This window comes from Protomyctophum bolini (genome assembly GCF_963924005.1).
Source record: "Protomyctophum bolini genome assembly, chromosome: 14".
Classification (NCBI taxonomy): Eukaryota; Metazoa; Chordata; class Actinopteri; order Myctophiformes; family Myctophidae; genus Protomyctophum; species Protomyctophum bolini.
In genome coordinates this window covers 11,943,049-12,080,299 of record NC_137875.1, presented here as the reverse complement: position 1 = coordinate 12,080,299, position 137,251 = coordinate 11,943,049, and the positions used below count along the sequence as shown (strand labels likewise).

At 41.3% G+C, this 137,251-nt stretch overlaps 3 protein-coding genes across 3 annotated transcripts; 1 reads left to right on the top strand and 2 right to left on the bottom strand.

Annotated features, from left to right (window-relative positions):
• Positions 1 to 28,234: 28,234 nt before the first annotated feature.
• Positions 28,235 to 32,244, bottom strand: LOC308328755 (kelch-like protein 20; the record flags this gene model as incomplete). The annotated part of the gene is made up of 7 exons (XM_080782865.1): positions 28,235 to 28,330; positions 29,390 to 29,533; positions 30,035 to 30,226; positions 30,315 to 30,446; positions 31,030 to 31,224; positions 31,346 to 31,428; positions 32,106 to 32,244. The coding sequence occupies 7 exons, from the start codon at positions 32,242 to 32,244 to the stop codon at positions 28,235 to 28,237; spliced, it is 981 nt and encodes a 326-aa protein (XP_080638991.1).
• A 35,758-nt stretch (positions 32,245 to 68,002) lies between these two features.
• Positions 68,003 to 75,123, top strand: cyp1b1 (cytochrome P450, family 1, subfamily B, polypeptide 1). The gene is made up of 3 exons (XM_080781813.1): positions 68,003 to 68,470; positions 68,610 to 69,622; positions 71,891 to 75,123. The coding sequence occupies exons 2-3, from the start codon at positions 68,619 to 68,621 to the stop codon at positions 72,501 to 72,503; spliced, it is 1,617 nt and encodes a 538-aa protein (XP_080637939.1). The 5' UTR covers positions 68,003 to 68,470; positions 68,610 to 68,618; the 3' UTR covers positions 72,504 to 75,123.
• Positions 75,124 to 82,375: 7,252 nt separating this feature from the next.
• Positions 82,376 to 130,799, bottom strand: rmdn2 (regulator of microtubule dynamics 2). The gene is made up of 11 exons (XM_080781880.1): positions 130,770 to 130,799; positions 128,258 to 128,748; positions 111,105 to 111,297; positions 110,488 to 110,590; positions 108,969 to 109,029; positions 99,800 to 99,875; positions 99,274 to 99,351; positions 97,661 to 97,759; positions 94,260 to 94,313; positions 93,794 to 93,874; positions 82,376 to 84,247 (listed from the first exon to the last, which is right to left on the bottom strand). Exons 2-11 carry the CDS (start codon positions 128,731 to 128,733, stop codon positions 84,194 to 84,196), a joined length of 1,275 nt encoding a protein of 424 aa, XP_080638006.1. The 5' UTR covers positions 128,734 to 128,748; positions 130,770 to 130,799; the 3' UTR covers positions 82,376 to 84,193.
• Positions 130,800 to 137,251: the final 6,452 nt, after the last annotated feature.

Here is a 137,251-nt window from a genome sequence, read left to right as displayed (position 1 = left end):
TTTGAAAAAAATTACGAAATGACAAAAACGATGGGTTATAGCCCATGTTTTTTGAAATTTTGAAAAAAAAAGTTAGCCTCGTTTCTCATCATTTTGGACCATGGGCTATAGCCCATATCGTACGGCATACTATAGCGCGCCGTTTTTCATCATTTTTGAAGATTTGAAAAAAATGACGAAATGACAAAAACGAAAGGTTATAGCCCATGTTTTTTGAAATTTTGAAAAAAAAAGTTAGACTCGTTTCTCATCATTTTGGACCATGGGCTATAGCCCATATCGTACGGCATACTATAGCGCGCCGTTTTTCATCATTTTTAAAGATTTGAAAAAAATTACGAAATGACAAAAACGATGGGTTATAGCCCATGTTTTTTGAAATTTTGAAAAAAAAAGTTAGCCTCGTTTCTCATCATTTTGGACCATGGGCTATAGCCCATATCGTACGGCATACTATAGCGTGCCGTTTTTCATCATTTTTGAAGATTTGAAAAAAATGACAAAATGACAAAAACGAAAGGTTATAGCCCATGTTTTTTGAAATTTTGAAAAAAAAGGTTAGCCTCGTTTCTCATCATTTTGGACCATGGGCTATAGCCCATATCGTACGGCATACTATAGCGCGCCGTTTTTCATCATTTTTGAAGATTTGAAAAAAATGACGAAATGACAAAAACGAAAGGTTATAGCCCATGTTTTTTGAAATTTTGAAAAAAAAAGTTAGACTCGTTTCTCATCATTTTGGACCATGGGCTATAGCCCATATCGTACGGCATACTATAGCGCGCCGTTTTTCATCATTTTTAAAGATTTGAAAAAAATTACGAAATGACAAAAACGATGGGTTATAGCCCATGTTTTTTGAAATTTTGAAAAAAAAAGTTAGCCTCGTTTCTCATCATTTTGGACCATGGGCTATAGCCCATATCGTACGGCATACTATAGCGTGCCGTTTTTCATCATTTTTGAAGATTTGAAAAAAATGACAAAATGACAAAAACGAAAGGTTATAGCCCATGTTTTTGAAATTTTGAAAAAAAAAGTTAGCCTCGTTTCTCATCATTTTGGACCATGGGCTATAGCCCATATCGTACGGCATACTATAGCGCGCCGTTTTTCATCATTTTTGAAGATTTGAAAAAAATGACGAAATGACAAAAACGAAAGGTTATAGCCCATGTTTTTTGAAATTTTGAAAAAAAAAGTTAGCCTCGTTTCTCATCATTTTGGACCATGGGCTATAGCCCATATCGTACGGCATACTATAGCGCGCCGTTTTTCATCATTTTTGAAGATTTGAAAAAAATGACGAAATGACAAAAACGAAAGGTTATAGCCCATGTTTTTTGAAATTTTGAAAAAAAAGTTAGCCTCGTTTCTCATCATTTTGGACCATGGGCTATAGCCCATATCGTACGGCATACTATAGCGCGCCGTTTTTCATCATTTTTGAAGATTTGAAAAAAATGACAAAATGACAAAAACGAAAGGTTATAGCCCATGTTTTTTGAAATTTTGAAAAAAAAGGTTAGCCTCGTTTCTCATCATTTTGGACCATGGGCTATAGCCCATATCGTACGGCATACTATAGCGCGCCGTTTTTCATCATTTTTAAAGATTTGAAAAAAATTACGAAATGACAAAAACGATGGGTTATAGCCCATGTTTTTTGAAATTTTGAAAAAAAAAGTTAGCCTCGTTTCTCATCATTTTGGACCATGGGCTATAGCCCATATCGTACGGCATACTATAGCGTGCCGTTTTTCATCATTTTTGAAGATTTGAAAAAAATGACAAAATGACAAAAACGAAAGGTTATAGCCCATGTTTTTGAAATTTTGAAAAAAAAAGTTAGCCTCGTTTCTCATCATTTTGGACCATGGGCTATAGCCCATATCGTACGGCATACTATAGCGCGCCGTTTTTCATCATTTTTGAAGATTTGAAAAAAATGACGAAATGACAAAAACGAAAGGTTATAGCCCATGTTTTTTGAAATTTTGAAAAAAAAAGTTAGCCTCGTTTCTCATCATTTTGGACCATGGGCTATAGCCCATATCGTACGGCATACTATAGCGCGCCGTTTTTCATCATTTTTGAAGATTTGAAAAAAATGACGAAATGACAAAAACGAAAGGTTATAGCCCATGTTTTTTGAAATTTTGAAAAAAAAGTTAGCCTCGTTTCTCATCATTTTGGACCATGGGCTATAGCCCATATCGTACGGCATACTATAGCGCGCCGTTTTTCATCATTTTTGAAGATTTGAAAAAAATGACAAAATGACAAAAACGAAAGGTTATAGCCCATGTTTTTTGAAATTTTGAAAAAAAAAGTTAGCCTCGTTTCTCATCATTTTGGACCATGGGCTATAGCCCATATCGTACGGCATACTATAGCGCGCCGTTTTTCATCATTTTTGAAGATTTGAAAAAAATGACGAAATGACAAAAACGAAAGGTTATAGCCCATGTTTTTTGAAATTTTGAAAAAAAAAGTTAGCCTCGTTTCTCATCATTTTGGACCATGGGCTATAGCCCATATCGTACGGCATACTATAGCGCGCCGTTTTTCATCATTTTTGAAGATTTGAAAAAAATGACGAAATGACAAAAACGAAAGGTTATAGCCCATGTTTTTTGAAATTTTGAAAAAAAAAGTTAGCCTTGTTTCTCATCATTTTGGACCATGGCCTATAGCCCATATCGTACGGCATACTATAGCGCGCCGTTTTTCATCATTTTTAAAGATTTGAAAAAATTACGAAATGACAAAAACGATGGGTTATAGCCCATGTTTTTTGAAATTTTGAAAAAAAAAGTTAGCCTCGTTTCTCATCATTTTGGACCATGGGCTATAGCCCATATCGTACGGCATACTATAGCGCGCCGTTTTTCATCATTTTTGAAGATTTGAAAAAAATTACAAAAACGAAAGGTTATAGCCCATGTTTTTTGAAATTTTGGAAAAAAAAGTTAGCCTCGTTTCTCATCATTTTGGACCATGGGCTATAGCCCATATCGTACGGCATACTATAGCGCGCCGTTTTTCATCATTTTTGAAGATTTGAAAAAAATGACAAAATGACAAAAACGAAAGGTTATAGCCCATGTTTTTTGAAATTTTGAAAAAAAAAGTTAGCCTCGTTTCTCATCATTTTGGACCATGGGCTATAGCCCATATCGTACGGCATTCTATAGCGCGCCGTTTTTCATCATTTTTAAAGATTTGAAAAAATTACGAAATGACAAAAACGAAAGGTTATAGCCCATGTTTTTTGAAATTTTGAAAAAAAAAGTTAGCCTCGTTTCTCATCATTTTGGACCATGGGCTATAGCCCATATCGTACGGCATACTATAGCGCGCTGTTTTTCATCATTTTTGAAGATTTGAAAAAAATGACGAAATGACAAAAACGAAAGGTTATAGCCCATGTTTTTTGAAATTTTGAAAAAAAAAGTTAGCCTCGTTTCTCATCATTTTGGACCATGGGCTATAGCCCATATCGTACGGCATACTATAGCGCGCCGTTTTTCATCATTTTTGAAGATTTGAAAAAAATGACGAAATGACAAAAACGAAAGGTTATAGCCCATGTTTTTTGAAATTTTGAAAAAAAAAGTTAGCCTCGTTTCTCATCATTTTGGACCATGGGCTATAGCCCATATCGTACGGCATACTATAGCGCGCCGTTTTTCATCATTTTTGAAGATTTGAAAAAATTACGAAATGACAAAAACGATGGGTTATAGCCCATGTTTTTTGAAATTTTGAAAAAAAAAGTTAGCCTCGTTTCTCATCATTTTGGACCATGGGCTATAGCCCATATCGTACGGCATACTATAGCGCGCCGTTTTTCATCATTTTTGAAGATTTGAAAAAAATGACAAAATGACAAAAACGAAAGGTTATAGCCCATGTTTTTTGAAATTTTGAAAAAAAAAGTTAGCCTCGTTTCTCATCATTTTGGACCATGGGCTATAGCCCATATCGTACGGCATTCTATAGCGCGCCATTTTCATCATTTTTAAAGATTTGAAAAAATTACGAAATGACAAAAACGAAAGGTTATAGCCCATGTTTTTTGAAATTTTGAAAAAAAAAGTTAGCCTCGTTTCTCATCATTTTGGACCATGGGCTATAGCCCATATCGTACGGCATACTATAGCGCGCCGTTTTTCATCATTTTTGAAGATTTGAAAAAAATGACGAAATGACAAAAACGAAAGGTTATAGCCCATGTTTTTTGAAATTTTGAAAAAAAAAGTTAGCCTCGTTTCTCATCATTTTGGACCATGGGCTATAGCCCATATCGTACGGCATACTATAGCGCGCCGTTTTTCATCATTTTTGAAGATTTGAAAAAAATGACGAAATGACAAAAACGAAAGGTTATAGCCCATGTTTTTTGAAATTTTGAAAAAAAAAGTTAGCCTCGTTTCTCATCATTTTGGACCATGGGCTATAGCCCATATCGTACGGCATACTATAGCGCGCCGTTTTTCATCATTTTTAAAGATTTGAAAAAAATTACGAAATGACAAAAACGATGGGTTATAGCCCATGTTTTTTGAAATTTTGAAAAAAAAAGTTAGCCTCGTTTCTCATCATTTTGGACCATGGGCTATAGCCCATATCGTACGGCATACTATAGCGCGCCGTTTTTCATCATTTTTGAAGATTTGAAAAAAATGACAAAAACGAAAGGTTATAGCCCATGTTTTTTGAAATTTTGAAAAAAAAAGTTAGCCTCGTTTCTCATCATTTTGGACCATGGGCTATAGCCCATATCGTACGGCATACTATAGCGCGCCGTTTTTCATCATTTTTGAAGATTTGAAAAAAATGACAAAATGACAAAAACGAAAGGTTATAGCCCATGTTTTTTGAAATTTTGAAAAAAAAAGTTAGCCTCGTTTCTCATCATTTTGGACCATGGGCTATAGCCCATATCGTACGGCATTCTATAGCGCGCCGTTTTTCATCATTTTTAAAGATTTGAAAAAATTACGAAATGACAAAAACGAAAGGTTATAGCCCATGTTTTTTGAAATTTTGAAAAAAAAGGTTAGCCTCGTTTCTCATCATTTTGGACCATGGGCTATAGCCCATATCGTACGGCATACTATAGCGCGCCGTTTTTCATCATTTTTGAAGATTTGAAAAAAATGACGAAATGACAAAAACGAAAGGTTATAGCCCATGTTTTTTGAAATTTTGAAAAAAAAAGTTAGCCTCGTTTCTCATCATTTTGGACCATGGGCTATAGCCCATATCGTACGGCATACTATAGCGCGCCGTTTTTCATCATTTTTGAAGATTTGAAAAAATTACGAAATGACAAAAACGATGGGTTATAGCCCATGTTTTTTGAAATTTTGAAAAAAAAAGTTAGCCTCGTTTCTCATCATTTTGGACCATGGGCTATAGCCCATATCGTACGGCATACTATAGCGCGCCGTTTTTCATCATTTTTGAAGATTTGAAAAAAATGACAAAAACGAAAGGTTATAGCCCATGTTTTTTGAAATTTTGAAAAAAAAAGTTAGCCTCGTTTCTCATCATTTTGGACCATGGGCTATAGCCCATATCGTACGGCATACTATAGCGGCCGTTTTTCATCATTTTTGAAGATTTGAAAAAAATGACAAAATGACAAAAACGAAAGGTTATAGCCCATGTTTTTTGAAATTTTGAAAAAAAAAGTTAGCCTCGTTTCTCATCATTTTGGACCATGGGCTATAGCCCATATCGTACGGCATTCTATAGCGCGCCGTTTTTCATCATTTTTAAAGATTTGAAAAAATTACGAAATGACAAAAACGAAAGGTTATAGCCCATGTTTTTTGAAATTTTGAAAAAAAAAGTTAGCCTCGTTTCTCATCATTTTGGACCATGGGCTATAGCCCATATCGTACGGCATACTATAGCGCGCCGTTTTTCATCATTTTTGAAGATTTGAAAAAAATGACGAAATGACAAAAACGAAAGGTTATAGCCCATGTTTTTTGAAATTTTGAAAAAAAAAGTTAGCCTCGTTTCTCATCATTTTGGACCATGGGCTATAGCCCATATCGTACGGCATACTATAGCGCGCCGTTTTTCATCATTTTTGAAGATTTGAAAAAAATGACGAAATGACAAAAACGAAAGGTTATAGCCCATGTTTTTTGAAATTTTGAAAAAAAGAAGTTAGCCTCGTTTCTCATCATTTTGGACCATGGGCTATAGCCCATATCGTACGGCATACTATAGCGCGCCGTTTTTCATCATTTTTAAAGATTTGAAAAAAATTACGAAATGACAAAAACGATGGGTTATAGCCCATGTTTTTTGAAATTTTGAAAAAAAAAGTTAGCCTCGTTTCTCATCATTTTGGACCATGGGCTATAGCCCATATCGTACGGCATACTATAGCGCGCCGTTTTTCATCATTTTTGAAGATTTGAAAAAAATGACGAAATGACAAAAACGAAAGGTTATAGCCCATGTTTTTTGAAATTTTGAAAAAAAAGGTTAGCCTCGTTTCTCATCATTTTGGACCATGGGCTATAGCCCATATCGTACGGCATACTATAGCGCGCCGTTTTTCATCATTTTTGAAGATTTGAAAAAAATGACGAAATGACAAAAACGAAAGGTTATAGCCCATGTTTTTTGAAATTTTGAAAAAAAAAGTTAGCCTCGTTTCTCATCATTTTGGACCATGGGCTATAGCCCATATCGTACGGCATACTATAGCGCGCCGTTTTTCATCATTTTTGAAGATTTGAAAAAAATGACGAAATGACAAAAACGAAAGGTTATAGCCCATGTTTTTTGAAATTTTGAAAAAAAAGGTTAGCCTCGTTTCTCATCATTTTGGACCATGGGCTATAGCCCATATCGTACGGCATACTATAGCGCGCCGTTTTTCATCATTTTTGAAGATTTGAAAAAAATGACGAAATGACAAAAACGAAAGGTTATAGCCCATGTTTTTTGAAATTTTGAAAAAAAAAGTTAGCCTCGTTTCTCATCATTTTGGACCATGGGCTATAGCCCATATCGTACGGCATACTATAGCGCGCCGTTTTTCATCATTTTCAAAGATTTGAAAAAATTACGAAATGACAAAAACGATGGGTTAAAGCCCATGTTTTTTGAAATTTTGAAAAAAAAAGTTAGCCTCGTTTCTCATCATTTTGGACCATGGGCTATAGCCCATATCGTACGGCATACTATAGCGCGCCGTTTTTCATCATTTTTGAAGATTTGAAAAAAATGACAAAAACGAAAGGTTATAGCCCATGTTTTTTGAAATTTTGAAAAAAAAGTTAGCCTCGTTTCTCATCATTTTGGACCATGGGCTATAGCCCATATCGTACGGCATACTATAGCGCGCCGTTTTTCATCATTTTTGAAGATTTGAAAAAAATGACAAAATGACAAAAACGAAAGGTTATAGCCCATGTTTTTTGAAATTTTGAAAAAAAAAGTTAGCCTCGTTTCTCATCATTTTGGACCATGGGCTATAGCCCATATCGTACGGCATACTATAGCGCGCCGTTTTTCATCATTTTTGAAGATTTGAAAAAAATGACAAAATGACAAAAACGAAAGGTTATAGCCCATGTTTTTTGAAATTTTGAAAAAAAAAGTTAGCCTCGTTTCTCATCATTTTGGACCATGGGCTATAGCCCATATCGTACGGCATACTATAGCGCGCCGTTTTTCATCATTTTTGAAGATTTGAAAAAAATGACAAAAACGAAAGGTTATAGCCCATGTTTTTTGAAATTTTGAAAAAAAAAGTTAGCCTCGTTTCTCATCATTTTGGACCATGGGCTATAGCCCATATCGTACGGCATACTATAGCGGCCGTTTTTCATCATTTTTGAAGATTTGAAAAAAATGACAAAATGACAAAAACGAAAGGTTATAGCCCATGTTTTTTGAAATTTTGAAAAAAAAAGTTAGCCTCGTTTCTCATCATTTTGGACCATGGGCTATAGCCCATATCGTACGGCATTCTATAGCGCGCCGTTTTTCATCATTTTTAAAGATTTGAAAAAATTACGAAATGACAAAAACGAAAGGTTATAGCCCATGTTTTTTGAAATTTTGAAAAAAAAAGTTAGCCTCGTTTCTCATCATTTTGGACCATGGGCTATAGCCCATATCGTACGGCATACTATAGCGCGCCGTTTTTCATCATTTTTGAAGATTTGAAAAAAATGACGAAATGACAAAAACGAAAGGTTATAGCCCATGTTTTTTGAAATTTTGAAAAAAAAAGTTAGCCTCGTTTCTCATCATTTTGGACCATGGGCTATAGCCCATATCGTACGGCATACTATAGCGCGCCGTTTTTCATCATTTTTGAAGATTTGAAAAAAATGACGAAATGACAAAAACGAAAGGTTATAGCCCATGTTTTTTGAAATTTTGAAAAAAAAAGTTAGCCTCGTTTCTCATCATTTTGGACCATGGGCTATAGCCCATATCGTACGGCATACTATAGCGCGCCGTTTTTCATCATTTTTAAAGATTTGAAAAAAATTACGAAATGACAAAAACGATGGGTTATAGCCCATGTTTTTTGAAATTTTGAAAAAAAAAGTTAGCCTCGTTTCTCATCATTTTGGACCATGGGCTATAGCCCATATCGTACGGCATACTATAGCGCGCCGTTTTTCATCATTTTTGAAGATTTGAAAAAAATGACGAAATGACAAAAACGAAAGGTTATAGCCCATGTTTTTTGAAATTTTGAAAAAAAAGGTTAGCCTCGTTTCTCATCATTTTGGACCATGGGCTATAGCCCATATCGTACGGCATACTATAGCGCGCCGTTTTTCATCATTTTTGAAGATTTGAAAAAAATGACGAAATGACAAAAACGAAAGGTTATAGCCCATGTTTTTTGAAATTTTGAAAAAAAAAGTTAGCCTCGTTTCTCATCATTTTGGACCATGGGCTATAGCCCATATCGTACGGCATACTATAGCGCGCCGTTTTTCATCATTTTCAAAGATTTGAAAAAATTACGAAATGACAAAAACGATGGGTTAAAGCCCATGTTTTTTGAAATTTTGAAAAAAAAAGTTAGCCTCGTTTCTCATCATTTTGGACCATGGGCTATAGCCCATATCGTACGGCATACTATAGCGCGCCGTTTTTCATCATTTTTGAAGATTTGAAAAAAAATGACAAAAACGAAAGGTTATAGCCCATGTTTTTTGAAATTTTGAAAAAAAAGTTAGCCTCGTTTCTCATCATTTTGGACCATGGGCTATAGCCCATATCGTACGGCATACTATAGCGCGCCGTTTTTCATCATTTTTGAAGATTTGAAAAAAATGACAAAATGACAAAAACGAAAGGTTATAGCCCATGTTTTTTGAAATTTTGAAAAAAAAAGTTAGCCTCGTTTCTCATCATTTTGGACCATGGGCTATAGCCCATATCGTACGGCATACTATAGCGCGCCGTTTTTCATCATTTTTGAAGATTTGAAAAAAATGACAAAATGACAAAAACGAAAGGTTATAGCCCATGTTTTTTGAAATTTTGAAAAAAAAAGTTAGCCTCGTTTCTCATCATTTTTGACCATGGGCTATAGCCCATATCGTACGGCATACTATAGCGCGCCGTTTTTCATCATTTTTGAAGATTTGAAAAAAATGACAAAATGACAAAAACGAAAGGTTATAGCCCATGTTTTTTGAAATTTTGAAAAAAAAAGTTAGCCTCGTTTCTCATCATTTTGGACCATGGGCTATAGCCCATATCGTACGGCATACTATAGCGCGCCGTTTTTCATCATTTTTGAAGATTTGAAAAAAATGACAAAATGACAAAAACGAAAGGTTATAGCCCATGTTTTTTGAAATTTTGAAAAAAAAAGTTAGCCTCGTTTCTCATCATTTTGGACCATGGGCTATAGCCCATATCGTACGGCATACTATAGCGCGCCGTTTTTCATCATTTTTGAAGATTTGAAAAAAATGACAAAAACGAAAGGTTATAGCCCATGTTTTTTGAAATTTTGAAAAAAAAAAGTTAGCCTCGTTTCTCATCATTTTGGACCATGGGCTATAGCCCATATCGTACGGCATACTATAGCGCGCCGTTTTTCATCATTTTGAAGATTTGAAAAAAATGACGAAATGACAAAAACGAAAGGTTATAGCCCATGTTTTTTGAAATTTTGAAAAAAAAAGTTAGCCTCGTTTCTCATCATTTTGGACCATGGGCTATAGCCCATATCGTACGGCATACTATAGCGCGCCGTTTTTCATCATTTTTGAAGATTTGAAAAAAATGACGAAATGACAAAAACGAAAGGTTATAGCCCATGTTTTTTGAAATTTTGAAAAAAAAGGTTAGCCTCGTTTCTCATCATTTTGGACCATGGGCTATAGCCCATATCGTAAGGCATACTATAGCGCGCCGTTTTTCATCATTTTTAAAGATTTGAAAAAAATACGAAATGACAAAAACGAAAGGTTATAGCCCATGTTTTTTGAAATTTTGAAAAAAAAAGTTAGCCTCGTTTCTCATCATTTTGGACCATGGGCTATAGCCCATATCGTACGGCATACTATAGCGCGCCGTTTTTCATCATTTTTGAAGATTTGAAAAAAATGACAAAATGACAAAAACGAAAGGTTATAGCCCATGTTTTTTGAAATTTTGAAAAAGAAAGTTAGCCTCGTTTCTCATCATTTTGGACCATGGGCTATAGCCCATATCGTACGGCATACTATAGCGCGCCGTTTTTCATCATTTTTGAAGATTTGAAAAAAATGACGAAATGACAAAAACGAAAGGTTATAGCCCATGTTTTTTGAAATTTTGAAAAAAAAAGTTAGCCTCGTTTCTCATCATTTTGGACCATGGGCTATAGCCCATATCGTACGGCATACTATAGCGCGCCGTTTTTCATCATTTTTAAAGATTTGAAAAAAATTACGAAATGACAAAAACGATGGGTTATAGCCCATGTTTTTTGAAATTTTGAAAAAAAAAGTTAGCCTCGTTTCTCATCATTTTGGACCATGGGCTATAGCCCATATCGTACGGCATACTATAGCGCGCCGTTTTTCATCATTTTTGAAGATTTGAAAAAAATGACGAAATGACAAAAACGAAAGGTTATAGCCCATGTTTTTTGAAATTTTGCAAAAAAAAGTTAGCCTCGTTTCTCATCATTTTGGACCATGGGCTATAGCCCATATCGTACGGCATACTATAGCGCGACGTTTTTCATCATTTTTGAAGATTTGAAAAAAATGACGAAATGACAAAAACGAAAGGTTATAGCCCATGTTTTTTGAAATTTTGCAAAAAAAAGTTAGCCTCGTTTCTCATCATTTTGGACCATGGGCTATAGCCCATATCGTACGGCATACTATAGCGCGCCGTTTTTCATCATTTTTGAAGATTTGAAAAAATGACAAAATGACAAAAACGAAAGGTTATAGCCCATGTTTTTGAAATTTTGAAAAAAAAAGTTAGCCTCGTTTCTCATCATTTTGGACCATGGGCTATAGCCCATATCGTACGGCATACTATAGCGCGCCGTTTTTCATCATTTTTGAAGATTTGAAAAAAATGACGAAATGACAAAAACGAAAGGTTATAGCCCATGTTTTTTGAAATTTTGAAAAAAAAAGTTAGCCTCGTTTCTCATCATTTTGGACCATGGGCTATAGCCCATATCGTACGGCATACTATAACGCGCCGTTTTTCATCATTTTTGAAGATTTGAAAAAAATGACGAAATGACAAAAACGAAAGGTTATAGCCCATGTTTTTTGAAATTTTGAAAAAAAAGTTAGCCTCGTTTCTCATCATTTTTGACCACGGGCTATAGCCCATATCGTACGGCATACTATAGCGCGCCGTTTTTCATCATTTTTGAAGATTTGAAAAAAATGACAAAATGACAAAAACGAAAGGTTATAGCCCATGTTTTTAGAAATTTTGAAAAAAAAAGTTAGCCTCGTTTCTCATCATTTTGGACCATGGGCTATAGCCCATATTGTACGGCATACTATAGCGCGCCGTTTTTCATCATTTTTGAAGATTTGAAAAAAATGACAAAATGACAAAAACGAAAGGTTATAGCCCATGTTTTTTGAAATTTTGAAAAAAAAAGTTAGCCTCGTTTCTCATCATTTTTGACCATGGGCTATAGCCCATATCGTACGGCATACTATAGCGCGCCGTTTTTCATCATTTTTGAAGATTTGAAAAAAATGACAAAATGACAAAAACGAAAGGTTATAGCCCATGTTTTTTGAAATTTTGAAAAAAAAGTTAGCCTCGTTTCTCATCATTTTGGACCATGGGCTATAGCCCATATCGTACGGCATACTATAGCGCGCCGTTTTTCATCATTTTTGAAGATTTGAAAAAAATGACAAAATGACAAAAACGAAAGGTTATAGCCCATGTTTTTTGAAATTTTGAAAAAAAAAGTTAGCCTCGTTTCTCATCATTTTGGACCATGGGCTATAGCCCATATCGTACGGCATACTATAGCGCGCCGTTTTTCATCATTTTTGAAGATTTGAAAAAAATGACGAAATGACAAAAACGAAAGGTTATAGCCCATGTTTTTTGAAATTTTGAAAAAAAAAGTTAGCCTCGTTTCTCATCATTTTGGACCATGGGCTATAGCCCATATCGTACGGCATACTATAACGCGCCGTTTTTCATCATTTTTGAAGATTTGAAAAAAATGACGAAATGACAAAAACGAAAGGTTATAGCCCATGTTTTTTGAAATTTTGAAAAAAAAAGTTAGCCTCGTTTCTCATCATTTTGGACCATGGGCTATAGCCCATATCGTACGGCATACTATAGCGCGCCGTTTTTCAGCATTTTTGAAGATTTGAAAAAAATGACAAAATGACAAAAACGAAAGGTTATAGCCCATGTTTTTTGAAATTTTGAAAAAAAAAGTTAGCCTCGTTTCTCATCATTTTGGACCATGGGCTATAGCCCATATCGTACGGCATACTATAGCGCGCCGTTTTTCATCATTTTTGAAGATTTGAAAAAAATGACAAAATGACAAAAACGAAAGGTTATAGCCCATGTTTTTTGAAATTTTGAAAAAAAGGTTAGCCTCGTTTCTCATCATTTTGGACCATGGGCTATAGCCCATATCGTACGGCATACTATAGCGCGCCGTTTTTCATCATTTTTGAAGATTTGAAAAAAATGACGAAATGACAAAAACGAAAGGTTATAGCCCATGTTTTTTGAAATTTTGAAAAAAAAAGTTAGACTCGTTTCTCATCATTTTGGACCATGGGCTATAGCCCATATCGTACGGCATACTATAGCGCGCCGTTTTTCATCATTTTTAAAGATTTGAAAAAAATTACGAAATGACAAAAACGATGGGTTATAGCCCATGTTTTTTGAAATTTTGAAAAAAAAAGTTAGCCTCGTTTCTCATCATTTTGGACCATGGGCTATAGCCCATATCGTACGGCATACTATAGCGTGCCGTTTTTCATCATTTTTGAAGATTTGAAAAAAATGACAAAATGACAAAAACGAAAGGTTATAGCCCATGTTTTTGAAATTTTGAAAAAAAAAGTTAGCCTCGTTTCTCATCATTTTGGACCATGGGCTATAGCCCATATCGTACGGCATACTATAGCGCGCCGTTTTTCATCATTTTTGAAGATTTGAAAAAAATGACGAAATGACAAAAACGAAAGGTTATAGCCCATGTTTTTTGAAATTTTGAAAAAAAAAGTTAGCCTCGTTTCTCATCATTTTGGACCATGGGCTATAGCCCATATCGTACGGCATACTATAGCGCGCCGTTTTTCATCATTTTTGAAGATTTGAAAAAAATGACGAAATGACAAAAACGAAAGGTTATAGCCCATGTTTTTTGAAATTTTGAAAAAAAAGTTAGCCTCGTTTCTCATCATTTTTGACCATGGGCTATAGCCCATATCGTACGGCATACTATAGCGCGCCGTTTTTCATCATTTTTGAAGATTTGAAAAAAATGACAAAATGACAAAAACGAAAGGTTATAGCCCATGTTTTTTGAAATTTTGAAAAAAAAAGTTAGCCTCGTTTCTCATCATTTTGGACCATGGGCTATAGCCCATATCGTACGGCATACTATAGCGCGCCGTTTTTCATCATTTTTGAAGATTTGAAAAAAATGACAAAATGACAAAAACGAAAGGTTATAGCCCATGTTTTTTGAAATTTTGAAAAAAAAAGTTAGCCTCGTTTCTCATCATTTTTGACCATGGGCTATAGCCCATATCGTACGGCATACTATAGCGCGCCGTTTTTCATCATTTTTGAAGATTTGAAAAAAATGACAAAATGACAAAAACGAAAGGTTATAGCCCATGTTTTTTGAAATTTTGAAAAAAAAGTTAGCCTCGTTTCTCATCATTTTGGACCATGGGCTATAGCCCATATCGTACGGCATACTATAGCGCGCCGTTTTTCATCATTTTTGAAGATTTGAAAAAAATGACAAAATGACAAAAACGAAAGGTTATAGCCCATGTTTTTTGAAATTTTGAAAAAAAAGGTTAGCCTCGTTTCTCATCATTTTGGACCATGGGCTATAGCCCATATCGTACGGCATACTATAGCGCGCCGTTTTTCATCATTTTTGAAGATTTGAAAAAAATGACGAAATGACAAAAACGAAAGGTTATAGCCCATGTTTTTTGAAATTTTGAAAAAAAAAGTTAGACTCGTTTCTCATCATTTTGGACCATAGGCTATAGCCCATATCGTACGGCATACTATAGCGCGCCGTTTTTCATCATTTTTAAAGATTTGAAAAAAATTACGAAATGACAAAAACGATGGGTTATAGCCCATGTTTTTTGAAATTTTGAAAAAAAAAGTTAGCCTCGTTTCTCATCATTTTGGACCATGGGCTATAGCCCATATCGTACGGCATACTATAGCGTGCCGTTTTTCATCATTTTTGAAGATTTGAAAAAAATGACAAAATGACAAAAACGAAAGGTTATAGCCCATGTTTTTGAAATTTTGAAAAAAAAAGTTAGCCTCGTTTCTCATCATTTTGGACCATGGGCTATAGCCCATATCGTACGGCATACTATAGCGCGCCGTTTTTCATCATTTTTGAAGATTTGAAAAAAATGACGAAATGACAAAAACGAAAGGTTATAGCCCATGTTTTTTGAAATTTTGAAAAAAAAAGTTAGCCTCGTTTCTCATCATTTTGGACCATGGGCTATAGCCCATATCGTACGGCATACTATAGCGCGCCGTTTTTCATCATTTTTGAAGATTTGAAAAAAATGACGAAATGACAAAAACGAAAGATTATAGCCCATGTTTTTTGAAATTTTGAAAAAAAAGTTAGCCTCGTTTCTCATCATTTTTGACCACGGGCTATAGCCCATATCGTACGGCATACTATAGCGCGCCGTTTTTCATCATTTTTGAAGATTTGAAAAAAATGACAAAATGACAAAAACGAAAGGTTATAGCCCATGTTTTTTGAAATTTTGAAAAAAAAAGTTAGCCTCGTTTCTCATCATTTTGGACCATGGGCTATAGCCCATATTGTACGGCATACTATAGCGCGCCGTTTTTCATCATTTTTGAAGATTTGAAAAAAATGACAAAATGACAAAAACGAAAGGTTATAGCCCATGTTTTTTGAAATTTTGAAAAAAAAAGTTAGCCTCGTTTCTCATCATTTTTGACCATGGGCTATAGCCCATATCGTACGGCATACTATAGCGCGCCGTTTTTCATCATTTTTGAAGATTTGAAAAAAATGACAAAATGACAAAAACGAAAGGTTATAGCCCATGTTTTTTGAAATTTTGAAAAAAAAGTTAGCCTCGTTTCTCATCATTTTGGACCATGGGCTATAGCCCATATCGTACGGCATACTATAGCGCGCCGTTTTTCATCATTTTTGAAGATTTGAAAAAAATGACAAAATGACAAAAACGAAAGGTTATAGCCCATGTTTTTTGAAATTTTGAAAAAAAAAGTTAGCCTCGTTTCTCATCATTTTGGACCATGGGCTATAGCCCATATCGTACGGCATACTATAGCGCGCCGTTTTTCATCATTTTTGAAGATTTGAAAAAAATGACAAAAACGAAAGGTTATAGCCCATGTTTTTTGAAATTTTGAAAAAAAAAAGTTAGCCTCGTTTCTCATCATTTTGGACCATGGGCTATAGCCCATATCGTACGGCATACTATAGCGCGCCGTTTTTCATCATTTTTGAAGATTTGAAAAAAATGACGAAATGACAAAAACGAAAGGTTATAGCCCATGTTTTTTGAAATTTTGAAAAAAAAAGTTAGCCTCGTTTCTCATCATTTTGGACCATGGGCTATAGCCCATATCGTACGGCATACTATAGCGCGCCGTTTTTCATCATTTTTGAAGATTTGAAAAAAATGACGAAATGACAAAAACTAAAGGTTATAGCCCATGTTTTTTGAAATTTTGAAAAAAAAGGTTAGCCTCGTTTCTCATCATTTTGGACCATGGGCTATAGCCCATATCGTAAGGCATACTATAGCGCGCCGTTTTTCATCATTTTTAAAGATTTGAAAAAAATACGAAATGACAAAAACGAAAGGTTATAGCCCATGTTTTTTGAAATTTTGAAAAAAAAAGTTAGCCTCGTTTCTCATCATTTTGGACCATGGGCTATAGCCCATATCGTACGGCATACTATAGCGCGCCGTTTTTCATCATTTTTGAAGATTTGAAAAAAATGACAAAATGACAAAAACGAAAGGTTATAGCCCATGTTTTTTGAAATTTTGAAAAAGAAAGTTAGCCTCGTTTCTCATCATTTTGGACCATGGGCTATAGCCCATATCGTACGGCATACTATAGCGCGCCGTTTTTCATCATTTTTGAAGATTTGAAAAAAATGACGAAATGACAAAAACGAAAGGTTATAGCCCATGTTTTTTGAAATTTTGAAAAAAAAAGTTAGCCTCGTTTCTCATCATTTTGGACCATGGGCTATAGCCCATATCGTACGGCATACTATAGCGCGCCGTTTTTCATCATTTTTGAAGATTTGAAAAAAATGACAAAATGACAAAAACGAAAGGTTATAGCCCATGTTTTTTGAAATTTTGAAAAAAAAAGTTAGCCTCGTTTCTCATCATTTTGGACCATGGGCTATAGCCCATATCGTACGGCATTCTATAGCGCGCCGTTTTTCATCATTTTTAAAGATTTGAAAAAATTACGAAATGACAAAAACGAAAGGTTATAGCCCATGTTTTTTGAAATTTTGAAAAAAAAAGTTAGCCTTGTTTCTCATCATTTTGGACCATGGGCTATAGCCCATATCGTACGGCATACTATAGCGCGCCGTTTTTCATCATTTTTGAAGATTTGAAAAAAATGATGAAATGACAAAAACGAAAGGTTATAGCCCATGTTTTTTGAAATTTTGAAAAAAAAAGTTAGCCTCGTTTCTCATCATTTTGGACCATGGGCCATATCGTACGGCATACTATAGCGCGCCGTTTTTCATCATTTTTGAAGATATATATATAGAAGATATATTGACCATGGGCCATATCGTACGGCATACTATAGCGCGCCGTTTTTCATCATTTTTGAAGATTTGAAAAAAATGACGAATTGACAAAAACGAAAGGTTATAGCCCATGTTTTTTGAAATTTTGAAAAGAAAAGTTAGCCTCGTTTCTCATCATTTTGGACCATGGGCTATAGCCCATATCGTACGGCATACTATAGCGCGCCGTTTTTCATCATTTTTAAAGATTTGAAAAAAATTACGAAATGACAAAAACGATGGGTTATAGCCCATGTTTTTTGAAATTTTGAAAAAAAAAGTTAGCCTCGTTTCTCATCATTTTGGACCATGGGCTATAGCCCATATCGTACGGCATACTATAGCGCGCCGTTTTTCATCATTTTTAAAGATTTGAAAAAAATTACGAAATGACAAAAACGATGGGTTATAGCCCATGTTTTTTGAAATTTTGAAAAAAAAAGTTAGCCTCGTTTCTCATCATTTTGGACCATGGGCTATAGCCCATATCGTACGGCATACTATAGCGCGCCGTTTTTCATCATTTTTGAAGATTTGAAAAAAATGACGAAATGACAAAAACGAAAGGTTATAGCCCATGTTTTTTGAAATTTTGAAAAAAAAAGTTAGCCTCGTTTCTCATCATTTTGGACCATGGGCTATAGCCCATATCGTACGGCATACTATAGCGCGCCGTTTTTCATCATTTTTAAAGATTTGAAAAAAATTACGAAATGACAAAAACGATGGGTTATAGCCCATGTTTTTTGAAATTTTGAAAAAAAAAGTTAGCCTCGTTTCTCATCATTTTGGACCATGGGCTATAGCCCATATCGTACGGCATACTATAGCGCGCCGTTTTTCATCATTTTTGAAGATTTGAAAAAAATGACGAAATGACAAAAACGAAAGGTTATAGCCCATGTTTTTTGAAATTTTGAAAAAAAAAGTTAGCCTCGTTTCTCATCATTTTGGACCATGGGCTATAGCCCATATCGTACGGCATACTATAGCGCGCCGTTTTTCATCATTTTTGAAGATTTGAAAAAAATGACGAAATGACAAAAACGAAAGGTTATAGCCCATGTTTTTTGAAATTTTGAAAAAAAAAGTTAGCCTCGTTTCTCATCATTTTGGACCATGGGCTATAGCCCATATCGTACGGCATACTATAGCGCGCCGTTTTTCATCATTTTTAAAGATTTGAAAAAATTACGAAATGACAAAAACGATGGGTTATAGCCCATGTTTTTTGAAATTTTGAAAAAAAAAGTTAGCCTCGTTTCTCATCATTTTGGACCATGGGCTATAGCCCATATCGTACGGCATACTATAGCGCGCCGTTTTTCATCATTTTTGAAGATTTGAAAAAAATGACGAAATGACAAAAACGAAAGGTTATAGCCCATGTTTTTTGAAATTTTGAAAAAAAAAGTTAGCCTCGTTTCTCATCATTTTGGACCATGGGCTATAGCCCATATCGTACGGCATACTATAGCGCGCCGTTTTTCATCATTTTTAAAGATTTGAAAAAATTACGAAATGACAAAAACGATGGGTTATAGCCCATGTTTTTTGAAATTTTGAAAAAAAAAGTTAGCCTCGTTTCTCATCATTTTGGACCATGGGCTATAGCCCATATCGTACGGCATACTATAGCGCGCCGTTTTTCATCATTTTTGAAGATTTGAAAAAAATGACAAAAACGAAAGGTTATAGCCCATGTTTTTTGAAATTTTGAAAAGAAAAGTTAGCCTCGTTTCTCATCATTTTGGACCATGGGCTATAGCCCATATCGTACGGCATACTATAGCGCGCCGTTTTTCATCATTTTTGAAGATTTGAAAAAAATGACAAAATGACAAAAACGAAAGGTTATAGCCCATGTTTTTTGAAATTTTGAAAAAAAAAGTTAGCCTCGTTTCTCATCATTTTGGACCATGGGCTATAGCCCATATCGTACGGCATTCTATAGCGCGCCGTTTTTCATCATTTTTAAAGATTTGAAAAAATTACGAAATGACAAAAACGAAAGGTTATAGCCCATGTTTTTTGAAATTTTGAAAAAAAAAGTTAGCCTTGTTTCTCATCATTTTGGACCATGGGCTATAGCCCATATCGTACGGCATACTATAGCGCGCCGTTTTTCATCATTTTTGAAGATTTGAAAAAAATGACGAAATGACAAAAACGAAAGGTTATAGCCCATGTTTTTTGAAATTTTGAAAAAAAAAGTTAGCCTCGTTTCTCATCATTTTGGACCATGGGCCATATCGTACGGCATACTATAGCGCGCCGTTTTTCATCATTTTTGAAGATATATATATAGAAGATATATTGACCATGGGCCATATCGTACGGCATACTATAGCGCGCCGTTTTTCATCATTTTTGAAGATTTGAAAAAAATGACGAATTGACAAAAACGAAAGGTTATAGCCCATGTTTTTTGAAATTTTGAAGAAAAAAAGTTAGCCTCGTTTCTCATCATTTTGGACCATGGGCTATAGCCCATATCGTACGGCATACTATAGCGCGCCGTTTTTCATCATTTTTAAAGATTTGAAAAAAATTACGAAATGACAAAAACGATGGGTTATAGCCCATGTTTTTTGAAATTTTGAAAAAAAAAGTTAGCCTCGTTTCTCATCATTTTGGACCATGGGCTATAGCCCATATCGTACGGCATACTATAGCGCGCCGTTTTTCATCATTTTTAAAGATTTGAAAAAAATTACGAAATGACAAAAACGATGGGTTATAGCCCATGTTTTTTGAAATTTTGAAAAAAAAAGTTAGCCTCGTTTCTCATCATTTTGGACCATGGGCTATAGCCCATATCGTACGGCATACTATAGCGCGCCGTTTTTCGTCATTTTTGAAGATTTGAAAAAAATGACAAAATGACAAAAACGAAAGGTTATAGCCCATGTTTTTTGAAATTTTGAAAAAAAAAGTTAGCCTCGTTTCTCATCATTTTGGACCATGGGCTATAGCCCATATCGTACGGCATACTATAGCGCGCCGTTTTTCATCATTTTTGAAGATTTGAAAAAAATGACGAAATGACAAAAACGAAAGGTTATAGCCCATGTTTTTTGAAATTTTGAAAAAAAAAGTTAGCCTCGTTTCTCATCATTTTGGACCATGGGCTATAGCCCATATCGTACGGCATACTATAGCGCGCCGTTTTTCATCATTTTTGAAGATTTGAAAAAAATGACGAAATGACAAAAACGAAAGGTTATAGCCCATGTTTTTTGAAATTTTGAAAAAAAAAGTTTGCCTCGTTTCTCATCATTTTGGACCATGGGCTATAGCCCATATCGTACGGCATACTATAGCGCGCCGTTTTTCATCATTTTTGAAGATTTGAAAAAAATGACGAAATGACAAAAACGAAAGGTTATAGCCCATGTTTTTTGAAATTTTGAAAAAAAAAGTTAGCCTCGTTTCTCATCATTTTGGACCATGGGCTATAGCCCATATCGTACGGCATACTATAGCGCGCCGTTTTTCATCATTTTTAAAGATTTGAAAAAAATTACGAAATGACAAAAACGATGGGTTATAGCCCATGTTTTTTGAAATTTTGAAAAAAAAAGTTAGCCTCGTTTCTCATCATTTTGGACCATGGGCTATAGCCCATATCGTACGGCATACTATAGCGCGCCGTTTTTCATCATTTTTAAAGATTTGAAAAAAATTACGAAATGACAAAAATGATGGGTTATAGCCCATGTTTTTTGAAATTTTGAAAAAAAAAGTTAGCCTCGTTTCTCATCATTTTGGACCATGGGCTATAGCCCATATCGTACGGCATACTATAGCGCGCCGTTTTTCGTCATTTTTAAAGATTTGAAAAAAATTACGAAATGACAAAAACGATGGGTTATAGCCCATGTTTTTTGAAATTTTGAAAAAAAAAGTTAGCCTCGTTTCTCATCATTTTGGACCATGGGCTATAGCCCATATCGTACGGCATACTATAGCGTGCCGTTTTTCGTCATTTTTGAAGATTTGAAAAAAATGACAAAATGACAAAAACGAAAGGTTATAGCCCATGTTTTTTGAAATTTTGAAAAAAAAAGTTAGCCTCGTTTCTCATCATTTTGGACCATGGGCTATAGCCCATATCGTACGGCATACTATAGCGCGCCGTTTTTCATAATTTTTGAAGATTTGAAAAAAATGACGAAATGACAAAAACGAAAGGTTATAGCCCATGTTTTTTGAAATTTTGAAAAAAAAAGTTAGCCTCGTTTCTCATCATTTTGGACCATGGGCTATAGCCCATATCGTACGGCATACTATAGCGCGCCGTTTTTCGTCATTTTTAAAGATTTGAAAAAAATTACGAAATGACAAAAACGATGGGTTATAGCCCAGGTTTTTTGAAATTTTGGAAAAAAAAGTTAGCCTCGTTTCTCATCATTTTGGACCATGGGCTATAGCCCATATCGTACGGCATACTATAGCGTGCCGTTTTTCGTCATTTTTGAAGATTTGAAAAAAATGACAAAATGACAAAAACGAAAGGTTATAGCCCATGTTTTTTGAAATTTTGAAAAAAAAAGTTAGCCTCGTTTCTCATCATTTTGGACCATGGGCTATAGCCCATATCGTACGGCATACTATAGCGCGCCGTTTTTCATAATTTTTGAAGATTTGAAAAAAATGACGAAATGACAAAAACGAAAGGTTATAGCCCATGTTTTTTGAATTTTTGAAAAAAAAAGTTAGCCTCGTTTCTCATCATTTTGGACCATGGGCTATAGCCCATATCGTACGGCATACTATAGCGCGCCGTTTTTCGTCATTTTTAAAGATTTGAAAAAAATTACGAAATGACAAAAACGATGGGTTATAGCCCATGTTTTTTGAAATTTTGAAAAAAAAAGTTAGCCTCGTTTCTCATCATTTTGGACCATGGGCTATAGCCCATATCGTACGGCATACTATAGCGCGCCGTTTTTCATCATTTTTGAAGATTTGAAAAAAATGACAAAATGACAAAAACGAAAGGTTATAGCCCATGTTTTTTGAAATTTTGAAAAAAAAAGTTAGCCTCGTTTCTCATCATTTTGGACCATGGGCTATAGCCCATATCGTACGGCATACTATAGCGCGCCGTTTTTCATCATTTTTGAAGATTTGAAAAAAATGACGAAATGACAAAAACGAAAGGTTATAGCCCATGTTTTTTGAAATTTTGAAAAAAAAAGTTAGCCTCGTTTCTCATCATTTTGGACCATGGGCTATAGCCCATATCGTACGGCATACTATAGCGCGCCGTTTTTCATCATTTTTGAAGATTTGAAAAAAATTACGAAATGACAAAAACGATGGGTTATAGCCCATGTTTTTTGAAATTTTGAAAAAAAAAGTTAGCCTCGTTTCTCATCATTTTGGACCATGGGCTATAGCCCATATCGTACGGCATACTATAGCGCGCCGTTTTTCGTCATTTTTAAAGATTTGAAAAAAATTACGAAATGACAAAAACGATGGGTTATAGCCCATGTTTTTTGAAATTTTGAAAAAAAAAGTTAGCCTCGTTTCTCATCATTTTGGACCATGGGCTATAGCCCATATCGTACGGCATACTATAGCGAGCCGTTTTTCATCATTTTTAAAGATTTGAAAAAAATTACGAAATGACAAAAACGATGGGTTATAGCCCATGTTTTTTGAAATTTTGAAAAAAAAAGTTAGCCTCGTTTCTCATCATTTTGGACCATGGGCTATAGCCCATATCGTACGGCATACTATAGCGCGCCGTTTTTCATCATTTTTGAAGATTTGAAAAAAATGACGAAATGACAAAAACGAAAGGTTATAGCCCATGTTTTTTGAAATTTTGAAAAAAAAAGTTTGCCTCGTTTCTCATCATTTTGGACCATGGGCTATAGCCCATATCGTACGGCATACTATAGCGCGCCGTTTTTCATCATTTTTAAAGATTTGAAAAAATTACGAAATGACAAAAACGATGGGTTATAGCCCATGTTTTTTGAAATTTTGAAAAAAAAAGTTAGCCTCGTTTCTCATCATTTTGGACCATGGGCTATAGCCCATATCGTACGGCATACTATAGCGCGCCGTTTTTCATCATTTTTAAAGATTTGAAAAAAATTACGAAATGACAAAAACGATGGGTTATAGCCCATGTTTTTTGAAATTTTGAAAAAAAAAGTTAGCCTCGTTTCTCATCATTTTGGACCATGGGCTATAGCCCATATCGTACGGCATACTATAGCGCGCCGTTTTTCGTCATTTTTAAAGATTTGAAAAAAATTACGAAATGACAAAAACGATGGGTTATAGCCCATGTTTTTTGAAATTTTGAAAAAAAAAGTTAGCCTCGTTTCTCATCATTTTGGACCATGGGCTATAGCCCATATCGTACGGCATACTATAGCGAGCCGTTTTTCATCATTTTTAAAGATTTGAAAAAAATTACGAAATGACAAAAACGATGGGTTATAGCCCATGTTTTTTGAAATTTTGAAAAAAAAAGTTAGCCTCGTTTCTCATCATTTTGGACCATGGGCTATAGCCCATATCGTACGGCATACTATAGCGCGCCGTTTTTCGTCATTTTTAAAGATTTGAAAAAAATTACGAAATGACAAAAACGATGGGTTATAGCCCATGTTTTTTGAAATTTTGAAAAAAAAAGTTAGCCTCGTTTCTCATCATTTTGGACCATGGGCTATAGCCCATATCGTACGGCATACTATAGCGCGCCGTTTTTCGTCATTTTTAAAGATTTGAAAAAAATTACGAAATGACAAAAACGATGGGTTATAGCCCATGTTTTTTGAAATTTTGAAAAAAAAAGTTAGCCTCGTTTCTCATCATTTTGGACCATGGGCTATAGCCCATATCGTACGGCATACTATAGCGAGCCGTTTTTCATCATTTTTAAAGATTTGAAAAAAATTACGAAATGACAAAAACGATGGGTTATAGCCCATGTTTTTTGAAATTTTGAAAAAAAAAGTTAGCCTCGTTTCTCATCATTTTGGACCATGGGCTATAGCCCATATCGTACGGCATACTATAGCGCGCCGTTTTTCATCATTTTTGAAGATTTGAAAAAAATGACGAAATGACAAAAACGAAAGGTTATAGCCCATGTTTTTTGAAATTTTGAAAAAAAAAGTTTGCCTCGTTTCTCATCATTTTGGACCATGGGCTATAGCCCATATCGTACGGCATACTATAGCGCGCCGTTTTTCATCATTTTTAAAGATTTGAAAAAAATTACGAAATGACAAAAACGATGGGTTATAGCCCATGTTTTTTGAAATTTTGAAAAAAAAAGTTAGCCTATAGTATGCCGTACGATATGGGCTATAGCCCACGGTTCAAAATGATGAGAAACGAGGCTAACTTTTTTTTTCAAAATTTCAAAAAACATGGGCTATAACCCATCGTTTTTTTCATTTTTTTCAAATCCTCAAAAATGATGAAACCGTTCTTGCGCCCAACCCCACCCCCCCACTTCAAATATATATCCATCCAGCATCACCAGGCCTGTGGAAAAAAGATACAACATAATTGTTAGAAGGCTACACGTGTTGGACATGCATGGTCGTCGAGGCTAGGGTCAATTTATTTCAATGGATAATCCTGCCAGGGTCGTAAATGACGTCCAGTCAGTGTTTCCACTAGACTGGGTGCCCACACCTTTTTGACTTGAGAGCTACTTTCAAAATGACCAGCTGAACAAGATCTACCCACCGGGGAAAATAAATTATACTATCACTGAAAATTGTTTAAATATGTACTTGAGGGGTCTTTGGAATAGCAGAGGTGGTGTTACATATAAGACAAATGCGCTTGGAATGGGAAATAGAAGGGGGAGAAATGGAATAGGTTAGGTTTTGTATTTAATTTGTAATTCTACCACATACACAAACACGCATCAATCAAGTCGCCTTAATTAATTTGTTTTATATTTAAATGTGATCTACCTGCACAGCCTTTCTGGTAGATCGCGATCTACCTTTTGGGCAGCGCTGCTAGAGGGCGGATATCTATGATCAACCCAGAAACACATGTGACAGCCATGTGCTCGTATGATCAACCCAGAAACACATGTGACAGCCATGTGCTCGTGAAACTCATTTTTATTTATTTAATCTATGATCAACCCAGAAACACATGTGACAGCCATGTGCTCGTATGATCAACCCAGAAACACATGTGACAGCCATGTGCTCGTGAAACTCATTTTTATTTCATCATTTTAGGGGCAAGGCCACTTGGTCAACTTTTTGAGGACACAAGGCCAAGTGCCAGGGCATGAAGGCCATCAATTAAAACAATGATTTTTAAGTCCCCGGTCATCATTATTTTAGCTTAAACATTGGTACAGAACAGTGCTTCTTAAATAAATAATCACAGCTTTAAATAACAAAATATAAGTAGCTACTGTTGTAAAATATTGTAAACATGTCTGTAACATGGGGTCCCAGTGCAGAGATGAAAATCATAATGAAATGGCCTAGGACCCTGTCACCCTAGGGCCCTGTCACCCTATAGGCTAATTAATATACATTTAATTTGGGGGTCCTTGAAATTAAAATGGCTTCAGCACCTTCTAACTTTGTTTTTCAAACCGACTATTTTCACAAACGAATGTCTCGGTGTGCGATAGTAGTGATAGTGATAGTAGTGATAGTGATAGTAGTGAAGATGAATATTCTGTGACTACTTAAACCTGAGTAAACATACATCGATGTAAATTATGGCAGTCTGGGCTTTTTTGGTTAAATATTCTTGGCAGGGAAAACGGGGATAAATGAGAATAGTTTGACAGCTTACTGAAGTCAGTGTGTTCCTCTTTCGTGGAAGCCATCTTCAGCCATGTTTCGTTCCGAGCATCGAAGCGCCACATCTCACTACTTTTACCACTAGGACGAATACGACCCCGCCTGTCCCCTCCAGCCAGATACAGAGTAGAGCCTATATGGTGGGAGAGGAGCAGAATTAAAACAATGACGTAAGCTTTCATTGTTTTAAAAGAAATACATAGTTTAATATGCATACACAACTTGAAATGTCTTCATATATATATATCGCTGAAGAAATTCACAGAAATTCATCAAAATAGTTCCAGTGTTATAATATAAGCTGCTGGGCGCTTATATTAGCCCGACGAGATCGAAAATGTTAAAACGTTAATAACTCTTCATCTAAATCATTCCGTCCAATTCTAAGAAAAGAACAATTATGTGTCAGACGGCCGATCGCGGTCCCGTCGCTAGTCGCGTTAGAATTAATCATACCTCCAGTTGTTGTCGTTCGCATGGAGAGTGTTTTGGTTATCTAGCTACTTCAGCCACATCCGGGATAACATCCGGTCCGTCGCTGAATGTGCTCCGCTGCTATAAATCGCTGGGCGCTATGATTTAATGGATTGCGGATTAAAGAATCCCAGGCGTTCGGGGTGTTTTAAATACCTGTGGATTAACCCAGTTTTCTATTTATTTAGCAGCATCACATTTTTTAATACTGTACATACTGTACAGAACCAGAGCATGTGAGCGGAGCGGAGTGGCCGATAATTCCGCTCTCGACGGCTTTTGTTACGCTCGCTCCGCACTCACGTTCATCTCCCCCCGCGCCGCTCTACGCTCGCTCCACTCGCTCACTTCAAAATCCACCCGCTCCGCTCGCGCTCACATGCTCTGTTGTAGCCCATCGTCATGTGTCCAAATCCAAAACAACAGATATGTAAACTGTCGACACGCCATGAGCGGTGCATTGATGATTTGTATGTCTATTCTCATGGACAGTCCGTGAAGCAGATTACGCATATGGGGCTGGGCTCGAGTCTGAGAGCAGGCCCGGCGCCAGGATGAAATAACTGAGAGGGCATTGAGATTTTTGAGGGGGCACAAAGGCAAAGAGGTTGATTTAAGGGCGCAAACATCCCCTTTACCCCCCCGTGGTGCCGGGCCTGCTTGAGAGGCAATGATTGATGTAAACTGCTAGCCAAGCTTGCACAGTGCCGTGTGCACTGAGCGGCTCGCAGCGGCTCGGAGCGGAGGACAGTTCTCGCTCCGGAAGTCAATCTGACCCATTTAAAAACCCGCTCCGCGCTCACGTAAAAATCCCCTCGCTCCGCTCCCGCTCCGCTCACATGCTCTGTACAGAACCCAAAAAGGGGTTCCCGCCCAGAATGGGTTAAAAGTTGTGTACTATTTTTTTATTTTACATCCTTTTAATGACTTTTTCTTGCCCGTCATGTCTCTTTTATGTCTATTCGTTTGTACTTTGTGTATGGACCCGAGTCCAATAATAGAGTTTTTCTTCTCACCTGAGGCGACCATGGCATGCCTTTCGCTTTTCATGGGCAAGTCTCCAACTGTCCTCCACTCTTCTGTCAGGGGATCGAAGATCGCCAAAGAGTCGACGGTGTTCCTTTGGTACATCTTTTCTCCCACTGCCACGATCACTGCATCCAGTGGGGGAGAAGGAGCAGGTGTACAGGAGTACATGCAAGAGTTTATTTCATGAAAAGAGACCCACATATCTCACAGACAGGTCGGGCATGCTGGCCTTTTGGATAGATGTCCACTTTCAGCTCGTCACCTACCGGTGTTACTGCGTGGGCGTGCTGAGTTAGAGTATGGCTGCTCCCCCTTGGCCTCAGAGATGAACCTCTGACAGCCCGGCAGTTCTTTCACCACCTCCAGACTCTCCACCACAGTGTGGAGGTAGGAGCAGACGGATGTGCTCCAACACCTTAAAGAACACACAGAACACCAAGTATTAGTACTGGTCCAACTGGAACAACATGACAGCAGCAGTGGTCTCTGTGGTAGAGTGGGGGGTTCCCAGTTCCATCCTGGGCTCCCCCAGAGTTAGCAAGAAGCTATAAGAACCCCCAATTTATCCCAATGTGCAGGTTGCTGCTTCTTGATTTCCTCCACCATCAGTGTATGAATGCGTGTGTGAATGTGTGTGTGTGTGTGTGTGTGTGTGTGTGTGTGTGTGTGTGTGTGTGAATGGGTGAATGTATTAAAGGTAGAGTAAGTGATTTCACTTAATTCAAATATCACTTATTTCTTTGTTTTGTTGTGATAATCCTCTCTACTATAGAGTGTGCTGACCATATAAGGAGTTCCTCCCTGTCCCCAGTTAACCCCTGGGGGTAAAAAACCTTAGGTTTCGTTTTTGACTCTCTATCCTGATTGGACGAAGGCTTAGGTCCCACAGCCAAAAACGAAACCTACGGTTTTTTGAGTGAAATCACTTACTCTACCTTTAATGCACAATCTATGTAAAGGTATATGAATGTGTGTGTGTGTGTGTGTGTGTGTGTGTGTGTGTGTGTGTGTGTGTGTGTGTGTGTGTGTGAATGGGTGAATGTAATGCACAATCTGTGTTAAAGTGCTTTGGATGAGCGTGCTATATAAATGCACCATTTACCAGCCAGTCCCACACCAGTATACAGTACAGTACAGTACAGTACAGTACAGTACAGTACAGTACAGTACAGTACAGTACAGTACAGTACAGTACAGTACAGTACAGTACATACAGCAGATGCCAAAGCATGTATTTGCAAAGGGACTCTAGCAACTGCCTTACATTTAGAAGACCTCTGACATGTCGATAAACAGAGACCTCCGATTGTCTTACAAGGCGTGAGAATAAGAAATGACTGACCTGTCCAAAGCTCTGTCTGTTGTTTAAATGACTGACCTGTCCAAAGCTCTGTCTGTGGGTAGGACTCTTGTCTAAATGACTGACCTGTCCAAAGCTCTGTCTGTGGGTAGGACTCTTGTCTAAATGACTGACCTGTCCAAAGCTCTGTCTGTGGGTAGGACTCTTGTCTAACCACAGCATGGCAGCCTCAAACACCATGTCCTCCTTGGGAACATTCAGATGGTCACTGGAGAGAACCTCCGTCAGCCTTTCCACGGAGAGAGAGAGAAACTCCTCCTATTGGTAGAAAAAACCCCACAATTACCTGATAGATGAAGACACGGTTCCCAAAATTTTCACTGGTGAAAGATGGTTTGTTTAGTGAAATAGACATACGACTGTGGTTAATGGTAATATACATATATCTAATCACTGTGACTGATTGAATGTTTCTACCCAGGTCTGGGTCAGTTGTAATGGTGGGAAGTTGAGTAATGGTAATAAAACAACCCAAATGTATGACCCTCAACCACTGGGGGGCTGCCATAAGGTTCAATTGTTAAAACACCCGGATTAAGGTTGGTGAGGGGTCCGTTAAAACGACCGGATTAAGGTTGGTGAGGGATGCATTAAAACGACCGGATTAAGGTTGGTGAGTGATGCATTAAAACGACCGGATTAAGGTTGGTGAGAGAGGTGTTGCTCCCGTGCTTGCGGTTATGTTTAGGTTAGAGTTAGGGTTAGTAATGGTCGATCTAACGGGAGGTCGGACCAATATCACGCTACCCAACCACTGACCTTCTGGTAGATGACCCTGAAGTATTCCAGAATGTGATCCAAGCTGTGTTTCTTCAACATTCCACAGGAGTGGTCGTCGGCACTGCAGTAAAACTCCACACAGTTATTTACGTCCAAGTGACGCTTCATGTATTCACAGCAGGCCTCTCGCACAGACGTGACTTCCAACAGGTCTGATGCCGCCAGCAGAGCCTGGAACAAATGAACACATTAGCTTGATGTTATGTAGGACTATATGGAGACAATGTCTGATGTTTATGATAATAATAAAATACAGTACCTGTACATCAGTAGAGATGGACACCTTAGACGTGTAGGCGTAGTTCACCAGCAAACCAATCATCTGAGGTTCCAGTCCACTGATGGTCACTCTGTCCTGTGTGGACTCCCTCATACCACACGTAAACATGGCCTGTGCACGTTGGAAAGGAGAACGGTTGGCTTGGGAGTGTCCATAATTTCTTTCTTATTTACATTGTTAATTGATTAATTAATTTGGTGTAGAAGTAGAGTGATATTTGGTAACGGTTCATGTGAAAGCCAAGGCAAACGTTAAATGTCATTGCCTTAACAGCAGCAGCTCAATAGAGCGTTGCAGTCCCGCCTCCCTTTCATGATGACGAGAGCTCCGGAAGAGGATTCCCTGTTTATTGTCCCCATAAAGTTTTAAAAATATATTTATTTATTTATTTATTTACGCCACGGACAAAGCTAACTCTTGTTGTGACAAATCATGACAATAAACACAATGTATTGGGCTGATCAAATAATTAGTAAGAAGAAGAAGTGTTGTACCCTGCCTTTTTTTTTCTTCTCTCTCATTATTTGATCGGACCAAAACATTGTGTTTATTGTCATGATTTGTCACAACAACAGTTGGCTTTGTCCGCGGCGAAAACGTCTATAAATAAAAACTCTATGGGGAAAATGAACGGGGAATTCTCTTCCGGGCCTGTCGTCGGGGGTGGGACTGCGACGCTCACGTGTGCATTTACCTCAAAGTAAGGGCTGAAGGAGGCCAGTACAGCACGATGGCAGGGGACCTCCTGTCCCTCACAGACCAGAATAACATCACAAAATACACTGTTGAGACGCAGCCTGTTGAGACCCTCTAACAGCTGGTTGGGATGGTGGGGGTCCACAAACACCTCAGCCTTCAGGGAGGATGGAGGTACACTGGTGCCGTCCTCCTGAATGCAACGACAACAACAACAACATCCAGAGGGACGTTCATAATCAGACAAATAACCTACTGTCAATCTGTGAGTCATGTTGCTGATCTGGTAATGATGCTTGAAAACAGTCACTCACATGGTCAGTGTCCTCTCGCATCCTCTTGGCAGCCTGTGGTGATTCTCTCTGGCTGGCAGCATCCAGGATGTTGTCAGCCATGGCTGAGGTGAGGTGGAGAGAGAACTCACTACATTACTGTTACATGTGGTTTAACTCATGGCTGAGGTGAGGTGGAGAGAGAACACACTACATTATTGTTACATGTGGTTTAACTCATGGCTGAGGTGAGGTGGAGAGAGAACTCACTACATTACTGTTACATGTGGTTTAACTCATGGCTGAGGTGAGGTGGAGAGAGAACTCACTACATTACTGTTACATGTGGTTTAACTCATGGCTGAGGTGAGGTGGAGAGAGAACTCACTACATTACTGTTACATGTGGTTTAACTCATGGCTGAGGTGAGGTGGAGAGAGAACTCACTACATTACTGTTACAGTATTACAACTTACCACCAACTGTGTCCGCCAGGCTGTCGGGCTGACAACAACTTCTTCTTCTTCTTCCTGTGACTTCCGGCAGACTGGATGCCTTCCGGCACTTTGCTGACCTCCACAGGTTGGGATTATATGATCTCCTTTGGTGTTCTCCTCAGTGAGGAATATTCACAGTGCCCACCCACATTATCCCTTTACCATCATTTCTCTTCTGTTACGCCACATTTGGCTGAGTTGGTGCGAACACCTCTCTTAAGGTACTGTCCAGCTCTTCAGCACTGATGTCTTCCACCTTCAAAAACCTCCTAGCTGCGTCAAGCACCATTTTAATCCTTTCGGACTTGCTTTGTAAGCCAGGAAACTCCTTTTGTCCATGCACATGGTCCTCTCATCTCCATTCCTCATCTCCACTGGTTCCTTTTGCTCTGCCGCCGCTCGTTCCTCCACCTCCAGTCTCTTGACAGCCTCGGTAGTCCACATATACTCTCTCCGGCAACTCTCCTTCAAAGGACAAACAAATTGAATTGCTGTCCTCCTTTCTCCCCTCTCTGCTCCGTTTCATCCTCCTGGCTTCACACACGCCGTCACTGTGGAGGAATGCCTCACTATATTGATAGGGGGACCCCACTAATCACTCCCCTTTTCTTTGGTTTTTCTCCTAACCTGAAACATTTAACACTGGCGCCCTCGTATTCCGTTATCCCCTAACATTTCTTCCATCTGCTCCTTTGTTCTGCACTTAATTACTATACCAGTCCACTCCTTGTCATTGAAATTGAATTGAATTGCTTGTTACATTTCTCCAGTAGAGAGCGCCAGAGGTTCAACTAAGTGGATGTACCTCAACCGTCCTTAGTAGGGGTAATCATTCACTTATCCTTCCATCCAGGATGACACAAATGTTTTATTTTCTTTCTTTTCTCTCTTGTTTTTTCTTTTTCTTTTAAATTATATTGCCCTGTTCAAGAAAAGTTAAATAGACTCAAATTTTGTGTAATTAGTAGTTTTTCCACAACATGGACATGACGTGCATGAAGGAAGAATGCAAATGCCATGTAATATTTTCCAACAGGTGCATCTATTCCTTTGCTTGTCAATTGTATTCTTCTAGTGGCACACCTACATGTCATACCAATACTATTCTCAGAATAGCACCGATCGAGATGAACAGGAAACTTAGTCTATATATGACTGTTTGCGTAGAACCATGCAGTAGCCTAATTGGATGTGAAAGGTGGCTCATTGCCATTATGATCACACTGCATGGACCACACACACACACACACACACACACACACACACACACACACACACACACACACACACACACACAAATCAAAACACACTGTAGCCTACTTTTCTTCTTATGCAAGTAACGTCGAGCTCGTTGCAGGTTGCCTCACCTGGCAGGGTGCCAGATGCTCACACGCAACACTGTTTGTAGGCCTGTTGCATTTTATTACCTTCCAAAACATCCAGAAATCAAAACATTGTTTCTAATTATATGATCACAGCTCCTCAGAATCCATGCAGTCTCTCATATCTAAGAAAATAAAATAAAACTTAATTATTTCAATTACCTGTTTAAAAAAAAAGAAGAATAAAAAGAAAAAAGGTCTAACCTGCAATTATCTATCAGAACAAACAGCACCTGCTGGGCTGGTTGCATGCAAAAGAAAGATGTTTGTTTAAATGACAGACATCTCACAAATTAATGCCAAGCCAGTTTTATTACCATTAAACTTGAAAAAGGCGGGGACGGGAACATAAACAGTGAATATACGCACACGAGTTAAGTAGGCTATCTTATCGTACAAAGATGGAATTTCCCCTTCTGATAAAAAAGAAACCTGAAGGACGATCCTTGAGAGTTCATATGACTTCTAACACATTTCAAGTATCTATGGGAATGGCGAGGCCCGTTGCCTTTCTTTGTCTCCACAGCTAAACCGACACAGACATCATTCCTCTTCTATCTGCGTGGGTGGTCATATGGGTGCACACGCTATCTCTCAGCTGGGCACAGCCCCGCCCAAGCCCAAAAAAAGAATAATAATTACAATGGTCTTATATTCCATCTTGTATTGTAGCCTACACCGGCTTATACAGTCAAATAATGAGGGTTCATTTTGTGTGTGGCAGACTGATGACAAATATTTTGCGTGCGTGCACACACACACACACACACACACACACACACACACACACAACCCCCCTTCAACCATGGTTCTAATACATTGCAGAGGCAAAAAAAACAAAAATAAATAAATCATGATTTCCCATGATATAAACATAGCTGCTTGGCATTTTACTTGGCCAGCATTCTTATGTTCTGTTTCCTAATCAGCAACCGTTATGTCTATTAAAGGTTATTTATCTACCTGTTTGTATTACAGCCTTTTGGGACATGTATTGTGATATTGGGCTATAATGGAATTTGACTTGACTTAAAGGGACACTTCACCCTTTTTGCAAAAAAATATATGTTAATGACGTTTAGAAGCTTTAGATCACTTTCCTGGGGGTATTTATGTGTGTAATATGTGGTTTTAGATATTTTAGATTGTAGCAGTGAGCCTGTTGTCTCTGATGTCATGGACACTGGTCTCACTACCTTCCTGGACTACAATTCCCATAATTCTTTGGTGCACTGCTCCTCCTTGTGGAAAGGGGGGAGAGCTGTCTTACTGAGACAACATGTAGTCCAGGAAGGAAGTGAGCCCAGTGTCCATGACATCAGAGACAACAGGCTCACTGCTACAATCTAAAATATCTAAAACCACATATTACACACATAAAGACCCCCAGGAAAGTGTTCTAAAGCTTCTAAACGTCATTAACATATATTTTTTTGCAAAAAGGGTGAAGTGTCCCTTTAAGGTATATTCTTCAGTTTACGTGTCATTTACTACGTAGTTTTTGAATGATTTTGATCATGCCAACTTGCCAAGTTGATGCACCGATACATAGATAGGTTAACCGTTCACGGAATGGGATGACGTTACTCTGCCACAGTCGTCACATCTGTGTCCTATTTCTAGAAACATGCGTGCACGCACACGTGCACGCACACGTGCACGCACACGTGCACACACACACACACACACACACACACACACACACACACACACACACACACACACACACACACACACACACACACACACACACACACACACACACATATAGACGTGAGATTTTTATCAAGGGCAGGGGAATGTATGAACTACAATATAAGTAGAGAACTGCTGGTGTGCCTAATGGCACTTGTCATGGCAACAGTGTGTGTGTGTGTGACGTGTGTGTGTGTGTGTGTGTGTGTGTGTGTGTCTGGCAAACTGCACGTACGCAGACAACGACAAGAGCGATCTGGGGCCGGTTGGTGCCACTTCAGAAGGTTATGCAAGCTATTCTGTGATAACTATAGGTTACTTTAGTAACTCCAGTTATTAAAACGACTGAGAGAGGTGAATCGCCCTATGGGGAGTGCCATCTCTGGCACGAACACACTTAAACCATATACTTCACAAACAATTTCATTGATCGGGACTTCTACCCACCCATGGCGTGATAGCGTACCCATCATGCCACACGGGTCATTCCATGTTAACCAGATTGGCTTCTGCTTAGCTAAGTCAGAAGGGTAGTCTTTCGGGCGATTCACCTCGCTCAGTCGTTTTAATAACTGGGGTTACTAAAGTAACCTATAGTTATTATAAACTCCTTCACTCAGTGAATCGCCCTATGGGGAAATATAAACTAGTATAGTATAGCTACCTACCAGTTGAACAAGTCCCAACCAACGTCACAGGCTTTTTACCTGTGACGGCCAACCCAAGCCACCTCTTACCTGGAAGCGACGTCTAAAACGGCATGAGCCATTGCAGACGGCACCACATCCAAGTTATAGTACGTGGCGAAGGTCAAAGGGGACGACCAGCTCGCCGCTGTACAGGCATCCTGAGTGGGGACACCCTTAGCGAGCGTCCAGGATGCAGACATACCCCTAGAAGAGTGAGCCCTCAAGCCCCCTGGGGGCTCCACTCCTCTCTCAGCGCATGCCAAACGAATGGCTTCCACAATCCATTGTGAAAGTCTTACCTTCGTTATTGGTTTTCCCCTACTTTGGGAACCCCATGACACGAACAGTTGATCCCCATTCCTGAAAGGAGCAGTTCTGTCCACATAGAGTCTCAGCGCTCTGACCGGGCATAGGCAATTCAACCGCCTATCCTCCACAGAGGAGAAAGGTGGCGGGTGAAATGCCATCAGATCGACCGGGGCGCAGCCAGAGGGGAAATTCTTAGGCAAGAACGCGAGGCTCGGCCTAATAGAGACTCTAGAGTCGTTCCCGCTGAATCTCATGCAGCTCGGGTTGACCGAAAGCGCATGTATAATGTCGCTGGCTCGCTTTGCAGTCGTCAAGGCGACCAGCAGAGCAGTCTTTAGTGTGAGGAGCTTCAAGTCCACTGTCCCCAGTGGCTCGAAGGGGCCCTGTGAAAGGGCATCCAGTACCAGAGTCAGGTCCCAGGACAGGACCAGAGATCTGGAAACTGGACAGGCTCGCCTAACGCCCGCCATGAAACGACGGACTAGCAGGTTCTCACCTACTGTCTTGCCGTCTACCCCCACGTGGTACGCCGAAATGGCCGCCAGGTTGACCTTCACTGAGGATTGGCCTAGACCTCTGTCCAGGAATTCCTGCAAGAAGGTCAGAACGTGCCTCACTGAAGCCTGAAACGGGATAACCCGTACAGGTCTGGCCGCACAACAACGTTCGAACACGGTCCAGGCCGTGTTGTATCGTTTTCTAGTAGACAGGGCTCTCGCCCCTAGAATCGTTGTGATGACGTTCGGGGGCAGGCCTTCGTCATCCAGGTTCAGCCCCTCACGGGCCAGACCCAGAGGTCCAGGTCCTGTGGACGTGGATGGAAGATCTCCTGCCCCGCTTGAGTGAGCAGGTCCCTCCGCAGCGTGAGCTGCCAGGGCTGGTCGTACACGAGTGGGACTATGTCCGACCCCCAAGCCGGGGCCACCAGTAGCATGCATAGGCCCTGAGTCCTCACCCTGGCCAGGGCGGGGGGGATCAGGGGCAGAGGAGGGAATGCGTAAAGCAGGCCCCTCGGCCAAGGGTGCGCCAACGCATCCATGCCCAGAGACGGGGACCCTGTCAGGGAGAAGAAGTACCGACACTTCGTGTTCCCTTCTGATGCGAACAGGTCCGCCACCGGCATGCCGTACCTGGCCCATATCTGAGCTGCTACTTCCTTGTGCAGTGACCATTCGTGGTAGCGGAGTGGACCTCTGGACAACAGGTCGGCTCCTGTGTTCAGGAGTCCTGGGACATGGCAGGCCGTGACCGACAGCAGATGCTCGTGGCACCATGTCAGGAGCCTGTGTGCCAACGTGTGCAGGCGTAGGGATTTGAGCCCTCCCTGCTTGTTGATATAGCACATTGTCGTGGTGTTGTCGGTTCGAACCAGAACGTGACACGCCTGGATAAGTGGTTTGAAGTGCCGCAGGGCAAGGAAGACCGCCAGGAGCTCCAGATAGTTGATGTGTGCACGTCTCATGGCTCCGTGCCACACTCCTCTGGCCGTCCTGCCATCGTGGGTGGCCCCCCACCCCGACATGCTGGCGTCCGTGGTGACGATCTTCCTGGTAAGGGTCTGTCCCAGGGGAACACCCTCCACCAGGACACATCTGTTTGACCACCACTTCAGGGCACAGAGTACACAGCCTGCAGATACCGTCACTCGCCGTGACAGGCAACTGGTGGGCACACCAGGGACCTTATCCATCTCTGGAAAGGTCTCATATATTGCCTGCCCAGCCGTACTAGGGAGATGGCCGATGCCATGAGCCCGGCCATCCTTAGGCAGGTTCGGAAGGGGACCCTCTGTCCCGTCCTGAACAGCGTCACGCACTGTAGGAAAGCGTCTTATTTGCCATATTTTTACGATCTCGAAAAACATTTTAAAATAGTTCAACTAGCCGATCTATATCGACATGTTGTGAGCTTATAGATCGGCTATTTGAACCATTTAAAACGTTTTTCTATTGCAAATAAGTTTAGGGATAAGGGCAAGATATGTCTCTGGGAATCCTGTCTTATTTCTATTATGTTTTTCTATCTTCCCCCCCCCCCCCCCCCAAGTACACAACCTTGATATACTGTATGTTTATTTTGTCATATGCCCATTTCTGATGATTGAAATGCAATTTTGGAAGCTTTTTGCTTTTTTTACAGAAATCTATTTGACACTCTTTTACACCTGCAAGCCTGTGATATGATAATAAACTTGATGTGGAGGTTGATTTGTTGACCTATAACTATCTTCAGTATTATGTCTGCCTTTACATGCATACAGTAAGTGAACACTTATGCACTCTTTAGAGGGGAACTATAGGGTTCAAATTTCATTCTGACCCCTCCACGAAAAGGCCTCGTTGTCCCTTATATATCATTTAAACATTATGGATAAATAGTGTGGACTTGACTGTTTTTTGTCTGTGGCATTTACTGGGCAGGTAGGTATCCATTGTGCATCACTAAGACCTAGTTAGTAGTTAGTTTTTACTACGAGAGTGAGGTCTAGCCAACACCAACTTGGGATTCTGGCAGACGGCCAGCGCTTTAACATGCCCGCGTCTTGCCGTTCCACCCGAGTTCCCCTGACCAGCCATTGAACCAGAGCAGCATGGAATGGAATGGAATGGAATTGAATGGGGAGAATTAGGGCTATCTATCTTGCACCACCCCTTACCCCTTATGCCTAAACTTATTTGCCATTTCTTTACGATTTTGAAAAACTCTTTAAAATAGTTCAAATAGCCGATCTACAAGCTACGTGTCGATGTAGATCGGCTAGTTCAACTATTTTAGTTTAGGGATAAGGGGTAGCGCAAGATAGGGCCCGAGCCAGGGCGCCTGATGGAGGGGAAAGGAACTGGTTGGAATAACATGTTCCTTCCACGCGCTACGTCCAACCAGGGAAACTTGGACACTCAGGCATGAGGGAAGCATGAGTTCAAGTCTGTTGCTCTCCCCATGTCCCTCATATATGGGGACTAGGTTGGTGGAGGGTGTGTAGAGCCCAGGATCACATTAGATAATTGACACAGGGGTGAAAAATGGGTTACAAAATTGTGGGATAAAAAATATAAAAAAAATAAAAATAATTGCCAACCTGCATGCTCACAATGTGTTGATGTAGATTGGCTATTTTGACTATTCAAAAATGTTGTCCCCTCCTCAGAAAATACGTGTACTGGAGACAGGAATACTCAATGCAGCAAATACGGTAGTAAAGCATGATTAATGTCTTTGTCATACGACTAGTAAAAATCACACCCGTGTGAACTGACCTCTCTCTCTCTCTCTCTCTCTCTCATTAGCAGGCAACAGTGCAGCACTATCCCTCTCTCTGTTTCTGGCACAACAGCGCCCCTACTGGTACTTATAGTCATATACTGGTGCTCATTAACGTCACATAGGTAGGTGAACAACACACGGACACGGACATTGCTAAATTAGGCTTAAGGCCACCCTGTATCCTAGCCCTTACTACCCCACTTGACCATGGCCAAATGAGAGGGGCTCTGAAGCAAACCATTTAGTCAGGTAAATGCTTGTAGGTGTAACGCCCGGGATTGGAACTCATGGTCTCCCACGTGAAAGTCCAATATCTTAACCACTAGACCAAAGGAATATCCCTATGGACGGGGGGAGATTTTGTACTTTTGAGGCCATCACGCTGAGGCTCTGAGCCACACTACACCAGGGATGTCAAACTCAAATACACAGTGGGCCAAAATAAAGAAATTGGTACAAGTCGAGGGCCGGACTGTGTTTCAACACACGGGCCATTTTTGGGGAGAGGGGTAGCTGAACGTTGACCACAAGTGATATACTTTCACTGCTGATCAATAGTGAAGAGAAGACGCATGCTTGCGGGCCCTCGATACGTGACAATGCACTCGCAGTGCATTGTGGGACTTGGAGTATTATGGCGGTCTGTGCAATATACCAGAGGGCCAGTTCTAATACTAATTAAATATCATCCCGCGGGCCAAAGATAATTCATTCACGGGCCTGATTTGGCCCCCGGGCCTTGAGTTTGTTATATGTGCTACACTCACCCCCCTTTTGACCTCCTCCCACGGGGAAACCACACAAGCAATCCAACCGACGGGTTGCAATGACGTGCGTACACGTCCTAGCGCATCTTCAATGATATCAAACGAGAGAAGAATATTCTGAATCTTTTCCTTTTAACATTTTTGAGTTGGACTCCAAGGCCACCATAGGCTTCGCTTTTCGTTCTGACGCATACCGGTATATGAAAGTCTTCATTTCTGACTTCTCACCTGCCTCTCATTCACAAATATCATCAGCGACTTTTACCGGATTATTAGCGAGGTAAGCAAGCAAAAAAATATCACTGTTTTTTTCCGGAACAGAATGCATTTAGGCAAACCTAAATGCATTAAGGTTTGCCTTAATGCATTTATTTTATTTTTATTGCTCAGGTGGCCATCTGTGCAAATAAAAACGTTTGCCTTGGCAGTGTTGGCACATACTGTACTGTATGCTGGAATGCTACATGCCAAACTAAGAGCCAAACATTCTTTGCAGATGCTTTTCATTTTGAGCTCCCGCATATCACATCATCAAGCGAGGTGACTATGTCGGTTAAGGGAAGTGGCCGGGAGTAAATCTACCAAAGAAATCTACAGTGTCATTTCTCAAAAGAATACATGAAGGAGTTATACACGAATAGGAGGACACACGATTCACAGATTGAGAGGAGGCACGTCTATTTTTTCACTGACTCACAAACAAGGAATGAGTAGCCTGGAGTGTGTGTGTGTGTGTGTGTGTGTGTGTGTGTGTGTGTGTGTGTGTGTGTGTGTGTGTGTGTGTGTGTGTGTGTGTGTGTGTGTGTATTACTATACTTGTGCCAAATGTCCCCATAAGTAAATGTAGATTTTGAGAAATAGGATATGGTAAAGCACAATTTTGTGGTCGATTTATGGTTAAAACATTTTTTAGAATTAGACTTATTAGGCATCATTTATATATGTTAATTAAAGGTAGAGTAAATGATTTCACTTGTGGGACCTAACCCTACGTCCAATCAGGATAGAGAGTCAAAAACGAAACCTAAGGTTTTTTGACCCCCAGGGGTTAACTGGGGACAGGGAGGAACTCTTTATATGGTCAGCACACTCTATAGTAGAGAGGATTATCACAACAAAACAAAAAAATAAGTGATATTTGAATTAAGTGAAATCACTTACTCTACCTTTAAGTAAGGTTTAAGGGTTGGAATTGAAGTTGTACGTCTGGTTTATAATCACCCACCGCAAATAGAAAATCTATACAAGCTCACAAAGATCTGCTACTCTTGGTTCAGGTTAAAAATGGCAAAAGAATTAAAACATTATATTCATAAAATCGACATCGTAAAAGGTTGGTGTCTTCTTCGCCAGCATAGTAGTGTGTGTGTGTGTGTGTGTGTGTGTGTGTGTGTGTGTGTGTGTGAGGCATCAAAACCTCTGATACATCTCATCCAGTCACCAGCCTGTGCCTGTCTCATCTCGTCCTTGTCCAGTCAGCCCCAAAATTGTACCTTAGGGATACAGTGACGTGATGCTACACCTCCCGTGCAACTCCTAACAGTACAGTACACACACACACACACACACACACACACACGTATTACTATACTTGTAAGGACATCAACATTTTAGTATCGTGATTTTTTTGCCATCTTTCACCTTAACCCTTATAGCCTAGAAAAGCACATCTGTAAGCTATAGGCACAAGCACGAGCTTGTGAATGTGCTACCAGGCATCTATAGTAACCTATAATGCTTTTTTATGGCGTCTAAGAAAACACCACCACCATAAACGCTTGTGCAAAACAGCAAATTGAAATCCAAGAGTTTTAAAAATCAACTCACCAACAGTCTCTGGTGTGGTGAGTCACGTTGCTCTTGGTGCATATAAGACTAATTTAGAAACAAATCCCTCTTCTGATATCTAGATTATATTGACCTGCAGTAGAGGGTGATTAACTGATCAAGCTGAATAGCTATATCATGCATTAACACAGAGCCACTTTCCAACAGCTGCATGTCCGTGATGTACAGTTCTAGGGGACTCTGCTCAAGTGTCAGAGAACAAACCCAGCAACGTTTCTCATGTTTACACCTATATGCGCTCGCATGCAATGCAGACCAGAGTCTCGACTGTAGCGAAAATAAAAATAACTTTTTCGCTACTCACCAATACAAAGACGGCCTGTGTGATTAGAAAGCTTACTTTCCGCGGTGGACGTACTCTGAGACACTCAACATGTGTATAAAATGCACTTTTTGGCCAGAAAGGGCCTTTTCTTTTCACCGGAAGGAAAAATCTTGTTTCTCTTGGCAATGTATAGCTAAAAGTATTTTTCTCCCGATGAAAAAAAAATCCTTCTGGCCAAAAAGTGCATATAATACATGAAAGTTGGCTATAATAACACAAGCCGTCTTTGTATTGGCGAGTACCAAATACGTTATTTTTATTTTCGCTACAGTCGAGAGGCTGGTCTGCATTTCACGCGAGTACAGGAAATCGAGCTCATATGGACCAGAGCTAGTTTACACCCTGATTGAATTAAGTATAGTAGTATATACTAGATGTATAGCACGCTTTCTCGCCCCATTTAAACTATGGTACAGCGGTGTCGCAGGCTGAAAATAGCAGATCTACAAGCTCACACATCCTCAGAGTGTGTACAGTAGATCCGCAATTTGCTGTCCGTGAGACTGTGGAACAACGGACTATTATAAATGAAGCATTATGTGTATACTCTGCAATGATTACACACCGTCCCAGCTAGCACTTTCCGTCGGAAATGTTTTCCCCTTCATTACATAAGGGTGTTGATAGACGTGACCAATATCAAGTGGGATGGTTTAAAGGAAGGCGGCTGTCCAGATGTAGTTGCAGACATGACTCCATATGGATTTGTGTGTCATCCACCCTATCCTTTGTCATTCTTCCCTATCCGTGCTCACTAGTGTTCAGGGTTTAGGTAAAGTCTTTAGCTTTGGCATCTTTTATACATTTTAGATATAGGGTGGAACATTTTCATAAACCGCTTTCTTCTTCCATGATGGGATCATGGTACAAATGTACTTGCACTGGGACTGGGTCACTGATGAACCCAAATGATTATGTTCTAATCTAGAGAACCAAATATGATGAGATGCCTTGATTAAAAGTCCATAGATTTGGCTGCCATATGACATAATTTCTAAAGCCAGACGTTGGAGGGGCTCGCGCCCCTCAACAATCTAAATATCATAATTGTATACATGCGGGGAAACAGAATAGTCACCCTTTATTTGATGGTAATTATTTCAAGTGAATTTTAATTGTTGTTCAAATAAACTACTGATTTGGAAAGGGCGTTAAGCATATTATGGCCAGGTACATCATTCACATGCTGTAAACCAAGCAAATTATGAAAAACAGTCAGAAAGATGCTCGGAAATCCTGTTGAAATTGACAGTAAAAAAACAGTATTTAGCCAAAGATGCATAATGGGTAGCAATAGAATCTGTGCCTATACATTTGAAATGCATCCCTTTTAGGGCAATGTAAAGCAAATATATTTCTTCAGCACATTTAATTCACAAAGGCATTTCAAAGTGCTTTACAATATATACAGTAGGACATAAAAGGTCATTTGGTATTTGTAAGCCACATTAATTACCATAATGACAAGTAACAAGAGCCAAGTAATACAGAATTTGTTCCCAAGATAGTTAAGCCTTTTCATGTCACGGCGGATAAACTTCAAAAACAGCTGAGTTTCTATTCACTTGGCCAACTGTTTGTGACATACAGTACAGTACAGGTCCACCCCCCCTTCCTATCTGAACTCTCATGCTCACACCATATATACATACACTAGCATGTTATTGCTTATGGCTTGTGTGGGTGTGTATATATATGCATACTCCTCATTTCTATTTATACTTCATTGTCTATTTTTCTATTTATTTCCTATTTATTATATATTACTGTACATTCAACTAAAAGTATATTTATTCCCATTACTGCATTACTGTATTGCACTCTGGTTGGACGCCACTATTCATTTCATTGTCAAAGTATTTGTATACTATGTGCAGTGACAATAAATTGAATCTAATCTAATCTAAAACACCCAGCTCTCCTTTATACACAAACATTGTGTAAACAAAGCTGGGACAATAATACCTCAAAATTGTACTTAACCAAGTACAGTACTTGAGTACATGTACTTAGTTACTTTACACCACTGGTATACATGGGTACACATTTATGTACTGTATGAGGTTGTGATAAGGTTTGTGCTCTCATGTGTCCCTCCCCTTAGGGAGTGGGAAATGTCTGTTTAGAGTCCTCCTTTGGGGAGTGACAACATCATGGTTTATTATGGCATTGCATAATTGCATCAACCGGATCTGGTTACCAGGGTAGTGTAAGCAAGCATGCATGCTCCAAAATATATACAACGAGCGCCTGCGCCGTAATGCAAAAGTGTAATTAGACGATAATTAGAGTCTCAATGAAGAATGCTGTTTGAAACGCTGTGGAAGACAAATACTCACGGCGCAGTTTCATTCCATGATAAGGCTGACCTAAATTTGACGTGTACTCAGTCTGTTCATGTAAAATTACAACTGTAATTACTGTACAACTGTAAAACCGAGCTTTTATGTCAACATGATCATGTTAAGATTAAGATGCTTTACAGATGATAAATTACGGTGGGGGAGTGTGTGTGTGTGTGTGTGTGTGTGTGTGTGTGTGTGTGTGTGTGTGTGTGCGCGCGTGCGTGCGTGCGTGCATGCGTGCAAGAGAGAGAGAGAGAGAGATAGACACACAGAGAAATGAGTGAATCAAAGTACATAGAACCCTAACCCTTAGTATAGGACTAACATTCCACTGATTCTCACAGGTGGGGGGTGGGGGGGATCTATACAAGTCTCTCTCACGCATGAGAACGTGAGACGTGGTGGTCACATACAGAAAGCCGATAAGGGCTGGTGGTGACAGACGGCCTCGGGGCGCCGGGTGAGGGAGACTGATAGCCGCGGACCCCTCTTTTATCTCACCTGGCTGATGGGAACAGGACCTCTGACCCCGGCTCACAAAACCTATACAAGGGGACGTTTGTTGTCAGCATCGGGAAAGGCGGTATAATGCTGCATGCTGGGTAACAAAGACACTCTCTGGTGGGCATGCAGCAGCGGTGTCCTCCTTTCATCAATGATAATAACATGGGCAACTGGCGGCCTGGCCCGGGGGCCACATGCGGCCTGGCCCGGGGGCCACATGCGGCCTGGCCCGGGGGCCACATGCGGCCGTAGAGTTATAGATAATAGAGACGTCAGCGGATTTCTCCTCTCATCCACTTGTATTGAGTTGCTCACCCCAGCAGCGCATGAGGCATTCTCCCGGGTTGGAACAGAGTGCATTGTGGGATTGGTATTGGGCCATAGAAGGTGCTGGGCAGTAAGGGCCTAACCCATAGCATAGGGCGCGTTCACGTATGGCCTAGAGTGCTATACATTTAATTACTTCAGTCTGTATGTAGCTTAATGACTAGTTTTATACAATCTTTTTTTTATGTCCAATGCATTTGTATTTCTTTCATCAAGTTAACATACAGTAACTATAACTAAATGCATTTGAAATTAAATAAAAGTGTCACTTTTCAGGATTCCAATTCCAAATAGCAAAACATTATTCAGGATTTCAATTAATAAATAGCAAATAAATTGCTGATATACAAGCTCAAAACGCGTCGCAGTGCGACACGTTTTGAGCTTGTAGATCGGCTATTTTTGCTTTGAAATAAATATGCAATGTGTAGCCCCTCTGGAGTGAGTGTGGAATAGTGGCCCTCTCCATCGTCAAAGTTTCCCACCCCTGAATAACCACTATCCACACTGTAGGCTACAATCCGAAATGCACATTGTATAGGCCTACATCTGAAAACTTGAAATAAGACATTCTACACAATGACTATACTTTTGGTACTACATTTTGAATTCCGGACTTTACTTGAAGTAAAAGAATGCGAGTGCTTTTTCCACCATTGCAATTCCACCTGTACGTGTCTGCGTTGTGTCCATAACATGGTGAGGTAACAGAAAAGCCAACAGGGGCTGAGACTGTTTCTGTTGTTAACGTGTGTGCGTGTGCGTGTCATTATCTCTCCAATGGGGGATCCAATGACTGGCTATATTCTTTGTCAGAGGAAGTTTGTTCGCCACACTGCCACAACCTTTAGGCTAGCTCTATTTACCTCTGCTGTGACGGATCCTGGTATATTACGAGAAACAGCTTCTGAGGAATGAATGCCAATAAATGCCAATGCGACGATTACGCGCGGTCGCAGAGATTAGCGGTCCCAAGATTAGCGATGAAGCTACAGTATAAGTCTCTTCCACTGTGTGAATTGCATAACCTGGGGGCCCATAAAGTATGTGGATATGATTGCTGAAATTGTTTTAGGTTTAATACGTTTTTTCCATGACTAAGGATGACAGGGATGAGTAAGCTGTTAACGATGTGTTGGGACTGTGGCAACAAGTATATGGCTTGCATGTGAGCCAACGATGACCCAGGCTATGGTTACAGCTAATTCCTGGAATGAGGACGACGTCGGTGACTCAAATTAGCTTACATGGCGAACAGGCTTGTTTAGAAGACATATAATTGTCCTGTTGCCTAACCCTGCCACTGGATTATATTTCTCATGACACACATCAGTCTGAAGACGTTTTCATACATTTGTATTACACACACACACACACACACACACACACACACACACACACACACACACACACACACACACACACACACACACCTCAACGAAGAGACACTTCACTGAAACAACAGAGCCCTGCCTTGACTAATGGCATCTCTGCTTCTCTCTCGCACGGCATTCAGAGATATGTAGGCTACTGTGTACTGTTACAGCACAAAGATAGCCACAAGTCCCCAAAACATGAAGCATATTCCTCCTTGTATGGAGGAATATGGATTGGATTCATGCTCAGCTTACAAGTTCTCTGAGTCTTAGCTGTCCATGAAACCCACTATCATGGGTTTAGCCCAGGTCAAATATAGCTCTAGGGCTATAACAGTAGCACAATGATAACACGCACAAACACACGCACGCACACACGCACACGCGCGCGCGCACACACACACACACACACACACACACACACACACACACACACACACACACACACACACACACACACACACACACACACACACACACACACACACACACACACACACACACACACACACACACACACACACACACACACACACACACACACACACACACACACACAGTTGCCAGAGCTGAGGTGCATGTGCATTTAAATGAATTGGAAATTATATTTTTCCCTACCTAGCCAGGAAGTGATAAATGGTTTGATAAAAGGGACAGACAGACAAAATGGCACCAGTGTTGTTTACCTGGCTGGAGGGGTTTTTCCTCCCACAAAAACATCAGAACAACAAAACCATGAAGCCCACTGAAGAAACACAGCCTTCTGCACGTAGGCTACTACCTGCAGACCGTCATGACTTATAATATCAGGTTATGCTTAAATATATTACAGCATATTATTGCAACTTTTGAACAGACCAGAGAAGTCACATTTAGCAAGAAAGACATATGGACACAACTGTTTGGAATTCTGTAGGACAGTGGTTTCAAATGACTGTGCCCAAGGCACTCGACAGGGAATTTCAAATACCTGCATTCAGTGCAAAATAGCCTCTAACATTATGCTTGTTTTCCCATGGGTAGGCTGAGGATTGCCTCAGTGTGTCTAGATGCTTTTAAAAACATACTGTGGTGATGACACGGCCCTGTAAGGCTGTTGTTACACTTCGATGAGTTTCAAACAAACAAAAGATTTCAGTCCCATTAATCATTAATGTAAATGACTGACAGAGCTGTGTGTACTGTAAGAATGAGTGAAATTGTATTTACGCTTGAACTATTTGTTGAACCTGGAAGTAGGCTACATACAGTATACGTATACTGTACCACCAGACTTGTTGAACCATGCTATAGTTTGTAAGCAACCTCTGAGTAGTACAGTATGAGTCTTTGTATACTTTCTCACAAACATGTTATTATAGACGCTTTGGGTCGGGACAGAAGTACCCTATATGTTGACATCAATTAGCAACGAGGAAAACAAATGGAAACAAAGTCGTGTCACTAAGTCCAGCTGAAAGTGTTGAATTTGTCACACTCCTCTTAACGGCAGGAAGGAACGGCAGGGGCTTACACAACACAAAGGGAAGCTGTATGGTATAGATAATTACCAAACACTTGATGCCAGACATATCCAAACCAGAGAGCAGTTGGCTCGGTCCGAGGCTTTGATCAAAGGGATTTGCTCTAAAATGTAGCAGCACAATATCTGGAGACTAGAGAGAAACGTAAGACTGGATTCTGGCTGACATGTCAAATGACATAACAGTTATAATGCAAGAAGTCAATCCTATTTGCCATTTTGCCATGAACTGAAAGCTCACATCTACAAGAAGTACTTAAAGTTTGCCTTTCAAATACTTGATTCCCTCTCTACTGTACCTGCAGCGGAGCCTTGTCCTGTGTACAGTAAATGGGATCACAGGATTACAATGGCTTAATTCACCTGTATTAACCAATTCTGAACAGGAACCCATTTTGGTGCATGTTGGTCATGTTATGCTTTAGCTATTGAAAAATAGCAGATCTACAAGCTCATAGCGCGCCACTCGGTGGCGCGCTATGAGCTTGTAGGTCTGCTATTTTTTGAAAAATCGAAGAACGACTGACATTTTTAGAATCTGATCTCAGGTCAGAATGGGTTAATCAGACCAGTGTGTGTCCAGTGGAAACCTCGTATGAATCTGATCTCAGGTCAGAATGGGTTAACAGGAGACGCACCTCTTATTTTCTCGCAAACAAGGTGAAACGTGCAATACTTTGAACACTTTCTTGATTCTTTTTGTCCACGGGGATGCACACAAAACGCAGAAACAGATTTCTGCTGGACATTATAGGGGGTTCTACTATAGCGGCTTTTGGAGAGATACTTTGCTAGATAATCTCAGCATGCCATTTTTTGCTGCATGCGCAGCAAGCCCTTCCCCTCCCCTCCCTCGCATGATCTTTTCGTGAGAAGACGGTGCAACAGAGAGTTGTCAGGGCAAAGCCACCACACGTGATGCCTGTGCTGTAACAATAACTCCTCAGCAGCTCATCTTACCTACCGCTCTACACCCTCTCTGAGCAACACAGGCAAACTCCTGCAACCAGAGAGAAATCACAAAGATATACACACATACACTGACCTATACACAATATTTGAACACTCAGCAGCAATCATATAGCCTAAGTAATGAAGTTTCATGTGATGGAAGCCTTTTTCATTTCTCTACATTTTGTGCTGCATCTTAAACTTAAAAATCAATGGTTGTGAAATTGTAACACAGCTTAACATCCGACGACAACACTGCTGTTGCTACCATACTGTTCATTTCTGAAGCACAAGCTTGAACTTCGTTGAACTTCCACCTAAAAAAGCTGTGTGTGTGTGTGTGTGTGTGTGTGTGTGTCTGTCTGTCTGTCTGTCTCGGAGCTATAGTGTACGAGAGGTGTGTGTGACTGACTGAAGTGTATAGGCTACGAGAGTGCATGCGTGCGAGACTTGGGAGATGAGCCCTCGCTCGCGTGTTTCTCCTGCCACGACCTTGCCAGTCCAGTTTGGTGTGTTCCATTGAGCCCTGCCTGACACATCCTCCATTACCTGCTTACAAAGAGGAATGTAAACTACAAAGAATGTCATGAGCTAGCTGGCCTGGAAGAAAAGAGACAGCCTGCACATACAACAGAACACACAGCACTTTTATCAATGGAAAGAAGCCATTCACATATTGTACCATTCATAAATCTGCCCAAATGTCTATATTGTCATTGGTGGGTTAAAGTTAACAAACCTTAAGTTACCTCAGAATTGGTTGCACGATATGATCGGGTGGTGGGAAAAGTACACCAATGTTTTACTTGAGTAAAAGTATCAATACTGTAATATAGAAATACAATACAATACTGTTGTAAATGTCCAGAATTAAAAATGTACTTGTCTTGAGTAAAAGTACAAAAGTATTGGTATAAAATGTACTTTAAGTAAAAACTACTCATTATGCAGAATGTCTCATTTCCAAATTTCAAATGCCTATTAAAATGTTTTGAAAATAGCCGATCTACAAGCTCACAATGTGTCGCATCGCAAAACATTGTGAGCACATCAAATGCCCGAAATGCCCGAAATGTATTTAGGGCGGAAGTGGGTAATATATGTTTTGTAAGAATTAATCAAAATCTACAAAGTCACTCTAGTAAATAAAGTTTTCAAATAAATGTAGTGGAGTAAAAGTACAATATTTGCCTCTGAGATGTATATTGGAGTAGACGTAAAGGTAGGCCTACTGGAAATTAGAAATACGCAAGTAAATACCTCAAAATTGTACTTTAGCACAGTACTTAAGTAAATGTACTTATATAGTTACTTTCCTCCACTGTCACTGAGCATCAGCTAATACTAAGCCAGTGTCAGAAATTAGAATGATGGTTTTGAAGGTTTTGTTTCCCGTTAATACTTGAATGAATTGTATGGACATTGCATTCCAATATTTCAATCAAATGTACAGTATGTTTGTTCATAAAACATTGCGCACAATATAATTCTGGTCACATCATGCAATAACTTAAAAAAAAAGGCACGAGCGCAATTTACCATTTGCCTTATTGCATCTTTCCTCTCTCTAGAGATTGGCACCAGTCCAAAACGGAGAGAGGAAGCGTGGGTTCCTCTCCAACTTGTAAATGTTATCTTGGGCTGTCAGCGCACATCAAAGCCCTGCTGAGACAGAACTAATCCAGAATGGCAGGCCTGCCTCTCACCTCCTCCTTGCTGGAGTACCAAAGCCATGACAGCACTCCTTTATTTTCACTCATAAGTCAGAGAAACAAAACAATCCACACACAGGTTTGTATACCTTGTTTAACACCCTTAGCAACCACAGTTTCCAGCACCAACACGGTGGCTATTGCTGCGGTGTTCCAATCATCGGTTCTTTGCAAAATAGGACAATAAATTAAAAAATTAAAAAGGGGGGGGAAGTACATGCAGCCTCTTTCTGCTCAATCTGTCATCTGTCTCGTAAATGAACGGTTGCCAAAATGTAGCCTACTCCAGGACCAAGAGGGTATAAGATAGAACAGTAGTACATGTAATCAGAAGGTGTGCCGTGATTGACCTACTAAGACGGGGCTTGCTGCGTGTTCTCTGAAGCCAAAGAAGGTCTGAGAAGGCCAAAGAATGAGAAGAAAGCTATAAGCAGTCTGTTGTTGCGAGGTCCTTCAGGCAGTCCAGGGGAGAGGGAGGGACTACACCACACTGCGTGGAGACCAAACAAAGCAGAAATCTCATTAGAGTTCTATCTGAGTTACTAGAGCATGTCGTCTTTTTGTGCCTTTGACCGTTAAACAGACCCCAAACAGTAGCTAAGAACGGGCACCTTCAGTTGACCTCACAATAGAGGGGGATGTCAATATTTGTGTTTTGGTTTAACCTCAAGATAGAAATACATACAAACAGCCGTTACAAACGATCATAAATCGGTACAAAAGAAAACATGTTTATATGCAAACAAAATTAGACTTGGGGGACAAATTATACTACACTAACAAAAATAAAATACTATATTTGAAATGCATTGTAATTAGTGTAATAAGAAATCCATCCAGGGACCGTATTGCATGTGGTCCCTGACCATGCATTTAGTAATGTAGGAAAGTGAAGATTTGTATTTTAATTTATTTTATTGACCACAAGTTGAGAAACAATGCAGTAAATGACGTGGTGACATGTGATGCCATCATGCCACGACGATGTTGTTAGTTACTGGGAAGTCGGATGTCAAGAATCTCAAGGGAAAACTGTACCGGATTGCCTGGTTGAGTCTCAATTATAAGGAAATGTGCCCATAATCAATCGCATGTGTCTGCTCGAACATACAAGTTACAATGAACATGATGTTAATATGGAAGGTTAATCCCCCCCCTCCCAACACAACAGTGGTCCCCAGGTTGATTCTCAGTCAGGATGGTGGTCCCTGGTTCATAATCTGCCTTAAGAGGCTGTGACCAGGGATCACCAACATGTCCGACTTGGTCTTGTCCGTGGCAAATTTCAGACACCATTATAATGTTCTCATTTTGATCATATTTGATCAACACCCAATTACTGAATGTCAAGTCTCCAGGGAGGACTGAGTGTGTTCAAATGGACCCATATAAGGGTCTATTTGGTTCCATTTTGAACACTCTCAGAGCTACAGACCTATTAGTGGTCTATTCATATGTTTCTGGTAATATTATTGTCCACTCATTTTGTATGTCCGTGGCTAAAAATGGAATGTTGACCAAAATGTCCACCATAAGCCAACATGGCGATGACCCCTGGCTGTGACATTCTGCTAATGTTGTGGCAACATGGTGAGAATGTCATGGTTGAAAGCACTGTCACCACCACGTCTCCTTGTTAGCTTGGCCTTTTGTTGCGCGAGGGAGAGCGTTTCCTCTGCGGACACAACAGGGGACCACAAGTCTTTATAGGTTATGTATTGAAGCACTTCATGGCGAGCCCAGCCAGAGAGGAGAGGCCAACTCACAAACACTGCTACTCTCTGCCATGGCCATCTGGTGTGCTGTGAAACATTCAAAACACAATAGATTTGAAATATTTTTTTCTTTTTTTTGGGGCTCTTTCATAATAATTTGTGATTTCTTCAAAATATGAGTTTGGATTAGAATTATTACAGTCATCAACAGGATCGAAAGACATGCATGGCATCTAGGATCTCGACCACAGTTGAAGGATGATGATGATGATGATGATGGACATGATTAAAGAAAAATGTCTGGCATGAAACTTTCAATTTCAATTTCAATTAATGCTTAAGATGATGCATTTGTTGTCTATAATGTGTAGACAGGTATAGTGCGTGTGCGTGCGTGTGTGCGTGTGTGTGTGCGTGCGTGCAGTTTGAGGGCTGTTTTGGCATTTGGTTTTGGCTCTAATGATAAGCTATGCTTTGCTGTACTGCCCTCCACCCTTTACTTCCTCCTCTCAATAGATGCATGTGATCTACTGGGAGCCTGTATTCCTGTTTTTAGTCCGGAGAGGGAAGAGGCGTTTGGGAGGAGAGGAAGTGGCTTGTTTTCCACTCTTTAGAATATTCTTTCAATACTTTTTGGCTACAGTAATAAAACTGTCATTAATGCCGGTCTGCATTATAGTATGTATGGGCAGTAACAGCATAAGACATAACAGATTTTGATAACACTTGACACGGGTATCATTAATTGCCAGGTGTACACTGTACAGTATGTGGACCATGGTGACATTGATCAATTCTTGATACAAAAGCTTCTAATATATTATTTAGGCCCCAAAATCTATAAATCTCACACTATTAAGGCAAACCAGCCGGTTCCACGCGCTGCACACGGTGCCCTTTTTTCACTTGAGCACCTTCCCCCTCTAAATGTCTGTGCACGCCACTGATCATCAAAGCCAAGCCGAGCGAAGATAGGTCATGCAGGTTTCACCTGGCAAAGAGGAATTTGTAATGTTCATTATATTAAAGTTCTTAAGCGGTCTGGACATCATAAATGTCTGTTTCGTGAAGGCAGCAGCAGACATGTTAGTATCTGTAAGATGCCTCGAGACTCCCTGGTGAACCTTTGACCTCAGCTACAACTTTCTATATGAACACACTGGCTTCAAAGTCTTTGTCACTAAACCCCTCTAAACATGAACACACAATACAAGGCCAGGTCGCAGCAGGAGAAACACGCGAGCGAGAGCTCATCTCCCAAGTCTCGCACGCATGCACTCTCATAGCCTATACACCCCTCGTATACACTATAGCTCACACACACACACACACACACACACACACACACACACACACACACACACACACACACACACACACACACACACACACACACACACACACACACACACACACACACACACACACACACACACACACACACACACACACACACACACACACACACACACACACACACACACACACACACACACACACACACAAAATTGTGCCATACTGTTAAATCTAAATTAAATCAATCAATTCAAGCGATACAACAGGTAAAATGTTCATATACTGTAAGTAGGCCTATTTGGTTTTATCAATGAAATAGCAAAACAAAACACTCAATAATAGTGCAATATTGTACCAGTAAAGCCTGACGTAATCTGCCTCTATAGGACGCTATCTGATCACCCCTGAATAGCGTATCAGCAGCAACCACTGGCCCAGAGAGGAAATACCAGCCCCTTGTGAAACAATAAGCTGAGAACATGCAGTACAGTACAGCATCTGAACCGATTGTTATGAGGGACTTCTTGTAAGGGAGGGGATCTCCGCTGCCTTCCATGATCCAGCGGGTTAACCACTTATAAGCACTTAAAGCCCTACAGCATATATATACTTTGCCATACGACGAAGAAGAAAGAAAAGAAAATCGACAAGCTTACAAAGCATCACATCCAGACGTCTCCAAGATGTACATTTTCACAATACTGTACGTTTTCTTTGGTGACTGAGTTTACTCATTGCCACACAATGCTTCCATCAACGCACGGTATACTATAGCTACAACTGCATGTTGTGATGGTTGAAAGGATTATACAAAAGCAACAAAAGGTACCTACCACTGGTTGGGAACCAGTTCTGTTCTTTTTGGTTTTTAGTCCATGAGCCAGAGCACCAGAATTAGAACGTTAATTATGAATTGAGTGTGCAAAACCATACATATATTAAATTGTTTATAGGATCAATATAAATAAATTAATATATGATAACCATTCCACAGTAGTGGCTTCTCCATATTTATCACACATTGTTATTTTCACCGTGATACATATGTGATAGGTGAATAGGTAAAAATGTAATTAATAGTTATCAGCATGACACTTCCCCAGTTGATTACTTAAACGAAGACAATGATTTTCTGAAATTGTATATTTAAATATGCAAATTAGGCATTATATAGGAAAATATGCAAACTAATGTGGATTAGGTTTGCCTCCATACTGTTCGAAGATGAAATACTGTTCGAAGACGAAAACCTTAATCTCCCCCAATGAAGTCTCAAATGGGCATATGCCTCTATATAGCAAAGCAAAATAAATAAGTATTAATCCAATGCAACACCTTTGGTCTTCTGATACTGCGATCGAGCATCACGTGTGATCAAAGGCTGAAAAACTAATACTCCTGTTGTCTTTTTCCATCACACATGTCCAATCCCACCATGGCCTCCCAAATCAGACTGGCCTGCACGCTTCATTTTCACATGGCTGGCAAGATGTGTCACAGCTTAATGCTCCAGAGAATTGCTTGAACCTATGCCATTTGTTTGCACTGTTCCAGGCCATTAAGTGTGATACTGTAAACAGTAAACTACGATGTCGTGCATGACTGACTAAAATGTTTGGAATATTATACTGCCCTGGCTTTACCAATGGCTATTCAAATATTCTGGAGGAAAAACAACAACACGGAATTATGTTAAAAATAATGTATCGTTAAATTAAATTCAAACGGTATTGCATATAAGCCTTCAGAATGCTGATCAGCTCAGCAACAATAATAAAAAACGAATATACAAATAAACCAGCAACAACAATAATAATAACTATAATTATTATTATAGCCTATAATAATAGCATTGCATTTGCCTATCAACTATAGTTGTTATAAAGAGGAAATTAAACCGCACCATGTGCGTCTTTGTGTAACTAAACGATTCATACATAAAATAAGATCACATGTTTTGCACTCTGACATGAAAATCGAATGTGTAAACTGCCACGACTATTCGAATATTCCAAAATTCAAGCTCATCCTTACTGTAACCGCACAATTGTAACACTGTGTAACCCTTCATACATGTATCTGCTGGCATGTGTTCATTAGTTTGAGATAATTCTAAAAGGAAGCCGATAATTCAATTACATTAATTGTGACTGTAAATTATCAATAGATTATTCCTTAATTTCAAGGTTTTCAATGTAAAATTCTCCCATGGAGCTTTTGTTTTTGCCGTGTTCCAATACAATATTTTCTAGGGATCAATAGATCCTATTTAGATATTTTTAAAGTGTGGCCACGGACTTGTCTGTTGGATTAATCAGTGCTCAATATAGTGCTCAGATCAGCTCATTATGCTACATGTGTGGCAGTGGTTTTCAACCAGTGGTCCTTGAGAGGGTTCCAGGTGGTCTTGGTGTGTGCGACCCACTACCGTTATAATGTACATGTTTTGAACGGGTAGCGCACCTACAGTCAGAGCGCGGCGGTCACATGAAGAATAATTTAATGATTCCAGGTGGTCCCCAATAGAGAGTTGGTAACCAAATGAACCCTTATAGATCTTTAACTCTTGAGAGTGTAAAATGAAACCAATTTGGTTTCATTTTTACTCTCTCAAGAGTTACATCATTGTTAAACATCTGCATTACTTCATTTAAAAGAAGTCTACACAATTAGAGAATGTAGAGGAATTGTTATTTTGATCAACGTTTGCCAACATCATTGAATTGTGGAGAAAATCTCATGAGCCAAGCAGCCAACCATAACAAAATAGTCTTCAGATTTGGGTCTGCGAGCCTCAATCTCACCAGACGCGTACGGTCCGTGGCTCAAATGCCAAATAAATAATGGGCCTTGATATGGAAAAGGGTTGCAAACGGCTGGCTGTGTGATATCAGAATATGAAGAAGATAACAGACACGGCACATTACGTGACTTCCACAAGCCGCAGCCCCTGGTGCGTGACTGACTGTCCGCCGCCATTACCTGCTTGTGAAAACACCAAAGACGGGCCTATATGGGGGAGGAGGAGGAGGGGGTCGCGGAGGAGAGGCTTAGCTCCCCTTTGAGCCTTGCTTCACCTTTCACCTCACACAGGGGGGGGAGAGATAAACACAAGGGGCGAGAGATAGCTAGGCTTCAGTGACCTTTAATGACAGACCCGCAGTTTGGGTTAGCTTTATCATCATCTCTGGAAGTCATTCAAAATGGTGTTCCACTGGCGTATATACGGCCTTCCATGTATACAGTAGGGCTATTGTAGTTAAAGGGATATTTCACTTTCAAATTGGTCATTTGTATTGTCTATTGTCTAGTAAGACTTTACAGTTGAAAACCAAATGCGAGCAGCCTGGACGAAGATGCACGGCTTCAGTCCAGATACAAGCTGTTGATGCAGAGGACAACTTAGCAGTTAAAAACAACTGCAAGCAGCCTGGACGTGAGGATAAACGGCTTCAGTTCCAGAGAAAAGATGAAGATGGCAGATGGGCTGGAGAAGTCGGTCAAGAGGCTCAAAATGGAGCAGACCGTTGCAAAAGGCAGATTCACCAGACAAGCCAACTACATCGAAAGGGGAGCAAACAACATGCTTCAACTAGAATTCACTGAACTAGTAACTTAAGTAAAGAATCAAGTAACTTAAAAACTGTCTGGGGTGTTCACATAGGCCTGAGTAGACGATAAAATGACCAAACGTTTTTTTGAAAGTGAAATATCCCTTTAAAGTGGATTTGAAGTTCAGTTTTGGTTTAAATAAATGTCCTGATTATTCCATGTACTTTCACTAGGTGAAATTGAGCTGGTTTTATACTCGTTCAAGTTGAGGTCACAATTCCCTACAGGAAACATTACATGAACAAACATACCATTCCATTGAACATTCTTTGCAAATTGATTCATACAAAGGACAGTGATAGCTATACTGTCTACAAGCTTGGACCAAGCTCAAGGACAAAACTCAAAGGATTAGATTTTCTTTTTTTTAAATTCGTCAGTCATTATCATAGGCTACTTAACGTCATGATTAATTTTCAAATAGGCCTATCCCGAGTTCATCCAGTTCACACAGTAAACCTCAGCCTTCATTAGCAGCTATTTTCCTTTGTCACAGACCTTCTTTTTCCCCCCAAGAAGTCCAAATCAGTCTTTTCAATTAAAAACAATGACTGATGACAACAGTTACCAGGTTAGACGAGGGCAAAGCTTGTAGAGACGGCGTGCTTTTTGAAAAGCACAGTCAGTCATGCGGCGGAAAACTCAATACGCCTCCAATTCATCCCAAAGTACCGGGCAGTTCAACTGAACGCCACACATTTCCGACAATAAAGCAGTCTTCCTGACCTGCTGCAGTATGACAGGAAAAAAAAGAGAAGAAAACGTGGTATGCATAGCGATTCAGAATTCAGAGGGAAAATGCCCTTTTAGTGTGAGAATGAAGGGAGACGCCTTCACGGGCTGCTGGCTGCGCTTTGGCCCGGGGCCTCCGGACCGGAACAGTTGGCCAGACACAAAAAAAAACACCCATACAGATAGAGGTACCTCAATGAGCACTCGATCGGTTAATCTGCAAGGTCATTAGGATACTTGAGAGTCTCATTAGCATCGTTCCCTTTTCATGAACTAAAGGTTGACATATTTTCTGTTGTTGGTAAAACAAAAAACACACAAACCGCGCACACAGGATTTGTAGTCTTCTGGGAAAATTAGGGAGAGGTTGCGGGGTCATTCAGTCGTAATGAGGCTGTGGCCCACAGTGGGACCACAGTTTGAAGGGTCTGCCCCAATGCTCAAACTCTCTGACTCATCGCCAGGCAGTTTGCTTTGGTTGTAACCAGCCGCCCAATCTCATGGCGGCTGGTTGTTACATATCTAGTGAGTGTGTGTGTGTGTGTGTGTGATATTTTTCCAGTCAAATTACAGAAGGTTAGTACGTACTCTAGTCCCACTGCATGTAGTCCTCTAAGGGCAGATTCACACTGAGTCTGTTTGATTCAAACGGTTCCCAAACACGACTGCCTGGTCCCCGCTGGCCATGATTCACATTGGCATTGATTCTTCTGCACTCGGGTACACTTCATTCAACTGTATTCGATGCTTTCACATTGCACCGATTCAAATCCGAGTACACTTCAATCGGTTCATGCGAATTGGTTCACACTTCATGCGATAATCTGCTCTCGGGAACGGTACGCAGCATTCACACTACCACAACATCTGCCAAGTGGTCCCGAGTGTGCACCCAGGACTATAGTGTGAATCATCTCTCAGGAAGATATGATCAGACTGAATTTTGCCTGGATTTGGCTAGAACCCCTGAATGCACATTGGTCCAACAAACGACAACCTACCTCAAACCCTAACCTAACCATAACCGCAAGCACGGGAGCAGCGCATGTCCGACATGTGGGACGCATGTCGGACTAATGCTCCGTCGGAATTACGTGCAGATCCAGTAATGATTTGGCTAGAAGCTGAATGCACTACTTGATGGTGTAATGATTTAGCTAGAAGCTGAATGTATGGTGGTAACACAAGTTATACTGTATTCAGAAATGTATTTGATCTCTTTGAAATTATTATCAAAACTGTGCTTATCTTCTAGGAATTCTGCAACAGGACTGTGACATTTCTATTTATAATATGTCCATTGTCCATTTAACACAAGAAACTCTAATAAACTTAATAAACTATTCTGAAATTGAATTCCATATTCAATTCCATACTGTGTAGCCTACATTTCACATCCGATTAATATACCAAACAATTTACACCTGACATTTTGATTATATACAGTAATTATTTGTACGTGTAAATATATTTTCAGAATAACAGATGTGTTTTGACCAGTGGAAATATATTTGCTCCCACTTATTTTATAATTACTGTATATATTTTTCATATTGGTATAATATTGTTCAGCATTGTTCTTTTGTATGTTGAAACATATACGACGGATATAGCCAGCCCTTATTTTTCTGTATAGACCTACGTGTGTGTCGACTGTGTGAACATTTATCTGTGGGTTTTAGTGAAGTTGTCAGCTGCGTTTCTCTGTGCACGTCACCCCTATGATGATGATGATGGAGCACATGTGCGTGACTCCGTTCCACACTTTTAGAATAGCCTAAAGCACTTCTTTCTCTGTTCTCCCGTTCCCCCTCAGTAGTTCACAGCGCAGATCGTGAGGCCGAGATAAGCCATGTAAGCTCGGTGAGGTGCACACACCTCTTCTGAGGACTCTGCTGCACACACACGCACTCGCGCCCACGTGAGCGTGAGCACACACACACACACACACACACACACACACACACACACACACACACACACACACACACACACACACACACAATTATACATAAATCAAAGTAACGACCCTCTTGATCTATCACGCTCATTTGCAAATGATATAACTTCCAAGAAAGAAGTTACTGATCTCGCCCAGCATGGCTCATGTTAGCAATACTGAATAGCAAACCACAAAACCTATTAATTAACACATCACACACACAGACACGCACACAGACAGACAGACTGTCACAGACAGACAGACACAGACACACAAACCTAACTGTTGAGGAATTCTGGATAGAGTCAGAATTTATTTCAAGGTGGTGGTGATTGTACTTTTAATACATGATATCAGGGGGAGAAGTTCATTAGACAGACATGGTGGTAAAGTAGTTCTGCTATGAACAAACAGTTATACGCACAATAAGAGGGAAAATATCTACCTACCTACCTACCTACCTACCTACCTACCTACCTATCTGTAGCCTATATCTATATTTTACCCATGTACTATAGTGCACTTGTTATTGTATTACATTTTTATACAATTTCTTTAAACAGCCAAACCAACTCAATTTCTATTGTTATTTCATTGCTATAGGCCTACTATTCATGTTGGAACAACGTCAAAGATCCGAAAACCCAGGAATGTTATGTCTCTTTATACTTATAATGGAATGTATAACAATAAAGAACCTTGAATTTTGAGTCTTCTTCTCTGTTGAAGCTGAACTATACTTTCAGTGTATCTTCTACACTGTACACCTTTCTGAGCTCTCATGACCTCCATGCAATTTGCTCACACGCGATGAGCTGTTGAGCTGTCACTCAAAATGAATGGGAAAACCAGTGTGTAAAGTCTGTGAACGGTTCTCAGGGCCAGGGCTCTAGATTTGGGGAGGGCTCACGCAGTGCTGTACAGTATGAAGTAACTAAGCACATTAAATTCAAGTACTGTAGTTATAAAACATCGAGGTATTTTCACTTTGCTAGTATTTCCACTCCACTGCACCTCAAAGGCAAATATTGTACTTTTACGCCACTACAATCACAATCCCCGCCAGGATTAATTCATTAATTTATTGCACATTGCCATGGTTTTTCCCCTTTCAAGCTAAATATCCGTAACCGGATGTTACAATGACGTAATGGTATGTGTGTGGTGTCTTGACCGGTTGTTGTTCTCTTGCTGGGTGCAGAAAAAACCTGACCGCGAGTATCACAGCGGCGGCTGTCGGCCGTTGAAAAACCTTGTTTTGACCAGAAACAAGATTCATTGCGCCGATTTGGAGATAAAGGCCATTGAAAGCAGCACATAAAACGCACGTGGATGCGCGCGCAACTTAAGATGGCACGATCCAGTGTCACACTTTACACTGGGATGCTAACAGGACAGCTATCGACTTGATCCAATCAAAACATGGATTAAATAATATAAAGACCTATATCACGTATAGGCTATACGTGATCGGCAGGCTGCCAGACTAAAGCTTATTTACGGTTGCACGACAAGTGCTGTGTAAATCACAATAACACTTTGGTAGAGGTTCGGGTTGTAGATAACTTGGCATGATGTAACTCCAAATATCGGCCATATTAGTTGCTCCGTTAATTGAAATCAATCATTCAAAAGATGCTGCCCAATGACTTGTGCGCACGAGCACGAGCACACACACACACACACACACACAAGTGAAAACAAGGGAAACTAATTGCTTAGGAGCCCTAGCTGATAAATTAACTGTTGTAAGATAACCGGTGGCTGGAATTCCTCTTAGCCATTCAAGCAATAAATATGTCTCCCTTAAGCGAAACAGACAATCCCCCAAACATCCCAAGCTCATAAAGCACCCAAAGTGTCTCATGACCATAGGATGGTCAGGTTCACCAGTTTGACCATGGTTTATTGGCCAACAGACACGCACACGCACACACACACACACACACACACACACACACACACACAGGATGTATAGGACTTGATGTGGTATGGACCGTCTAAGTGGGCAAACTTGATCAGAGCCCTATTGACTTGAGTTTCTTTCTTCTTTTTTTTAAAGTACAAAACATATGTGGAAATAAAATAAACAAGAAATTGGGAGATGTTATAGTTTGCAAGATATATCTACGGACAGACACAGACACACACACACACACACAACCACACATACGTGCACGCACACGGCTGCAGAGCCAAGTCGTATGTGCCTTTTACTGAAGGGTCATGTGGAAAGATAAATGGTGCCAGGTAATGTTAGGTCTTGTCCTCAATTGTCTCCTTATTTGTCCTTAAATGCCTGTCCTCATTTTGCCTCCCAAGTCCATAATAAGTGTCATAATATTATATTTCTTTCTTTTCTTTTCAAAATCTTTTTATTATCGTTTTGTAACAGTATGGGTGTCAGGTCACAGATTCATTGGGGGAAAAAAACAATATACATATATATCAGATTTTAGTATCAGTGACTGAGGTAAACAAACGTACTGTATGTCTGTCGTGGGCACTGGGCAGACATAATGAAAAGACATTTTCTGACATTTTCTGCATGGACACTTTTCCATTATTATTTCCCCCCCCCCCCCCAGATCAGCGTAGTATAATTATTATAGTTAATAATACATTATACAAAACAAATGATAATGCATTAAAAATTATAATCGCTGCGTTATTGTGTTATTATAAGTGGTCTTAGGAGTATTTAATACAATGACAGGAGGGAGTGTCAAAAGAAATTTCTACTTTGTCCAATTTTTCTTTTATAGGCATTATAAAATGTTTTATAATTTGTTGTCGTCATTGTTATAAAGCAGTATGAGTATTCAAGACTACGTAAAGACATAATGAATACAGTGTTGTACTGAAAAATATAAAGCCTTCAGTATGTTTATATTGAATTATTAATATTAATATCAAAGAAAGTGTTGCCAAATACTGTAGATTCATGGACAAATAAACCAGTAAGACGCCCTGTCAGCAAGAAGCGAGATGCACGCATCTGCCTGGGTGACGGCAGATGGCAGACTGCTGGGTGAGCGCTGTCGCTTTGGCATGGAGGGTCAGATCAACATATGGAATGAATTCTGAACTGGCCATATATGGAGCATGTCTTGAGAGTACACATCTCCATCCCTGATGATGTCACGAGACCTAGGCACCATATATGGTGACAGACACTGACAGAAAATGCTTGATTCCATAGTTAACTCTCCACCAGAGTGCTCCAGACTTCCCTCTCCAGAGCAACATTAGTAACTTCCTCCTGCATGGGGGATCGCAAGACGTTGTAAGGCCAGTGAGTCAATGCGTTTCCTCCAACTGCGCCTTGGTCTGCAGCCCCGGGGTCTCCTCCCAGCATGGGACGTGCCTCGAGGACCTCCCTAGGGAAACGCCAGAGAGGCATCCTAACCAGATGCCCGAACCACCTACTGTAAGCTGGCTCCTTTCCAGGTGAAGAATGAGCGACTCTAATCCGAGTCGCTCCTGTGTGACTGAACTTCTCACCCTATCTCTAAGGGAGACACCATGCAGCCACCCGTTATTCCGAAAACTGTATTCGTGACCTTATTCTTTCGATCGGGGTTAGATGAAGTCAGTGTCGTGTCATATATGGAGATCGCCATATAGTGCGGCAGCCGGCATGACGTGTCACGAGGCGTGGTCATATGGAGGTGAGATGTCACGAGGCGTGACCATAGAGGCGTGGGGTGACTAACTAATAACTGACAGACGGGAGTCGGGAGATGCACATTTTCAGAGTAAATTCGACCTACGGACAATCAGAGGCGCAACACTGACCGAACGCTAGGGGGGGAAAAATCCGTCCCCCCCGTCCCCCCCACTACCCTAGGGGAGGGGGGGATGGGGGGGATGGGGGGGTCTAACCACCAAAACGTGGGGTTATGGTTAGGGTCGGACTACAGAGAGGTTGTTCCAGTGACTCAATGCACATACAAATGCAATGGCAATATGCTATATTAACATTAGAACGTTTTAAAGACAGATTAATTATTGACGACAATGCAACCTGTGGGTCCAACGTCACTGAAAACTTTCATAATGGCAATTAAATTTACTCACGAGTGCTGATGTGAAATGGAGGATGTAAGAACACACTTTTGTTGTATTAGAGCAGGGTAAATATGAAGTTTTGCGCCAAGGTCTTGTTTATATTCCTCTTTACATAGGCTGTGTGTTATTGTCGCAATTTGGTCCGTCTGAGATCTGAGTGAGGGGGCCTTCCTGAGTGAGGGGGTTTCTGACGGCGTCGCTTACTCGCTTCCCCTCTGTCAGAGGTGGAAGCTACGCGCAGCCGTCGGGAACCCCCCCAAACCGACTGTCCCCCCCCCCCTCCAGAAAAGAGGTCTTTCTGCTACAGAAACTGTCAGACGAAGACCAAAAACACTAGCGGGGTTCCTATGTTGCGTTATATTTTTCGAACGAAGCAACAGCTGTACCTATAGTCTCGTACCAGGCCCAAACTCATCTGGGGGGGACCAATGTGACGCTGGCAGGGGACGCGTCCCCCGCGTCCCCTAGGCTATTGCGCCCCTGCCTACGGTCACAATGAAAGATATTATAGAGTGTGAACAGGCATGCAGGCAAAGTCCTGGATGGATGACATCAAGGAATGGACTGAATGTTATAGCCTACTCCTGCTATACGCACAGCAGAAGACCGCTAGCTGGAGATCCCCGACTGCCCAAGCATCCAAAATAACCATGGGGAAATTCTCCTTCCCTTAAAGAAATGCAAATCACTGCAGGCGTCCTTTAAAACGGACCTGACAATTCACCTTTCAGCATGCCAAAGGGACCATGTCAAGTGACTATAACTCCTTATAACCCCCTTCATTTTCCCCCAAACTATGTTTTAAACTACTATTGTCCCCACACGTCTCAAGATTTGCCATCGACAATGAAAGGGGAATTCAGGTCAAATGACTACTAAATCTTGACCCCACACGTCTCAATATTTGCCATGGACAATGAACAGAGAAATCATGTTAGAATTCCGCTAAATGTGACTTAAATTAAACATCAAAACATTAAACGCCTTACATCATAATTATGTAACCGAGCAAATCGGCTATAACCAATCACATTTTGGTGGGAGCCCTTGACCAATAAGGGACCACCTTATGTACCTTATGTAGCAATGTCAAATGTCCGCTACCATAAATTAATAAATTAATAAATTAATTTTGTTATTATTACTTTTTATGATGATTTGAATTTTGTTGTTATTTTTCATGTCATGATTATTAATTGAATAACCAGGACCTTAATGGAAACAAGACCAATTAAAATCTACAAAGTATCTAGTATAACTAAAGTTTTCAAATAAATGTAGTGGAGTAAAAGTAGTCAAGTAAAGTACAAATACCTCTAAAGTGTACTTAAGCAAATATACTATATATAGGCATATAACAAATTAATCACTGGACAGTTTTCTTGTGAAAGGAATTCGTGTGTGTGTGTGTGTGTGTGTGTGTGTGTGTGTGTGTGTGTGTGTGTGTGTGTGTGTGGGGTCACATTCAATCAAAAATCGCGGTAGAAAGGCATATGATGCAAAATGATTGTGAGTTGGTAACCAAATTGACTCTTAGATCTTTAACTCTTGAGAGTGTAAAATGAAAATGTCAAGAAAGTCTATACACAATTAGAGAATATAGGAGAATTATACTTTTGATCAACGTTTGCCTGTTGTCTCTCCCATACCACTAACACATCAGCATGGAACTGTGGACAAAATCGTATCCAACGAAACGACAAATCTATATGCAAACATGGTGGTACGTGGCTCAAATTCCGAATAAATGTACTTTATGTGAAAAGCGTTGAAACCCACAGCAGGCCTGGTAGCATGAAATTTAAGGTCACGCAAGGGCCAGATAAAAAACACGCCTGTAAAGCGCTAGCCGTGGTGCTGAATCTATAGGCTATATTACGATCAAACCAGTCACCTACCCATATGGGGCACCTGTCCTGCATCTGCCATAACATGTTTGTCGAGAGCCCTTATACCCTTATACAAACAAACAAACAAACAAACAAACAAACTAGAAGCAATTGCAAATTAATAAGGCCTATAACAAAGGAATTAACTTCATGCGCTAAACGGCAGCTGCATCATTTAATATTGGAGGGTTAGCAGTCAGAGACCTTAGGTTAGGATATATGAAACAAGGCAACTGCTGCTACATTTTTACTCATCCGCGATTAGATCATCTCAAATTGTATTTCAGGTTTTTTTTTGTATTATAGGCCTATTAAATAGATGATAATGATAAAATTCCAGAGAAACTAACATTTTGGTACACATGCAGCATTGCGGAACTATTATAGGAAGGCCTATTGGTAGAGGCTAATCACAGAACAGCCTTTTAAACGGATGTCGTATTAATTAATTAGTGAAATTATTGAACAAAACGGTGCTCTCCTCCTACTGGTGGCTTGATAATAAATCACAGACTTATTGTGCAATCAGCAAAACTCAAAGCATTATAATATCCACACGGATGCGTCTTTAAATCAAAGCTACTGCATGCAGTCGATAATGATAGATGATACAATTGTACAACAACAAACAGAATAATCTTCTCACTCACTGCAGATCTAACTGTTGCACGCGTGTAGCCTATTATTGACATATTGATGCATTTTGAGCTTGAATAAATTAGTCTATCTGAGCCTTCAAAGTGAGACACCTTTTCAGGCTGGCTATATATGTCTCATGATTTCGTCACATCAAAATAATAAGGCTAACAAGGAGCATGTTTAATGGGCATCAGGACATGCACGAAGCTCATTAAAAAGACTAAATTCGAAATAAAGTCTATTTAAATGTAAACAAAACATACCATATATCTTTCCATGTATAGCTTGTGACTGAAAATGCCATAATTATACGACCAAGTGTGCGCAGTAATACATGCAGGCCTATAGCTACTGTTATGAGGGAAATGTGAGAACATTATTGCATGTATGATTGACGCTTGACGGAGACCGTTTTTTATTATTACATTTTTATTTTCAAATGTTTATTTTTAGGGAATTAGATGTATTAGCCTACTATAGAAATGTATTAAAACTGTATGGCCTATATGAGATATAGGATATACTGGTCAGCAAAACAAATACGCAACAATGATTTCTTCATTTTGATTTAAAAAAATGAACTAAATACAATAATAATTTGACTACAGTAGCTACCATCATGAAATAAAGTTAACTTGTCGATTTAATATAATTACTACGGCGTAATAGGCTAATAATAATAATAATAATAATGCCATAATAATATTTATGCTTTGACACGTTTATAATATTTCGTGACGCTTAGCCTATTTATAGCTGCACCATCAGTTGTAGAATGTATATAGAAAACAAGCTCACACTCTAATAACGCTCAGTGTCAAAAATTTAAATAGGCCCAAGTCTGAGAGAGTCAAGAATAAGATGGACAAGACGAACGAAACCAAATATTTCCAGAGTTAAATCGACGCACGGACGGATGATTTTACCGATACGGTTGGAGTGACTGTGATCAGATGACAGCTGGGGATTTTATATATATATATATATATATATATATATATATATATATATATATATATGCCACTGTGTGTGCCTGCATGCTTGGCAACAACAACAACAGATGTATCTCGCCTCCACAACGAGGGAGGCAACATTGTGCACACCGCCATCCATCCATCCAACCATTGAATTGCAGCCAGGCAGGTCTGCAAACTAGGATGCACAGCCACAGAGAGAGAGAGAGAGAGAGAGAGAGAGAGAGAGAGAGAGAGAGAGAGAGAGAGAGAGAAGGGGGGGGTATATGACACCCTGTGCAACAAACCAAACCCACCCACTGTAACAAACCAGGACTCAGACGCTGACGAGACATGATGCTGCACTGTTTTTGGATGAATGATAAAGCAAAGGCTAAATGAGTAGAGAGAGAGAGAGAGAGAGAGAGAGAGAGAGAGAGAGAGAGAGAGAGAGAGAGAGAGAGAGAGAGAGAGAGAGAGAGACAGACAGAGAGACAGAGAGACAGAGAGAGAAGGCTATATACATGGTCCAGTGCTTTCACGTAGACGTTTGCTGCAGATGAAGCAGCTGCCTGTGATTTATTCGCTCTTAATTATATCTACATTTAAGGATTTTACTTGCTGTGTTGGTCAGCTGCATCTTCTGGTCAAAATGTAACCAACCATCAAATTCATTGACGAAAAAAATAAAACCTTCTGAAATGGGATGAAATAAAAAAATAGTCCACCAACCTGGGATCAGTCAAAACGCTGCTTTTACTGTCTATTGATTACCAAGGACATCTGAAGGACTAACATCCATAAGGTATATATATCCTCCAATTATGTAATATCCATGACTAACTTAACCATGATGATGATTATTTGAGTCATTTTGTTTGTATATCACATCATGTACTGACATAATCATGTGCATTTCGTTATCAATTAATTTCTTTATATAGAAAGAGACCATGGATGATTTTTTGGACCAGATCTGGAGGTCGTCGTCGCTGACCATACTACTGTCCTCCGTGACGTTCCTCTTCTCCGTTCACCTGTGGCGCTGGTTCCGCCTGAGCGTCCTCCGCTCAGGCGGATGCCCGCCCGGACCCTTCCCGTGGCCGGTCATCGGGAACGCCGCGCAGCTCGGCAAGTCGCCTCACCTCACGCTCACGCGCATGGCCAAGAGGTTCGGAGACGTGTTCCAGATCAAGCTGGGCTGCCGGACCGTCGTGGTGCTGAACGGCGACTCGATCCGACAGGCGCTCATCAAGAGGGGGGCCGACTTCGCCGGCAGGCCGGACTTCACCTCCTTCCAGTACGTGTCCAACGGCGACGGGCTCGCCTTCGCCACCGTCACCGAGTGGTGGAAGGTGCACCGCAAGGTGGCCCAGTCCACGGTGCGCATGTTCTCCACGAACAACATGCACACCAAGAAGGCTTTCGAGAACCACGTCATCTGCGAGGCGAGGGAGCTGTTCCATCGGTTCCTGGAGGAGACGCGGGAGCACCGCTATTTCGAGCCGATGACATATCTGGTGGTGTCCACGGCCAACATCATCAGCGCGGTGTGTTTCGGAAAGCGCTATTCGTACGAGGACGAGGAGTTCAAGCAGGTGGTGGGACGCAACGACCAGTTCACGCGGACCGTGGGCGCCGGGAGCATAGTGGACGTGATGCCCTGGCTGCAGTACTTTCCCAATCCCATCAAAACTATCTTTGAGAACTTTAAAACTCTCAATAGGGAATTTAGCACGTTCATTGGAGATAAGGTAGCGCAACACAGAAAGACGATCCAGTCGAGCGCCATCAGGGACATGACGGACGCGTTCATACTGGCGATGGACCAGCTCAGACAATCTGCCCAATCTCCCATTGGAAAGGACTACGTGCCCCCCACTCTATCGGATATCTTTGGAGCGAGCCAAGACACCTTGTCGACGGCGCTTCAGTGGATCGTCCTGATACTTGTGAGGTACGTATAGGTATAGGCTAATGAACTAATACTATATAGCCTATATTATCATAATTTATAGAAATAAACCAAATCAGAGAATTTTAAAATCTCGACATTTTAAATGCATGATAACGGTTGTTAAAAGGATATGGTGTAACAAAAAATGATGCCATGAAAGTAGCCTACAATTAGATAGCTATAAGCTCCTCACTATTTGCCATTGCCCAAAACTCCATAAACTATAGGCTACAGTCAGTCAGGCACTTCTGTAACACTGTTATGTAACCTATATGGATATAGCACCCTGCAGCTAGACCAGAGAGCACATGCATGCATGCTGATAACTGCGTGCCAGTGAAAGTGATTAGTTAGGGTAAAGTGATTTTCTTTGGTTAAAAATAAGTGTTAAAAAGCTATATTGGATATAGTGTTTGTTCTGTAACAGGAGTCTACATGTCTCTCCAGCTTTTTATTAAACATATAAATTCAGTTTCAGGTCGGGATACCAATTTTAGCCAATCAGGATAGAGAACTCAGTCAGGATACAGATTAAACAAGTGGAATTGTGGAAGTGATGACACAAATAAATCAACAGACAGTTTTTGAACTGTATATTGTCACCATACCTGGAAATACATTTTCTGTTTATTAAAGAGTTGGAGAGACAGGGAGACCAAACAAACTCTCTATAACAATAGTGATTATAGCCTATATCAGAATGTAGTGATTTAACCCTTCTGAGACTGTATCTCAAAATTACATCGGTGACTGAACCGCTTATCCATAGTCAGGTTGCGGGGGCAACAGCTCCACCAGAGAGCTCCAGACTTCCCTCTCCAGAGCCAACATTAGTAACTTAATTCTGGGGAATGCTAAGCTATATGCTTCTATCTCTAAGGGAATTGGCAGCAACCCATCCGAGAAAACTAATTCTCGTCTGCTTGTAGGCCTACCAGCGACCTTATTCTTTTGGTCTTGACGCACAAACGAAGGTGGCTCAGTAGACAGAGAGCTTTGCCTTCTGGCTCAGCTCTCTTTTCGTCACAACAGCATGCGGTATACAACTGCAATACTGCCCCTGCCACTCCAACCAGCTGGCTCCACAAACACTCCAAACAGCTGCAGTGACATAAAGTGGCACATTCACACTGAGCACTATAACTACAAGTAAGACGCGCAAACGCGGGAAGCGAACGCAGCTATACGTCCAAATATGGAGTGTCAATCACAAACAAATCACTCAGCTCCATATATGGGCAATTGGGCACAAAAGGGGGACACACAGACAGACAGACATGATCTGCTAGGTCTCATAGTAAAGTGCTCATTGCGTTCGCAATAACTGCAGCCAGCCAGTGGTGTCATTTTGAGCGGTGCCTCGCCGCTCAAAATGACAAAATGACTATGGCCGTGTGTACGTCTGTCTGTTTAGACTGTAAACAGACTCCAAACGAGTACGAATAGCTACAATACCACTGGATGACCAGCCTAAAGGGCCATTCACACTGAGCACTGTGAGAAGATACATGCATCCGCATGGGTGACGGCAGACTGCGAGCACTGGCGCTTTGGCATGGGGGGGGTCAGATCAACATAATTATGGAATTGATTCTGTACTGGCCATAAATGGAGTGTGTCTTCAGTGTACAGGGTTTGATGAGGTCAACTTAAAAAATTTGGAGATCGAAGGGTTTGAGGTCAGATGTAGTTGCTGACCGGCTTCTCAGTCTTCTCCATGTATGGTTATCCAGGGTTAGATGAGGTCAGTGTTGTGATCTTCATATATGGAGATGGCCATTATGGTGGTGTGACGTGTCACGAGGCGTGAGGTCACGAGGCGTGACCATATATGGAGGTGTGATGTCATGAGGCGTTACCATATATGGAGGCATGACCATATATGGAGGCGTGCAGCCAGCTAGCGCAATTGTTGAGCAGCCTGCACCGCTCAGTTCACACAGGTGTGATTATTATTATTATTTTTGGCTCATGATAACATACACTTGCTGTCACTGTGTGTGTGTGAACTCTGTTGGGACGTAATGTAGGTCTAAACTGTAGCTTTCACCTGTCAATGTGGGGCGGTAGAGTGGCCGCATGGGAACCGCAAGGTTCAACACATTGCCATCGGTGAGGCAATGTGTTGTATGAATGGGTACATGTAATGCACGATCTATGTAAAGCGCCTTGGATAAAAGGCGCTATTATAAATGCACCATTTACCAATGTATACAGTCATGCTGAGCTGATGTAAACTGTAGCTTTCACCTGTCAATGTACATATAGGCATCCTGATCTGCAACTCCGCCTCCAGCAGGAGGTGGACAAGGTGGTGCCCCGAAGCCGTCTCCCCACCATCGAGGACCAGCAGCAGCTGCCTTACGTCATGGCCTTCATCTACGAGGTGATGCGCTTCACCAGCTTCATGCCGCTCACCATCCCCCACTCCACCACCACGGAAACCTCCATCATGGGCTACACCCTGCCCAAGGACACCGTGGTCTTCATCAACCAGTGGTCCATCAACCACGACCCGGTCATGTGGCCACAGCCGGAGACCTTTCGCCCGGAGCGCTTCCTGGACCAGGACGGAGCCCTGAACAAAGACCTCACGGGCAGCGTGCTCATCTTCTCCCTGGGGAAGCGCAGGTGCATCGGGGAGGACTTGTCCAAGATGCAGCTGTTCCTTTTTAGCTCCCTGCTGGCTCACCAATTGCACATCACGTCAGACCCAACCAAGCCGCTTACTATGGACTATAATTATGGGCTGACTCTGAAGCCCCATGCCTACTCCATAGCGGTGTCCGTACGGGACAACATGGATCTGCTGGATGAGGCCAGCAGGCAGTCAACGAACGGAGGGACTCGGGAGGATGTGGGTGGACATGGATCAGATTGAAGAAAAACAATAAATGTAAATGAACATAATGTAGGCATTATAACTACAATATAAACAATGAAGGTTGGAAGGACAATATACACTGAAGAGACTCAGCACCTGCATGCAATCAGGTGTCTGCTAAATAAATGCAAATAGATGCATTATAATTATACGTAAGCTGAAAACTCAGGCAAAGGTCATTCTTCACTGCTTCACAGGACCGATTCTAGAGACACGTTTGCTTTTTCCAAGTATTGAGAAGACACTGCGGTCTCTCTCTCTATCTCTCACTGGACATATTGTTTATGCTGTGCCCTACATGAAAAACAAAAAAAAGTACTGCATGTACTGTATGCACTGGACACCAATTTCATAATTAGGCAGGAGGCATAGGTGATTCTTTCATTTCATGATACACTCAAACAGCACAACAAATGCAAATTGATTGAATTGGATTCCGACCCATTGGGTATGCTGGAGTCAACATAATATGGTGTACTGGACCTGACAATGTTGTACTGTTAGTTTGACATTAAATAATCAGGATACACTTTGGGCTCGGAAAGAACTTAATTAAAATATGCACTGAGACTTAGATATAAATATGACGTTCAGACATTACACTGTGGTTTCTGTAGTGGTTTTCTTTAAGGGCTTCCGTCAGCCCAAAGCCCTTGAAATCTTCGATTACCATAATCTCACCGAATATTATAGAATAGCTGCTACACTACATCTTGGCTATTAAGTGTAAACACTGGAATTCACTCTGTAACGAACTATATGGCAGAATACATATCATTACGAAACTGAAATTCATTAAGCTTGTGTAAATGTAGCTATTGCCATGATGGAACACCAGCTCACATTGCATTCATACGACATTCCTTATGTTGTTCCCTCAACCGAATGTCTTTGCCAAAAATAGCCTATCTACATTTTCACAATGCAACGTTTGTGACACCTTGTGAACTTGTAGATCTGAGATTTTTGTCCAGTGTTCCCTCCCAGAATATGGATGCTAGGGCTCAAGTGCATGGTTAAACCTAACGTTGACCATAAGCCCAGCCTAAAAAACTGAGGGACCAATGGAATGCATACAGGGCTGACTCTGCCACGAGCATAAGCAATGAAATAATTTCACAGAACAGACTGATATGCACATGCAGTGCTTCAACCATTTGTCATCCGATGACATACTACAAATGCATATAGTTACTCAGGAATAAGGCCTATCAAATGCCAAATGTTTGACCTAGAATGCTTCTGAATGTTAACTGAAACATTATGACGTAGATCTTTATTCAAAGGTCTAGGTTAAAGAGCACATAATGGGTACCAAACATTAACCATTAACTGGCTGCATATGTAGCTTACGAATGTTGCTAGTCTGTGAACTGCTGTACTATGTACCAATATGAAATTACTAATGTTAGATCTATATTAGATCAGTGTTATTAAGACATATTTTTTTGTGACAATGATTTTGCTCGCGTTTCACTACTGCATATATAAGCTTGAATGTCCAAGATGCTGCTCTTTGTAAAACCTTAAACCCTGCTATTTAAGTTCCTTGGAGAAGATGCCTGCAGTTACAGTACCAACATTATTTCATCTGCAGTTTAAAAACAAAGACAGAATATTATCAGATATTTAAAATGTACACAGCAACATCATGAATGTTATTTTTTTAATGAGTGTCAAAATGGATCCTTATAGGGTTATCATATTTACACTCACACAATTGAATTAACAGTTAATTTAATTTTGCAGTGTATAATTGGAACAACAGGGTAAAATAGGTGTGTTTTATATCCTTCTATCCATCTAATTTGTGTCTCTTATCAATAGATGCATATTGCATGCAATACCATACATAATGCCAGGCATTGGACATTTAGACCTCCTGCTAATTCATGGCAGATACAAATGCTAGTTGCCAGTTGGGTTGGGGGAATTTCAGATATTTCAGGAATTTCAGAATTTCAGATAGTAAAACCAGATTGAGATAGATGACAAGCACCTCATCTCTGGCTCTTGTGGAAAGCTACATTATTTTCATTAGTTGTTCTCTATTACTCTCACAATGTGGAAAATATAGCTATATCCAGACTATCCAAAAGCATTTAAGGGGGAATCACACTATATCACAATATGGCTTGTAAAACATTTTATTCAGTTCCCTTGATTGATAAGTTCAGATAAATAAATGTTTGACTCAGTTAAGTCAGTGCCCCATTTAATAGGAAGGGAGCAGCTCCAGGCAGTTCCTAAAATGCCTGGAATCAGGCTGTGCAAACTGTATGATATATATATATATATATATAGGCCTACATGAATTCTTAAAAATAATTGTAGAACACGTCGTTGATTAAAAACACATCCACAAACCTCCGTCCCACTGACTGTGCATCAACTACAATGAACTTCATAATTCTTGCATCCTGTCAGATAACACAAATTAGATGAGTACAGCAAAAGGACAATATTCACTATATAGCTATACAGCTTTTATTGTAGCTGTATCATACAGCTGTGATGTTATTCTTGAGAGTATTTCTTCATACCCTCTTTCTAGAGCGGACAAACTAACTTGTTTTGAGTGATGTTGTAATACTAAATAAACATATTTTATTCATTATTTTGTATTTATTTTATGCAATTGTATGAATGTTTAACACAGAAATGTTATTTTCTGTTATACACTAATACATAAGGCAATCACATTGCAATCACCAGTAAGACGCGCAAACGCGGGAAGCGAACGCAGCTCGTACATATTTGGGTTTTGGACGTATAGCTGCTTTGGGGACTCCTTATATGGTTATGGCTGAGTCATGGTGACACAAATCACTCAGCTCCATATATGGGCACAAAAGCGGGACAGACAGACAGACACACAGACAGACAGACAGACAGACATGATCTCCATATTTGGACGTAGCTCCATGGGCACAAAGGGGGGACACACGCACACACAGACACACAGACATGATCTGCTAGGTAAGTGCATAGTAAGTGCTCACTGCATTCGCAACAAACAGTTCTGCTATTCTTCAAAATCATCGGGGTTAAACTGCAAATCTTTAATATATAATATTCAACTTGGCTGCATAGTAGCTTCAATAGTGGAATTCTCTGCCACTATGTGCTCAAAATACAAGAGAAAATAACTAGGCAAAGGATTCTTTCTGCAAAGCAAACAAATGTGTATAATATACTGTTGTAATTTTCCATCACAATCCGTGGCTGATGAAGCGTTAAGGCTGATTAACATGTCTCATCCACTGTCAAGAGGGAGTTGAGAAGATGTGTACTGTATTTTGGGCACCATGCCAGGTCAGGTGGGAACAAAAGGGAAGTGTTTGGGAGAGCCCTTTCCCTGTGTGGCGTTTTATCTCGGCCTCCCAGAAAATCCTGTACTTGATTAGCGAGAGGTTCGCTGCCAGCTACTGTAAGTTAGTCAAGTTAGTGTGCGTGACAAATCCAGATGAAGGTAGATGATTACTAATAATACGGCACTCAGCATGCAGTTTTTCTCCATCTCTCCCCACTTCTCTACTAGGGAAAGTAATATGTGGACTCTAGGGACAATTTATTTGGGGACCTTTGCTTGCTGCAAGATTAGTCTGGTAGTATAGAGACCTGACACTTTTATGTTTAATACTATACTATGTCATCTTGACTTTGAGAAATGTAATACCGCTCTGCAACATCACAAGGCTAGGGTTTATTAGTTTTCCCTCGTGAATCACAGGAAGCTCCCAGTGCTCCCATGAGCATTAATTACTGAGAAATGAAACTGGCCTGTTTATGCAGAGACTTTCCCCAAGCGGCCATAGAGTTGAGCGAGAATGTAATGATTACCACTTACTGTACGTTTGAGGAGTTTGGCAGAATGTTCATTTGTAACTCAGAGAGTATACAGAATGTCTGCAGATGTGAATTGAAAGTAATTTTCTATGACGTGCAAACGATGCATCCAGCGTGGTAGCCTACAGTATAGACATTTATACATAGGCCTAAACATCTGCAGCCAACACCAAAGTACATAGGTGTCTCAATGTTTATAAATTTACGTCATTCCCAAGGGCTCTATACTAGCCCCCCTCCTGTTTCCAATCTAAACGTGGGTAGATACAGCAAGTGTGGAATGCCCTGACCCCATCCCTCAAAAAATGCAAATCACTGGCATCCTTTAAAACAGGCTTGAAAATCGACAGGCCAAAGGGAGAGGAAATATGTGTTGCATTTTATAGTGCTTTTCCAAGTGCTCAAAGCGCTTTACAATGGTTCATTCATTCATACATTGGGAGGCGAACAGTCGATGCCAGCTTCCTCACACCGACCAACCCATTGAGGCAATGGGTCTTGCCCAAGTTCAGTGTCTTGCCCATAGACACTTCGACATGTAGACAGGAGGAGCCGGGAATCAAACCGCTGACCCATGGATCATTGGACGACCCTTTTCTACCTCCTGAGCCACAGTCACCCTCGAAATGATCAGGAGCGATCATTTCGAGGGCGACTGTGGCTCTCCAAAGGCGACTGTGGCCCTTAGTCAAATAACTACCACCTACCTCTTTACCCCCTTCCCTTTTTCCCAAACCTATAGGCCTACACGTATTTATTTTTTGTGATGATTGTAATTTTGTTATTTTTCACATCATGATTATGAATTGAATACACTGGACCCGAATGGAAACAAGACTCCCCCGGTGATATCCGTTTAGAGTAGACCGCGTTGGTCAGAGGGTAAAACAATCACTGCCAGAGAAATGAGTTCTTGCAAGACTACACAAACAATGGTGTTAATTTGGAAGCCACCTCTTCAGGATGATTCCATCGTGGCAAAGAAATACATAAAACTGAGACATGACTAGACTGGAAGGAAGTTAGGTTGAATCAGATCCAGTGGCAAAATCCTAATAAACCTGGCACAATTTACAGTACATGTCTGCAAAAAAGGAAGGCAAGCCTTAAAACTACAACATCACTCAAAGTCACGCAAGAACCTGCCTGTTGTTCTATTGGTTTTGGACTTGGACCAATGTCAATATTTGGTTGATAATAAAGCAGAAAAAAAAATCCCCCATAACATTTTAATCATGCACTCATATTTAACTATTGCCATAGATGTCAATTTATTTCATGTAAAAATAAATACTTAATTTGACTTTGTATTTTGCTTGATGGAAAATAAACGTACGGTATGTAACAAAATACTTGTTTTTGTGTACTAAAAATCTGAAGATTGGTGATTTCAAGAACTTTCATCTCCAGTCTTACTATGACTACATTAATAACAATCAGAACCATAACATTGTATGTATGAGTTATATATTACTGAACTAAAATAAATAAAAGGTCCTGTACTAGCCGCAATTTGCAACACTAGATTTGTTTTAATAATGGGATGAATCTAGAGTTGCAATATCATCCAGTGATAGCCCATTCATCCAAATTCAAACTGCAAAGCTTTTGTTTCATAAAAATCCACCGTAGACATGTTATAAGCTACTTTCTGTCAGTGTTGGAGTTTGGAAGCAGAAAATACATTTCTGCACACATTTATGTGCCATGCAGTGTCAAACATTATGTACTGTAACACTTTTTAGATGCAAGTAAACCACCTGACATCCTGTTGGGTCAAGTCAGAGCACCTGTGATGTGAAAGTAGCCTGGGACAATGGGCGGAGGTAAAATGGTAAATGGTGCAATTATAGCGTCTTTATCCAATTAAGTGCAGTAGTTTTCCTTTTCATATCAAGGCGACAAGGCCCATTATTTAGTCTGCATTTGAGCCACGGACCACCATTTGATGTCATTTAGCCTCTCAGACCCAAAACTTTGTTATATTTTGTTATGGTTGGATAAGATTTTTGTCCACATTTCCACGCTGTATTGATGAACACATCCATCAAAGCTGTGTTCAGACACAAGTTAGGTGTCAGACACAAGGCAACTGTCTTGAATACAGCCCAGTAAGGGCATATGTCAACCCCGCCCGCTCACCTCCGCCCCTCCTGGTGCTGCGGCCATCTTGGGAACTAAACACAATATAAACAATGGGAGAAGGGTGGGGCCAAGAAAGGCCCTTATTGCAATCGGATCGGTAGCAAAAAAAACTAAAAACTAAAAAAACATGATCGGGACATCCCGGGTTTAGTGTCTTGCTCAAGCACACAAAGCCAGAAGGAACGGAGGATTGAACCGGGATTCCAAAACGGCCACTCTACCGCCTCCTGAGCCTGTGCGTGTTTGTCTGTTATAGTACGTCTCTGTCTGTGTGTACGGTTGTAATCCACGTAACTCGAGAATCGTTTGCCACACCGACTTCAAATTTGACACACACGTTCCACACCACCACAGAGTGTGCAGTGCCCTGCCTCGAGTCTGTGGGATACACTGTTGTCCAGAAACACCAGAAAAGGCTCTGGTCAGGCTCTGCCAGTGGGCCTAAAGTCCCCTCACATGTAGAATTCCCAACCTCTGCCTCAGCCAATTGATTGCCATGGGAACCCCACACCTGCCATTTGGTTACTTACAGTCCACTTCTCACAGTAAGTTTACACTCTTCAGACACAGGCAGATACAGAGATCTCCATAATACAGTATGGGCACAAATGGGACACAGACAGTATAGTTAAAACGGGTGCTATGACAACGGGTATTATTAGGTTCCCAAGTTGCATTGTGGTCAAAATGTTCTACACTGATCAGCAAGAAACTCAATCGTCACCAAGAACTGTTACTTTTGTGCATTACCCACTGTCCCTCCAGGCTATGGGATACATGTCCACCAGATACATGTCCAAAGATATTTGCTCCTGCTTTCGGCTAAAGTCACGCAACTATTGTCCTGTAATCATCTTATTTACACATCAACCCATTTCCTTTCAAATGCAGAGAGAGAATAGGGGGATGACATTCAGAAAATGTTCTGGCTGGCCGGGAATCAAACTGGGGCTTAATTGCTGATCAGAACAGTGCGCCCATGTGGTATGCACAACACTCTGCTATTCTTTCACCAAAATACCAACAATGAATGAAGTAGTGTTGGCCTCATTGGTCAAGCTTATAAATAGCCTATAGCTGTGGTCTGCCTCGACACAGCACAATGAACATAATGTAGGGTACATGAACTCTGTGCCAGCTTCTAACCGGTTGTTGTTATACAGCATGTGCCGAATCGCACAGCAGATATAGGGGCTTTGTCTCAGTGCCATTCGGGGCAGCGGTGGCCGAACGGTTTGCGGAGCGGTCTTGATATCGGAAGGTCGCTAGTTCGTATCCCGGGACCGGCACGTTAAAATTACCACAGCTTAAGTGCCCTTGAGCAAGACATTGAACCCCTACCATGAAATCTTCTATGAGCAGGGCCTGCCTGTAAACAAGTTATTGAGCTTAGTCCAGTTACCCTGGGTAAATATAGTAACTTTGCTTTGCCACTTAATGTCATTTTGCCCCCCGGGTTCTCTAAAACAGACTACTGGCAGCAACAGAATGACAATGTAGCATATGTATGACTGGGAAACATACACTTAGAATTACACTGGCTCTGACAAGAACACAATAAAACCAATAAAGTTTTTACTGTATGCTGAATTGTTTCAAACATGCTAATAAAGTATTCAATCAAATTCAATCAATCAGAAACTCACTCACTCACTTTTGATTGGTTATTGAATTGAAAATTAATTCAAAGGGACAGCCGTTAGGCTTGTTTCCATTCTGGTGCTTTTGGGGAAAGGGGACGGGGAGCACCCTCTCAGTGCCACAACAAAGATTTAAGTTAGATAAATTAGCATGTAGCTTGCTCTTTTCAAATTGCCAATTACTTTATTAATGTAATACCTTTGCTCACACGCATTTGTAATTTGTAACCTTTTGGTGCATTTGTGCCCATCTGTGACTATCACTAGAGGGTCCACCTGAATCAACAAACAAATGCTTTGCAAACCATCAAACGATATCATGTACAGGTGTGAATAAAGCCAAGCATTGTACAAATCTGAATTGCACTTGTTTAATTACAGGCAGGTACCGCTCAGCAGTGTACAGTATAATCTCTAGGTAGTGTATAATTTATAAGACAACTTGAAGGAACACTGTACATCACCGTGGTAAATCAAAATACATTCTTCTTTTTTTCTGACACAATAAAAATATTTTACATTTTTCAAGTAGTGTTCATAAAGCAGATAGCCTACTCTTGAAAACAAGGGAATCAAAAAGAGGAACATGACATAGGTAGTAGAGGCCTGTCCTCATCCCAAAGTATATACAAAAACACAAAACCTACAATGCTTGGTTTCATTGGATCATATAATACAGCTAATGGATTACATTGTGTTAAAGGTTCCTTGCTAGAATTATTTATTGATATCAATTCTACCATAGGGGGTTTTCAATGTATTCAGAAAATAAGTTTGTTTAATGACATAAATTACTCGTGTTAATATCTCAAATGTGAACCATTATGTGCAATTACTTAACTTCTTTAATTAACTAAGATTTCCTTGGTGAACTAAATGTGTTAATGCCATCCTTTGTTTGGAACTAATTTTGTGAATCTATCTAAAACCCAATGCAAAAATTCCACTCACAATCTGCCATGGGAACGCACGCATAGCATAAGTATGACTTCAAGTTTGCCTTCAAAAAGACATCACCCCTGTAACACTTGTTTAAAATAAAATTACAAAAATTACATTAAAGTGATACTGTGTAAGAATTGGGATTCCCAAAATGCCGTTCACGGAAGTACCGCTCAAAAAAGAAGAAGAAATGTTGCAGTTTTAGTGCCGAGATGATCACAGCCTTGTCAGAAACCGTGTATGTATTAACTTATCATTTTTAGTATTGTATCAGCTTAAATTAGCTGTGTGTCGGGTACAGACACACATGACAAAAAATAAGTTTTGAGTGGTCAAAATACACATTAAAATGTGAAAAGTATACCAGTAAAAGATTATATAAAAAAATAACTTCATGTTTTCTTCATATCACAAAAGGATGGGTAGCTGCCAGAAGCGGTATACTGCCGTAAGCGGCCGGTGTGGAAAAAATAAATTTGTCAAATAGTTCTATATCCTGATAGTGTTTGTTCAGTAACGTGGGTCTCTATAGCTCTCAATTTCCAGGTCAGCATATAGGCGGCATAATGCCACAAAAGGCGGTTCTTCTTGTATCACGTTCACATTCATTCATCAGACGAGAGAGAGAGAGAGAGAGAGAGAGAGAGAGAGAGAGAGAGAAGGAGACCCATGTTGCTGAACATGTAAAGTGATTTCTATTGCAATATAGAGCTATTTAACACTTAACCAAAATACATAATTTACACGCAATTCAAAGTTGCAGTTCCAGTTTGCACTCTGATGCAGTGCACTGGCCAATCAGGAACAGTAGATATGCAGAAACAGTAGATATGCATTTGTTACAGAACAAGGAGCCTATTTGTCTTTTGTTATTTTTCTGTTTTAGTGTTTAGCTAAGAAAAAATGAAATATTTTTAAAAACTTCTGCCACCCTGGACGTGGCACAGTAGTGTCTGTATAATAATGAAACTTAGGCCGGAGATTGACAGGTGGACGTAATATTGGTTGAAATTGGTTTGTAAAAGCTGATGGAAGCGTGTATGACGATTCAAATTACGCTTTCTTTTGAAAGGAAAGATGAAGATTGGACGCACACAAAAAATAAGTTTTTGTTTCTCTTTTTTGGCATAGCGGTATATTGTTAACCATGTCTCAAACATGATTGCAGATAAAAGCTCTAAAAGGATAGAAATTGGAAAACATATATTTTAGTACAGCTCGTCTTAAAATGTTCCCTTCACTCATTTTCAACAGTTTCTTTTGTTGTAAAATCAGTTGCACATATATACACACACACATATATATATATATATATATATATATATATATATATATATATATTTTTTTTTTACAGTGTACATGGAAAATCACTCGTTTTCCAGAGGGCGTGAGACGGAGCAAGCTGGAGGCTTTGATGTTGCCGCTCACAATACAAAATGGGAACTCCCCCGGAGCGTTCTAAAAGTCAAACCCCAACCATCCGCCGAATGCTGGTGGCGAAATAAAAATAAAACGGCCCGATCTGCCATTTATATTGGTGAGCGACGTATAAAATCGAAACGGGAGCGAAGCGCTTCCCTGGCCGTTTTGCCTTCAGTGTTTTATCTCCCGTTTTAAGAAAGAAAAGGAAAAAATAATTAATTACGCTCGTTTAGCATGGGCTCAAACGCTCCATTTTCGAGCCGACTAATTGTTTGAATGGGAATGCAAACTCAAGCACCTTGGAAACATACCAGTGAAGACTAGATGACCATTGCCTGCAATTTCACTGTAAAGCCAGCAAGAAATATCACTAGTATGCCACACCTCCCTCTACAGAGAGAAGCTGGAGACAACAGTGTTTAGGATGGAGACTACACTTCCCTCTCAATGGGTGTGATTCACTAAACTGTTTACACCCATATTTTGGGTGTAAAGGAATTTTCCAAACTTCCCACGTTAGTAGTCTGATTCAGTCATCTTTTGTTTTTGTCTGTGAATTCCGCTCGTTCTCAAGTCTGCTCGGATGCAGACTGGGACCAAAGCTTGCTGTACGGTATGTCATTAGAATTCCGTATTCTAGACTACAAACGTTGTGGAGTTTGGAAAATTCCTTTAAACCCAAAATATGAGTCTAAACATAATATATAAGAGTAAATTAAATGCTTATAGTACGTGCATGTATTATGTTGCCAATTCCGCATTCCCGCTGGTTTGAAGAGAGCAGTGAAAAAGAGGGCCAGAGGTCATCAAGTGGTCACAGATCAGCAAGTTTGTTTGGGTGCAACCATTGTTGGAGGTCTTGTTTTGGCCAGTGGTGCCACTTGAATGTGAAGCAGGAGACAAAACAAAAACAGGAAATGGAGCGGAGGGAACACAGGCTCCGCCGTGTCAAGGTGTCCTAGAGACACACTGGTGCATATACACTCATCCTCAGTGCAACTGGATATTCAATATAAAATAATGTTTTTGATCTGACTATTTCAAATATGACACTGGGCATACTGGATCTGGGATCAGGGACCGCGGGGAGACACATGCTCGCAGCTCACATTATCTTTACAGATAAAAGACAATTCACTTACAATCTGTGAAATATTCACTCTTTCACCCTTGTTAACGGTATTATCCTGCAGACCTGATTGCAAGACGGTCTGTGTAGATGTCAGATAATACAATCAGATACAATGTAGTGCAGTCTGTAAGTTCAGATATGACTTGTTTGTTTTTTCCTGAAACAGAGTGAATCATAATCTGTTTAGTCTACCTGTTTGCTTTTAAAACTGACAAGATGGTTTTAACTATGAAGAGCATTCAAATGTCCCATAGCATAAATGTTACAGGTGTAATCCCTTCTGCAGCCATGTGTCCTAATTGTCCTTGAGCAACACCTACTTGCACCATACAGTAAGAGTACCAGAGGACAAAATCTATTGTACATATAGCTCTGAAATAACCTTTAGCATAATTATACAATTATGTCTGTGTGCTCACTGGAACACCATAGTAGCTTTTTGAAACACCCATCCTGCCCCCATACACACACTCACAGAGTGAATGGAAATTCAGGACACACACACACATTGGAAACATTGGAGAGTGTGTTCATACACCAAGCGATGGAGAGTGTGTTCATACACCAAGCGATGGGCAAAGTAGGTCCAGCTCCTTCTGTGCATCTTCATCCTAGGAGAGAGGTAACGTTTTACAATACAGTACATACACTGGTGTGACCTCATTCAGCTCTATTCAGTCTGGTTCTGACCGTGTTATGATACAGTGTGGCTTGTGCCCCCAGCCAGATGACAGACAATAGCTACTGTACTGTATGTCTGATCAAAAAAAACTAAAATCTGTTTTTTTTCCCCCCAGCTTTGGCCATATAAACTATACATTTCCTGTTAATGGCTTTAAAGCAGTGGTTGTCAAAGTGGTCGTAGTCAATGGCGAGGGAGAGCGAGTGCATTTTCGTCTCGGCAGTTGTGGCGTCGGCTGTGGAACGGACCGACACTGCCGTGGAACTGTAAGAGAAGTTTTTAAATGAGAATACTATCCACCTGTTGGCTGTCCGTCAGAGGACCTATTCTTACAGGAGGCCCATGTCTGACCATGTTTGACCTACTGACCACACCTCCAATGTATTCTCTGCTCTCATGTATGTATAAAGGAGAGCGATGTAAAGGGCTCAGGAGGCTTGCATGCGTGCAGTCTCCCTGGGCTCGTGATCCCTTGTATTAAATAGTATCATTGTTTCATGCCACTCTCTGCCCTGTGTATTTCTTAATGACTCTGATTTGAGTTCTAAAAATATCTTTGACAATTATGGCGCTGTGTGAGCACGGTTTTTCCACTGTCCGTCAGCATTCTCTTTTTCAGGATATAGCGCTGTACATATGAATCTGAGTTGCTGATCGACAGGGATAACACCAAAACGGACTTTGGGGTAAGAGTGGTTTGACTCAATGTTTAATTTAGGGTTTCGTATTTTAAAGCTGTGTCATTACAGATACAACCGTACAAGATACTAGCACTCTAAGGTGACATTTCCGTTATCAATTTATTTGGTACACATGTCTTGGCTATAAGGCCATGTGGTAGTAGTAATCCACTCTAAGGTGACATTTCCGTTATCAAGTTATTTGGTACACATGTCTGGCTCAAGGCCGTATGGTATTAATAGTCCATACTAAAAGGGTGACATTTCCCTTATCAATTATATTGGTAAATATGTTTGGTGACATTTCCTTTATCAAAGTATTTTGATAATATATGTCTTGGCGATAAGGCCATGTGGTAGTAGTAGTCCACTCCAAGGGTGACATTTCCCTTATCAATTGTATTGGTAAATATGTTTTTGGCTATAAGGCCATGTGGTATTAATAATCCACTCTAGGTTAGAAGTCCTTTATCAGTATATAACTGGCATAAATAAATAGGCTAGAAGTCCTTTATCAGTATATCACTGGCATAAATAAATAGGCTAGAAGTCCTTTATCAGTATATCACTGGCATAAATAAATAGGCTAGAAGTCCTTTATCAGCATATCACTGGGATAAGTAAGCAGGTTATAATCCTTTATCGGTATATGACTGGTATAACTCAACTGAAGTCCATAGTTATGTTGCGCATATAATTGATATGCCGATGTAACATCTCGATCATTAAAACAGGGACAAAGGAAAATAGGCGTGATATTGAACTACACGTTTAAATAATTATCTTCACATTACAGACGATATAATTAATACGTTAGCAGTAATGTAAAGTGAATATAATTGCAGATGTCGGAGCTTGTAAAATAGAACAGGATCAAAATCGTTGTCCAGTAGCAAGCGAAAAATGAAGCCCGTATAGTTAGGCATTTATATAAAAGAAAACTAGATAAAGTGTCAATGGGATGGAGCAAGTATAGGAATATCATACAAATAGCGTCCACTGAAATTCTCTCCGTGTGGGACCGACAAGCTCACCGGGGAGGTCAAAGGAGAATTGTGAGACAGCAAATGGTATGAGATTGATTCATAGGTTCTGTGCGTAAGACTCGAGCAGCTGAGTATGAATGTGCAATGTAGAATGTACACCTACATATGGATGAACGGAAATACTATTTTGTAAAAATCAATCATGATCCTATAGTATTGGTTGTGGCATTTTGAACAAAATAGTATAAAGAATGTATTCCTGGTAGTCGGCCAGGAATAGCACTGTCCATGGTGTCACCACAAAGAGTGAAGGGACACCAGTGTAACCTTGTTGACATGTGTCAAGCAGGATAGCAGAGAAGTAGGTAGGAAATGGTTAAAATTCGAGTATTCAAAGTAATTAACTAACAGCAACATGATTAACTAATTATTTTGGCCATATAGTATGCTATTAGTCTTATCATAAATGAAATGACAGTATAGCAATGTTCCAGTGTTATGGCTGGTTAGGAAAGGTGAAGCAAGGGGAAAAGAAAAATATACATGTGTATATATATATGTATGTATATATAGAGTAATTGTGCTTTGTCGCTTCTTATATTTGGACTAAATCGATAGGCAAGATTATACTCGAAGCATAAAAAAAAAATATATATATAGGTAGATTATAGTATTCCATATAGAATAAGGTAATGTGTGTAACTATCATCATATTTTTACCTAGTCAAGACAGGAACCCCTGTGTGTTTTTCCTGGGAGATTTCCCGTTTTGTTTTGTTACTATACAGAATATATCATTGTGCATTTTTGAGAAATACTAGAAGGTCCTTAGGGAACCTAAAGTCAGATTTAGCTAAATGGACATTTGTCAGGATAGGCAGTGTAGAGATTCCTTCACCCCCATCCTCCATAGCAGCTGTCCTGAGTGGACACACACCAGATGAGATGAGGCAAGCAAGGAGGATTTTTTGGTGAGTGTTAATGAGTCTAGTATTAAGTTCAGTGTTTTACAGCATTACAGGAGAAAGTTTCTAAGATGTATTACGTAATCGCTATAAGTATACTCTGTAACAAGTAATTGTAGAATTCAAACATAGGCTTACTTGAGTAAATTGATATTAGTTGTGGCTATATTAAAGAAACCCTTTCAATTTAGCAGATCAACAAGCTCACAAAAGTGTGCCCATGGAGAACAGATATTTCGACATGGCTAAAATGTATGGAGGACTGGAGTATGTGGGTTGGGGCTATTTAATTGAGCGCGAGACGCAGTCCCACCTAAATATACTAATAGGTCCATCCATTAGGGATAATGAAATTGGAATTGTGTTGGTCATATATGAACAAGCAGAAACTTGAGTTACCACATTGGAGTATTGAGTAATGGTATTATATGAACTTAAAGTGAAACGTGCGGAACTCTTACATGAGTCTTATCAGCAGAGTTGATTTACCAAACATAGAAATGAATAGTACTGTGTTTTTGCGTAACCTGTTTATTGTTGAACCACTGATAACACTACCTATCACATCGCACAGTTGCTAAAGAGAGGTCAATACAAGCCACATGCACAGTCAGTAGACTGTCCTGTACTTGGATTTCTGAACAATATCTGCATGTGTTGGTTTGGGGCCCAACACGGCAGGAAATGGCAGGAAATGACATTTTGGGAACAAGGACATGTGAGTGACAGCGTGCACTCGGACAGATGAACAATGGACCATGGGCTTGATGAACTAATGATTGTCTTTTTCTTTTCATGTGATTGAACACTGAGCGTCTCGGGGCGATGTGCGGTTGTGGTGGTGGTGTGTCGGTGATCTCACAATGAGTGGGTGAGTAAAAGTGGCTTATGAGCCAAGTGTGCTATTTCCGCTACGATACATGCCTAAATTAAGCAGTTTCGAGACACCGGTAACAAGACACTCTCCTTCAAGGGGGGGGTCATTGAGCTTGTGAGCTGAGGTGACCGTATAGTTTTATATACTGGTACTTCTGGTAGTAGGCCTACACTAGATGACATTTGACATTTTTAGGGAATATACTTTTGATTCAATGTGGAGTATGTAGTGCTGGCTTGTAAATATGACCATACCATTTTCCTATAGTCAATAATCTAATCAGAAAATGGAATTAAAGTTGATCAAACAGATAGTTTTAAAAGGCATAATGATTTCTTGAGAGGAACCAAAAATGTAGGGGCCTATATAAGATTACGCTCAAATCAGAAACCCCTACAGCCCAAAAGGGGATGTGATTTTGTGCAGAGTGGTCAATTGCCACTCAGATATAACATGCAAATAGTGGTCTGTAGTCAGAGGCAAGTTCGACTCTACAAATTGACTTAAGTATAGGTAGATTATTAATGCGTAAACGATATTGTACCCTTAAATAAAATAGATAATGTACAACGGTATAGAACATTAAGAGATATGTCATTTGTGGGATACGAAAGATTTAAAATCGTCTGCAGACTAGAGTATTCCTATTTAAGTGGCCTTGCCGAGCCATGAGGCCCATAGTAAGAGCCCATCTCCTGTTTCTGTAGCGTGAGGCAACTTGATGTATAAGTACACCCCCTGGACATGACACTAGTATGTTGCAGGGATTGAACCCCAGTCCAGCCCTTGATGCTGAGTGTCAAGCAGGGCAGCACTGGGTCCCATTTTTAGAATCTTTGATTGACCTGGCCGGGGGGACGAGCTGCGACCTCCCAGTCTCAGGGCGGTCAGCCGGACACTTTGTCCACAAGGCCACTGAGCTGGTCATTGTTTTAGTTTTTAGGTAACTGGTTTTAAATTACGTGAGAGGCTCATAGCATGACATCATGTCACTTAAGTAACAGGTGTCCGTGCTGGACACCCCGGTGATTCAGTCTGTAAGATGCGACTCCTTATAAGTCAAAGGGATTTATGAGTCCCACTTCAACAACAAGGCGTTCTAGAAGTCACCTCAGGTGTTAGATTTAACAGTCGATGTTGCATTGCAAACAGTCTGTGACTGTCATGTTTCCCTATGGGATAAACAATGGTCAGAATACCTGCAATTGGATACTTGAATCCGATTTTGTCTGTATTACTTGTAGCAACAAATGCCAGTAACGTCAATTTTGAAAGTGAGAGCTTCGTCCTTGTAAGTAGAGTAAACTTGCAAAATATCCCAAGAAGGGGCGTAAACAGTTGTCACTTCCAGCTTGCATCCTTGTGTTAGACAGGGACTTTTCTATGCCATAACAGAAGGCAGCAAGCATGCTGATCAGTTCATTAAGACACATACACATTTGTAGGATAAGCTATGAGGCTCAATTTGAATTGGGTGTCTAGCTGATCATATAATTTGTCCCAGGAGGCCAAAGGTTTAGTTATGGATAATATCACTTATATTATCTATATAGAAAGCAGTAAATGGCCATTTATGATGATGTACAATAGAACACCCCTCATTTCGCAGGTGTGGTTTTTGTATTCTCTACTTGCCAGTTGAACGTTATGTTTTTGTGCAAGTTACAAGTCATGTAAATACTAGCGTTATTATTTTATCAATGAGAACATTAGAGGTGCCAACTTTCACAACCCACATGAGTGTGTGCAAAGTCTCTTGGTGTCATTAACGGTGTCAATTTTATAACTTTCGTTGTGACATTGTGACAGCATTGACCAGGTTGTTGACCATGGCTCCCTGTAGGCCCGGGGCCAAATTAGGCCCATGAAGGAATTATCGTAGCCCGTAGGATGATATTTAATTGGTATTAGAACTGGCCCTCTGGTATATTGCACGGACCACCATAATATTACAAGTCCCACAATGCACGGCGAGTGCATTGTCACGTATCGAGGGCCCACAAGCGCAATCATGCGTCTTCTCTCCACTATTGATCGGCAGTGAAAGTATATCACTTGTGGTCAACTTTCAGCTACCCCTCCCGTCAAAGATGGGCCGTGTGTTGAAACACAGTCCGGCCCTCGACTTGTACCAATTTTACCAATTTTGGGCCCACTGTGTCAAGCTGTGAGGTTTCAATCTTGTAGATTTGTAAAGTCTTGTAAAGTTGATGATCTTAAGTGAGTTGATGATTTACGCAAATGAGGGGGGTGGAGGCAATCCGGTTTTAGTAAGTATTTTGTATTTTGGCCTGCAGGTCTGATCTACGGGAGGGGACTTGCAGATCAGCTATTTTCAATAAGCAAGATTTAACAGTTAAAAAACCACCAAATCTACATTGTGTTTTGTTTTGTTGATTTTTCTGTATTTATTCCTAGATGTTATCTTTCCGATTTGTTGTTTTCTAGATAATGTGAGATGAGTTTATTTGAAGTTAGGGAAAGAATTATGTAAATTAACAGTATCGGCTTAACGGTACAGCTTATTGAATATCGCTCAGAATTAAGTGCATCGGTAGAAAGAACAGGACTTTTAGAAATAGCAGATCCCAACTACAGGGCCAGATATGTATTATTGTGTATATATCCATGGAGGGTCTTTCCTCACCAATGTGCTCAGTCTGAGTCATGCAGCTGTCAATCAAACAGCTGACTTGACTCCTTCACACTGTCATGTAAACTGATACTCTGAGGGCATTCCCAGAGTGGAAAATAAGGAGAAAAGTTACAGTTAGTGGTAATAGGTTGGTGGTGTTTTAAATAGCTTGATAATATTATCCCTAGCGATTGTGAGCAGTTCTCTCTGTCTGAATCAGAAATAAATGCTCACAGGGGGGGAACGCAGAGGCTAATTTAATTCATTGCATAGGCTAGTTAATTTAATTCATTTGATAGGGATTGGATCATTTAAATGTAATTAATTTTAAGTATTTGTAAATATTTTAATTATTTGTAAGTGATTTGGAGTGATTAGTGAAATAATTCATCATGTTTGATTTATTTGTAGCTTTGTACATGAGTAATTAGTAAACAGCAACATTAACTTGTCTCCATGGGGAGTTAGGTTTTGTTGGTGTCAATGGCACCTGGCCATTTATGCAGGCAACTTCAGTAAAAATGTGCTGAGTCTTGTGACTCAAGTACTGTCCTATTGGTTAGGCCACAGCTATGAGTGTGATCAAGGATGAATGACCCGGGTATGGTTGTGTAGTGTGTGATGTTTATTGAGTAGGCTTATAAGTGTTAAAATGTAAAATGTATCACTATGTGTAACATGTTATCTTTAGGTAAAATCATTGTAATGTAATGAAAATTGTTCTTTCCTACTTTCCAGGAAGTCACTGTTAATTCAATTGTTCCTGGGTGGCTGTAACAATCAGAGATGGCTCTAAATGTGTGACAATTTAATGAATATTATCTTTTTCCCATTGTGCACGGCATGGTTAATAAGGTAATATTGACTAACTCACTAAAACCTTAGATTAACTTGTCTAGGAAGAGTTTGTGGTATTGTGATAAAAAAATGCAATTGCAGGAGGACATTACAAGGGAGAAATGAGTATCTGTCTAACACATTACGTCGACAAGGTAAGAAACCAATCCCACAAAAGAGACACGAATGTGTTACAGATCTCAGACATTATTGAAATATTCGGATTGGCATACTGAACTAGAAGTATAGTGTAATAATCTGATGAAATAGTGTGTAAAGATTCAACAATGTGCAACATGTCTATAAAGTTAATAACTATAAAGGAGAGTTTTAACCAGAAATTGGACAACCATGATCAAGATAGGTCTTAAATAATTAGGAATTACCATCCGAGAAATTTATAGAACAAATGTTTTAGTATAGAGTGTAGGGTTTGTTTTGTTTTTTCCAGCTCTGAAATCCAGAGAAACATATCAGGAGATGTGTTTAAAAAAGGGAAAAAAACCCAAATGGAAACAAGGAGAACGCAATATGGGTTTGTATGTTGGGTAAATATACACATACATTGACATTAGTCTACTGTTTTATGAAAACAATTAATGTAAAAATAAAGAATAATAATGAAATGAATTCTATATAACCACCTTTTTAATCATGGTGGGAATAATTCAAGTGAACAAATAATGTGCACAAGGTGTTTTTTTCCCCTCTATAGTTCTGAGGAACCTGACAGATATAAATATGTCACATGGGCTAGTGACACCCATGCGTGAAGTCACATCATCATGTCCATCCTACAAGGCTCCCAAGGCCGAAGGCCCACTCACATTCAACCCCGGTCACCCCCCAGTGACAGATGTGAGGAGAGCCAGATAGAGAAGGAATGCTGTGCCAACCATGGGGAAAAAGACTAGATGCCATGAAGCTACAACTTGTGACACAACGAACATTTGTGTGGAGGAAAACCATGCAACCACTATACACTTGAAGTGCTGGCTATATGAAGTGATCGCTCACAAAAGACAAATCGAGGATCGTAGGATTGGAATTTTCGCCCAAGAGAATGGGTTTTCGCCCCTACCAGCCATCAGAAGTGTCCTGAGTGTAATAAAAAAAAAAAAATGATCGTGTGACATTGGATACACTTGAATGTAAACCTTGCTCATTCTAGGATATAGTCCATATATGAAAGTCATCTTTTTATAGTAAATTTGCATAGAGTATAGTATTTCATGTTCCTTGGTGTCAATTAATATTCATATTCATATAAATTAATATTTAGATTCATTGACAAAAAACTAAAAGGATGGAATGTAAGAGAAGTTTTTAAATGAGAATACTATCCACCTGTTGGCTGTCCGTCAGAGGACCTATTCTTACAGGAGGCCCATGTCTGACCATGTTTGACCTACTGACCACACCTCCAATGTATTCTCTGCTCTCATGTATGTATAAAGGAGAGCGATGTAAAGGGCTCAGGAGGCTTGCATGCGTGCAGTCTCCCTGGGCTCGTGATCCCTTGTATTAAATAGTATCATTGTTTCATGCCACTCTCTGCCCTGTGTATTTCTTAATGACTCTGATTTGAGTTCTAAAAATATCTTTGACAGAACGTAGCGGCAGTTGAGTGTCATAATCCCCCCCACCTTCCCCGCACGCTGGGCAAGACCTACGCTTTGGGGCGGAAGTTGCAGGATTTTGGTAGAAGTACCGCTCAAGGAAATGACGTTTCCAGGTTGCAGAGGACCGTTAAAACAGCAGCTAAAATCATCGGCAGGACAGAATTACCCAGTCTGCATAACATCTACACCACATCTACACAACATCATGGAAGACACCAGCCATCCCGCAAATACCCTGTTCAAACTACTCCTTTCCAAAAAACGCTACCAGAGCATCAAATCTCGTACCACCCGTCTCAGTAACAGTTTCTACCCTCAGGCAGTCAGGCTGCTGAACAGCTGACCTTGAACTGTATTGCACTGTTTTGTCACTTCACTTGCACTTTTTTCTTGCACTATAGATGTTTGTTTATTTCCTGTGTATGTAAGACTGAGAGTGCTCTGAGCAAAATAATTTTCATTGTATTTATACTCTGTATCTATACATATGACAAATAAACCTGAACCTGAACCTGATGCTTTACAAATCATTACATTCTCCCTGAATGAAACAAGTGTTGTGATTGGTCGGAAAAATATCGTATCCTGGGGCAGGTGCCGCCAGTTGCGGTGTCTGGACTGGCGACCGCCGAATGGACCGACACTGCCGCGGAACGGAGCCGTCATAATCCCCCCCACCTTCGCCAGCAGGTGCCCCCCCCCCCCCAGCTGCGCCGCATCTGATTGCCGCTGCGGGAGAATGCACTCGCTCCTTCTGGCTTCTTCTCTCAAAAAACAATAGCTATACACTAGCATGGTGTGGCCAACAGAGAAAATACCAAGCTAGAAGGAGTCAAATAGACTAATAGAGCATTATGGGTAAACAATCTTTACCTCTTTAGAGACACTATCCATTGAAGAAGCAGCATTACACATGTTTCTAGCCTCTTGTTTCTGGCTCAAGTCTTTGTAGCACTGTACAAGGAAAAAGAAAAGTAATTTATGTAATATTTATGCAATTACAGAAATCATAGATTTAACATGTAATGTGGTCCCAGAATAATAATATCTGGATATCAAATAAAGATACTGAATTGATCTGGATCTTAAGCACATGAAACCTAGCATCCCTATTCCCTATTCCCCTTCTTCTTCTTGTCATGTCAGGATAGTTTCCCAACATTCAGCAAAGAAAATACGGATTTGGGCTAAATAGCAGATCTACACACTCACAACGCAACATATTGCAAGCTTGTGGATCGCATATTTTCAACAAAGATTTGGTGTGGGGGGATAAAGGGACAGACCACTGTGGTCAACAAAGAACATAGGGTTGAATTGGTTAAAGTCACATACTAACCTTGGCTAAAAACACAAAGTTCGTTTTGGAATATCTGGGACGGATCTCCTCTGCCTGTGAGTGCAAGAAGATACAAAGAGACAAGTTCCATGGTTAACAATTTACAATTTAGGCATTTAGCAGACGCTCTTAATCCAGAGCAATTTACAGTAAGCAAGCACAATACATGGCAATACATAAAATATTATATATTATATATATAATGTAAATAGTCATCAAGAATCACAACGAAGCGAAGAACCTAGCATCTGTCTGTGGAAAAAAAACTGTAGCTATAATTTGAGTGCTATGTCTACATAAAATGTTATCTAAATTAAAATAGTTGAGCCTTTGCATACACCTGTAAGGTCGTCGAGGCTAGGGCAAGTGCTACGGCAAGTGCTACGAGCTTAGATGGAGTCTGAAGAGGTGAGTTTTCAGACTACGGGAGAAGATTGGGAGTGAGTCTATCGTTGTATGTGTCTATGGAGTTAACATTACTCTAATAGACCCCCATGTGTGTGGTTAGAATATTCAAATATGGTCTTCACTGCATAGTTTTGGTTTCTTCCTGAAAGCTGAAAGCCTTTGAGTCAAAAGTCCCAAATACACCACTTTAGTGACATAATAAAATAAACCCGTCCACCATTATCATACAACACACAGCTGTGGGCGAGGCTTGAGTTCAGATGGGTGGTGCTAAGGTGAAAACCAGGTATACTTAACTCATTGGGTGCCTTTTGACGCCTGTTTTCCAAAGGCCCCGGGAACCGAGATCGCCTTTTCCCGCCTTTCTTTTCATATCAATTCATTACTCTGGTAAACGGAAATGCAAAAATAGATTCCGCAGGCTTATGCTGTCTATGGGGACGCAGATTTTAGAACGCAAAATTAGATCAAAAACAAGCTTGATTTGCGGCTCTAAACGATATGATCCTAGCTTAAAAATGTTTTTGGTGGATTAAATCAAATGACAATCGCGGGACATTTTTACTTCCTGACTAGCTTTCAAACTAAAAGGTGCTCGCCGTTGAAAATGCATGTGCACCCTCCACCAGATGACGCTGTGGTGCCGAATGAATTAATGAACTGGTTGGTGTGGCCACACCAGACGTTTTGTAAACTTTTTGAACAAAAAAAATAATCCTCCTAGAATAATCATAATACCTGATGGTGATGTTTTAGGGGGGAACAATCAAGGCAGAGTCTTTAACATTTTCAAAATCGCGAAAAATCGTATTGTGAACGCAATATCGTGATTTGAATCGTAATGTGAGTCGAGTGAATTGTTACACCTTTTCATTTCAAAGACCAGTTTGATGCGTTACAATTGCAAAATGCTCGCTGTAGCTCACAGAGCTACAGCCCCATAAGCCCTGCGCACCCCACGGCAATTGTCCCATAGTCATAGGCCATGCAGCAGCACAGAAAACAACCAGGAGGATATGTTGTATAACCTCGCAGGAGGTGTTTGTTGAAGCTAAGACAGCCTCTCTCCCCAGCCCCCCCACTCCCTCCTCACGGCCATGAGCGACAAGTTCCAACAGGAAGCACTTATATCAAATTGATGGGTGAGATACACACACACACACGAGATGTTGAAGAGGACGCACGCATGGGAATATTGGCCCAGGAGCACGTTTCATTTCTCTACTATATAAACATGTGAAATGTGGGAACACGGGATTAAGTCTTTCTAAACACAGAGGAGGGGTTTGGTCTTAAAAAAAAATCTGGATGCAGATGCAACCTGGAGGCAATGGGTTTCAATTTAACGCCAGACAAATAAGAGCACTGTGCGCTGCATCTCGCAATGGGTGTTAAGTTCAACCTTTGAGAGCATGCCAAAACCTAATTTAAAAAATAAATAAATACTAAAAACAAATCCAACAACTATTTGTGGAAACACAAGTAGGTGGGGCTAAGCAGGGGGTAAAAATAAAGCATGGAAAAACTGTAGATTCCCGTAGGGCAGTAATCTATTACTGTAATATCCTTACGTTCCTCCTGTCTTGGCAATTGTAAAGGCTTACTCGTTACTAACGAGTAAGCCTTTACAATTAATAAAAACAGTAAAGGTCCCCACACACAGATCGCGTTTTTCGGATTTTTAGCTGTGTTTCTCCATCGATTTTCCGAAAAACGCGGCCGGTGTGCAACCACCTTAACTGTTTTACAGTTACTGATCCTAGTAACTACACTACCTTTATTTTATTTTTATGTTTCAATTTTCCCCGAGTGAACGGCATTCAAAATAAGACGTTTTCTGTCTGCTGCGTTTTCCACTAGATGGCAAGTGATGGTGGCGAATGAGTGAACTAAGTATTACATAAGTCTTATATTAAACCAAGTACTGAACGTATTGCTTCCACGCGCTACGTCCGGCCGGGGAAACTCTCCCGTCAGGTGAAAAGAAGCAGCTTGGACTTCTCATGCATAGAAGGAAGCATGAGGTCAGTCCGCTGCCCCCCCCCAGGTTGGCAGAGGAAGTGTAGCGCCCAGGATTACATTATTAGATAATTGACACTGTGTGAAATGGGTTGCAAAATCCATTTCACCCAGTTTTGCACTGATTGTTCCACACACACACACACACACACACACACACACACACACAATAATGACAACTACGTACGCTGATGACATCTGCCTGCTATCAGACAACGTAAGGCAGGCACAGGCTCTCCTGACCAGTGTGGAGTTGGAGTGCGCCAAAGTTGGCCTCAGGCTAAATGCAAAGAAGACTGAGGTCATAATCTATAACATCCCCCAAGAACATCTGCCCCTAACGACAATAGAGGGTACTGTTCTAAAGGAGGTCAGTGACTCCAAATACCTGGGCGCATGGGTCGACTCCACAGAGAAGGACCTTAAAGTGAGGAAGGCACTTGCCTGGCGAGCTCTTAACGGTATGACCAGTGTGTGGAAATCCAACCTCCCCCGACACATCAAGATCAGTTTCTTCTCTGCTACCGTGGAGTCTGTCCTCCTCTACGGCTGTGAATGCTGGACACTAACACAAGCCCTACAGAAATCCCTGGACGGGTGCTACACCAGAATGTTACGTGTGGTACTGAACATCAACCAGGATGAGCACATCACCAACAAGCGTCTGTACGGGGCATTACCAAGTGTAACGGAGAAGATAGCAGTAAGGAGGATGAGACTAGCTGGCCACTGCCACCGACATCATGAACTCCCGGCCAAAAAGCTTGTACTGTGGGAACCAACACACGGGCGTCGATCGAGAGGACGTCCCACACCTACATACGTGGACGTACTAAAGAAAGATACTGGTGCGGAAAGCACAAACGAGCTGGCCAGATGTATGGAGAACCGAGATGACTGGAGACGACGATGGAGGGCTCGTCTGAGGACGACGTAGAGAGAGAGAGAGTACGTACGTACTGTAATGAACGTACCTTAAGGAAGTGTTTCAGTGCATCCTGGACTGTGGCAATGGGAGGCTCTCCAAATAAGGTAGCAGCAACTTTCCTCTCAATCCACGATAACTGAGCCACCTGACACGTACAAAAAAATGGTTAAGGAATTAGACATATTAAATCAGATGCAATTCAATGATTAAAAAGAGCCACCGCCACCGACCAATAGCATGTCTAAACTAAAGCCTGTACCCTGCTTGGAAACTTGAGCTGGGTAAAAAGATTCTAGGCTTAAATTAATTGATATATAAATATTTTTGTAAAACCCTATGGGAAGAAATTAATGGCCGATCTTTCAGCGGAACCAGAAAAATCACGCCCTCTGCCATGCCCTATTCCAGCCTTTGGAAAATACAATAGAATCCCATGATGACCAAATGAACCCTGTGTAGACTGGTCTGTTTTTCCACTGACAGTCGTTAAGGGAAGATAATAGGCGGGAGGAGGAGGAGGAGGAGGAGGCCTTCTGGGTCAAACATGAACTGTTCCTTCCTCGCCCCCATTCATCTGAGCACAACAATGTGTAATTGCAGGTGTAGCGTTGCCTTGGCGTCATCGCGGGGCCTTTCAAAGAGAACTGCTGCCTCAATGTAAACAGTAGATCATTGTTGAATACCAATACGCCGACGAGAACACATAAAATTCAACCCCCCCCCCCCCCCCAAATCATCAGGTGTTACTTCCACCACCAAATGTGCTTAATCACTCACTGCCATGCCCCCTTTGCTCCTGTTTTCGTACAGATGGTACCGTGTGTGTGGGTGTGTGTGTGTGTGTGTGTGTGTGTGTGTGTGTGTGTGTGTGTGTGTGTGCTCGCGTGCGTGCCTGCCTGCATAAGAGAACTGGATATGAACAGTGAAATTCTATCAGCCATTCTTCAAAGAAGCCGCCTAATGGAAGCCTGCTTACGGGAAAATGCTGGTTTTGTCAAGTTTTCTGCACAATCACTTCTGACCCTGCTAGCTACACCGTTGCACAATGTAAATACCACTGCATGCATGCATTGCACAGTATACTGTTATGTATGTTCAATGCAAAGTCATACTATCTCCTGCTCACGGAAACCCGTTCAATTGACAGCCCTGTTGAAAAAGCTGTTCCGACATTCTCTGCGATCCAGAGTAATGTGCCATTGCATAACCCATCGACATAATCTCAAGCAAAACTTCCTGCCTTTGAGGAAACCATTGTTGTGAACTGGTTACCGGCTGTGCTAATCAACAGGAACACTTTGCACTTTGTTCATTCATTGACGGCTGGTTCACTTCAATATACATTTTGTATTCAATGAAAAGGGCCTATGTTCCCAATCATAATGATCAGCAAATACGCACGTATGTGATGATCAATAATTGTTTCTTCTATCCTCCACGTCATCAGTGCCCATATACCCTATAGGTGGGGTTGGGGAAAGGGCCTTTCTGTGTGGAGTTTGCATGTTCTCCCCGTGTCCCCTAGGCCTCCTAGGGTATATTACGTACCCTCACAAAAAACATACAGAAATCCTGGTCTCTATACAGCCTATCCCCTGATGTGTGTGCACGCGTGCGTGCGTGCGTGCGTGCGTGTGTGTACGCACGCACGTGACTTACCGCATAGCACCAACGTCCTAGTAGGTAGTGGGATAGGGGGTCCTGTGGCTTAAGCTCGATGGCTTTATCCAGATGATCCTAGAAGGACAGACACATGGGACACATTAATATACAGACTTTATCCAGGTGATCCTGGAAGGAGGCACAAATATACAGACTTTAAAATGGTTTTCAATCCTTTTTGTATCCAATATTTATTGGGCATTTGAGCCACGGACGGACCCCAAAACGTAACGAATATTTTGTTGTTAGATAAGATTTTATCGACCAATATTCCATGCTGTATTGATACCATAGGAGAGATAACAGGCAAACATTGATCAAAATAACAATTATTAAGACTTGTAAATTAAGTATAATGCAGATGTCTAACAATTTAACTCTTGAGAGAGTAAAATTAAACCAAATGGACCCGTATGGGTCCATTTGGTTTAATTTTACGCTCTCAAGAGTTAAAGATCTCTAGTGGTCCATCTGGTTGCCAACACTCCTTCATTTAGCTGGGGACCACCTGGACTCCCCTTACCTTGAATATGTAGCCATTCTTTATCTTGTTCTGCACCGTGTCATATTCGGACAAGACACCGCACATGATGGCATACCTGCAGACAGACAAAAAGGACATCGTGTTCACTTTTAGACATTTGAAGACCACCTGAGCGATGGGACCGACAGGTGCCACTCATCATTTTATTGTCCGAAATGTGTTAGTACCTGCTGATGTAACCAGTACCACACATTATTTTGTAATTAGGATCAGACTTTTTAGGGACTTTGTATATAAAAACACACAAATGTAATATGTTATCACCACGGGTATGCTCTAAAGGTGTGTGGAGATTAATCAGGCAGTTCCCCCCCCCCTGGTCTGAAGTAGGCCACAGGCACTGGGAAGAAGAAGTGATCAAAGTCCTTTCACAACTATGCTGCCGTAATGCTGCTGGTGCTCTGTGTCAAACAGTACAGTGAGACACAAAACACTCTATTATATGGCGGATTGAGGGGCGCAAGGTCATCTCGACAGTGCCATCTGACATGGTGGTACTGATGGTAGATGGAATCCGAGTGTAGGGTGCGTGTGTGTGTGCGTGCGTGTGTGTGTGTGTGTGCGTGTGTGTTTCTCGCTTAAGCAGAGCATGATTTGTAGTCGGGCTCCCGACTAATCACTCACTTGCACAATCTCGCTGAATTGGGATTGGTTGAAAATGAAGCAGGCACACAGCGTGCCTAAACAGTGCGAAAAGCAAACAGTGATTGTGAAAATTGTATTATTTGGCGGTTTGCGGCAGAGCGCAAGTTTTGATTCAGGTGATTGGTGGGGAAGTACGAAATTTAGTTTAGGAGCGTGGTTTATGAGTTTCACTCCCTCTCCACGGTGCAGATATTTAATTGATTTATGTGACTTCGGTGATTATTGCTTACAGCCGCTGCTCAAACAGAACATGTAAAAAAAAAAAAAAAAAGCTTTCCTCCAGGGGGCTTGTAATTGTGTGCAACCATTTGTGGACATAAATCTCAACCCCTTTCGTGCTACACAATGTAACTTCCATTTAATGTGGGCGGTGTGGAAATTAGCAAAAATAAAACGAGTGCCAAACATCACAACGCGTTAAGTGTCTCTCACTTTCTCTGCCAGGGGAACAAAGGTGGGCGATCCGTGAGTAACTGCACAATGAATGCCCCGTGTTTATTTTCTTAAGATGGCATGGGTGTTGCCCACACGCCACACCACTGCTGGGTTGGCGGCGCACATGCAGTGGGGAGCTTTACAACATCACAGGAGCAAAGATGCTATCTATCTGAAGTTGTGTGCCGTTTGGCTTCCAATGAAAACACACTTCTGGATGGGACGGCTTTTGAGAAAATCCTAAAAAAACGTCGCTACCACTTGCGAGGAAACCAATCCAACCCTCGATGCCGAGTGCCAAACAGGGAGGCATTGGGTCCCGTTTTTATAGTCTTTGGTATAAAACACCTGCGGTCATCCCGAGGCTTTGGTCATGACCCGTGACCCGGCCAGAGACTTGAACCCCGACCTCCCAATCTCAGGACGTACACTCTCTGACCACAATAACTTTGTACTTCTAGAAATATCGCTGCACTTGCTCGATTTGAAAATATATTTTCCGATGCAAGTTTGCCCTCTAGCGTTTTGGGTTAGAACGTAAACTAATATGACCCGATACTAGTCTATCTCTGGTCTGTCTCCAAATAGAAATCCCCCCAATCCTACGAGAGTCTAAAAACACAGCAATATAAACATGAATTCAACCTTGCCATCAAGGTTAATAACATCATCCCAACCCATCATCATCAATGTCTCCGTAACACTTTATCCTTGCGATCTGAAACACATGTTATTAAGAGCAATAAATCTTGTCTACGGTCAAGGGAGGGGAGACAGAGAGAGAGAGATGAGAGTAGCAGCATACCTGAAGGTAGTACTAATCCCCAGGTTGAGATCAAGCATTGCACAGGTGAGGGCTGTGTGGGGAGGATTGCTCAACAGCCATGCTACCGCAGGACATATTTTCCCCAATCCTCTGATTGGTGTCGTGTATCATTATTCAGCATGTACTGTAGCAATGCTGGCAGTACTTAATCAGAAGTATTTTGGACCCAGGAGGTGTGTGTGAGTGCCAGTGCCAGTAGTGGCAGAGCTCAATGTGCCAAGCACATAATGGTGTTGGCTCGTCTCATCTACCTGGAGTTCCCCTATGTGGAGCAACACGCTGGAGGACGGGAGCTCATTTAACAACACAGGACAGACCGGCGATTGTGTTGACGTTCATGCCTAACTTGTATTTACGGCAAGTGCACCCCTCCCTCCCTCCCTCCCTCCCTCCCATGGCGCTATTATTTACAACCATTAACAAATAATTGGTATTTACTATTTACATGCAATGCGGCATCACAAAGCATTTGGAGAGAGAGAGAGAGACAAAAGATGTCATGCATGGCAGGTTAACTAATGCTTACTGTTTAACGAGCAATGACGGCAAGAAGGGTCTACCTCGTTGCTTAAGTAAACTTTACATTTCCGGCGTGTGAAAAGGTACTGTGGTGTGGGTGCCTCCAGAGAGGGGAGAGAGGTGTGAAAAGGTACCGTGGTGTGGGTGCCTCCAGAGAGGGGAGAGAAGGTGTGAAAAGGTACCGTGGTGTGCGTGCCTCAGAGAGGGGAGAGAGGTGTGAAAAGGTACCGTGGTGTGGGTGCCTCCAGAGAGGGGAGAGAAGGTGTGAAAAGGTATCGTGGTGTGGGTGCCTCCAGAGAGGGGAGGAAGGGTACCGTGGTGTGCGTGCCTCCAGAGAGGGGAGAGAGGTGCATGGGAGCAGAGGCAGAGAGCACCAAGAGGAGGTGGAAGAGAGGGAGGGAGACAGTGCATCCACACTGTAGCGTCACGAAGATGCCAAAAGCAGCGAGTGGCTGGTTTTTAGACAGCTGGTGGATGGAAAATGAAGCTCACTTGCCGCAGGGGGGGGGGCAAGAGTTTCCGGTTTTCCGGCCGGCACGGCATTTTGCCTGTGTGGGTGGAGCTGCATTTCCATCCACCAGCTATTTAAAAACCAGGAAGAGACGCCTGCCGCTCACGACATTTGGCATCTTCGTGACGCTACAGTGTGGATGCAGAGAGAGAGAGAGAGAGAGAGGGAGAGGGAGAGAGAGAGCGAGAGAGAAAGAGGGAGGGAGAGAGAGAGTGTCAGAGATGGGATGTGAAGGTGTGTGGAGAGGTGTGTCAAGCCTCAGGGGCCTATAATATACCTGCTGTTGTTTAGACTTTCCTTTCTGTTGTGTTGAAATACTGCCTTGCAGTGGTGCAAAGTAACTAAGTACATTTACTTAAGTACAATTGTGAGGTAATTGTACTTCACTTGAGTATTTCCAATATCCAATACTTTCACTTCTCTCAGAGCCAAAATATTGTACTTTTACTGCATTACAATTATTTGAAAACATTAGTTAAGACTAGTTACTTTGGAGATTTCGATTACCAAAAGCCACTCTACAAGCTCACAATGTGCGTGGCAAAGCTACTGTATTTGCAAAAGTTTAAATTGGACATTCTGCATAATGAGTACTTTTACTACAAGTACATTTTGAATTCCGGACCTTTACTTGCAACAGAGTATGTCTATATTGCGATACTGCGAGTACTTTTTCCAACACTGCTACGTATGTTGCTTGACTTTCCAACGCGATGGGGGGTAATTATCGACAGGGGGGGGGGGAAGACAGGACGCCAGTTGCGCAAAGGTGAAGTCCACGCTTTCATCGGGGCTCGCCGAAAATCCCCCACTCAGGTAAAAACAAAAACTTGTCGGCTGCTGGGCGGAAACCGCAAGATTGATTTCAGCCTTCATGTCGAAACATAGAGAGCTCATTCAGAGAGAGAGAGCAAGAGAGAGAGAGAGGTCTAGCACATTTATACCTGAGGACGCATCGGTATAGCTTTTAACCACTTTAACCATTATTTTTAACTTTAGCCGTTGAAAAATAGCAGATCTGCAAGCTCATAGCACGGCTACGAGTGCCATGCTACGAGTTTGTAGATCAGCTTTTTCTTTTTTTACGTGGCGGAAATTGTTGAATATATATTCTTTCACAGCGAACGTTTTTTAACTCATATCTTTGCATCTGGGGGGGGGGGTCCCTCCCTGGAACAACATATTTTCAGATGAGGGTCGGCAGCCAAATACATACATAATTGTTGGAGTCCTTGACATGAAACAGTTTGAGAACCACTGATATAGAAACATAGTTTTTTTCAGAAGACGTGTAGAATCTGGTGTCAGGTCTAAATGGACTAGGCTGTGCTCCGGGCTAAACCTGCACTGAACACCTGGGAGGAACTCTAGGAATTCAAGGGCAACTTGTTGGAAACATGCTGTGGGAATGAGCAATGTGTTTTGATAGATTATATATATGAATATTATTATATAGTGTTTTTTGTATACGTGCGTTTGTGCGTGTGTGTGTGTGTGTGTGTGTGTGGGGGGGGGGGGGGGCAGTTGCGAAGGCCCTGTGTGAATTTAAAGAGTGTTTCATGCTTGGTTCATGCGCCAAAGTGAGGTGCCCTGTGAGCTCTTTTAGAGGGGGAATACAAATAATTTTTAACATTGACCTACTGTACTGACCTACTGTTTATAGCTGGTTAAAACAGAATAATACTTCCAAGTGATGAGGTCTTTGTTGCGCAAGATCGAGAGCGGAAGGGGTGCATTGTTGTCATGACAACCCTAATGATGACCGCAGCAACACAAAGGCATGTGTTCAGTTTTAAAGTTGTCACTCCAGAGGTCAAAATGACAGCCACCCTACACACACACACACACACACACACACACACATGCGCGCCACCCTTCTGACTGGCGACTGGCAAAGGCCCTGTAGTTAATCCGTGGGTCTTTGTACCATCAGAGGGGCCCTGCAGTAAGGGATTTACATGGGCTAAATTCACACGGAGGGATCAACGCAAACGCACCTAAAAAACAAAGCCTGCGATGCAAGTAATGCAACCACGGTGTCCCTGGCCGCCCGTCAAGCCTGCTGGGATTATATACACAACCGTTTGGGCTTCGTGCTCGCAGGCACCAACACACACACGTCACACATCCCCGTAATAACCCCGTCCATATAACCCCCATCCATATAACCCCCATCCATATAACCCCCGTCCATATAACCCCCGTAATAACCCCGTCCACGACCGTGGTGGGGAAAAGTACTCAAAGATTTTGCTTGAAGGTTTCATGACATTCATCTTCATTTATTTTTATTTTTTATTTTAGGTTTAATAACCTTAAATTACACCCACACAACCTGAACTTTGAACATTCAGAAAGACAGAGACATTTTGTAAATCAAGAGTGCACAAACGATTACATTTCTGCACTTTTTTCCAGAGTTTACTGAGAATTTGATGGGTGTGGTATACAGTAGTATCGGTTGATGATGTGAAACAATCTGCGGTGGATACTGGGAGGAGGAGGAGGGCATTGTGGGAACAGAACACAGCGCCGTCTGGTTCGACACGGCTGCTGGAGTTCAAAAGTTAGAGAGGAGTGACAGCATGGAGTACGTGCTGCAAAGACGTTGATAGATAACATTCAACTTTGACACGGGCCAAGTGCCTCTCCCTCCCCATACAAGCAACTTCAAAAGGAGTCCTTGTCCACCTCTTCTGGTAAATGGTAAATAATAGCGCTTTTATCCAAGGCGCTTTACATAGATTGCGTGTGCAATACATTCACCCATTCACACAAACATTCATACACCGATGACGGAGGAAACCAATGGGGTTCAGAGTCTTGCTCAAGGACACTTCGACACTAACACTGGGGGAGCCCCGGGTTCGAACTGGCAACCTTGCGATTCCCATCCGGCCACTCTACCCCTGAGCCACCGCCGCCCCGGGAAATAAGCCCTGTGAAAGTCAATTTGGCCTTTGACACACAAAAAAGCTGGTGAATTCGATTTAACAGTGATGACTACTGGCTAAGTCCGTTAATGTATGTTTAACCCTAGATACCTGGCCATAATGTGTCTGCTTTAAGTATAGAAAAAGTTGAAAAAACACGTAGGGAAGGAGACTGGGAGTCTCTCCTGCTGAAAAAAAGCATTTTGGATCTATGAATTGAGAACTCTTAGAAAGTGGATCTTCACATACAGTACAGCCTATTGGCTAATTCATTGATTGAATGACGACACCCAGTTATGTTCCACCTATTTAAGGATTTCAAGGCCATACCCATGAAACTTGAGAAAGCCCGGAGGGGCGAAACGTTGTTGTATTTAAATTGAAATAAAAAAAGATGTGCGGACATTCCACTTTTTTCTTTTCTTTTTGAATTTCTGAAAAAAATAATCCTGGTTGTTTCTTGCAAAGTGCAGGAATCTCTAATTATTTTTGCATAATCTTCAAGGACCCAAAATAACCCCATCTGAGTGGATCAGACAGAATTTGTCTGGAGTACGTGCATGAGCTAATGCCAATTATTTCTGTACTAATGAGGGCAAATAGGAACTGCTTGTTCCACAAGGCACTTTAGGGATTGTGGGATTGATTTTTCTGGCGTCATGATTTCCCTTAGAGGGCTGGGATGGATTGTGTTAAGTGATATTTTTTGGTTTAAAGGTTAAATCACTATATTGTGTTAGTAATCATTGCTAGTGTTTGTTCAGTAACATTGGGTCTCCCTGTCTCTCCAGCTCTCCAATAAAACAGAAAACAGGTGACACAATTAAAGCAGGAGAAAGTAGCCATTATAATAGTGTTCCAGTTCCAAGTGTGTCTGCTCATCACTTACAATTCCACTTGTTTAATCTGTATCCTGACTGAGTTCTCTATCCTGAATGGATAAAATTGGTATCCCGACCTGAAAATGCATTTTCTGTTACAGACTCCTGTTACTGAACAAACAGTCTACAGCAATGAGTACCATTACAATATAGAGCTTTTTCTAACATCCAGCTTTTTCTTATCCAAAGAAAATCACTTACCCTACCTTTAATATTGCTAAAGGATAGAATAGTGGTTTGTATAAGGCATTTGCACAAGAGATCGAGGCAAGAATTCCCTGGCAGTGCAATGTGGCACAAGTCAATGGAAGAACACACAACATGGTTTATGCCAAACGTCGTGACAAGTACGGCAGCGGTGTGGAAAGTGGGGTGAGAGCTTTTCTCACGGCATCGACAGAATAAGTAAACAGCTACTTATAAACTCCCTTGCAACACTTCCTGGCACACTCCCCAGTCTCCATCCCCTCCCTGCCTTCTTAAATCATAGCTCTATCTAGGCTTACTTTTCCCCTCCTGTCCATTAAACTCAGACGGCATTTCCGACCAGCTTAAGAATCTCACAAATTCCATTAGTGGGATATGGGATTAAGCATTAAGCTTCTTTTTAAGCCGTTGCTCTTAATTAACTAAACAAAACACTGCCTTCTCTTTAACTAGATGTCTGGAGTGCTGGTACGTGCATGAGCTAATGCCAATTATTTCCGTACTAATGAGGGCAAATAGGACTGCTTGGTTCCACAAGGCACTTCCTGACTCACAACGGACCTTTTTGGGGGGGGATACTATGCATCGTAAGCATGATCGAACTGCATCGTGATCAACAGTGAAGGCGTTGACTCTGTGAATGTTTATTTATGTTTTTTTTTCTTTATTTCTCTATTTGATAGAAATCTTCTGCCCATTTGGTAAACAAGAATGTATATTATGCTTATATACATGAAACCCTAAATGTCTACATGCCTGCTAATTGCCCTGCTAAATTGTATACTGTACATATTAAGTTGTAACTTAATTATTCAAAATGGGGGGAAAAACATTGGGATATCAAAGTTGATTGGTGGTTATCAGCCCAAAAACACTGTGTTGCAAATAACATTTCAAACTCTCAAACACTGCATAAGACAGGGGTTCTCAACCGGGGGGTCGCGACCCCTCAGGGGGGTCCCCAAATTATTTTGGGGGGTCCCCAAATGATTTAAAAAAATTAATAATGTTATTTATTTATTTTTGCAACTGAATTTCTGTAAAATAGACATTTAGAGTTTACATGGTACAAATAGTGCATGCATAAACTTTCCTTAATGGTTATATCTGGTTTCAGTATTTATTTATGATGTATTTTCTCTATTATTAAGGCTATTGTAGCGGTCAGTTTGTATTGGTGGTGGGGAGGGGAGCGGGGCGGGGGTCACGACTCACAAGACATTGCCAAAGCATTTTCGGGGGTCCCCAGCCAAAAATGTTGAGAACCCCTGGCATAAGAGAGACCAATCTGAACGTCAGTATGTCATCTTCTAGTTCAATCCTCCTCAGCTGTATCATGTATGCCATTCACCAGCTCACTGTACGTACGAAAAGTCAAGTCTTAACACGACGAGTGTTTCAGATGTGGAATGCAGCATCGGGGCCTCCATAAATACAAACAGGATCCATGCCATCAGGCCCACTCCACACAACTCATTAAAAGAGAGGGAAGTTTTCCCTCGAGTCACCGCGTAACTTAGGTGATATGCTTTATCAAGCAAAACACTGGTTGGAATAACGTGTTCCTCCATGCACACGCTACGTCCAACCAGGGACGCAGCGTTGCGGACTCCCGTCTGAAAATATGTTGTTTCAGGGACCTCCCCAGAAGCAAAGATTTTAGTTAAAAACGTTCGCTCTGAAAGAATATATAGTCAAAGATTTGCGGCACATTTTCACAATTAAAAATACAAATTTCAGAGCTTGTAGATCTGCTATTTTCAAATGGCGCGTGGCATGTGTGCGTGTTCATACCGTTTCAGAGCTTTTGCCATTTTACTCAAAGAAGGGTTAACTGGATGAGAGTTCACCCCCAGCATGACTGATTCACAAAAAGCTACTGCAGGTGGCCCAAAGATGGTTATCGCTCAAGAGCAGCATTTCATTAACCCTTTGTGTCATCAACCGCTGGTTCGTGTTCGCAAGAGCGGTTAATGGGAATAGGAACACCTTGCTGCTCCTAGTTCTCACTGTGTGCGTGCTTGCGTGCGTCACGTGCGCTCATGATGATCTCCCTCACAGTGGTAGTAGGCCTACTGACTGCAGAATCACACAGCAGCAAGTGTGTGTGTGTGTGTGTGTGTGTGTGTGTGTGTGTGTGTGTGTGTGTGTGTGTGTGTGTGTGTGTGTGTGTGTGTAAATGTATACCTACCACTGATGACTGTCGGCACACAAGGGATTCAGATTCACAGCTTCTTCTCCCACTTGTTTCCCTGAGTGAAAAAAAGAAAAGGGGGGCAAATGATGCTGTGCTGAAAACACACACTAACCACTTATAGGACTGTGGTTTTCAACCCTTTTCACATCAAGACTCTTTATTCGGCATTTGAGCCACGGACCACCATTTCATGACATTTAGCCTCTCAGACCCAAGACCAAAGTATATTTTGTTGTCATTGGACAAGATTTCCATGCTGTACTGGTAACATTAGGAGAGATAACAGGCAAACGTTGATCAAAATGACAATTCTTCAACATTCTCTAATTGTGTATGATTCACAATAATTGAACTCTTGAGAGCGTTCATTTGGTTTCACTTTACGGTCTCAAAAGTTAAAGATCTAATATGGTTCGATTTGGTTACCAACTCTCCAGTTGAGAAAAGGATATCCCCTTGAGATGCATCATCTCGTTTTCGAGGGGGTCCAGTGGTCCGGGGACCAACAGTGGTCCTTGAGGGGGACCGCCTCAAGGACCACTGGTGGTCCCCGGAGGACCACTGGAGAGTTGGTAGCCAAATGGACAACTGGTTGAAAATGAAAACCACTGATCTAGGACATTCATAATCATGTGAGCAAAAACAAGAGAGCGGATTAGCTGGATTTGGCAGAATTAGGATGAACACAACAATAGCTACACAGAGCAGAAACGCCACTAGGCAGTGCACTGTAGTATAGCAATAAAAACAAAAGTGATATGTAACACAATCCAGGAAGAGATGGCTTTTAAATCCTTCGTCACTTCGGTGGCGACAGTCTCATTTCACTTGCTCTATTAATACCAACGTCGTTACTGTAAGTATACGGTGCCCTGTTGCTCTGAATAGGCCCAACTCCAAACACCATCAACACCTTGCACAATGGTGTCTTTGAGGAAAGCACCTGACCGGCCTTGATTAAAGGTACATTAATGAGAAAGGATTAAATAAAAACAGGTCAATCCAGTCTGAACCCACACAGCTGCCTCTGTTTGAGGGAAAGGACATTGTGGTCTACATATTGTTATAGTGTAACTCAAGACGCCAAGAGTGTGGAAAGTTATTAAAACCGGCTTTTAAAAAGCACCGTGGGAGGCAATTGTAAATTCACGAAAATAAATAAAACTACAGTCAGTGATGGCAGACAGTGCACATTATTTGTAGCTCAACCATGCAAGCAGCTCTAGAGGAGTTGCTGTTAAAACTCATTTGGCACCGAAATCGCCTTTGGATGCCTGTTTCCAAAGACCCGACTAATTTAATATCAATTGATTACGATGGTCAATTGTGTACTGTATTTTTATTTTTTAGTCTCCTCCAGCTTCCTCCCAGAGGAGGTTTGTTTCCAAAATATATTTTCCCTTCCACACAATGATCAGTTGGGGTTTAGCCAGACACCACAGCTGTGTTTATGACCTATCATCAACTAAGAGGGAAGCTTGGGGAACAAGGAATCCAAATGAGATGAGATTACCAGTCTCGGCATGGGCCTTCTTCTCCTCCAGGCTGGAGCTGACGTCGTGAGCATCACAGCAGGCACGGGCTAGTCGCCATAGAAACGTCGAATTCTGTCCAAACTAGGAGGAAAGAAAGAAAGAAAGAAAGCAAAATGCATCATAATGGTATCATAATGCCAACTGATTTTCTGTGAGACCCGTCATTGTGAAATTGGATACTGTAAGGAATGAATGCTGAATTGCTGATCACTGTTGATTTCGTCGAATAAAACTAAGACAAAAAAAACTGTCGCCAGCGACGACCCTTTTTCACTGAGGAAAGCTAAATAAAAACGAAGCTATGACGACTAAAACTAGACAAAATATTTTGCCAATTTCGTCAACAAATAAAAACTCAAATGTTAGGGAGCGACTAGTGGAGTGGAGATCCAGTTTATGTTGGTTGCATTCTGAAAATAGCAGATCTACAAGCTCGTAGCTTGTAGATCGACAATTGTCACTATAAAACCATGTGTAAAATCAGCCATTGCCACACCGTCTGCCAAATGCCATTTGCCAAAATGACTAAAACTAAATATTGTTTTCCCTCTGTCAAAATCAAGGTCGATAATAAATGTGTGGACATCAAACACACCTCCTCTCTCTTCTCCTGCAACGTGTCTAGGCTCTCTCTCTTGTCGGATGCGGTGCCTTCGTGCAAGGCGTCGATCCTGTCGAGAAGGATGGACAGATGGTCCGCAGGCTCTTCCTCTTTCTCTTCCTCCTCCCCGCTCTGACCTTCATCGTTTGACTCCTCTCCCTCGGAGTCAGTCAGGGCAGTTATGTACCTGAAAAACATGTCGAACGGACCCGTCTTTAGCACAAACAAATTCAATTAAAAAACGCATGCATTCAATCACTTAACCGATTCCATGCCCATTAGTGCTGCCAACGAATATTCCATATTCGAATGTAAAAAATTAATAAATATTTTAAATTAAGATTCAAATTTAAAAAAGAACAATAAAATTGCTGTGTGAGTTCTGGCGAGACTCTGTGCCACGTAAACTAAAACATTACACAAAAATTAGGCTATTAAGATAATTATGAATCAATCATTTGATCTCGCAAGAGAGTGCATTTCTCTAGCACCAACCGCAGCCCATACAGGACCAGAGCATAAAGAAAGAGAAAGTTTTACAGCATATTAGGCTGCCTGCAATATCATATCATATTCATATATATATTAAAACCCCCCGGGAACATGTTTCTTGTGTCCTAAACATAATTAAAATGAGATCTGGGTGAAGTGGCCATTTAAATCATGCACGATTCAGCTTCACTGACATGCGCTGAACATGAACTGCATGCTGGTTACAAATAATAAATGTGACTCGTCTTGATTCTGCAATAACCACAAAATGATACTTGGCTTAGGGTGTGTGCACCAATAAATTATCGGCAATGGTTGGCCCAATAAATGGGCCAAAAGAAAAACCAGTTCACCCTATGATCATAAAAACACAGCTTGGGGTCGCAAACGTAAAACACATCTCCTTCCTTTTGTGTGTGGAATGAAAGTCTCCTGAGGCATCTGTGTTGTGATGACTAAGCCATCATAATCAAGTCTTAACGAGTAGCTTTTACTCCCCCCTCCCCCCCACAAACACACACGTCACACACACACCCCGGCAGACATTGGCAATAATGGATCAACAGTAGTCTGTACACTTTTACAGTACAGTATGTCTACATGTAAACCAGTTTGCTTACACAAGGGGGGTATCTTAATTGTTTGTTGGAAAGTCTCGACATCTTATGGTAAGATACCTGAAGGCTTTTCTAATGCACAAAGCGAGACTTGTTGGCCAGGACGGACGAGGCACGCAATGTTCAAATTCATGTGTTACGACGGCCTCCTTTCAACCACCCTAAGTAAATTCTAACACCCCTAAGCTACCACTTAAAGCACAAGCAGTAAAAAGAATTATGCATTAATTCCATAGTCGGGTAAGAAATGAAAGACGCAGAGGAAAATGAAAATATGAAAGGCCTCCATTAAGCGTTGGCAGTAGCAACACATGCGTCATCAGTGGTTATAGGGAATGTTTTTTGGGGGGGGTGGCGAGTGGTCCTGGCGGGATGTGTCAGAGCAGAGCGGGGCCGCCGCTGTGGCAGAAACATTATGGGACTAACAGGTGCTGCTGCCGTGCCAGAGGCTTCCACCAGACTCCTCACTTCAATCCCACACCGATGTGATTAAAGGAGTCTGGGCCTCTGAGCTACAGGAGGTGTTTTCGTCAGTAAAAGAGAAAAAGAAAAAAACGCTGTCAAGTAAAAAGCGTGGCTGACATGGGCAACAAATCAAGAGTACACCGAAACACAGTGTGCCGTGCTGTGCTTCTGGCTCCACCGATCAATCACAGCTTCTTCCCACAACCGCCTAAAAAACATGAATTTCCTATACGGAGACAAAAATTATTAACTCTCTAAGGGGAATTTCTACCTTTTTTGGTCAGTTTTTTAAGACGCATGACCTGAAAGTACAAATGTCATCGCTAGAGGCCTATTCTTTTCCTCCGTGCTTAAAACCGACTGAAGTCAGCTACGTGTAGGCACACCCCGGTAAGAGAAATGCTTTCTGTGGGGGGATTAACAGCCGTCAATCTCACCTACCATTTCTGTGGCCGACAGGCCTGGCCTGTTAGCTCGTAGACTCCCAGAGCGCTTGTTGTTTTAACCCATTTTGGGCGGGAACCCCTTTTGGTGTTAGCATTATGCTATGCTTTAGCTATTGAAAAATAGCAGATCTACAAGCTCTAGTGGCGCGCTACAAGCTTGTAGGTCTGCTATTTTAGAAAAATCGAAGAAACATAGCTTTTTTGGAATCTGATCTCAGGTCAAAATGGGTTAAAGCCTACAGTATTTGCTTGAAAGGAAGACTCCTAATCCCTCTGCACACACAGGCAAACTCTGGGGAATAAAGCGTGTTCCTGAGCCATCAACCTACCTCACGCACATGCAATGATTTGGTGCGAAAAGGAAGGATGACTGATCTAACCCTAAAGAGCAGGTACAGTACAGTAGGCGTAGGCCAGGGATGAGTAATTTTGACGATGGCCACTAACTATATTTCCACACTCACTCCAGAGGGCGACATTGCATATTACTGTTCTAGCAAAAATAGCCGAACTACGAGCTCAAAACGCGTCGCTCGCAGTGCAACGCGTTTAACGTTGCACTGCGAGCCTTTCAAATGTCGTTAAATATAGTTATGTTAACTTTATAAACTAAATACAAATACATTGGACAATAACATTTTAATACTACTCATTAAGCTACTAATTTAGACTGAAGTAATTAAAGCGGGTCATGTTTGCCAATCAATAATATGTCAGTATTGTGATATTAACCTGAGAGTAGGGATGTCCCGATCATGTGTTTTTGCTCCCGATCCGATTCCGATCATTTGATTTTGAGACATACCGATACCGATCTTTCCCGATCCGATCTTTATATTAGAACGGATATATATATTTAATATTTAATATTTTAAAACACTTATGCCACAATAGTAGTCTGTTGTGTTGTGACTATACTTTTATTAGAATGACTGTCATTGTGTTTTACAGACACCTATGCCATCATGCATAGCGGGGGTTGCATTTCCTTTGTTTTCATCATAGGTGTCAGTGTGACTAGTCTTTGTTTGATGATCTCTGACTGGGACCAGTAGGAAAACAACTAGCATAAACACAACAGTTTTTACAAAATGTGTAAAATTGCTTATACATCTTTCTTTGAGATTTACATTAGACAATTTAAAATCCGACATTTTCTCCCCGATTCTGATCTTTTGAAAATCATGTGATCAGAGCCAATCACCCGATCCGATCGGGACAACCCTACCTGAGAGCCACATTAAGTGAAGGTGGGGGCCACATGTGGCCCCCGGGCCGCCAGTTGCCTATGTGATGTCATCATTTGCCACCAGAATGTTGATAGTACAGAACCAGTTCACACTTTCTGGTCGCTAATAATATCCTCTCTGTCTGACTGCGGGGTAAACCCCAAAACGTGTAGGCAGACACCAACCATTTATTGGAAAGTTTGAAAGGGCCACTTCAATTGATCCTCACTAATGATCATGGTAAAATATCACCATTTGTTTCTATCGACATCATTGATGGGGAATCCAAGCTAATAGAAACTGCAGGCTTTCTATTCCTGAAAAGTTGCAATGTGAAAATGGAAGCCATCGTTCTCGCGATAATAAATCTAAAGATGTATTTTTTTAAATACAAACAATCTGCCTAACGATGATGTCATTGGTGTACGTCAAAATATATATATTTTTTAAAAATACAAAAAAATCTGCCTAACGATGATGTCATTGGTGTAAGGGTTTCTGAATTGCCCACAGCCCTCCTATGAGAGACAGACCGAATAGGAAAAAAAATGTGGTATTTATTTTATCATTATCAGTGAGGTAAAGCAGTCCTTTAAATAAAGCTAAATGGGCATGCTTTTGTCTGCATAATAAGGGCAATGTAGTCTGATGCTGCTTTATTCTCCCTCTTTGTCTGCCTGCTTGCGCTGTACGGTATACTACAGTGAACTAACTGTAGGATACAAGGCTTTTGGCCCGACTGTCGCGTTATTTGAGTTCCATCATTCGTCCATTCAATCACTAATTCATTCATTCGTCCATTCAATCACTAATTCATTCATTCATGTCCTTTCATTCATTCAGTAGTCTCTTCACAGTTGTTTACTCAATGGAGGTGGTGAGAGAGGGAGCGCAGAGTAACTGACTGATCAGCGCATTCCGCACGCACACACACACACAGTCACACACACACACACACGGCTCATGAATCAGGACACAAAGGTAAATCCGTGAATGTGTGTGTCATCATTATCCTTAAAGTGATTATGAGTCTGACTGTATACCCGAATGTAAAGTAAAGAATAAACGAAATGAGGCTAGAAAGAAAAGAAAATCGCAAAATTTGACTGAGGGACTGCCATTTGTTTGATTTTTCGTTTTTTCATGTCTTATGAAAGCAGAAATCATAGCTTCAAATTGACATATTGGTGAGACAAGTAATGTATGTCTCACTCAGTACCACACGGTTAAATGACAAACCTTTATTTCCTCAAAAGGAATACAGCTTGCAGTGTAAGCACTAAGCACAGGTTAAACTGGAAGCACAAAGATAAGAGAATAATTATGATGCATAATTAATAACTACAGTATAACTACACACCCTCCACCAACCTGGGGAGAGCAACGGACTTGAACTCATGCTTCCTTCATGCATGAGTGTCCAAGTTGCTCCTTTACACTTGACAGGGGGGAGTTTCCCTGGTTGGACGTAGCGCGTGGAAGGAACACGTTATTCCAACCAGTTCCTTTCTGCTCCATCAGGTGCCCCGGCTGTCCAGGGGGAGGCAGTTTAGAGACCAGGATTACTGCATGTTTTTGTGAGGGACACGGGGAGAACATGCAAACTCCACACAGAAAGGCCCTTTCGCCAGCCAACCAATACTTTAGTACATTTTCATTACCGGACCTTTTTACGTATAGTTCTACATTGCTGCAATATTGATACTTTTACCTAATAAGTAAGAAATGTTGAGTAGTTTTTCCACCACTGGGAACGAGGGAGGCACTCTTTCAAGGGAGTTTAGCAGTTGCCGGTGGCGCCGCCATGGTTACACATCCTTCAAAACAAACCTGATAGAACAGTTACCATCCCAACATGGCTGGGCCTAGGAGCATTCAGCTCCGGCTACATTCAACTAAGCCTGTGCACTGCTTAATGTGGCAAGGGCAATGAAACAATGACAACAATGACCGGTTGGACCAGCATCAAGTCTGTAAGGCCCCATACACGCATACAGAACACATGCATGTTCTGCGTCTTGTCTGTGTTTAACTCATTTATCGCAGACATTGCCTTTTCTTTTTTCTAAGCCTTTTTTAATATCAATTTATTACGGTGATTTATAGCAACGGAGCACTTTTACCGACGGACCAGAAGTTATACCGGATGTGGCTGGAGCAGCTAAATGTAGCCAAAACACTCTAAAGGATGTGGCTGGAGCAGCTAAATGTAGCCAAAACACTCTAAAGGATGTGGCTGGAGCAGCTAAATGTAGCCAAAACACTCTAAAGGATGTGGCTGGAGCAGCTAAATGTAGCCAAAACACTCTAAAGGATGTGGCTGGAACAGCTAAATGTAGCCAAAACACTCTAGAGGATGTGGCTGGAGCAGCTAAATGTAGCCAAAACGGTGATCGACAACAACGGGAGGCATGATTAAAACTAACGCGACTAGCGACTGGACAGCAGGATATTTTCTTAGAATTGGACGGGATGATTTAGATTAGATTTAGATTATGAAACGTTTTAACATTTGCCATGACGTCCCACTGTGCAACATCGAGGATTGCGCAACAACAGGCGGGCGCTCCATGCTGTAGAGCGATGCGATTGGTTTTCATATCAATAAACTTCGCCTTTTGGATAAAACTTCGTCCTGGGCACTGGGTGTTAACAGTTTTAGTGCGGAAGTAATTGCATCGCAATGCCACGTTCACTGCCTGGATTTCACTAATCTTTGAAGAACGACCACGCTTCATCGTTCCTTTTCATGAAAATCCGCTTTAAAAGGGTGTAATCGCTTGTCATAGTGTTGAAAAATAATCCAAAGTGGCGATCAGAGCGGAGGAGGAACGCGCCACCGCCGCCGTTGGAATGCATTGGGCTCTTTCTCTGATGACGTAATCAAAACGGGTCACCTATCCCACTCTGTCTGATGGAAACGCGAATTAAACAATGAAAAAATAACTTGTGTAACTCGTTATTGGGAGGGAAGCTGTTCTACAATCAATGAACTTGTGTAAGTCGTGAATGGGGGGGGGGGGGGATGTTACACACAGACCATGTGTATGGGGCATTGGGGCCTATGAGACACCTTCCACTTTTCCCATGCTTCCAACAGATCAGCTGCCGAACCGGCCATGTGGCGGTGACATTACATCATCGGGTTTCACTTCACCTTGACATCATGGCTCAGTCATGGCTGACTATGCATGCACCCCGTTTGTTGTCATAGGTAATGGCATGCAAGGCAAACAAATGAACACACAACGAACAATTAGGTGGCATTCATCTGTGACAGACAGGTTGTGACATTATCGGCGCTACGGCCGAGATAAATCACACTGCATGGTTTCTTTCACACTAGATTACTCCCAGGTCGTTACCGACAGGTGTCACCGACAGCTCTCGTCTACACTGGCGAAGCAGGTTTATCAGGAGATACTGTGATTTGTCTCCTCAAAAGGACAGGCACTGCATTGCATAATGAGGTTAACTACCCTCAGATATCAGCCCCTAACACAAGAAACTTATTGTACACAATAGAGGCTTAGGCTCGTAATGAAACTTGCCTAAAGGCAAAGAACATCCAACAATATACATAAACAGGGCGGAGAGAGAGGGACGCCTGCACTTATGACTGAAAGAAAAAGAAACATAGGTGAGAAATATCAATGACACGGTGTGAGTTTCTTACAAAGCTTTATCCCCTGAAGCAACGTGTGCGCGTGTACGTGTACGTGTGCATGTGCGTGCGTGTGTCCGTGCATGCGTGTGTGCGTGCATGCACGGTCGGGGAGTGGGGAATGGGATGCGAGGCCTAAAGTATTACTTTTTTCAGCAAAACACTGGAACTGATAGGAGGAACAGAGCCAACCGACAAAGGCCGCCAGCATGTTCACGTCTCGTGCATGTTGACAGTTACCACACATGTAACATAACATTTTCCTCCTCAATTCTTTCAGATGTAACATGTTAAACCCAGTTGCATACATTTGGAGAGCTGTCCCGATACCATGTTTTTCAGACAGAGTATCTGTGAGTACTGAATTTTTTGTACTCACAGATACAGAGTACCGATATGAGTACCTTATTTTTGTTGAATAACCACTTATTTTACTCCCTTTTTCTCCCATTTCATTTAAATGTCATGCCTTGTACTTGTAATGATACTGTAATGTTCAATTACCACAATAATAATAGCATGAAACAATTTTGAAAATAAATGTTCTTGCTAGGCTGAACGATCAATGCAACAGCATTGATCGTTCAGCCTAGTGTCAATTGAATGTTTTGGTACTCGGGTCAGAGTATCGGGGCCGGTTCCGAGTACCAAGTACTTGAGGGTGGTATCGGCCCGAGTACCCGATACCAGTATCGGAACCATTTGCAGGTGTCAGATTAGAGGCAGAAAATCAATGCAAACCACTAGCTTGAGGGGTTTTGTTTTTTGCACGAGAAGAACCTTTCAATAAACGATGCCCCTGGAGGGAAAGTGTATATTGTAGCCAACTGTGGGTGATTGAAGTTGTGCTCCAGAGATATGTCTCCAGGATTGTGGCAAATGCCGTTCAAGAGAAATGACTAATCGCATTCGTGTCCGGGTAGCTCAGTCAGTAGAGTACTTGCCTTCCGACCGCAAAGTCATGGGTTCGAACTCGGGCACCACCAACTCAGCGTATGAGGAGCTTGATGTCGTGCGGTAAGTACTGCATGATGAGCTGATGGTAGGTGTTGTTGCGCTCCACCTCAGCATTCCACCTCCCAGAGATCGAGCGCATTGTGAAACGGGGATAGACTCCCCGCACCCTGGCGGATACCGGCAATGAGCTGACTTACTTACTTAATGCATACAATGTTTGTTCTAGTAATGTACAGTAAATGCCTTTAGTGGAGAAATTTGAGAAAGTCTGTTGAAGGGAGCCATCTTGGACACTCAACACCGTGACATCATTGAACAATTAGGCAAGAAGCGTTTAATCCTAAAACAGACAATGAGTTCCTTTTTTCTCTCTTTATAAACATTTCTATGTGCGATGATCAGACATGCCTCTTGTTAAACAAAACTGATCTGCTTAAATCAACAACTAGCCGGCAGCATAAATGGTGTTATTATTTAGAGCGAGCGGAGGGGGGGGGGGGGGTATGTTATAATGTCCTTGAGCTATACAGCGGTGTGTGTGACGTGAATAAACTGCAGTGGGAACTGTTGGGGAGGAATTACAAGTTCCTACAAGAGGCATTTATATGAAGTCTCTGACAGCTCGGCGCACAGTCACGGTGATTGATGGCCTCTTTGCTTGTAGAGGTAGCACGGAGGAGGAAGCTGTTGTGACACATGAAGAGTGAATGGAAGCAAGCGAAACGGGAACTCTCGACTTTTCAGTGGCTGCGTCTAAATCTTTATCACTTTGATTTACAAGCAACACTGCCCCGTGTTGAGATTGTGACATTAAGTACATTAAATGGTGCATTTATATAGCGCCTTTATCCAAGGCGCTTTACATAGATTGTGCATTACATTCACCCATTCACACACCGATGGCAGCGGAAACCATGCAAGGCACCAACTAGCACATCGGGAGCAATTAGGGGTTCAGTGTCTTGCTCAAGGACACTTCGACAGTAACTCTGGGGGAGCCCGGGTTCGAACTGGCAACCTTGCGGTTCCCATCCAGGCACTCTACCCCTGAGCCACCGCCGCCCTACATTAACTTAAGTACTGTAACTTAAGTACAATTTTGAGGTATTTGTACTTTAAATGAGTATTTCCGATTTTCAATACTTTTATTTCTACTCCACTATACATCTCAGAGGCGAATATTATACTTTTACGCCACTACATTTATTTGACAGCTTTAGTTACTTGTTACTTTGTAGATTTTGATTAATACTACAGGACATACAGTAACTACTTCTGCCCTACATATATACATTTAGGCCATTTGAAGATTAGATTAGATTGTACATTCAAAAACTTCAAAGGAGACATTCTGCACAATGATAACTTTTACTTTTGGTACTTTAAGTACATTTCGATGCCAATACTTACTTTTACTTGTAACGGAGGAGTATTTCTATATTGCAGTATTGATACTTTTACTTAAGTAAAACATTTGAACGACTGCTCATTGTCACATGTAAACCTGATTTATGCGTTGTCGTGCGAGGCGTCGCTCGCTGAAAAATATCTTATTTGTGATGCGTTGTTGTCATACAGTAGATCTGCTATGTTTGGTGGAGCGACACCACTGTGCACATCAACACAATGAGTGCCGCCTGCTGGCTGAAAGAGGTATCATGACGCTTGGGTGCCACGTGATGAGAAGCAATTCTATTGTGATGAGACTGGTTTGGGGTGCCATCTTGGATGCTAAAGAATAGCATCAATGCTAGCGAGCTAAAATGAGGTCCATCCTTGCTCTAGAAAACGCTGATAATCAGAAAAGCCCCCGAGTCCGAACATCACCGATGAGTTCAAAACCACGGAGAGTGCCGTAGTTGCCAAGAAAAGAGCGTGCAAAGGCCGCAGCTACAACAGAAGCTAATGGCAGAAAGAAAAACAGTGTGGGTGGGGCCCTAGCAAACGTGCACAGCAACGAGTGGTTAAAAAATAAAGGAAAATAGCGATATCAAACGCCTCAAGACGAGCCTACTCGTCAAGAGCGCCACGTGCATTGCGCGCAATTAATTAATCAGGACAACGGGATCAAATGTGTTAAGTGTGCTGCTAGAGCCTCATGTTTGAGCAAGACCCATCTAATCAGAGCGCACGCCAGCAATGGTCACAGTTGGGATGTCTTTACAAACACGCCAGACAAAGCTGGCTTTAAAAATATATTATATGATGACTAAGATTATCACATGAATAAACGGCAATTTGCTCTAGTGGAACTAGAAAGCCTGTTTCCAAACAAACACACACACAGGTTGGAAAAGTATGAAGCTTGAAAAAACATTCACCTCCAGTAAAATAAGCAGAGCTCCGTTCTTACCGTAAGAGGCCAATCTGTACATGCCCCTGTAAATTGCCTCATAATAAATGCTTAGTTGTGGAATATAAACTTACCGGAGGTACGTTTATATTCCACACATTCTGAAATGGTCTATTGGATAATGCTGCACGATTCTTGCTCATACAGTATGTGAATCTCGATTTTACTCCACAAGAATTGAGATCACCGATTATCACATGATTCTCCTTTTTTCCATGAAAATATATATTGTCTTTAGTCTTTTTGCTGAACATTACTACATTAAAAACTTGGCTCCTGGAGCCAAATAACTACTGTGGCTTTAAAGATATGTTTTATGGCTTTATTGCCTTTATTTGATAGGGTACAGTAATGTGACAGGAAAGGGGGAGAGAGATGGGAGGGAAGACATGCAGCAAAGGCCGACGGGCTCGGGACTCGAACCCACGGCATGCCGCCAGGCTGGATTACCGGAGTGCCTGGACTGCTCAGCCGCCGCCCAGGCCACTACTGTGGCTTTAGACAACATCAAAGTGCTTGACTTGACTTAAACCTCTCTCAAAGTCTCTCTTGTAGCAAAAAACATAAGAGTAACTCAAATTAATTGGACAGCCAACAAATGCTGCTCAATCCTTGTTCAAATTTAGCAATGAGATCCCATAGGTGTCTGAATCGAAATCTCGATTTGTTTTCGATTAATTGTGCAGCACTAACATTTGATGATATGTGTCAGTATATGGGCAATATACAGTTTTAGAGTCTGTAAGACGATTGTTTACATTCAACATTCAGCGGACACTGTCAAACAGACCTTTATTTCGAGCAAAGTAAAATGCTCCCTAAACACACAAATCTGTGTCATATTTTTAAGGCAGTTACTTTGAATCAAAAAGCAATATAACAGTGCAGTATACTTATTTAGCAACGTTTGCCCCACCCTTACTACCATCAGGGTTCTTCTTAGTTACATAAGAGCATTTAGCACGGAGATATTATGCTATGATTTCCAACAAGTTCCAAGACAGATATGGAAGAGCCCTTTAAATGGATGTGAGGATTAGGGGGTTTAATTGGTCTCTCTGGTTGAACGCCATGCATTCCCTAAGGGGGTGGAATTTCTTCGCTGCACCTTTTCCCACTACACTATAAACCCCACGCCCTCCACTCGTACAAATAACAGAGCGCGGGGAAAAGGCTCTTCAATTACCGCAAGGTGTGTGTGTGCGTGATTTGATTTCTCTTAAAGCATAATAACCCGTACTGTAATTAACCCATTCTGACCGGGAACCCGTTTTGGTGTTTAGCATCATGTCATGCTTTAGCTATTGAAAAATTGCAGATCTACAAGCTCATAGGTAGGTCTGTAGGTCTGCTATTTTTGAAAAATCGACATTTTTAGAATCTGATCTCAGGTCAGAATGGGTTGATCAGACCAGTGTGTGTCCAGTGGGAAACCTCGTATGAATCTGATCTCAGGTCAGAATGGGTTAACAGCTGTTTGATGAGGGCCGATGCCTGCCAATCAAGAGCTGGGAATCTTGGCTTTCAGAGGGCAGTCTACTTTACTCTCTTCACGCTTCTGTCTGCCTCTCGAACAAATGGGGAGAGTGATGTTTACAGAGGGGAGAGGTTTGAGCCCCTTTTCAAACATAGGGCACTTTTTTTCTTCTTCTTCTTTTAAATGTCTCTGTTGCATTGCACTTAATCCCAGGGACAGGGAACACAAACAAAGTCTGTTCACCTATAAAAATAACATCAGAGGCTATTTACTACATACCATTTGACCAAACTACACCGATAAGCACAATATGAGCAGCAAATTAAGAAAATGTATAGCGTCTTTCCCACCAAACATCATCGTATCATTAATATCATTAATTGTGATTCATACTTGTTGTGATCACAATATTTAGCAAAATAATCAAGATTATCATTTTAGCCGTAATTCAATGTGTGCAGTATATTAAAAAAGTGTCACTGACTGTCCTCTAGTCTAGCCCCCCCTAGGGGGTGGGGGCTAGACTAGAAAAACATTGCATGGGTGCACCTGGGACGTATCCTCAGTGATGTATCACAAGGTCATCTGGGTTTCGGGTCTCGCAAAATCATACCCCTCACTCAGGTGACACAGCCGGGGTGACCAAGTCCTGACTTAGGTCCCAGTAGCTAGTACCCACGCACGATCAGTCCCATTAGGGAAAGACCAGGGCCACACAATCCGCCGCTCCCAAACTACTCTGCCGGGACTGGTAGGTAGACCAATCTGGCGCGTGGATAGACTCCTGACTCACCAGGTCCACTCCTGCTCTCACCAGGTCCACTCCTATGTCTCACCAGGTCCAGGACCTGCGCGTTGCACCAGACTCCCAGCACTCCTGACAATTCATTCAGGAGTGGCGGATTCTTGAGCTCTTGGTTCTGCGAGCTCCACCTGAACGGTGGTGCTGCATGCTCCACTTGCGGCTTGAATGGCCATCCTAAAGGCCTCACCATGGGTATATAAATAATGGAAAAAAAAGTGTTTCCTTCCTCCTGTTACCTGTCCTGCTCCTGAGATGCACCGGACCGGCGTACAACAGGCTTGAGGCGCGGTGGAACCCCCTTGTGAATGACAAAAACTGCATTTGTTCCCAGATTTGATACAATTTATGCTCGTGTCCAAAAAAAAAAAAAAAAAAAAAAAGCTTAAGCCTGCCTGACTGCTAAACATTTAATGGGTTAATGATTGTCACTTAACTGCCAATATTTGTTTTCACAAGATGACATTTAAAGTGGCAGTCCATTCTAAAGGAGAGACATCTGTTGTTTATGTTATTTTAAGTTGGCGTGTGATCAAGGTATTTGGGCTGTGGATAGGAGACAGGTGACTGGGCATGTGGCACCAGATTCCTATGGCTGCTCCCTCCCTCCCTCCAACAACCTGAGGCGCATTCATCATACCTCACATTTAGACCACAGAAAATAAGCAAGTCAGGCCAGGTGGCAATGCCAAATGGGCACATGCCTTAAAAATAGCACCCGTGCGAACTGAGCGGTGCAACTATGCTTTTATTGTGATAATACACTGTACTGTAACGGCATTGGTTCCCTAAGTGGGATCCGGGGACCCCCAGGGGTCCCTGGCCGGGGTCCCCGGCTAAATTATAGTTCGGAACCAAATGGACCCCTTATGGGTCTGTAACTCAACATTGATTTTATAATATAAATGGGGGGGGTCCCAGAGATGGAAATACCATTCAATGGGGGTCTGTAGACTAATTTGCATGTCAAACTGGGGGGGTCCTTGAAATTAAAATGGAATATCTTTTCAAATGGGGGTCCGCGGGATAATTAGTGTAAATTTTGGGGTCCTTGACAAAAAAGTTTGGGAACCACTACTGTACGGTACAGTTTTATTGTTAGTTGTACTTGTATTGTTATAGTTACAGTGCTCAATGTGAATGGGCCTGTAGGCTGCTCAACAGTAGCACTTTAAGTCACCCAGCGGTATTGCAGCTGTTAAATGGTGCCTTTATATAGCGCCTTTATCCAAGGCTTTACAGAGATTGACTGTGCATTACATTCACCCATTCACACACACATTCACACACCGATGCATTACATATTTACATTCACCCATTCACACACACACACATTCATACACCGATGCCGGAGGAAAACATGCAAGGCACAGCACAAGTAAAAGGCAGAACTTTTACTTGTACTCCACTACATCTTGGATCCAAATATTTGAAAACATTAGTTACTAGTAAGTTACTTTGTAGATTTGGATAATTATTAAAAAAACACAAATTAATATATATATTTCGGCCATTTGAAAATAGCCGATCTACAAGCTAATTATTACATTATGGCCTGCATGGACTTCAGCCAGGAAAGAAGCAGGACACTCGACGGTGAGGTCTTTGTCATGTCTAAATGAGATGACAGGAAATTATGTCTTTTATACAGTAGTATAGTCTGGTAGCTCCTTTGTCCATACATAAAAGACATCATTTCATTATAATCCAATCATCATTAAAATAAGATCTGGCTGCAATTTGAAAAAGGGGTGAAGTGTGTCCCTTTAACAGTTTGGCTCAGCACCAAGGAGGAGGAGGATGTGCGTTACGTATATTATTCTGGCCTTCAGCCAGGCAGCAGGCTATAAAATAACATAAACAAATCTACTTGCCTGACTGTAAACCAAAAATCACACCCGTGTCAAGTGAGTGGTGCAACTCCGTCAGGGTTTTTCATGACCCGCAGGTCCCGCATGTGATAATAATCTGACTCGGCCCAGCCCGCCCCGCAGCACCACATCAATTTTCACAACTCGACCTGGCCCGCAACCCGCCATAATTAAATGCACGTCAAATATGTCTTTGAACGCGGCTTTTATTTGTCAAAAAAGGTGCTGCTAAACTGTCTTAAAGGCTAATAATATCACTGGCAAGCACGCATAGTCTCGGGTGTTCCGACCACCGCATCGCACCGCATCGCATCGATGCCATTCATTTGTCACACACGTGTGCGACATGGCAGATTGAGAGGAGACAGAGACGTTGAACGGAGAGAAGAAAGACTCACCCGTGCGTCGCAGACATAGCCTACAGTATAACAACAGGACTGTCACTAGGGCTGGGCTGCCGTACTTTATACCTCATACTTAGTTTAAATGCTTAGTATGAGGTATAAACTAAAGTACAGCAGCCATGTTTTCATCAGTCACTCTACCGTTCACTGCAGTAGAAGAGGTGCGCCTGGTGAGGGTTTAAACCCCGCAGCTATGTCGAGTCCGCCTACAGGAAATGCGTAAGCTGCGACCATGAGACCCGTTTCTGAATTTGTCTATAGACAGCTATGTGTGTGTCCCTGTGTCCCTGTGTCAGAGCACGGAAATAGCACAATGGTCACCACCAAGTGTCACTGTTGTGCAGCATAACACACAGACAGAGGCCAGGGAGGAGAGCTTGTACAGTACAGTACAGTACAGTAAAGTACTCAAAAATCTATTAGAAAAGAAAATCGGTATCGTAAAAAATATGTTCTATCGTGAGTATATCGTTATTGTGATAAAAAAAAATCTATATCGTGATATGAGATTTTGTCATATCGCCCAGCCCTAACTGTCACTGCACAGACGCTGAAAGAAAATGCCACTAAAGAAAGACAAAAACTATTTGAAAACGTTAGTGTTGTCTAACTTGTCCTCCTTGTACTTATACACTCCACACACACACGTGCGGTCGTGCGCGCAAACAAACAAACACACACACACACACACACACACACAGTCACACACACTCGCGCGCGCTGAAGGAAAGGACTGCTGGTGGTTATAAAATATTTCACTCGCTCTGGAGTGAGTCAGAAGACTCAGAACAAGAGGCAAGATGGAGTCCAACCATTTACTGATGACTTAAGTAGACATGAAACAACTCACCACTGTTCAAGGATGCACAGGGAAAAGGTAAAAAAAGGTTTTAACAGTCTGTCCGTTGTGGTGAGAAAAGTTGACAATGATAATTGTATGCAGCCGTGCTACTGCTACGTGCCTGCAGGGTGTGCTCACGCACACGTGTTGGGAGCGTGTGTGGCTGTGCGCTGTTTGGGGATTCATTGGAGAGAGGAGATATCAACCAGCACAGCAATACAACAATCCGGTAGGGTGCGCAAATTTCCTCCCAGGACTCGTGGCAACAATAATCATTTGTAAAATATACAGTACATTACATTATACATTATTTAACCCGCCCCAATCTGCCCCGCCAGTAAAGTTAAAATATCTTGACTCGGCTCAGCCCGCCATGCGGGTAACCCGCGGAACCTGCGGGTTACAGGTCGGCCCATGCAACACTACCACCCAGCCAGCCAGCCAGCCACTCACCCACACACACACATGGGTGCTCCGTAAGGGAGTGGTTGCACGACTCAAAAAATGTTTTGTTAAGTTGTCTTCGTGTGGCTAGTGCCTTGAAAGGTGTGCGCATGAAAAGGGCAAATTTTGGGCGGGTACCCCTTTAGGTGTTTTAAGCATTATGTTATGCTTTAGCTGTTGAAAAATAGCAGATTTTTGAAGAATCGTGAGAATGCTGAGAATGTTTTGAACTCAACTCTTTGCCTCCGGGGGGTCACTGGAAAAACATATTTTCAGATGGGGGTCGGCGGCCAATTACATATATTTTTGGAGGTCCTTGACATGAAATAGTTTGAGAACCACTGACATAGAAACATAGGTTTTTCAGAATACTGTCAGGATTTAGAAGGTATTTGTAGAATCGTCCTCAGGTCTAAATGGGTTAGCCACATAGCATCGCTATTCTAGGTTATCACAGGTGAACATTCTTAGGTCATTCTAGGTTAAATTGTTAATGTCACTATTTTGTTTTCAGTCGTTAAGTGACATTTTGACAGCCAAAATGAGGTGGTCGGATTTTAGGAGAAAACACACACCAAGGATGTCAGATGCTGTGCAGCTGCTGGCAAGCAGAATAATGCGTAATTGTTAGTCCATGGAACGCATCTGTGTAGCTTTTAACCACTTAAACCAAACTTTAGCCGTTGACAAAAAGCAGATATACAAGCTTGCAGCGCTACGAGCTTGTAGATCTGCTAGTTTAGAAAAAAATTGCAAATCTTTGAATATATTCTTTCACAGTGAACATTTTTAACGCAAATCTTTGCTTCTGGGGGGTCCCTGGAACAAAATATTTTGAGATGGGGGTCGGCGGCCAATTACATAATAATTGTGGGGCTCCTGTGACGTGAAAATGTTAGACTTTGTTTTCCCTTAATGGGTTTAACTGACCGATGTTTCAGCCATAACTTTTGACTGGGTCTTCCGACGTCTTTGGAAGGCCCAGACGAAGGCGCATCATGGTTGGAAAAACGACCTAAAATCTAAATTTGCTGTCGAAATCAACACTGCTACACAGCGAGGTGACTTTTTTTAAGGGTACTCACCCGCCCTCGCTCTCTGCCTCCTCTGAGCTCGGCCCCTCGGCCCTGGCTCCTCCTCCTGTGGAGAGGGCCCGGCGCACGGCCCTCCTCCTGCGCGTGGGCGTGCTCCTGTGGAGGGGCCCCAACGTCCGGACGCCGCCGCTGGCTGCCGCTGCTGCTCCCTCCGCCAAGCCAAGCTCGTCCCGCACGTGGTCCTGCAACGTGGGCAGAGCTCTCTTCAGCGCCTTCATCTCGTCCTTCAGCTCCGAAACGCACTGGATCAAGGCCTCCAGACGGGCCAGGACCTCGGCCTCGCTGCTGGGCCCCACCATCATCGTGCCGCCGGCGGCCCGCTGACCGTCCTCATGTGCCGCCGACGACAGACAGGAGGATCTTCGTCGCCCGGACCGTTGGCTCTGGTACCAGACCGCGGCCAAGCCGATGCCGGCCACCCCGGCCAGCGCGCCCAGAGCCAGCACCCTGCCGTCCGCCTGGGCCATGCTGCTGTAGTAGACCTTCAGACAGCGGAGAGAAGGGACGCAAGAGGACGAAATGTTGAGACCTCGTTGTATCCGCTGCTGCTGTTTGCCACAGATAAGATTCGGAGCGCCTACAAAATTTGTAATTCGTTTGTATGCGTGAATTTGAAACATTATTGTACTATAAAAAGGTCTATTTTCCCTTCATCTTTATCCTTTTTAGTGTATTAATATTAGTTTACTATAATTACGATTAATACATGATAAACAACAGTATCAAAGCAAACGGCATAAACAATAAGTTTGCCTCTTCTACAAAAATATAACGTACAAGTTAGTTACAAGGTTCGTGTGTCAAGCTGTCACTCTCTTGTAGCCTATTATTTACTTCTCAATCTCACCACGGAGTAACCTGCATCTCGGAGGACAGTCAATACGGGCAGTGTCAGTAGACCAATCACAGGCAGGCAGGGCGTTACCATGCTTCAGCCATGCCTATGCTCGGACACAAACGGAATTCACGCGCCTTGAACAATACTGGCGCCCCCAGTTTCATTTCCATCTCATGAGGAGATAAAGCCTGGGAATCAAGAACCAGACGTACAGGAAGTACAGAAGAGTACACTACAGGGACACATGTTGAATGTCCAGCCCTCCTGTAGCCTTGCATTACCTGTATTTCAGGTTAAGCCATTAAGACCTGAGACCAGGCAGATTCTACAAATGTTCTACAACTGCATCACAACACATATTTGACATAAGCCATGGACCTTCCGAAAAGTAAAATGTTAAAACTTTGTTCAACTCCTTGAGCATGCCTGAAGGAGGTCAAATGATGAAAGCTTGCAATACATTTTTGGATACGTAATACAGTAATAGTGCAAATGTGTTCTTAGTATGCGGAGTATTGCTGCTTTCTTTTAAGCAGAGAGAATTTCATAGAAGCCAAAACTTAAAAAAAAAAGGATAAAAAATACTTAACGGCGGTTAATGCGATTTCGAACCACGTTTCCTCTGTCCCCTATAGCCGTGTTATGCATCTTTGAAACATCTCACCAACACTCAAGCGGTGCGCCACTCTCCGTGAACGGAGCGTATGTACATCTGCATCCCATGGAGGGCTTAATAACCGATCAGGGACCCTAGGTCAGCGACGTCCAGACTTCAGAAAGCTAACCGAGGGTCCTGAAAGGGGCTAATTAAGCCCTCCTATGAGACACAGAGTAGAAAGAAATGTGCTATTTTATCATGATCATTAGTGATGACCAATTAAATGAAGATAGGTTGAAAAGTGGTGAAGTGGTCCTTTAATAGAAACACAGATTTGGGTGTGTACCCAATTTGTTGGATATGGTTTTATATGTCAACAGACAACAGCATAATCTTTCTAAGCTGCCTTCCCTCTGCCTTCCATAGCTTAGCTGTGTTTTAAGTTAAAAAATAAAACTAGATTCCTCATTTTAAGTTAATTCAGACAAGTGTAAGCTTAAAGCATAATGGTGTATTAGCCCTACAAGCAGAACCCAATGCTACTGAAGTTTCTGACATTTTGTAGACCCAGAGCTTTATAGAGGGTTCCGAGAGGGGCTAAATGGCGTATATAAGAAACAGCATTGCTACACACGCACAGCAATAACTACAAGCTTCAAGCTTAACGTTGCTTAATTGTTACCAGCTGGGTAATAGGATAAACACTAATCTCTTCACGAGTAGTTACTTCTAACAAGAAGAAGCTCTGTCGTTACAAGATCACATTACAAGATCCCTTCACACACAGATATATCCAATGACAACCAATCCAGCAAGCAATCTGCCTTCACTCAAAAGTTAATGGATGATGGTGGTGTTGCATCAGATTCATAAACAATAACGTGAATTGACCCTGTTCGATGTCCACCGGCGGGCCCGGGCTATATGCATTACAGATACCGGATACATTATTATTCCATTGAGTTACACTGTCAACATACGGATACTTTTAAACATGCATACTCAAGTCAAGGCCATTCATAATGTCATCCTTATTCATGAATAATTAGTAATAATAGAGAGCTTACTCGGCAGGTAAGCACTAGCAGGCTCGTATCTTATTGACAGCAGAGCAGTTCAGGTCACTGACTGTGCAACTTCGAAAACCTTCCGTCTTTGCTAAACATCCCCAACAGAAAGGTTCCGCGCTGACACCATTAGTAGTCAGTCAGCATCCATAGCGCCGTTCCCACTTCAGCCTGCAATCTACTTGGAAAACCCCGTTTGTTTTGTTGGTAAGAATGAATTGTATAATCATTTGTATAATATAAATCATTATGTCAGCCTGTCAGGTCTTTATCAGATATATAATATTTTTGCACAATTGGTACTAGGCCTGCTGTATCTTTTCTGTTAATGCCATGATTAATTAATAATAATAATAATTAATTTGCACTTAAATAAACATGACATAATAAATAGTAGGTTAATAATTATAATAATGATAATAATGACAACAAAAATACTGTTCCTGCTGAAACTCACTAAAGAACCTGTGATTTCATGTGTGACGATGATTCACATAGGATCAAAAAAGGATGCAAATAATAACTAGAAATCACACTTGTGTGAAGTGTGGGGAGCCTTTGGGCATGCACAATGATGTCATATAAAAAGTCCATAAACCTGGCTGCCACATGACGTCACGGGGGGGATAATAGAGGTGGCGGGGCATAATCGAGTTGGGCAATAGAGGGTATGCGTGACACATAGGGTGTGTTCGGAAATGCGCACCGGGAATGTGGTCAGTTTGTTGAGTGTGGTGGGCGGTGACGTCACAGAGTGCGTTCAGTCAGTGTGCCTTATTTACGAACGACCACAGCTGTGACGCATTCACACTGGACAACCCCAGCTTCAGGGTAGGGTCGCTCAGTCGGCATAATCAGTCGGATTATACATTGGAGCCTCTACGGCGGTGCCCGTTGGGCACTGGACTACTTGGAACGATGCAAGTTGGAAATGCTAGTCCCACCCAGATATGTCTGTCTCCCTTAGTCCCTTTTATGCCCATATATGGAGTTATTTGTAAGGCATGCCCAAATATGGAGTATATGCAGCCATCTTGTGGAGTTCTGTGTCAGGCATGTCCAAATATGGAGTGTTGTGACTTGTGAGGTCAGAACAGGCCAGCTCCGTATATGGACGATGGGCAGGGGCCCGCGGCAGATTGCCAGATTCCCAGAAAAGCTTGCCCCAGCGGCATTCAGCCGAGTGGGTGGAGCTTCATTTCCATCCAACAGCTGTCTAAAAACCCGGAAGAGACGCCGGCACACAGCGGCTTTTGGCTGCGCATGGAAGCTTGTGTGCCCATGAGTCTGTACCATGGTGCTAAGGTCTGATCCCCCCCCCCCCTCCTTTGCTCCATGCAGACTCTTCTCCCTTCTGGCTCCAAAAATGGAATGAACTTCCCATTGCAATCAATCTTCCGCCGTAGTCTGAAAACTCACCTCTTCAGACTCCACCTTAGCCATATCACTTGCACTAACCTTGTCCTTGACGACCTTACAGGCGTATGCAAAGGCTAAATGTATGTCATTTAGATTATGTAGACATACTAGACATAGTCCTCTATAGCGTAGTCTGTAGTTTTATTGCCTTGCAACCCACACCTTCCGAGTTCAAATCCCGCTGTTGCCACTATTTTTGGACATTCGTTTTTGTTAGGGTTAGGTTAAGGTTATGTTTAGGGATAGCTTTTGTGAGGTCTGGTTTAGAGTTGGGTTTAGGCATATAGCCTCTTGTGTGTGGTCCAAATCAACACAGCATAGCGCTCCCTACCCCACTGACAACCAATCACAAGTCTCCTACGGACACAATATTCACAACCAGTAACTGCAGGTCTGATGAAAAGAGTGGGAACAGGTGTGTACTGTAGATGGGCAGGTACAAAAAGGTGAGGAGAATGAGGTGAGGTGGAAGGAATGCCGGAGTTGCTGGAAGGGAGAGAAATAGACAGACAGATGTGGCAGGAAAGAAGAGACATGACTGACTGTTACACTTGGCAGATGAGCTGGGGGCTATAGGGTCAGGACCTGCAGACTTTTTTGTTTTCACAGGGGGGCTACACTGGGGACAGAACGGAACAGAAGGAGCTATGTGGCTGAACCGACAATTTGTCTGTCCCGCGTGGAGTTCCGTATTTACTGTTGGGTTTTTTGAGGGGCGCCAGCCCCTCCTATACAGGTTTAATGTTTGTCTTTAGTTCAATGTTTGTTTAATAAACGCCATTGACAATGAAGGGAAAACGTACTTCATTTTGTAACTCATTAAGTCATATTGTCTCTTTATTGTTAATGGTATTTAATGTTCAAGTGTTGGCACCGTTTGTTTTACATCACCATTACATAACCTACTCAACATGAGTTAGACTTTAATATATTAGCGCCCCTCACTTCACACGGGTGTGATTTTTAGACTTTGGATTTGATGTAGCGACGCATTGTGAGCTTGTACATTTTTAATTCCAGACTTTTACTTGTAACAGAGTAATTCTACATTACAGTAATGATACTTTTACTTAAGTAAATATTGTGAGTACTTTTTCCACCACTGGCCTTTCATCATCAGTTAGCAGCCATGCATGCATTGGTCATGTTCAACTCTGCTGCAACCACTGCAAATGAATGACCATGTACAGTTGTACACAATCCACACTGGCCCATACAGTACATACTGTACAGCATGTCCTCTCCAGAGTAGTTGCTTTGCTAATCTTTTTATATACTGTATGGCCAACCATCAGTTATAGTAGCATCCAACATCAAAACCAGGACACCGGGTTGTTGGCAGTTTGAATATTGTAGTAGGAGATTGCAGGTAGAAAACCAAGAAAGGTTTTGTAAATAAGAATCATCCACATCTAGTAGCTACACATTTTCATTACACCCATGAAGGCCAGGTTATGGAGGAGTCGCCTTGTACTGTATACTCACTCCAGTCACAGTGACGCAACCTAAAATTCAAGGCTGCAGATTGCCGCAACTGCAGATCCTGCTCTCCCCTATCCACTCACAGCAGTACTGCTATCCTCCTCAAGTGATCCCTGTCAGGCAGCGCTATATTTATGGCAATTACCTTGAGGAATTAATTGACCCTTTGATATAAGTTTAACCCAATGCTAGGCTAGCCTAATACTGTACACACAGTAGGTTTAGCATGCTTGCACCATAGCACATGCAGTGGCTTAATTTGTTCCTTTTGTATGCTCGTATGGTGAGTGACCAATGAAAACAGTATTTGTGTCCTTTCAGTTTGGCTATGTTTTAATATTGATGTTTTGATCTGTCCTGCTCCAGTTGGCTTTTCAGTTTTTAATTCTCGATGCACTTTAGACTGAGATATATAGCCTTGCTTTATTCCTTCAAAATCCACAGTAACAATATAACACAGGTCAGGATCATATTTTAGCCAGACTAACTGGTTTGAATAAAGTAAAAGACTGACCACATCAACACATTTTCTTTCTCTACTAAAATGTCTGTTTCATCAGAGAACATGAGTGGAAAATCAATGAATGCATTATGCATATAGGCCTGCCGCCTATACACATGACTATGAGAGATGCAACTTGAAGTACTAACTCAAGTAGATTACAGTATCATACGTTTACAATTTACTTTACAATTTACAATCAGCACAAGTGTAAGACACAAACACATCATAAACTCATAATGTACACCTCTTGAATTTGAACTTTTTTTTTAAAATTGTCTTAATTGTCTTCTGTTGTCTGGAGTTATACAATCATGGTTCAATTCGTGGTATGACAAACACCAATATGTATCAAACTTGTCACTGCTAAAATTTAGGTAATTGTCCTGACTGTTTTCTCACTCAAAGTTATAGGCTACTTGGCATGTTTCATGTGTTTTAGCGTATTCCCTGTAAAGTAATAATAAACGTACATTGTGCAAATCTGAGCATGTATTTCCAAGACTTTCTATGCTGCAAAACGTAGCATTACCATTTACAACACACAGTACATGTACTGTACGATCAATAGTAATGTTGAAAAATACTAAACTTACCTCTAGAAAGAAAATGTATCTCCCTGCGAGAGTTCTCCCTGCTGTACACTCTATAGTCTGGCCTGCGATTGAGAAGGGTCCAAATGCATGTATAAACAAATCAACCTTGAACTTGGTGTCAGTTCAACTGAAGTTGTCCTTAACTCCAATGATATATGGCTAGTGTAATGGGGGAACGTACAATGTGTTTGTTTTTATACCATTATGTACACATACCCCCAAATTAAACTGGACAATAATTTATATTGTCTGTCATAATATCATATCAGCTGTATCCAGGGCCGGATTTAAAGTATACTGCAATCCAATTCAAGTGAGATTAATATTTAGTTATTGTATGTGTAGTTTTATTAGGGTGATTTTGCCATTACCCCCAGAGGTTTTTGGCCAAAACGAACCTGTTCCTTATACAGTCCACTTGACTGGCTGCAACCTAAGGCAAAAAGACAACTTCACTGGTACCAATTCATATTTAAATGTGTGCACTTCAACTGCCCCCCATACCTGAAACAGTCACTGTTACTATATACATCCCCCATACCCACTTAGAAATACTCAACATCCCTACTTTGCTATTCCCTGAAGAATATTCTCTGAATCCGGACGCATGCAGGTCATTCCATTACAAAGCCCCATTTGACTGGAACAACCTGCCCCTTTCTCTCAGATCTGTGACTTCTCCAGGCCGCTTCAGGACTTCCCTTTCACACCTCAAAACAACCTGTTCATGCAACTAACACTGCCCGTACTGCTGTTTACTTCTGACCCCTGTTTCAAGTCACTGTACTGTACTCTCAATATGCTTGTCCAGAGAGAGTTGGGGGATGGGGGACTGGGTGGGAGAGGATGAGCAAGCTTACTGTATCTGTACATGTCTATTTGTGTAACTGCACTGTACTGAATGTAATGTTTTTTCCTGTGTACGGGACCCCCTCTAAAATGAGATGCTGCATCTCAAGGGGCTATCCTTTCAATTAAATTATAAAAATAATCAAACATTTCTATTGATTACCGTAAATTACAACATTGATACAAAGTCTGATGAGGTAATATTTAGTATTTCCTTCAGAAAGATAACTAAAGAGAGTGTGTATGTGTGTGTGTGTGTGTGTGTGTGTGTGTGTGTGTGTGTGTGTGTGTGTGTGTGTGTGTGTGTGTGTGTGTGTGTGCGTGCCTAGAAACATATATTTGATTATGCACAATGTTTACTTGACCTGCCAGAGGCCGGCAGTCAGTCAGTCAGTCATACCCCACACGGAGAGGCATAACAGTCAGCCGGGGGGCACAGTAAAGAGTAAAGGGGGGAGTTCCCTTGCTTCAGTGATCTGACGATCGCTACGTGCAGTTTCTTTCCTGTACAGTCTGTACACAGAGTACACAGTATTGTTCCTCTGCAGCCCACAGCCTGCATTCTGCCAGCACGTACGGGGAACAAAAAGCCCACCTGAAACCCAGAGGCATGGCGTCGCAAAAAATAAAAAAAAGAAGCTTGGCCACAGCAGCAATAGGCCCTGGGCTGGCCCCCACGTACAGACGTACTGTAGATGTGCCGATAAGGGAGGCGCAACCAGCCGTGGCCTCGCTCCCACCGGCTCAAAGCCAGCAGATAAGGAGTAGAGCCATCGTTAGCACGGATGTTTCATCCACCCAACCACCACACAGCTGCCCGAGGGCATGCCACAGGGAACACATGAAAGCAGCCTTATAGATTTTTCTCTGTGTGCACAAATGAACCCATAACACTTGTCAACGCTATAGAAGGGAGAATAATCCAGGTGAAATAAAGCATCGCTATCAGGCCTCTGCTGACACACCATGAGTGTGACCAACTTGCATGAGTTGGAAGAGAAGAAATGGCATCTGTGTCAGTTGCATACTGTGTTTACAGGTAGTTTAAAGATTAATTCAGCCATATAACAGTTGTGTAACGGAAGGCATTTTATCTTTGAGCTGTAAGAGTTTGTGAGGATTGGGAAAGTCTATCTGATATGTCTACACTTGCTCCATTGATGTCTATCGTAGATGCATTCAGTTTTCTCATACTCACACAGTAGGCCAACATTGTGAGCCCAGCAAGTGATTTGGGGGATTAGAAAAGAAACAAGGCATTAATTTAAAACCTCTATTACGACAAATAGCAGGTATACAGGGTGATGTATATTTACATTGCATTCATCTTTTTCTTTTGGACAAAATAGGGGTTGAAAGCAATTAAAGCTACAATCACTAAGTTGTATGACTGTTGTCTCCCTCTCCCTGTGGAGAGATGTAATTGCAATGTATCCAGTGTCCAATCTGGTGCACCTATACTTCAAAATAACTTTATACTGACATGATTGTCAAGGATCTAAATGTCTCAATGGAATCTCCAACTACTACAGATTCTATTACTATTAACATACTCTACCATTATACAGACTGGTTAAAAGAAAGTTGGATTCATTGTAGCTTTAATTTAGCCTGACTTATAACTGTAAACATGA

Coding starts and splice junctions, on each gene's coding strand:
- cyp1b1 (XM_080781813.1), top strand. CDS start 68,619: ATGGATGATTTTTTGGACCAGATCTGGAGGTCGTCGTCGCTGACCATA. Junction 69,623..71,890: donor ATCGTCCTGATACTTGTGAG/GTACGTATAGGT, acceptor ATGTACATATAG/GCATCCTGATCTGCAACTCC.
- rmdn2 (XM_080781880.1), bottom strand. CDS start 128,733: ATGGCCCAGGCGGACGGCAGGGTGCTGGCTCTGGGCGCGCTGGCCGGG. Junction 99,352..99,799: donor AGAATGGCTACATATTCAAG/GTAAGGGGAGTC, acceptor CTGTCCTTCTAG/GATCATCTGGATAAAGCCAT. Junction 84,248..93,793: donor TGGATAGTGTCTCTAAAGAG/GTAAAGATTGTT, acceptor CCTCTCTCCTAG/GATGAAGATGCACAGAAGGA.